At 40.3% G+C, this 144,179-nt stretch overlaps 7 protein-coding genes across 12 annotated transcripts; 1 reads left to right on the top strand and 6 right to left on the bottom strand.

The window, feature by feature from the left end:
• Nucleotides 1-3,625: 3,625 nt before the first annotated feature.
• Nucleotides 3,626-5,559, bottom strand: LOC124285969. Its single transcript, XM_046722271.1, has 2 exons — nt 4,055-5,559; nt 3,626-3,676 (listed from the first exon to the last, which is right to left on the bottom strand). The coding sequence occupies exon 1, from the start codon at nt 5,473-5,475 to the stop codon at nt 4,291-4,293; it is 1,185 nt and encodes a 394-aa protein (XP_046578227.1). The 5' UTR covers nt 5,476-5,559; the 3' UTR covers nt 3,626-3,676; nt 4,055-4,290.
• Nucleotides 5,560-52,180: 46,621 nt separating this feature from the next.
• LOC124285976 (lysoplasmalogenase-like protein TMEM86A) lies at nt 52,181-57,603 on the bottom strand. Its single transcript, XM_046722283.1, has 2 exons — nt 57,398-57,603; nt 52,181-53,006 (listed from the first exon to the last, which is right to left on the bottom strand). Exons 1-2 carry the CDS (start codon nt 57,409-57,411, stop codon nt 52,292-52,294), a joined length of 729 nt encoding a protein of 242 aa, XP_046578239.1. The 5' UTR covers nt 57,412-57,603; the 3' UTR covers nt 52,181-52,291.
• Nucleotides 57,604-63,331: 5,728 nt separating this feature from the next.
• Nucleotides 63,332-70,308, top strand: LOC124285965 (lysoplasmalogenase-like protein TMEM86A). The gene is given in 4 exon segments (XM_046722265.1): nt 63,332-63,668; nt 63,901-64,021; nt 66,240-66,711; nt 66,713-70,308. Coding segments are annotated over 2 exon segments (567 nt in total). The 5' UTR covers nt 63,332-63,668; nt 63,901-64,021; nt 66,240-66,349; the 3' UTR covers nt 66,918-70,308.
• A 1,060-nt stretch (nt 70,309-71,368) lies between these two features.
• LOC124285964 (mitochondrial amidoxime reducing component 2-like) lies at nt 71,369-77,870 on the bottom strand. Its single transcript, XM_046722264.1, has 7 exons — nt 77,573-77,870; nt 73,264-73,440; nt 72,813-72,993; nt 72,295-72,438; nt 71,933-71,993; nt 71,630-71,702; nt 71,369-71,381 (listed from the first exon to the last, which is right to left on the bottom strand). The coding sequence occupies exons 1-6, from the start codon at nt 77,806-77,808 to the stop codon at nt 71,695-71,697; spliced, it is 807 nt and encodes a 268-aa protein (XP_046578220.1). The 5' UTR covers nt 77,809-77,870; the 3' UTR covers nt 71,369-71,381; nt 71,630-71,694.
• Nucleotides 77,871-80,999: 3,129 nt separating this feature from the next.
• On the bottom strand, nt 81,000-90,077 carry LOC124285963 (mitochondrial amidoxime-reducing component 1-like). Its single transcript, XM_046722263.1, has 7 exons — nt 89,682-90,077; nt 86,797-86,973; nt 86,243-86,417; nt 85,304-85,447; nt 84,631-84,695; nt 84,357-84,431; nt 81,000-82,754 (listed from the first exon to the last, which is right to left on the bottom strand). The coding sequence occupies exons 1-7, from the start codon at nt 89,915-89,917 to the stop codon at nt 82,643-82,645; spliced, it is 984 nt and encodes a 327-aa protein (XP_046578219.1). The 5' UTR covers nt 89,918-90,077; the 3' UTR covers nt 81,000-82,642.
• A 3,852-nt stretch (nt 90,078-93,929) lies between these two features.
• On the bottom strand, nt 93,930-106,742 carry LOC124285973 (mitochondrial amidoxime-reducing component 1-like). Its single transcript, XM_046722279.1, is given in 8 exon segments — nt 93,930-95,290; nt 95,809-95,945; nt 103,510-103,581; nt 103,583-103,651; nt 104,227-104,401; nt 104,829-104,989; nt 104,991-105,006; nt 106,296-106,742. Coding segments are annotated over 8 exon segments (978 nt in total). The 5' UTR covers nt 106,538-106,742; the 3' UTR covers nt 93,930-95,184.
• Nucleotides 106,743-111,970: 5,228 nt separating this feature from the next.
• LOC124285958 (serine/threonine-protein phosphatase 4 regulatory subunit 3A-like) lies at nt 111,971-132,227 on the bottom strand. 6 transcript variants are annotated; one of them, XM_046722246.1, is made up of 16 exons: nt 131,745-132,227; nt 131,149-131,204; nt 130,654-130,752; nt 129,422-130,045; nt 120,352-120,501; nt 120,079-120,123; nt 119,261-119,377; nt 118,200-118,254; nt 117,773-117,861; nt 117,407-117,509; nt 117,033-117,191; nt 116,470-116,639; nt 115,456-115,601; nt 114,782-114,990; nt 114,229-114,485; nt 111,971-113,572 (listed from the first exon to the last, which is right to left on the bottom strand). In XM_046722246.1, the coding sequence occupies exons 1-16, from the start codon at nt 131,893-131,895 to the stop codon at nt 113,474-113,476; spliced, it is 2,529 nt and encodes an 842-aa protein (XP_046578202.1). In that variant the 5' UTR covers nt 131,896-132,227; the 3' UTR covers nt 111,971-113,473. The 6 variants fall into 6 exon arrangements, with proteins under 6 accessions (XP_046578202.1, XP_046578204.1, XP_046578207.1 ...); XM_046722248.1 differs by having other exon boundaries at nt 114,782-114,975; XM_046722251.1 differs by having other exon boundaries at nt 115,504-115,601.
• Between the last annotated feature and the right edge of the window lie 11,952 nt (nt 132,228-144,179).

The following is a 144,179-nucleotide window of genomic DNA, read 5'->3' as shown; positions in this document are numbered from 1 at the left end:
GTACATGATTCTCTAACATGAAGCGCACGTAATTTCATAGTGACCGGGAGATGTGCTGACCCTGTTCGAGATGGTATCGCAAAGTCAGTTACATAATCAAACATTCACGCAGAGGAGATAATGTAGTCTACCACACTTGCACCGTTAATACCAATGTAAGTAAAATCTCCAATCTTAGAGTCGGAACCACATTGCCCGTTCATTATGTGAATGTTAAGTACAGCGCAGAGGTCAAGGAAATATCTACCAAAGTTTATTTTCTTATTGGTAGAGTAACGTAGTAGATTAAAATTGTCACATATAGAATCTAATAGTGGAACATTTTGATTTTCAACTTGTTCAAGTAAATCATCTTCAACAAAATCTGCATCGGTTCCTGTTTGTGCATTGAAGTCTCCACCGCATAAGATAAAAATATCTTCATGGACAACATTTAGTATTTCTAGGAGGCTATCTTGAAACATACTGATACCATTTTACAATATAATGATGGCTTGTTGTACCAGGTAGATGATTCTGGGTGAACATAGGCACATGCATATAAAAAATCATGATCTAAACCAAACAGGTTTTTATCAAGCATAATAAATACAGCATTTGCAGTTACAAACTTTTCAAATTCTTTCCTTATCAAAATAGATATTCCACAAGAGAGTCTGCCATAGTTGGAAATTCGTTCTGCATGTTTGGAGATAGAAGAGTAGTCTGAGAATACATGTTCTAAGTCTAAGCCATCCGCCCACGTCTCAGTTAATCCTGTTATATCAAAATGTGCAGGTATCTAATAAAGTCATATTCACAGAGTTTATGTATGATACCTGATATATTCCAAAATATAAAGTGAATGTCTTGATCCGGTGTATTTGGATTTTCCTGAGGTATATCAATATTATGTTCATAATAATGTGCTGTGGAATGTTTATTGATGTTTCCGGCCTGGCCTAAACCCTATCTATGTTGTGTCCTGGAGGAACGACGAGGTGCAGACCTGTACTGGTGTTGTTGTTGCTGTTGTTGTCGTCCATTTTGCTGTTGTTGTGACTGTTGGTTGTTACCTTGGGCGGAACTGTTCTTTCCAGTGTCGTCTCCCTTGGTTCATCCACCAATCTACTCCCCTTAAAAAAGAACCTTCTATCGGATGTTCGCGTCTCTTCCTAGAGAGATCTTGTCTCTGTGCAGCCGTGAGGTCATTAGCGATGCCAATTCCATTTTCTCTTAGAATATCCCTCATTTTTACACTATGCCACTTGTCCTCCTAATGCAACATTCTCACAATAACAGGCCTATTAGAATCTGATTTCCAGGTAGATATCCTGTGTGCCCTCTCTATGTCTCTTGGTGTTAGTGGTGGTAACTTCTTAACCTCTCTAGCAGTGTTAAGTACCTCCAGAACCTTGGCCTTGCTCTCAGTATAAGTCTCTTTAGCTGAAGACTCTGGTATGCCATATAACACCATATTATTTCTTCTACTCCTCTGTTCCTGGTCCTCTATCCTTTTCTCTAACTCACATAGGTAGTTGTCTGTATCTATGACCCTGTCATTCAGAGCATCTATATCAACTCTAAGTATATCCTGTTCTTGTTTAGTGTTGTCAATGTCAGTCCTTAGGTGATGTCAGACTTAAGAGATTTTATGTCCTCTTTGACTGAGTTGATTTCTCCACAAACTCTATCCTCTGAATCCTGAATCCGTTTGAAAATATTGCTTTGTATTTCCTCCAATTCTCTACTCATAGGCCCTGGGTTCAGTTCTACATCGCCTGCTAGGTGTATAGTTGTTGGTAGGAGTGCACATCCCAACATGATAGGTCGTAGTTTAAACAAGGTGGTTGAGCTTGTGACGTCACAACTATCACGCAGGTGTAAACATTGATCAGTTGACAACATGGGTGAGAGCAAGGGTAAAGTATCAAGCTGTTCTCCGTACCTGATCAGCGAGAAGGAGAGAATCAGATGTATCGATATCACTAACGAGCATATGGTGAGTCGATAGGGCATGTCCGAGCTGTCAGTGTATGGCGTGTACCTGTAGTGAACCTGGTCTACCTCAGTACCTGCCGCGTACCCCTCGGGTGCTTGAAACGTCCAATCTTCGCTCTGTAGAGCGAAATATCAATCATCATGAATGCTAATCTATGCTAGGACGCTTACTGGATATCTCAGGCAGTTTATGTGTGTGTTGGTAGTGGAAATATTATATTACCAGGCTTCTTTTCTCCACAGCGAATTTTCTCAGCTTCTCGTCAGGGGCGCAGAACTCTAACCAAAAGTGTCAGAAGGGCTGTGCCCCTGGTGGAGAACCCGGACATACTCTTCATCTGGAGGTGCCAAACCAAGGCCACCTAGAACAATGGAGAGTCTGACGACAGCGTACGCAAGCGAGACATTTCAGAGGCGAAGTCCGCATATTTATCACGTTTTTTCCTGAATCTTGCCAATCATACTGCTGTCAAAAGGGACCAAATTGTTTTTAATTCGATGGCTTTATCAAAGAGGACAAGATCAGGTTTGTTGGCAAGATTGTTTTGGGCTGTATATTCCAAAGTTTATAAACACCATTTTCTGAGACATCCCAGACAGTATCCGGAAGTGTAACTTTGCAACAATTGTCATTCTTTCATTTGTTCGTTGAAAACCGTTAAAGACTCTGTTAAGCTGAACTCCATGAGGACAAACAACATGCTTTTATCAAATTTTATTCATTAAATAAACCAAAGAATTTGCCAAGATATATCACAAATATGTCGTAATGATTCCAAAATCGCAAATATTTCGAAATACATCCAAACCCATGTATGGTGCTCAGCTGTTTGTGTTGTGTGTAGAACGGGACTAACGGGATCGGGTGGTCAGACTCGTAGGCTTGGTTGACATATGTCATCGGTTCTCAATTGCGCAGATCGATGTTCCTGCTGTAGATCACTGGATTGTCTGGTCCAGACTCAATTATTTACAGACCGCCGCCATATAGCTGGAATATTGCTGAGTGCGGCGTAAAAGTAAACTCACTCACTCACTATTAATGAACCACAGACATTTCCTACTTAGAAAGCAAATAATCCTGCAGCCTATAAAGTGATAGTGCTGGATAAAAAGATCATGGCTGAAACAAAGGTTGTGACACACTCTGCCTGAGGTGAGGCAGATAGTAATCGTGTATACCATAGGTCCATACTAGATTATTCTAGCTATTAACAAACCATTTTTTATGTTAAGACATTTCGCCTGTAAGCAGCATGTCCATACATTTACAACGCTCGCTCAGATGGCGGGTTTGCCAAACACCTGACGATCATATGATAGGGCTTCGCTGTCATGTGAAATTGACGTCAGCAAGTTTCAATTTAAAAACATAAATCTATTTTTCAGGGGTCACCATTTTGCAGCAATAACTCCCACAATCTCACTCACCTACAGTTCACAAGATGAGTGCACGTCACAACTAAAAGCGCGTTCCTAAACATAATATGTGTTCCTTTTATCAATTACAGTGGTATACAATACCTAAACATCCCATAATTAACTGCATATATACACATGGAAAATGCATCGCAACGCCTATATACACCCATATGGCATATATATTAATATATATTCTTGTTTGTTTGTTTGTATGATATTTTTACGATCAAAGGGTAATGAATGTGTGATCTACGATATTTCCGCTCAGGCTATTCTAACGCAATACATGCAGACCGCCTCCGTGGTGTAGTGGTTAGAGCGTCCGCCCGGAGTGCGGAAGGTCGCGGGTTCGATCCCCGACCGCAACATACCAAAAGACGTTAAAATATGGTACTTGTTGGTCCCTGCCTGGCGCTCGGCATTAATGGGTACAACAAGGACTTGTCGGCTCGGAGTCAGTACAATGTGTCTGAGTGGGGTATTCATGCTTCACTGCGGCATGGTATCTCAGTGAGCTAGCACTATAAAACCAGCTTAAGTCTGGGCTAGTACAAGCAGCCGCACATACACATACACACGCATGCACGTCGTCATATGAGCTAAATATTCTCAAGCACGACGTTAAACCCAATTTCACCTCACCTCACCTCACCTAACTCAATACATGCAATACAGAAATGCCACGATCATAGCGATATGCTTGTTTCGGACCACGCACCCTTGTCACCAATAATCTAACATACAGTTTGCGGAACTCATACCGTAAGCCAATGATGTTACTACTTCATAGATCCAGACAAGTTAACTTAAAAAGTTGGGGATTCCGCCGACAGAATGATTCCCAATAACTTTCAGCAGTTAAAGTATCAGATTGCTACTGTGTACGGATCACAGGTCCTGGTCACAGACTGGCATGATGGCACTCTCCAAGGGAGGAGTATAAGCTGGATCTACTTTAAGGTTAACATTCCCTTCCAGATAACACAAAACACATCTTCCCTTACAAGTTCCCTCTATGATGCGACTGTCCTCAGATATCGTGACGTTGATGGACCCTTCCCCTGAGACAACCCAGTCTCCAACAACATCCACAATGAGTCCAGTTCCGGTGAGATTGAGTTTGAAGAAACTTGGGCCAACATCACAGAGTTGTTTCTCCATGCTGCAATCCCCAGTGACCAGAGGTGGATATTTGGTGTCGCCTTCATGAAATATGCGGCGGGCAAATTGGCGTATTTCCTTATCATTAGCAGCAATCTTTGATAAAGTCTGTTTTCCATACACAACTGTGTCGCTGTCATACTGGACATGACATGTTTCTGGTGGTCCTGCCATGACCGAGGTGTAGTTATCCAACAAACTCACATACTGTGTCCAATTCTTCGTTCCCTTGATGCAATACATCTTTACTTTGCTATACCCATCATCATCCTTAAATAGCCAGTATTCATCAACTGTGTAAGAGGAATTGCATGTTGATAGTTGAACACATCTTTGTATTTTACGACAAATGAAAGGTGACCAGGTTTCATCCTCACGACATTGACGTTTGCCAACAGGTAAATGTCCAGCATGACATCTGTACTCCACTACCTCGCCAACTGGGTAGGTCAAAGAGTTGTTTTCAACAAACAATGGATCAGAATCTGTTACTGAAGCTGGAGGTAGACATTCAGGTGTATAACAACTGTATTTATCTTCATGAGGCTGACATATTGTGTTCAGGGGGCAGTCGTGATGAGCGCATTCACCAGCCATCCTTTGAGGCCAGGAAGTGACGTCACTGTATAATTCACTCTCACCTTCACCTCCAGTTATCACAGTATCGGACTTGTGAAGAGCACAGGTAGCAGTCGTGATGTTGTAGGAGATATTCCTACAATGTGTCCTCAGTAGGCACTCCTTAACACACTGCAGAGGACCAATACCCTTGAATGTCCGAAACGGTTCACTTGTAGCTGTCACATTGTCGGTAAACTGTGGTAAGTCTCTTGGGTCTGTACACACCAAACAATTCGATGGGAGGACATGACATAAACTAAATATCAAAGCGTGAATGCTTCTAATAGTCATATTTCCTTGTCTCAGCTCAGAAAAGGTAACTCTATTCCTTTCGACTTTGACAGCCAACACAACTACCAAGGTTCGCACACTGAACTGTCCTCCGCCAATGCAGTCTATTGATTCACGAGATGGAAACTTGGTATTTATGTGGGGATCTTCAATTTGTTTATGGTCGTTGCTGTGGTTATTAAGGAGATCATGTGCAAAATCACTTTTTTAAAACACTCCTTTCTTTTTTAAACCATAACGTTTTGTAGAATCGAATGTATCTTCATTTGGCTTGTAATAGCATATATGTGTCTCATCATCCACTAATGTACACATCGTTAAGTGTGTCTGACGATAAAAACACAAAGGCCGTGTTTTGAATGTTTATTGACCAACTGCGGAATATTAACTGATGCCATTCATGTTCACTGGGTGTTTCGATATTGACTAGCAGTCATTGGTGTGTATCATATTCCTTTCTAATTTGTAAGACAGTTCATTTCAGCTGTCCTTCAATAGATAAGCACAAAAGGAATAATTGCCTGTTTGGCACTGGATATTTGGTCCGGTGTACAACAATGATCCATAGAAATTATTGGTCAGCGGAACCAGAAGCTTGTGGAGTGCAAGATGTGAAAGATCTAATTTATTCATTCCTGGCACAATAGATTTCTACTTTAGACTTTCACACTTTGTCAAGATAATGTCACAATTTAAGTGTTTTGAATCAAATTATTTTGATTACTGCTTTCACCATACTCGCGTCAACAGTTTTCGCCAAACGTTTAAAGTCAACATCATCTCTGACGTTTCGCCCACATGTAACTACCAGGGTATGATATCTGAAATACTGTCCGAAGTGCTGTCAGAACCAACTTTCTAAAATCGCCTTTTCGTGAACACCTCGTATCATCACTACTTGATTACAATGATTCGTAAAGTCATGATACAGGCGGAATCGCACAAGTCACTTTGTTTAAATCAGAGTCCTTTATTGTATTCATTGAAAGGGGTTTTGTTGCTTTTGTTTTTCATTTTACTTTCACTGATTAATCAAAAATTGTTTACAAAATTGAATCTATTGATTTTTAGCTTTACAATGTTCTTAAGCATCTTCAATCTGGTGCATAAAGTAGATTGCGTGGGGTGTGGCAGTAATACATTAATGGTTAATGCTATAACGTTTGTTATGCTACTATCTATTAGTGTTCCTCGAATGCTCCTTCCGACCGAAAACGCAATTTGTAGGTGGTCATAATGACCAATATGAGGTCAATGATATAAGCTCTGAAGCTGATCAAACCCAGTTAAGAAAGTACATGCCACAGGATCTCGTGTTAGAGTCTACATATGGTACACCTCTACCCAGTGTTTCCAGTGATATCAGCCGAAAGGGCAAGAGTAAAGAAAGGCACGGGTCTTTAATACATGTGTCAACACGGATATGATCAACACCGAATTAACCATATATTGTTAGCAATACTTAAAAAAAGTATACAAGATGGAATCTCTAGACGACTTGACGATTGTTTTAGTGATATTCGGGTCCCTTGATGTGGAGATACACAGAACACGTGTGCAATGAGTATCTCAATTTGTTTCATCTGACACAACGGACGTTTTCACCCGAACCAATCCTGATTCTTGCACCTGATATGTCTTCACCATCTGGGTTGTCACTCCGTGTCCAACAATGGTGGGGCGGTGGGGTAGTCTAATGGTTAAAGCATTCGCTCGTCACGCCGAAGACCTGGGTTCGATTCCCCACATGGGTACAATGTGCGAAGCTCATTTCTGGTGTCCCCCGCCGTGATGTTAATGGAATATTGCTAAAAGCGGCGTAAAACCATACTCACTCACTCCTAAAATGACAATACTGCATTGCGTGAGTTGAAACGACTCAGTGACATCGGGTCACATGACAACAGATGAAACAGAAGAAGGTGTGTATTATTCTGAGATGGCTGACTTGCCGGGAATGATAGTTAGACAAATTGTGGCGGACATGACTGCTTGTTCAGAATCGTGCAGTGGTGTCTGCCTTTGGCAGAGATTTCTTTGGGTCTTACGGTCAATGGGATTGGTTCATTTTATATTTGTAAAGTTCGATTGTATAGGCCCATCTTTTCATTCTGCACTATTTATACAGATTTTTACACTTATCTGTTCTTGAACATAATGTGAACTATGGCTGACTCAGATACAATCATGCACATTTTGACGATTTTACTATCCCTGGTAACAAACAACCCCAGCTGCCTACGAGCGTTTTTGGGCTTTTAAATTAGGAATTGACTTTCACTTTGTGTGAGGTAACTGGCGTTTCTTACCACCTCCATATTATCTTTGGTCCTCACTCCATAAAATCTCATACTTCATATTATGTACATAGTTGGAAGCCCCCAAAAGACATGTCAGACTCTCGATGATGTTCAACTATAGCAAACGTTCAACCTGACTCCATTAATGATAACTGGGAGACATTGATCATTGAAACAGTGTCCAAAATGTCAACGTTTGATGGCAGCTATAACCAAACAAAGAGGTAATTTGACTTAGACTTAGTTTGGACCTAAAGTGTGCAGTGTTTCAGCAAATTTCACAGCCTAGTTTTGTCACGTTTTTAATCCATGTTCAAATGTATACTTTCTTTTTACCTTCTTCAAATCTTCTCAGCACAGGTTTCACGGGTGATCAGGCCTACATTAAGCTGACGCAATATGATGTAAGGTAAATCATGTACAAAGCGGCGTTAAATCAGACTCACTGTTGCTGAATGCAGGAGAAGCTCAGGTTCAAGCATCTGTTTCACGTCATATACCTTGGTCTATTCTGATGCAACAAAAGAGAACTTAATTGGTGTTTACATTCTATATATTTTATTCATCTTCGAATTCAGTATGTATGCATAAATATTCATATGAAAACTATTCAGGTATTCAGAGCAACATCATTCTTTTTAAATAAAATGTGTCATTGTATGTCCAGCATATGCATCATTAACAAGTGTGTGTACATTCTCAATCAGAGTATCGTTAAGTTCGAATATCTGTTCGACTCCTCTGGAATCTATGTCAGCCAAGACTTAGCAATCAACACGTCCCGATGAACAGAAGTAATATCAAATATGCGTAAGATCTAAACATCCCATAATTGCCTGCATATTACCAAACACCTGGCTTCACGACAAATAGCGGTTCCAGGGCTTACTCACCTTACAGTTGACAAGATGGATGAGTGATTGTTCATGACAACAGTACTAGTATGTGCAATGTTAAAAGCTTCTCGTTGTTCAACAACAAACCAAGTTCATGGTACTCTTCATCAGCTGCTGAGGTACACATAACCTAGACATCCCATAATTGCCTGCATATAAATAATGCGACAAAATGTTTCAAATCACCCCAAAGACATATCTGATATTGTTTCACTGAAGCTTGAAATGAAATTATGTGAGTCGCATTCTTGTCTTGGACAACGCACACCCCTTGTCACCAATACTCCAACATACAGCTTGCAGTACAGTTTTCGTACACTAAAACAATAAAGGGGAAACAAGTTAACTCGTTGGGTGAGTGAGTGAGTGAGTTAATATTTATCGTCACATCGGCAATATTTCACCCATATCGTGACGAGAACCTTTTATAATTATATAAAAGATGAATAAAGTTAGAAATTAAAAACTCTGTTGACGAAGAACAGTAAAACTACTAGTGTATCACAGATATCCATTTAAAACTAGCAATTAAATCTAAAATATTGGAACTATAAATGACAATACAATATAAAAACAGGCTGTAAATTGCTAACGACTGAAGGTAGATCACCAGACTAGGGACCATGGGGACTTACAGTACATTTGCTTCCTGCATGGACCCTAGCTGGATTTACACCATCCCTTCAGCTGTCAGCAAGTTTAGACAAGTTAGCCATAAGTTAAAATAACACATATTCTACGCTTAAAAATAATGGTATGTTTAAATTTACTTTGAATGTTTTGGGACTTACGTACCCCCACAGGAGGACAATAATTATACAATGCTTCAACCCCCTGTGAGGATACAGCCACTAACAATCTCAGCTGCTCAACTGAACTACCAATTTTAAAATATGTATCTATTTACAATTCATTCAACAAATCTTATTCTTTTAAAAATGCAATAACTAAATGAGAACTGATATTATAAAAAAGATCCTTCATGGTTCGTGATTTGAAATAGTTATCCCTTGTGATGGAATATTGAATATAGTCAAGCAGGACATGCTTGACCGTGATTCTTTCATCACAAGGGATGCAAAACGGAGGATCCTCACCTTTTAACAGGTATTCATGAGTATATCTAGTATGGCCAATACGACATCGTCGTATGATGACCTCTTCAAATCTGAACTGACAACCCAAGTAGGTATAACCAACATAAGGTTTTATTGCATGTAATTTATTAAGTCCCATTTGAGTGTCCCACTTCTTCTGCATCAGATTGCGGATATAACATCTGATGACGGCTTTATAATCAGAGTATGGAATAAGAAGTGGTGTCACAGATTGGTTGAGTGCTGCCTTGGCAACAAGATGATCGGCCATTGTATTCCCAGAAATGCCAACATGGCTGGGTAACCAACAAAAGACGATGTCGTATTGGCCAGTAGCAAGCTCATTATATAATTCAATAATTTCTATCAAAAGTAGATGTTTACACGAAAGATGTTTATAGCCTGACGGCAAGAAAGAGAGTCAGAAAAGATTATATATTTTTTATGTTTAGGGTGTCTTTGAATATATTTAAGAGCTGTTAATATGGCGTTTGCTTCGGCTGTAAAAATAGAGCTGTTATCCGGTATTCTAGAAGATATTGTTCTGAATCCAATGACAGTGGCACAAGCCACCTTAACTCGTTGGGGTTTCCTGCAATAGAATCGTTCTCACTCAAGCATACTTTCTACAAGAACCAGGTAAGAGACGTATCAGGTCACAGGTTCTGGTCTCAGACTGGCATTATGGCACTCTCCAAGAGAGGTGTATAAGCTGGATCACCTCTTAGGTTTACCTTTCCTTCCAGATAACACATAACGCATCTTCCTTTACAAAAAACCTTCAATGATGCGTTTGTCCTCAGATATCGTGACGTTGATGGACCCTTCCCCTGAGACAACCCAGTCTCCAACAACGTCCACAATGAATCCAGTTCCGGAGATATTGAGTTTGAAGAAACTTGGACCAACATCACAGAGCGCTTTCTCCATGCTACAATCCCCAGTCATCAGAGGTGGATATCTGGTGTCGCCCTCATGAAACATCGAGTTGACAAGGTCAAGTACATGTACTTCCATTCCATTAACCCAAATCTTTGATATATTCTGTTGTCCATACATAACTGTGCTTCCATTTTGTACTCGACATATGTCTGGAGGTCCTGCCACAACTGAAGTGTAATTGACCATCAAACTCACAAACTCTGACCATTTCCCACCATCTTTTTTTTGGCAGTATACCTTGACTTTGTTGTACCCAGACGCCTTCTTGAATAACCAGTAGTCACCGTCTGTGTACGAGGAATTACAGTCCTGTAGTCTAGCAGAACTTTGTAGTTTACGACAATTGAAAGGTGACCAGGTTTCATCCTCACGACATTGACGTTTGCCAATAGGTAAATGTCCATCATGACATTTGTACTCCACTACCTCACCGACTGAGTAGGTCAAAGAATTGTTCTCCTCGAACAATGGATCAGAATGTTTTACTGAAGCTGGAGGTGGACATTCAGGCGTATAACAACTGTATCCATCTTCATGAACCTGGCAAATCGTGTCCAGAGAGCAGCCGTGATGTGCGCATTCACCAGCCATCCTTTGGGGCCAGTAAGTGACGTCACTGAATACTTCACCATTACCTTGTCCTCCAGTTATGACAGCATCGGACTTGTGAAGAGCACAGGCAGCAGCCGTGACGTTGTAGGAGATATTCCTACAATGTGTCCTCAGTAGGCACTCCTTAACACACTGCAGAGGACCAATACCCTTGAATGTCCGAAACGGTTCACTTGTAGCCATCACATTGTCAGTAAACTGTGGTAAGTCTCTTGGGTCTGTACACATCAAAGACGCCGAAGAGAAAATCTGGCACAAACCAAATATCAAAACATGAAGGCTTCTCATTGTGATGTCTCCTTATCTTACCTTAGAAAATGCATTCGTTTCGACTTCGATAGACAACACAACTTCCAAGGTTCTTTGCCAATGCAGTCTATTGATTCACGAGATGGAAACTTGGTATTTATGTGGAGATCTTCCACTTGTTTGTTATGTTCGTCAACCTGGTTATCATGTAGACAATGCCCAAAATCATTTTTTGAAAACAAAAACATTTTGTAGAATCGAATATATCTTCATTTGGTTGTAATGGTATATACCATGTTAACATGTCTCATGAACCAATAATGAAAAATCGTTTAATGTGTTTGATGATGAAAAGACCAAAGACTGTATATCGATTATCTTTAATTGAGCAGTTGCCTAATATTTACTGATTCCATTTCAACATATCCGGAAGGATTTATATATTTGTATCGCAAATACGTGGGTTGTAAACAAACAGTTATTCTTTACATTTTGTCAGTCAGGAGTGTAGGTCATGGCAAACAAATCTCTTTTGACAAACTGATGGGTGACATTCTCTGTAAGTGTATGAATATTCCTCATGACTTGTAAGACAGCTCATTTCAGCTGTCCTTCAATATTCCACAAAAGGAATAATTACTTGTTTGGAAAATGAAACGTATATATTCCTGGATATGTGTTCCGGTGTACAATATTGATCAATATGAACTATTGATCATCGGAACCATGACCTTGTGGAGTACACGATGTTAAAGTTCTACTTTCATTCACTCGAGGCACAATGAATTTCTATTTTAGACATCCACTCTTTTTCAATATCTTCTCACAATTTAAACGTTTTCAGTTTTCGCCAAACGTTTTAGACATACATCACCTCTGGCGTTTCTCCCACATGTTACTTGCCATTGGTATCTGAAATACTGTCAGAACCAACTCACTAAAATCGCCTTTTCGTGAACACCTCGTATCATCGCTACTTGATTACAATGATGCATAAAGTCATGATGCAGACGATATTGTTCAGTCGACTTTGTTTTAATCAGTTTCTTTTATCGTAACTGTTGCAAGGGGTTTTGTTGCTTTTACTTTTCATTTTACTTTCACTGACTAAATCCATATCTGTTTACAAAATTGAAACTATTGATCTTAGCTTTACAATCTTCTTTAGCATCTTCAAGCTATTGCATGAAATAGATTGCGTGGTTCGTGACAGTAATACATTCATGGTTAATGCAATAACGTTTGTTATACTATTATCTAGTGGGGTTCCTCGAATGCTGTTTCCGACCGAATACGTAATTCGTAGGCTGTCATAACGAGCAATATCTGGTCAATGATATAAGCCCTAAAGCTTCAAAACCTAAGACAGTGGGTTCGATTCATGGTTAGACCACACTCTTTCTCGCGGGTTTCAGCGAAATATATTACCTCGGGCTCTCCTCACACATTTAGCTGACAAACCTTCGTTTGACTGTTAAATACTGTTATACTGTAAGAAGTGGCATTTAACACAACTCTATTAGGACTATTTAAAAAATGTTTGTTTTTTTATTTACGTTATCAAATTTCGCCTGGAAAGTGGGTTTTCAATAATTTCAAAATCGTGTCCAGAGAGCAGTTGTGATGAGCGCATTCACCAGCCATCCTTTTGGGCCAGGAAGTGACGTCACTGAATACTTCACTCTCACCTTGACCTCCAGTTATGACAGCATCGGACTTGTGGAGAGCACAGGCAGCAGCTGTGATATTGTAGGATATATTCCTACAGTGTGTCCTCAGTAGGCACTCCTTAACACACTGCAGAGGACCAATACCCTTGAATGTCCGAAACGGTTCACTTGTAGCCGTCACATTTTCAGTAAACTGTGGTAAGTCTCTTGGGTCTGTACACACTAAACAAGTCGATTGAAAGACATGAAGTATACTTAATATCAAAGCATGAATGCTTCTGATTTTCATGTTTCCTTGCCTTAGCTTACACGCTTAGCCAACGCACCTACCAAGGTTCTACGCCAATGCAAACGATCAGTTGTCGAGATGGAAACTTGGTGTATATGTGGAGATCTTCCACTTGTTTGTTATGTTTGACGCTCAGGTTACCATGGAGACGATGCGCAAAATCATTGTATTTAAAACAGTTCTTTCTTTTTATACAAAAACATATTTTACAATCGAAAGTATTCTCCATTGGCATGTACCGTGTAATACATATCTCATCAACCAATAATGAATAAATCGTTTAATGTATTCAATGATGAAAAGACAAACCGTATTTCGATCATCTTTATTTGAGCAGTTGCTTAACGTTGACTGATTCCATCTCAACCTATCCTGGCAGATTAATTATTTATATCGTAAATATACTCAGCAGCGAAAAGAACCGTCAAAAATTAAAACTTAGATAGGCACTGTAATAAAATCATTACAGAAATGCACATAATAAGCGGATCAAAAACATTTTTTGTGTACAATATCAATGAATAACAATTTCAAGACATTGCAGTCCATTCAGACTCTTGATTTCAGTATCTAGTGTGACCACCACGAGCGGCAAGAATTGCAGCACAGCGTCTATGCATGGAGTGCACCAATCGATTGATGAAGGCCATTGGCACCTGGGACCACACTCTGAGAAAGGCCTGTCGCAATAAATCGGCTGCATTAGGCCTTGGTATGACATTATTCAGTCTCCTCTGAATTTCATCCCAAAGATGTTCAATTGGGTTTAAATCAGGACTAAGGGCTGGCCACTGCATAATGTTGGCACCGTTTTTCTGTAGGAAGTCCCATGTAGCTCTGACAGTATGGGCCCGGGCGTTATCATGCTGGAAATTGTTGTTCCGTTGGTATGACGTGGGGTCTGAGAGCTTGGTCGTTGTAGCGCACCGCTGTGATATCGCCTCCTCTCCCTGGACCAAGGTTCTCAAACACCACAGGACCCACTCTCTGGTTCAGGCCTATTCCACCCCATACCATGATGCTTGCACCTCCCCATGAGTCTCTTTCCATAACACATTGGTCTGAGTAACGCTGGCCTTGTCGTCGTCATATTCTTGTTCTGCCATCTGTGAACAGAACAGTTCTCCATTTCCTGTATCGCCTGTTTTGGTGTTGTAGGGCAAACTGTAGACGTTTACGCCGATGACGAGGGGAGAGGATAGGTCCACGGTAAGGTCTACGGCAATGGAGGTTCCCGCTGTTAAGACGTCGGCGTACTGTATCAGTACTGATTGGTCTTCCGTTTGTTCCAACTGTCTGGCGTGATGTTTCAGATGCCTGCATGAAGGGATTCTGTACATGCTGTCGCACAACATGGCGGTCTTGTCGTCTTGTGGTCACCCTTGGTCTGCCAGTACGGGGACGATCTTTTGTGGTGTTGGTGGCCCGGAAACGTTGCTGCAGCCTGTAGACGGTCCGAACGTTGACCTGGAAGTGATTGGCATCGGCTTGTGCAGTGTGGCCAGCTTCAAGTCTTCCTAGCGCCTGAGCTGTCGTGATTCGCGGCACCCTGCTGACGCTGTAATGTGAATGTTTCAACCAGGTTTGGGTGCATTTTATAGGGCTGGTCCTTGTGAACAGCACGTGCAGCATGAGTTGCATGAAAAACATGGAGAACACCGTAACATCTCCGAGATCAGGTTGCGTTTTTGATACCATTTCCTGGGTTCCATTCTGAGTATGGGAAGTAATGCCTTTGATCAGGTAAAGTTGGAGATGTTGTCAAAACTACACAATCAAAATATTAAATGAGTTTACAGTTATCCGTTTCTGCGAAGGAAAATTCCAACCAGACGTTTCTTTAGCTGCTTTGTATACATAGGTTGCAAACAAACAATTATTCTTTACATTTTGTCAGTCAGTTGTTTAGGTCATGGGAAACAAATCCCTTATGGCTGACTGACGGGTGACATTCTCTGTATTTGTTCACTTAGTAGTGAATGAACTGTGTTTAAATATTCCTCATGACTTGTAAGACATCTCATTTCTCCTGTCCTTCAATAAATAAGCACAAAAGGAATAGTGACCTGTTTAAAAATTAAACGTTTATATTACTGAATATGTGTTCCGGTGTATAATATTGATCAGCATGAAATTATTGGTCATAGGAACCAGAAGGTTGTGAAGTACAAGATGTATAAGATCTACTTTCATTCACTGGAGGCACAGAGACTTTCTACTTTAGACATTCACACTTTGTCAATATCCTGTCATAAGTTGATTACATTTGTTATTAAACGGTGTCTAGAAATGTCAACGTTTGATGGTTGAAATCAAACAACCAAAAATGGTTAGTAAATGGTTGTGTCTTTAGGACCTTAAGTATGCAGTATTTCAGCGAATGTTTTCAGCAGCACTATGGGAGATCAAGATCGCAGGTGCATTGTGTCCTGAATCTGCCAAGTCCTGATCTCTTAGACGTATATCTAAAACGTTGCCCAAGAGATGAAAACATTACAGAGCAATATAATTCTTTTGCAAATTAAAATGTGTTGTTCCAAATACTATTTTATATGTAATCACCATGTACAGTTGAGGTGCAGCACTTTTAATTTGCTCTTTAATTGTTACCTTTATTCTGTCATGCACAAAGTGAAGCTAAAATCTTAACAGGGTCGTTCTTGACATTATTGTTAATGGTGTTAATGTTAATGTTGCAATATTACCTACGTACAATGCAGGGTAAATCACTACTTTCTCATATGTCCATATGCATCATAAACAAATACACATACCCTTTCCATCACAGTATTGGTTTCACGGAATGACATTACTTCTGGCTCTTCTTCAAACATTAAGCTGCCACGCCATGGTTTCACTGTTGAATACCATTAAAAGCAGCGTTAAACACAACTCCATGAGGACTATTCAAATACCCATGTTTGTCAGTTTTATGTAGGTTAACAAATTTTGTATGTAAACAAGGGCAAACAAGGGATCGATGCTTGAAATTTAATTCAATTCCCCAAAATGTGCCAAAATATTTCAGATTTTAGGAAAAACCAACAATATCCTTTTCCTATACGAACACAATTTCATTTATGTTGTTAAGTTATAGGAACGGTTTGCAGAAGGTGAGCTCGGCAGATCACGATGTAAATACCACCTTATGTGGCTGTCAACACTCAATGTTTTGCTACAAACCTCATTTGTCTAGACCAGACAATCAAGTGATTGTCACAATGCGATACGATGGTAGAGCATGTGTTTGTGAATCACTATGAAATAGGAATGATACCAGGTGTTCGCGAAAAGGTGATGGCAAAGCCAATTGTTTACCTGAAATAATTCGGTGAATTTCGGTAATTTCGGTAATTCCTGAAATAAACATATGGTATAAGTCAAAATAGAGAATTGCTTTGGACACCATTTTTGTCACTGATGCATCCCATTTCGAAAGGTCCTCCACATGTCTACCATAATGTTTTTGAAAGCATTACTGAGGCCTTGAATGTTGTAACCTTAATCGAACACCTGAGCAAGAGTCGTATGACGCTCTTTGAAATCTTGGTAAAAGGAGCATGCACAATTGTATCTCAAAAGTTGTAAAATGTAAACAGTTTCCAGAGCTGTAATACTGCTGACTGACTGACTGACTGAGTTTAGTTTTACGCCACTTTTAGCAAGATTCCAGCAATATCACGGCGGGGACACCAGAAATGGGCTTAACACATTGTGCCTATGTGGGGAATCGAACCCGGCTCTTCGGCGTGACGAGCCAACGCTTTAACCACTAGGCTACCCCATCGCCCCTGTAATACTGCTGAAATATATACATAATCATGGTATATTCAAAATTGTACAATCGATTCTGCTTTTAACAGAGATTTCCTATGGATGTGGAAAGGGTTTTGTCGCATCTATTCAGTCAATTTCAACATAACTCGAATGGCGAAATTGCCAAACCTCTGACGTTAAGATAAATATAGGTTTGAGAGCGTACTCACCTACAGTTGACAGGATGGCTGGATTATTGTTTATATTGTTCACGACAACAGTACTTATAGTCTAGTGTGATTGTTGGTAAAAAGCTTCTCATGGCTCAGAAACAAATCATTATAATGGCACTATTCATCAGCTACTGGGGAATACATGACCTAAACATACCATAATTACTTACATATACATAAAGCGACGAACCTTTCAAATAACCACACAGAGATATCTGATAAAGCTTCAATGAGATTTTGGATGCAGTTATCCTGACTAGTGAGACACGACGCTCTTTAACATGTTTGTATTAAGAGCATGTCCGATTGTACTTCCGAACCTTTGACGGGTGCAGTTGCAGGAATACTGTTCCACATTAAGCGAAAGTTGAGAGTTGATGTCATCTTTCTTCCCATAGTTTCGAAATCCCTCACCCATTCATTCATATCGAAACAACAGTAATCTCTCATTTGTCCTGGTTGACTGATCACTACTCCAACCTTTCTCAAGCATCAGCACCGATGCGAATTAAAGAACTAGCGTGTATGTGGTGCATGTTTACCGTTATAGTTAATTCGGTGATAACAGGAATGGTCCTGACAAACTAAGGCTCACAATCAGCTGGTATCTCGGATTCGAACATAGATTCAAAATATCCTGGCACAACATGGGGGCGCGAAACGTACCTTGCTCAGTTATTTGCGGCACTTTAGACTACTGGTGACCTGGGACAAACGATATAGGCGATCGTAACCCCACAGCGCTATCAGAAATGTACGTATCTGTCCTTGATTGCATATGATGTAAGCGACAAATTCGTCCGCGTGATCTACTTCCGGCGCGTATAAGAAATACAAGATGGCAGGGAAACAATGCTGTTGCGAAACAAATTGTCATAATTTCAGGGTAAAGTTCCAGATAGTGAAGAAAATGAAATAACTCTGCACAGATTTCCATCTGGTGCTGCTGCCGCAAAGAAAAAGCTTAGAAGAATATGGTAATTCCGGGTCAGTCGAAAATAATTTCACGTCAAACTCTAAACATTTCGTGGGCGGCCGAGGACCAACGAAGGAGCACCAGATACCATCGATTTTCCTTCATAAAACGTAAAAACGTCATCGGTGAGTAGATTGTCATCGGTGACAATTTTTACATTAAAAAATAGAGGAGAATGGCCCTAGATCGAAAGTCCGTCAATTTTCGTACACAAGCTTGACAAATACAATATCTAGTCAACTGGTATAACTTTCATCAAAGTTACATGTAAAAACATTATTAGATCTGTGTAAATATTTTTCATTTTATTGGATCAATAATAACGGATAATATATTGACACTGAAGCTTAAACATTATGAGATCTATGCACATTTGCAGATGTCGTAATTGTAACGCGATGAAAAACCCGCGTGATCATTATTTTTCGTGCACCTAACACGTTACGGTCGCGATATGCCGAACTGAAGGCTTTGGTGTGAGTTTTGCAAGCGCGAGCTTTTATATGAAAAAATCAACAATTATACAAACCTTCATCAAATATAAAATATGTTTGTCATAAAACATCTGTGTGTCTGCCTGCCTGTCTGCTAATGACATAAGTTTCAGCCTTTTGAACATTCAGCTATCGTAGCCCGAGGACGATGCAGACGAACCATGACATGTTATGATGTCTGTCGTTTGCAAAATGATCGGTCCTGTCATGAATGAAAACTATTTTTAGGGCTCATTTTTGGGAAGTCTCGATGTTTTTATAATTTTGTTTATATGTTTTTCATAACCAGAAATACTAAGTGATAATTGTTTTTAAAATTTTTGGTCTCTCTTCTATTCGAAACACGCTTATGCCGAACTGATTTCCAAATCGTGACAGCAAGCGGGACGATGCAGAAAAACAAATACGACCTCTGACATCACGGCTTTATGTGTATCGACCGCGTGATGATAGGTGCGCGAAAATAGATGTCCGCGAATTTACATTACGCCCGGATATCGGGTTGTAGTCAAATGGGCCGAAGGACACAAGGGCCGAAAAAAAGTCAAATGGGCCGAGGCCAAAAGTCAAATGGGCCGATATCAAAAGTTAAAAAGGGCCGAAAATATAACTTCCTACTGATTGATTCCTAATTAGTAGTTAATTGGACCATAACTGTTAACGAACTGTTAATTGAACTTCCTTATTAATTGTTAATTGTAGATGTTAATGAATCGAACTGATTCTTAATTAGATCAATTAACCTTGTTGTTAGAGATGAAGGAGGCTGCAACACAAGACCTGTTCAAGTCTGCTAGGTCCATAGCTGAGGATGTTATTCGTATTGTTATGATATTATGTTTTAATGCTATATATGTCATTAAAAAATGAAAAACATTTGTAAACCTTTTTTGTTGTTCGGTCCCATTTGACTAAGAATAAGGCCCTTTTGACATTTTTTCACGGCCCATTTGACTTTCACCACGGCCCATTTGACTTTTGGCCTCGACTCATTTGACTTTTTTTCGGCCCTTTTGTCCTTCGGCCCATTTGATTGGATCCAGGATATCAATATTAACAGCTCATTAAAAAAAGTCTACTAATAGGTTATGTTATTAGTAGGCTTATGTTATCAATGACCTGTTATTATTGATATAATACAATTAAATCTATTTTCATAGATCTCGTAGTTTCTTTTAATCTGGGAGAAAAAATAATAAACAAAACAAAGCTCCCTTTTCTATAAAGACGGATTTTAAATTTTTAATAGAAATATACTTTCTTTTGCTGAGTTTGATAGGTAGACCTATGTCAGTTCAATTTTGTAAATTTTATTTACTGGTGTGTTTTATAAAATTAGATGTTAGGAAGAACTTAAATGCACTTTAAAAAAACCACACCTTTTTTAATGTTGTAATGTGTGTTGCAAATGCCACATGTATTGCATTAGCCAGATCAACATCTACTGTCTATATAATTCTTGCTAAACTAAACTATTTTTCTAATGACCACTATTAGGTTAGCTAACTTAACTAGTAAATCTAACACTATTAGATTTAGAATAATTTGGCTTCATTTTAAAAGTTGTCAAATTACAGCTTTCAGATGTTGGAGCTGTCGATGCAGAGGACATTACAACGCTCTTCTCCGATGTTGATCCCAGTGACCAGGCAGATGAAAATGAAGGGTGCCACGTCTCTTTTAATCAGAGCGCTTCAGCATCAAATCTAGATGTGTCTGTAGCACTTCATGATTATGTTGGTCAAGTTGATATTGACAGCCTACCTACATTCAGAAACAAACATGTTCAACATCAGGTAGATGTCTGTAATAGTGCCTGTCAAACTGATATATGTAAAGTTACTACTGCTTCTAAACAAATTCAAACTGATTTAAAGCCAAAAGCAAGAAGTGTTCATGTTCAAACTGATGTGGTTCCAGAGTTAACAATTCAAGACATTAGAGAGAAGCTGTTCTATACAGGTCTCCCAAATAAAGATACCTTCAGTGTGTTATTTGAAGAACTTACCAGTGAGCCAGATGATTCAGATAATTCCGCAGGTGGCAGACCCAGACAATTACTTCCATTGATGAATTTTTATGGTGTTAATGAGGCTTAGGTTGGGATTACTTGAGCTCGATCTAGCAAAGCGATTCAGAGTGAGTCAAGCTACAATTAGCAATGTGTTTAACACCTGGATTGAAAGATTGTACTTTAAACTCAGTTTTCTCATTTGGTGGACACCAAGGGATGCTGTGCAGGCTAACATGCCAAACTCCTTTAAAGAACGTTATCCATCTACCCATGTCATCATAGATTGTACAGAAATATATACTAAAAGTCCAACATCATTTATCAACAAATCACTTGTGTACTCTGACTACAAAAGTCATAATGCATGGAAAGTTTTAGTCGGTATCAGTCCGAATGGGACAATCACTTATGTTAGTGATATATGGGGGAGGGAATACCAGTGATACACAAATTGTTGCAAGATCAAACCTGCTATCTACTACCTACTACCTACTACATGTGATGCAATCAGGGCAGATAAAGGATTCCAAATTCAGCTAATCTGAGAATATATCATGTAGAGCATGCCAAAAAAAATTAATTCTAGAGAAGTTGAGGCCACAAGGAGGATAGCTAATCTAGGATACATGTACAAGGGCGCATCAAGAACTTTAGGATATGAGTGTAAACATTGGGTACAGTGTAAACATTGACAAAATATTCTTGTTACTTGTCCAATTTACAACCACCACTTATCACAAAATAACTTGCAGAATAACTGCAAAAACATCATGCAGAAAATAAACATGAGAAAAAAATCAAATATGACAAATCAAAGACGTTTTCACATAAACGTTTAATAACAAGAAGCAGATGGGGACATTATTTTGTGGAATTTAACCAAGACCCTAATAGATTTTTCAGAATCTTGTGAGTACAAGACTTGGGTATAAATTGTTGAAATATGGACAACAGATGATTAAGGTTGAAAATGATTATGTGAAATCTGTATTTCCTTTGTACATCCTTTATTCCAAGTACCATATCTCTCTTAAACAAATGTGAAGATACCTAAATCAATGAATTTATGTAAACATGTTTTGTATCTCTGTGATGTGTCAGTAGCTCTGCTGATGTAAAACAAATTCCTGAAAAGGCATTAAAGTATTATTCTATTCTATTCTATTCTATTTTATTCTATTCTAAGTTTGAGAGATTTTTCAAATAACATCTCAGAAAATTTCATTCTTTACTCAGTGAGTGGATGTCTAAATTACATTATTTGGATGCTGATACATCTGGTGCATGTTGTGCATAGATCAGTGTATGAAATAAGCCAAAAACCCAGCCAGACAGGGCTGGTAACTTCAAAATGTTACCAGACCAGACTCAGATGTATGGAACATCTAAAAATGTTATCAGACCATCGGGCTGGCTAGCTGTAAATTTAGACCTTCCATCAGAAATCTAGCCCGTCTCGGGCCTTCGGACGGACCGTATTTCATACACTGCATAGATGTATAGTCATAGTCAAACTGATCAAGATATCTGTATCTTGGACATTTGTAATTTTCCACTCTGTTTTTGACTAGGGAATGGAATACCATTATGCACTTCAGGAAAAATCATTATCCATGAACAGAAAAATCACAATAATTTGAAAAGACAGAAAATCTTCGTTGATAGGTATTGACAATAATAATTGCTATATTCTAAAATGTATATCAGTACTTTACAAATTGAACATTGATACCAGAAATAATAAATACATAGATGTCTAAATGTCAAGATGATTGTAACATGTTTTTGTGTGCCATTGTGATTGTACAATACCTGAATGACACTGTATGACTAAAGTGTTACATTCTTGACTGTTACTCTGACACCTCATATATTTAAATCCATGTTCATTCCTACACAAGAAAATATATGGTATATCATCCCTACAATATGGGAATTGTGCTTTGCATAATTATGTCAATAACACACTTTTCCATTGAACATTTTGTCATATTTACATGTTACTGAAAAAGTGGGATTCCCCTCTTGACAAGCTTAGAAAATAATTCTGATAAAACACATTTCATTAAAAAAATCATTCAATTTTGTCTACATCTCTTGCCACAGTCCTGATTTAAAGATTCACCTCCACTTCCTTCCAGTTATTCCCATTTGTCCTTGGATCTGATAATAGTAGACATGAGCTCTTTTTAAGCACAAAGATCCATTCTTTGTCAGGGTAGAACAGAAGTCTGAGCTCTTGGCTGCATCCAGAGGACTGTCATTTCTATATTTGAAAGGACACTTGAATTCCAAAAGGCCATCCGAATTGTCACAATGCTCACATGTACAAAATCCACCAGGACTAGCTCCAAGTTGTGGGTAACATAGCTTGATACACAGTCCGCAGTCTTTGACTTTCAAAGGTGGATGACCGTCTTTAATGACCAGCAGGTAAGTATCTCTTGCCTGTTGCTCATACTGCAATCCATGAGAAACTTGTTTTCCCTGATAAGGTACTATTTATCCAAGTAGGAGCTTGAGTAAGTTATCAGGACGGGTGGTTGGTTTCCTTCGAAAAATAGTGCCAAACCGTGATGCAGTTAGTCTGCCAACCGAGCCTCAAACCCCAAGTTATTACTTGACTGGCCTAGGGTAACATCATGGATTCTGACACATTCATCAGGAGTTACTTGAAGATGTATAAAGTAGGTTTGAAAGAACCCACTACATTCAGACCTTGTATATCAATACTTTACATTGAGGATCGACACCATCTCTAAAACGTCTGTCCACATTATGTAGTGCAGGAACATTATCATCATCATGAATGATTTAGTAGACTCACTGGGGCCGTGGGGTAGCCTAATGGTTAAAGCGTTGGCTCGTCACGCCGAAGACCCGGGTTCGAATCCCCACATGGGTACAATGTGTGAAGCTCATTTCTGGTGTCCCCCCGCCGTGATGTTGCTGGAATATTGCTAAAAGCGGCGTAAAACCAAACTCAGTCAGTCAGTCAGTAGACTCACTTTTAGCAGTAATTAAATTTTGAAGCCAAGCTGCATTAGGATTTACTGCCATTAATTTCGATTTAAAATCTGAATGTCCATCAAGAGAGATGTTCTGAGATTTAGCAGTAAGTGAACGAACATGTTTGATGGGCACATCTTTGTTAGATCGTCCAGCAAAACTTATCTGACTTGACTTTTTTGGAGACATAGCTCTCTGTCTTGGTTTAACCCATGAGCATGACAAGGAGGTTGGAGCCAACATTCCCTCTCTTTGTTTCCTGGTGATGTCTGTTGGTGCTATCATCAAGGCAGCAATATGGTTACATGTCTCCCCTTCACTGGAATAAAACCAGATAACAATGTAGATTTTTTTCTCCTTTAGTATTGTAGCGCCATGAGCGGGTATTAGTACCTGGATGTAGCGCTATATAAATACCCATATTATTATTATTATTATTATTATTATTATTATTATTATTATTATTATTATTATGTTTTAGAGATTAAAGACAGTATGCAGCAGAGAGGGTTCGGGTGATCCTGGCACAGTCAGGCTGGTAAGGCTCATCATCAGCTCAGGGCCCTTGCCCCTCTACACACAGCCCAGACAGCGAATGGGACTTCTCCCAGGAAACGCTGCCTAGTTGAACCCACCAAGAACTTTCCGGAGAATATGAAGGCTCCCCAACACTGCAGCCTTCTGCATTACCCAGAGTGTCAGAAGGGCTGTACTCCCGGTGGAGAACCCGGGCACTCTCCTGATCTGCGCCAAGAGATCAGGAGGTACCAAACCAAGGGCACCGAGAACAATGGGGAGCCTGACGACAGTGTACTTGGGATGCAAGCGAGACATTTCCCCACATTATTATTATTATTATTATTATTATTATTATTATTATTATTAGATAATGATATAACCAAACTTTAATAATTTCAAGTGTGGTATGGCAAGCTGTAAAATATTTTTTTGCTTCTCACGTTTTCACAAAGCAATATGGATATGTATGAATGGCTCATTTTATTTATACTTTTCAAACAACACTTACATTGCACTGTTATTATAATCAATACTAACAATAACAATACTAATTGACACTACTGAAAAGTAATCATTATTATTATTACAATGTACGGATTACAGGTCCGGGTCACAGACTGGCATGATGGCACTCTCCAAGGGAGGTGTATAAGCCGGATCTTCTTTCAGGTTAACCTTCCCTTCCAGATAACACAAAACACATCTTCCTTTACAAGTTCCTTCAATGATGCGTTTGTCCTCTGATATCGTGACGTTGATGGACCCTTCCCCTGAGACAACCCAGTCTCCAACAACGTCCACAATATATCCAGTTCCGGAGATATTGAGTTTGAAGAAACTTGGACCAACATCACAAAGTGGTTCCTCCATACTGCAATCCCCAGTCATCAGAAGTGGATATCTCACGTCGCCCTCATGAAACCTCGAAACATATTTGACTTCCAATTGATCAACCCAAATCTTTGATATGTTCTGTTGTCCATACACAACTGTGGTTCCATTCTGTACTCGACATATGTCTGGAGGTCCTGCTACAACCGATGTGTAATTGTCCAACAAACTCACATACCGTGTCCATTTCCCACCTCCTCTTTGTGACAGTATACCTTGACTTTGTTGTACCCATACGCCTTAATGAATAACCAGTAGTCACCGCCTGTGTACGAGAAATTGCAGTCCTGTAGTCTAGTACAACTTTGCAGTTTACGACAATTGAAATGTGACCAGGTTTCATCCTCCCGACATTGACGTTTGCCAACAGGTAAATGTCCATCATGACATCTGTACTCCACTACCTCGCCAACTGAGTAGGTCAATGAGCTGTTCTCCTCGAACAAGGGATCAGAATCTTTCACTGAAGCTGGAAGTGGACATTCAGGTGTATAACAACTGTATCCATCTTCATGAGGCTGACAAATCGTGTTCAGAGGGCAGTCGTGATGAGCGCATTCACCAGCCATCCTTTGGGGCCAGGAAGTGACGTCACTGAATACTTCACTCTCACCTTGACCTCCAGTTATGACAGCATCGGACTTGTGAAGAGCACAGGTGGCAGCCGTGATGTTGTAGGAGATATTCCTACAATGCGTCCTCAGTAGGCACTCCTTAACACACTGCAGAGGACCAATACCACTGAATGTACGAAACGGTTCACTTGTAGCTATCACATTGTCAGTAAACTGTGGTAAGTCTCTTGGATCTGTACACACTAAACAAGTCGATGGGAAGACGTGAAACAAACTAAATACCAAAGCATGAAGGCTTCTCATTTTCATGTTTGTCTTAGCTTAGAAAATGCATTCGTTTCAACTTCGACAGCCATCACAACTTCCAAGGTTCTGTGCCAATACAAACCATTAATTCACGAGGTGGAACTTGGTATTTATGTGGAGATCTTCCACTTGTTTATGTTTGTCGCTCTGGTTACGATGGAGACGATGCGCAAAATCATATTTTTTAGCAGTTCCCAGGTTTCTAGATGTCTCATCAACCAATAATGAAAAGATCGTTTAATGTGTTTGATAATGAAATGAACAAATTCCGTATATCGATTATCTTTAATTGAGCAGTTGCCTAATATTTACTTATTCCATTTCAACATATATTGACAGTAATTATTTATATCGTAAATACATAGGTTGAAAACAACCAGTTATTCTTTACATTTTGTCAGTCAGTTGTTTACGTCATGAGAGACAAATCCCTTAAGGCTGACTGATGGGTGACAATCTCTGTATTTGTTCACTTGGTATTGAAAGAACCGTGTAAAACATTCCTCATGACTTGTAAGACAGCTCATTTCAGCTGCCCTTCATAGATAAGCACAAAAAGAATAATCGCCTGTTTGGAAAATGAAACGTATATAAACTCTGTCAAAAAAGAAACGCAACCCCTGTCCTCAGATATGAAAAATTCGTTTGAATGAAGTTATTGCTTCCAAACTAAATGTTATTCGAATGTATTGAAATTATACACGTAATTAATGAAGATTACCATCCAAACAACTGCATTTGTACGCATAAGTGTATTTTATTGCTTATTCCGTCACAACGCATGAAATGACCCTCATGGTGACTTCGCACAAAAAAAACACATGCAAATCATGAAAATGGCAGTTAATGTAGGGGTGTATAAAAGCCCATGTGCTTTCGTATTATATTCATTCATTTGTCGCATGAAAAGCTGTGTGAAAAATGCCACGATTGAGTGCTGCCGACCGAAATATCGCCATTGGTCGTGTTCAAGCCGGAGAAAGTTTTGGAACTGTTGCACGGCACCTAAATGTTCACAAAACAACGATATCCCGACTTTGGAGCCGCTACAACAACTTCAATTTGACCAACGATCGCCCGAGAAGTGGAAGGCCAAGAATCACGACCCCCCTTCAAGATCGGTACATCCGGGTCCATCACCTGCGTAATCGGCATGCCCTACCAACCGTGACTGCCACACAAATACCAGGTTTGAGGAGAGTGTCAGCTCAAACGATTAGGAACCGTCTGAAAGAAGCGGGTTTACGTGCCTGTAGACCAGTTGTTGGACCTGTACTACGCCCCCTACATCTCCGCCGACGACTCAGGTGGTGCAACAACGTAAGGATATGGACTTTACAAAACTGGAGGCGCATCTGGTTTTCTGATGAATCCCGTTTCTTTTTGCAACATCACGACGGAAGAAAACGTGTATAGGAGACGTCATGAACGTTTTGCGCCCATCTGCGTCCGACAGGGGACAGATTTGGCGGAGAAAGCGTTATGGTTTGGGGATCCATCTCATACAACCAGAAATCAGACTTGGTGATCGTTGAAGGAACCTGACAGCCCAACGTTACATCAACCACGTATTACAGCCTCACCTTCTCCCGATTATTGACCAACAGACACAGATTTTTCAACCAGACAACGCCCGGCCTCATACTGCACGTGCAACAATGAACTTTCTGCAGAATTCCAACGTCAATGTCTTGCCATAGCCCTCTAAATCACCAGACCTCAACCCTATTGAACACCTGTGGGATACTCTGGGTCGACGCGTACGTCAACGTCAGCCGCCGCCACAGACGCTGCAACAGCTCGGCGTTGCACTGCAGGAGGAGTGGAGAGCCATTCCCCAGGAAAGATTCCGGCGTCTTATCCGTTCTTGTCCAAGGAGATGCCGTGCAGTGATTGCAGCTCGTGGTGCTCATACGAGATACTGAGAAAGACGCCCCCCTGGTGACAAACTGGTGTCTGTGAGATGCCTTTTGAAATGACAATTTTAAACATGCCCATCTTGGTTATTATTCTGCCAAATTTCAGACTTCTGTCTTAAATAATAAAAATGCTGTGTCGTCTTAAAACTTCAGATCAAAATCTCTAAAATACAGGGGTTGCGTTTCTTTTTTGACAGAGTTTATTACTGGATATGTGTTCCGGTTATTATGATATGGGCCTGGGGTCCCAATGAGGGTTCCGATGAAACCCCTCATCTAACTGGCGTGCTGGTCTGATAATGGAGTAATTAACTCAGCAAAGAGCTCGAAGTCACAAGAAGCTAATCACAATTTTATTTACAAGAATGGAATAAGAGTTTTGAATTAATCTATTTCGATTACTGCTTTATCATACTCGTGTCAACAGTTTTCCCCAGACGTGTAAGGTCTACATCACCTCTAACGTTTCGACCACACGTTACTTGCCCATGTATGATATCTGAAATACTGTTTGAAGTGCTCTCAGAACTAACTCAATAAAACCTCTCGTATTATCATTACTTAATTACAATGATTCATGAAACCATGACACAAACCATATCACTCAAGGGGCTTTATGATTTATATTTTTCATTTTCCTTTCACTGACTAAATTTGTATTATGTTTTTTTAAATTTCTTTCTTTTTTCAAGAAACCAAAGTCTTCCGTCATAAACGGCCGTCATTACATAATGACATATACAAATACATGAACATAATCAGATATCCACCGTACCCTGATGTAACGTAGTTAGACCAGTGAAATATCAGCCTGTATAGGGTGTTGTATGTGTTGCCACACCCAACATATCATGTTTTATATAGCGCAACATGCAGCATACAGTGCTGCGTATAGCGTATAACTAAATTTGTATTTGATCAAAATTATAGCTATTGATTTTTGGCTGACAATCTTCCTTAGCATCTTCAATCTAATGCATAACATTAACAAGGTCAGCTGGAAATCACAATTACTATATGACGAATACCGCCAGTAAAAGATTAATCTAATCACCATTTACTCAATGACATTTTGCTACCGACCAATGTTTCAGAATTGCAAAATTCGCACAACAGATAGTTATATGGACCATTGTTTTCAATACACAAGTAAAGCAAATTCGTGGAACGTGAAAACAGTACATTTATGGTTAATGCTGTAACTTTTGTTCTTTGTTCTACGATTATGCAAACGGTCAGGTATGGCTGGAAATTGTGGCATACAAAAAAGATGGCTAAATCATGTTTGTTATGGGAAAGAAAACGGATTTAATTGTAAAAATATCGAAACCTGGAATCCCCAACCCAAAGAGTCATCATTAGATAAATATCTTCCACTTGGTTTAAATTTTATGAGATTGACTAATAACATTTCTGCGGAATTTAGCTTTTTTCATGTACAACATATGCTCCCTTTTATGTTCAGGTGAACGCTTGACGGGCCTTGGCATGTGTCGCCTATGGAGCTAATTACGCTCACTCGAAATTGGTCATAAATACATTTCTAGAACATGTATCGTGTTGTTCGGAATCGTGCAGTGACCTCTGCTCTCAGAAAAGGTTTCTGACGTTTGTCCTTTATGTTTGTAAAATCCAATTGGACAAACCTGAATGCTTTCTTTCTGCATTATTTGCCATGTTCGCGAATCTTCATACTTTTCTGTTCATGTACATTGTGAACAATAGCTGTCTATAATACCGTCACTAATTCGCAGTCATTATCATATTATAAATTTATTTACTGCACTAATATCTGCTTAAATGGGGTTTATTTGTTCCCGGACCAGAGGATCCGTATACATTCCAGCTATCATTCTTAGCTTCCAGGCTATCATCTAATCCAAACTCTATCTACGGAAGCTTATGCTTTTACATGCATCAGTTCCTGTTTGTTTCATTTTCAGCCACCGATAGTACATAGGTGTATGCATTTTGTATGCCAATTAGTTTGGAAGGATTGTGTTTCAGTTGTCAATATCCCCGTAATAAATTAATAATCAACTTTCACTTTGTGTGAGTTTACTGGAGTATGGTGACAGTCAAACTAATACATACATACTAGCGGAAAAATTACCTGTGCATAACATAAAATTGCATAAAATATTGAAAAGTTATTTGTTAAAGTTATGAAGTTTTACCTTATAAAAGTAGCCCTAAATATGTAGCAAAGCTCTTTGGCTGGAATTCGATGTCACGTATAGCACGTGGCACTTTGAACTTACTCAAAAAGTATAACCTGTAGTTCACACAGCTGATATTGAAATTGAAGAACGGTTGATTAATATTCTCTAGCCTCTGAATGTTGCGGAAAACACGTTAATTTCAACCTAAACTGCACCTATGTCAAGCCATGGCTTACAGAAAATCAGCGTCTCTGCGCCGTGGGTATGCAGGAGACTGGAATGTCCCAAAATGAAGTTGCCTGACATTTTGGTGTCCATCGAAACACGATTCTTACCTAGAGCAACTAGAGCAAACAGCATCTACGGTACAGGAGACAAGATTAGGATGGTGTTTTTTAACTGACGAGTCGAGATTTCATCTGGATAGGGCGAGGTGAACGGTATGCTGACGCGTGCCATGTTCAACGTCGACTGTTTGGTGGCGACAGCGTTATGGTATGGGGGCACTTCACATCTCATGGTCGGACACAACTAGTCAATGGCAATCTGACAAGTTTCCGGTACAGTGATGAGATCATTGAGTCTCATGTGCAGCCATTTATTTCAAGGACAGAGACGTAACCTCATACTTCAGCAAGAATATGCCCGTCCACATGTCGCTAGTGTTGTACAGATTTCCTGAGACAGCAGAACATTCTGACACTTCCCTGGCCAGCTGTTTAATCGGAATTGTCCCCTATCGAGCACGCTTGGGATGAAATGGAGCGACGTTTACGTTAAGCTTGGAACATGCCAATGACGTTAGCGTTGGTTCAGACATGGAACAACATTCCCCAAGCTTTCTTCAATCGCTTAATGTCGTCTAAGCCTGCATCAACGCCAACGGTGGACACACACGATACTGAATTTGTGAACTGTCATTTGACACCACACCTCTAGTGTCAAATCGAACAGATTTCGATATTGTTCTGTAAAAAGTTAAATAGGAAAAAACACAAATCATGTTATTATCGTTTTGCATTGACAATTGGCATAACATCAAATAATGCACAGTTACTTTAGTATACATTTTCCATCACAGTATCGACCGATACCTCAAGAATTCCCATCAGTTAGTAATCCTCACGTTCATATTGATAGTAATCCTACTTTTGTACTACATACTACAAAGAGAGAGATATTGCTGGGTCCAGCAAATGTACCACCAAATCCCTGTCTCAAACATTAACCATAATCCTAATTACTACCAAGGAAGGACTTTCTCGATATTCACTTAAAGTATTTGAGACAAGCGGAATTAATATAATCCGATTCTCAAAAACTCAAATGATTTTCTTACATTTTCACAATCTCCGTTCCTTTCTTTCAAATTATTTGCTTTTTCAACGTTATATAGCACTAGCCCACAAGTCAAACTTAAGGAAAACATCATTCCTTGACCATTTGTAAAACAATTTGTGGACACACATATACCCACATAACTACCTTCAAAGGTTCCGGACAACTTGTCAAAAATGAAAGCAAATGTCAAGTTTACCGAGGAAACAATATTTGAGTGAGTGAGTGAGTTTAGCTTTTCACCGCACTCTGCAATATTCCAGCTATATGGTGGCGGTCTGTAAATAATCGAGTCTGGACCAGACAATCCAGTGATCAACACCATGAGCATCGATCTGCGTAATTTGGAACCGATGACATGTGTCAACCAAGTCAGCGAGCCTGACCACCCGATCCTGTTAGTCGCCTCTTACGACAAGCATAGTCGCTTTTTGTGGCAAGCATGGGTTGCTGAAGACCTATTCTACCCCGGATCTTCACGGGTCAAACAATATTTGAAATGATGTACATTGATAGCATCTTTGTAACAGAATATGAATGCATATATGCATATGAATCAGAATTTCTGGTTTGGTTGGCAAATATAAAAGTTGATTTGGCCAAGAAGTTTAACTTAAGATTCAGGTATATCGATGATCTAATATCGTTCAATAACGAGCAACTAGCCAGTTCCCTTCCACTTATTAAGTCACCTGAACCTGAATTAAGGAGACAAGTGAGACCGCCTCAACTGTTTCATATACTAAGCAGCAAAAGAAACGTCACTTTGGAATTTTCCTTCGCAGAAACCTTTCCCAAACTCAGAAAGGAACCCAGGAAATGGTCTCAAAACGCAACCTGATATCGGAGATGGTACGGGGTTCATGGAGCTCATGCTCCACCAGCCCTATTAAATGCACCCCCAGACCTGGTTGGAACATTCACATTACAACTTCAGCAGGATGCCGCGACTCACGACAGCTCAGAGGAACCAGGCGCTAGGAAGACTTGAAGCTGACCACACTGCACAAACCGTTGCCAATCACTTCCAGGTCAACGTTCGGACCGTCTACAGGCTGCAGCAACGTTTCCGGGCCACCAACACCACAAATGATCGCCCCAGTACTGACAGACCAAGGGTGACCACAAGACGACAAGACCGCCATGTTGTGCGACAGCATGTACAGAATCCCTTCATGCAGGCATCCGAAACATCACGCCAGACAGTGGGAACACACGGAAGACCAATCAGTACTGATACAGTACGCCGACGTCTTAACAGCGGGAACCTCCATTGCCGTAGACCTTACCGTGGACCTATCCTCTCCCCTCGTCATCGGCGTAAACGTCTACAGTTTGCCCTACAACACCAAAACTGGCGATACAGGCAATGGAGAACTGTTCTGTTCACAGATGAGAATCGGTACTGCGTATCAACTGCAGATGGCAGAACAAGAATATGGCGACGACGAGGCCAGCGTTATTCAGACCAATGTGTTATGGAAAGAGACTCATGGGGAGGTGCAAGCATCATGGTATGGGATGGAATAGGCCTGAACAAGAGAGTGGGTCCTGTGGTGTTCCAGAACCTTGGTCCAGGGAGAGGAGGCGGCATCACAGCGGTGCGCTACATCGACCAAGCTCTCAGACCCCACGTCATACCACATTTCGCACGTCACCGGAACAACATTTTCCAGCATGAAAACTCCCGGACCCATACTGCCAGAGCTACACGGGACTTCCTACAGCAGAACGGTGTCAACAGTATGCAGTGGCCATCCCTTAGTCCTGATTTAAACCCAACTGAACATCTTTGGGGTGAAATTCAGAGGAGACTGAATAATGTCATACCAAGGCCGATTTATTGCGCCAGGCCTTTCTCAGAGTGTGGTTCCAAGTACCAATGGCCTTCATCAATCGACTGGAGCACTCCATGCATAGACGCAGTGCTGCAGTTATTGCCGCTCGTGAAGTCAAGGGTCTGAATGGACTGCAAACGTTCACGTAATGTCTTGAAATTGTGCTGGGTTATTCATTGATGTGTCAAGATAGTGTACACAAAAAATGTTTTTGATCCGCTTATTATGTCCATTTCTGTAATGATTTGATTACAGTGCCTATCTAATTTTTATTTCGTACTGACAGGTTTTTAGAGGTATGCATAACGGTTCAGAGTGACAGAAACCTCCCCCCACAAGGGTGTATGATAGAAGGGTGGTTTCAACTCTCCTTTCATATCGAGCAATATTCCAACAGCTCACAACTTCGGTACAATCGAGAATGCTATTCTCACCAAGATTTCAAAGAGCTTCATACCACCTTTGCTCAGAAGCTGTTCGATCAATGTTACAATATTCAAGATCTCAAGGAGACATTTAATGCATTTGTGATAAAAATGATGTGCGATGCCATCCCCTACTTTGACGTGTACCATACGTTCACGAATTAATTTAGGAGTACAGCTAGGTAGCGTTTGACTATGTTTACGGCGTGTGCCACCGGTGGAGCAGGTTACGTTCACCTTTTGCGAACACCTGGTATCATCACTGTTTGATAGTGATTCATAAAACAGAAGCGAGAAACCCCTTTCCACATCCATAAGAAATCTCTGCTGAAAGCAGAGTCAATTTACAATTGTGACTATATCATGAGTATATAGAGATTACTAAACGAGTGTCTGTCAGATACCATTTATCTTACAACGAGTTGTTTCAAAACGTATTTAACGAGCGAAAGCGATCAATACGTTTTGAAACAACGAGTTGTAAGATAAATGGTATCTGACAGACACGAGTACAGTAATCTGTTTCTTACACACCATAAAATCGTATCATTTTATGGTCGAATAGATTCAAATTTCATGTTTTCTAATCGTAGGTGCGCAATAATACACAACACAACGTTTATGAATGAGTGACGTCACTTGGCTTCCTAATCACTACTCATCCCCATGGTGACCCTCCACAAAAAGGTTTCTGCCACCTCTTCGCATCATCAAGGCAATGGTGATAATGATAACTAGGTAAGATCACTGAAAATTAATTAAACCCTCTAAAACGATGATGTTACCATGCAAATGTGGATGATTTTAATTCTTGCAAGCGTAAAATATTTGAGCGTGTGACGTCATCGTTATCGCTTGGTGGTTGTCGTCATCATCGGAAGATTGTTTTGGATATCTCTGCACATTGGGGATCTGTACTTGTGTAACAGTTTACGTTCAACGTTCTCCCATCGACCGGAGCCAAAAGTTTTGAGTGTGTGTAATTAGGTGCACCCAGTGTGCTTGAATGTGACATTGCTGAGGCTACGTTCACTGTCAATGGGGGACTACTCTTCTTCGCCACATCCTTCTCGTTTTCCCGAGCCAGAAACTGCCACTTGGAATGTAATGGAATTTACGGAGTTTTCAGTATGAAATGTGAGTTGATTACATCCTGTAAGTTATCAAGACATAAACTTTTCATTATCATGCGTCGGAGGAATATCTTGAGCAATGACTTATGTGTAGATCAACCGTTCCTGTATATGTTCGATTGAACAGAAAGGACGTGTGCCGCCATTTGCACTCATGAAGCCTTGCAAAACGTACCATGTTGTACATTGTTTCAACGAGTGTGTTTTGGTTCTGATTGTCATGAGTGAATTTGATAACATTGGAATCACATAGTATCTCGGAGCTGGAAGTGGGTCTCCATCATGTGTATCAGTGAAAAATGTCATCTTCATCAATGCATCAAAGAAACAACAAGGCAAATTGATCTCTTGACAGGCACTGACGTTATCGTGTCAGGTATTTTTGCAAGACGACACATGACACTTGTCGCATCTCTCCAGTAAAAGTACCAGTGTTGTACATTTTGAATATTCGAAGGGAATCAAGGGCTTTATCTCTAACGGTGATTTTCACATAATTGTTTACACAGGTATCACAGATTGTTGGAGCCATTTTGAATTCATGACTAGAAATCAAAAGTTTTAAAAAAAGGAATTAGAAAATAAATAGATTTGTGTTATATTTATTCTACTTGTGACTCATTGTATAAATACCTGTTTATGTTGCAATCGCGAAAATAACAGGTAGGTGTAAAGGGGTATTTTTTGCACGAGTAACAGGTTTCTGTTCGATTGAAGCACGAGTAACTTATCAATGAATTTTAATCAGGAAAGTAGTCCGTCATACCCTGACCCTGGGTCATCACCATGGAGTAGCCAATCACGGGATTAGAAATCGATCTCACACATATGTGTGATACCAGTTTTCTCACATGGGTTTCTCACCCACGGGTGTGTAAGAAGTATTTGTTTCAGCAGTATTACAGCTGTACACATGCTCTGTCATCGTACCGCATGGTGACAGTCACTGGATTGTCTTGTCAAGGCTTGATTGTTTACAAACAACATCTTACAGCTGTCATACTGCTGACACAAATTCATACTTATGAGACATATGCTCGCTTCTATTCCATAAATTTCAATATTGCTCGAATGGCGATATTACCAAACACCTGACGTTAAGACAAATAGGGGTTTGACTTGCTTCTCACCTACAGTTGACAATATGTGGATGATTGTTCATCACAACAGTGCTGGTATGCGCGTTGATAAACAGCTTCTCATGGTTATAAAAACATAGGCATAATCATGGTACTCTTCTACTGGGGTACACAGAACGAAAGATCCCATTACTGCCTGGATATATATACAGCCACAAAACCTTTCCCATAACCACAAAGGGATATGTGTTATAGATTCACTGATGATTTTAATGCACTAAAGGTGATGAAATGAGTCTCATGACGCTCTTTGACATATTTGTAGAAAGGGGATGCTCGATTGTACTAGAAAGCTTCTGACGGGCGCGGTTGCAGGAATTCTGCACCACATTCAGCGAAAGTTGATTTTTGAAGAGTTGGTGTCATCTTTTTTCTCATACAGTCTCGCACTCCTTCACTCATTCATTCAGAGCATGTTATTACCAATTACATAATGAAGAAGTATGCTTTTAAAACCAAGGATAATGTAAAATTACGACGTGTCCAATAAGAACTGAACTTTCATATACAAAGAGAGTTTGGTTTTAAGCCGCTTTAAGCAATATTCCAGCAATATCAATAGAAATGGGCTTCACACATTGTACCCATGTGAGGACTCGAACCCGGGTCTTAGGCGTGACGTGCGAAAGCTTTGACCACAAGGCTACCCCACCGCCCTCAAATACAAAGGAGTAAGGATGCCCTTAAAAGTTGACCTGCCGTGGCAAGCAGAAACTAGACTTTCTCGACCTGATTCGCATAAAGGGCAAAATCGATGCGTAGAAGATACTGAAGTGACATTGATGAATACTATAAGTAAATATCTAGATTTCTCCAAGATGTATGTAGATATTCGATTCGTATACTTCAGTTCAGCTTTTAACACAATCCAACCTCATCTGATGCTCCGAAACTTCGTAATCTACACGTACACCGTAACATCACTTTGTGGATTAAAGATTTCCTTATAGGCTTCAGAACGTGCGAGCTAACACTGCACATTCACACACGCTGTTCCACAGCGCTCCTTCCTAACTCCAGGACTGTTCACTTTGAATACTAGACCCGTGAAGATCCAGGTTAGAATTGATCTTCAGTAACCCATGCTTATCGTAAGAGGCGGCTAACGGGATTGGGTGGCCAGGCTAGCAGACTTAGTTAACACATGTCATCGTATCCCAATTGCGTAGATCAATGTTCATGCTGTTGATCACCGGATTGTCTGGTCCAGACTCGATTATTTACAGACCGCCACCATATAGTTGGAATATTGTTGAGTGCGGCGTAAAACTAAATTCACTCACTGATCTTGTATACTAACGACTGTCAGAGTAATGACGATGGAACATTAACTATTTAATTCACCGATGATACAAAATTGTTGGATTTATATATTCATATGTGAAAACAATTTACCTGTACCATAGAGCCATTGAGAGGTTTTAACGACTTTTTGATCCTCAGTATGAAGAAATCCAAAGAGATAGTTATAGATTTTAGAGTAAAAAAGCCCATAATTCAATGTGTCTATAGAGATGATTACAGCGTAGAAGTCGTCACTGAATACAAGTACCTCGGAACTGCTACCGATGATAAACTAAATTTAACAGCAAATACCAATAGAATGTACAAGAAATGGCAACAAAGACTTTTTACGCAAATTAAGGTCTTTTAATGTCAGCAATTTTAATTTTCTTTTGCTTTACAAATGTTGTATTCAAAGCATCCAGTAAATCCGTATGCTTTCTTGGTTTGGATCACTTTCAGGAATCACTTTAGAAAACCTTAGAAAAGACGACGGCAAACTGAAAATTTTAGCTGTCAAAATTGCTACGGACTCCGAAAACTTCATTCATAATGAATACAAACTTTTACCACCCGGACGCCGTTTTCAAGCCTCTCGTTGTAGAAACAACAGAGCAGCAAACACATTCTTTCCATCCAGCATTGAGTTTTTACATACATAACACTTATAGTTATCCATCTTAAAACCCATTTCTATTATCCTATTACTTAGCAGGTACAGCATACATGTTTTATGCCATATACGTCTTTAAATCTTCATGCTGCTCATTGTTATTGATTAGTCGTATGTCAAATACATCTTAAATCTTCATGTTAAATGCTAAATGTGTAAGACCAATGTACAGAAATTACCCTGTTTTATTTATCACAGCATCTGATGTAACATGAATTCATTTTAGGGCAATAAAGTATTATCATTACTATTATTATTATTATTATCATCATTATTACAATGTACAGGTCCTAGTCACAGACAGGCATGATGGCACTCTCCAAGGGAGGGGTATGAGCTGGATCTAGTTTCAGGTTTACCTTCCCATCCAGATAACACAAAACACATCTTCCCTTACAAGTTCCTTCAATGATGCGTTTGTCCTCAGATATCGTGACGTTGATGGACCCTTCCCCTGAGACAACCCAGTCTCCAACAACGTCCACAATTAATCCAGTTCCGGAGAGATTGAGTTTGAAGAAACTTGGACCAACATCACAGAGTTGTTTCTCCATGCTACAATCCCCAGTCATCAGAGGTGGATATCTGGTGTCGCCCTCATGAAACATCTCGTTGACAAAATCCTGTACCTCCATACTACTAGCTACAATCTTTGATATGTTCTGTTGTCCATACATAACTGTCGTTCCATTCTGTACTCGACATATGTCTGGAGGTCCTGACACAACCGACGTGTAGTCGTCCAACAAACTCACATACTGTTTCCACTGCTCCTCCCTCTTGAAGCAATACATCTTCACTTTGCTGTGCCCAAAGTCCCTCTTGAAGAACCAGTATTCACCGTCTGTGTACGAGGAATTGCAGTCCTGTAGTTTAGTACAACTTTGTAGTTTACGACAATTGAAATGTGACCAGGTTTCATCCTCACGACATTGACGTTTGCCAACAGGTAAATGTCCATCATGACATCTGTACTCCACTACCTCGCCAACTGAGTAGGTCAAAGAGTTGTTCTTCTCGAACAAGGGATCAGAATCTTTTACTGATGGTGGAGGTGGACATTCAGGTATATAACAACTGTATCCATCTTCATGAGGCTGACAAATCGTGTTCAGAGGGCAGTCGTGATGAGCGCATTTTCCAGCCATCCTTTGGTGCCAGGAAGTGACGTCACTGTATAATTCACTCTCACCTTGTCCTCCAGTTATCACAGCATCGGACTTGTGGAGAGCACAGGCAGCAGTCGTGATATTGTAGGATATATTCCTACAGTGTGTTCTCAGTAGGCACTCCTTAACACACTGCAGAGGACCAATACCCTTGAATGTCCGAAACGGTTCACTTGTAGCCATCACATTTTCGGTAAACTGTGGTAAGTCTCTTGGGTCTGTACACACTAAACAAGTCGATGGAAAGACATGACAGATGCTAAATAGCAAAGCACGAAGGCTTCTAATATTCATCTTTCCTTGTCTTAGATGAGGAAATTTAACAGCATTCGTTTCAACTTCGATAGCCAACATAACTACTGTACCAAGATTCCCAGACTAAACTGTTCTAAGCCAAGGCAATCTATAGATTCAGTATGATGGAAACTTGGTATATATGCGGCGATATTCAATTTGTTTATTATGGTCGTATGAAGACGATGTATAAAATCATGTTTTCAATTGAACGCTTTCTATTTTAAGCAAAAACGTTTTGTAGAATCGGAAGAAGCTTCCTGTGGTTGGTAACAGCATATACAAAGTTAATGCATGTCTCGTCGTCCAACATGTAAAAATCGTTAAATGTGTCTGAAGATGAAAATGCAAAGGCCGTATTTCGATCATTTATTGAGCTATTGCCTTATATTTACTGATGCCATTACAAATTACCCTGTCACATGTAAATATTTATATCGTCAGTACAGGTAGTAACGGCATGGGTTGTGAGGGGTGATTAATCTTTACATTTTGTCGGTAAGTTGTTTAGGGAAACAACTGAAAAACTGACGGATGGCATCTTCTATATATGTTAACTAAATGTTGACTGAAATGCCAATGTCAACTAGTTGCCCCCGGTGTGTGTCATATTCCTGTATAACTGTAATACAGTTCATTTGAGCTGTCTTTCAAAATATAAGCACAATAGGAATAATTACCTGTTTGCCAACATAACGTTTATATTACTGGATATTACTGATCAGTATGATTTCTTTTACTTTCACAGTTTGTCATTATCATGTCACAATTTAAGTGTTTTGAATTAATATGTTTCCATTGCTGCTTTCACCATTGAAGTGCCGACTGCCTTCGCCAAACGTTTAACATGCATGACCATTGCCGTGTCCCCCACGGGTAACTACCGTGGTATGATATCTGAAATACTGCCCGAAGTTCTGACAGAACCGACTCACTGAAGTCACCTTTCGTGAACACCTCGAATCATCACTACTTGACTACAACTATTCATAAAGACATGATACAGGCGGAATCGCACAAGTCACTTCGTTTAAATCAGAGTTTTTTTATTGTATTTATTGAAAGGGGGTTTGTTGCTTTTGTTTTTCATTTTACTTTCACAGACTAAATTATTATTTGCTCACAAAATTGAAGCCATTGATTTTCGCTTTACAATCGTCCTCAGCATCTTCAAGCTAATGCGTAACATTAAAAATGGCAGCTGGAAATCACAATTACTAATCACCATTTACTCAATAACTGACTTATTGTTGTTACCGATCCATGTTTGAGAATACCTAAATTAGCATAACAGCTGGTTTTGTAGACCATGGTTTCCATTGTTTTCACTTCACACTAAAGCCATTTTTATGGGACGTGTCAATAGTACATTCATGGTTAATGCTAAAACGTTTGTGATACTGTTATGAATTTGGGTTACCAAAAAGCGATTTCCGTCTGAAAGCGCAATTTGTATGCTGTCATAATGAGCAATATATAGTCAATACTACAAGCTATGAAGCTTATTAAGTGCACCCGACAGGATCTTGTAGAAGAGTCTACATGTGGTACACCTCTATCCAGTGATTCCAGGGATATCCGCCAAAGGACCAGAGTAAAGAAAAACACGAGACCAACAATCGGCTCTAAATTAAATGCATGTGTCTAAAATCATAGGATAAACGCCAAACTAACAATATATTGGGGCCAATACTTAATATAATACACAAGATGGGGTCTCTGAATGGCTTGGTGATTGTTTTCGTGATATTTGGATACCGTGGATTTGGAGATACACAGAACATGTGTGCAAAGTGTCCAGATTATCTCCATTTGTTTCATATGACGCAACGGATGTCTTCGCCTGAACCAATCCTGATTCTTGAAGCTGAAGGACCTTTGTCGTGCGTTCTGATATGTCTTCACCATCTGGTTTGTAATTCTGTGTCCTACAATGGTAAGACCTCATTGTGTGAGCTGAACGATTCAGTGACATCTGGAAACATCACAATATTGGAACTTGCAGAAGGTGTGTGGTATTCTGAGATGACTGACTGGCCCGATAGGATGGCTGGTACCTGTGGCAGACATAACTGCTCGCTGGATCAGGTTTGTCGTGAGAAGGAAAATGGTTTTAATTGTGAAACTGTCGCCACCTGGAATCGCCAACCGAAATAGTCATCATTAGATTACATTATTCATATCTTTGACTATTTTTTAAACTTAAATGCGATTGGTTAATAATATTTCTGCAAAATGTTCCTTTTTTCACGTACAGTATATGTTCCCTCGCATGAGCTTGACGGCTCTGATTCTGACTCTGATCATATTTAGTGCACCAATATCTGCTCAAATGCGGTCTATTTGTTCCCAGACCAGTGTATCCGTATGCATTTCAGTTATCATTCGTAACTCCCTGGTTAACATTCAACCAAAGCTGCCTTAATGGTTTAAAATAAGAATCCACTTTTACTTTGTGTGAAACCTTCATAGAACCTTCATAGACTGAGAGCCAAATTGTATGACCGTCGAAGTATAATACCACGTTAATACAAACTTTGGCTCTGATCATATTAAATCCCATACTTCATGGTATGAACATACCCGTGAAGATCCGGGTTAGAATTGATCTTAAGTAACCCATGCTTGCCGTAACAGGCGTGTAACGGGACTGGGTGGTCAGGCTCGCTGACTTGGTTTACACATGTCATCGTATCCCATGTCATTGCGTAAATCGATGCTCATGCTGTCGATCACTGGATTGAAGATAATTGGAAGCCCCAAGAAAAACATTTTAGGCTTGCGACTATGTTCAACCTCAGAAAATGGTCACAATTACTCCATTGGTGATAACTGGAAGCCATTATTTATTGAAACTTTGTCCAGAACTGTCAATTGTTGATGACGGCTAAAATCAGAAAACCAAGAAATGGTACCAGTGGCGATGTGTCATGACCTAAAGACTGCAGTGCTTCAATGAATGTTTTCAGTAACTTTTAGCAGTTTTGAAATTGTGTGCTCACAATCCCGGGTTTAAATGTGTTCTTTCCTTTTCCATACGGTTTACTACTGCTATTATATATCACAGACATGGGTTTAGTCATGATATAGTCACAATTGTACTGTCGACTCAGTCAGAGATTTCTTATGAAAGTGGAAAGGGTTTTTCGCTTCTATTAATATTAAAACTTTACTGGTAGTCGTGCAAGAAGCCTCAATCGAATATAAGATTAACACCGTTCTAACCTTCTCAGTACCATGCCCGTTGGGTCACCCGGAGGTAAGGTGAATAATGTACAAAGCGGGGGCGGTGGAGTAGCCTAATGTTTAAAGCGTCCGGTCATCACGTTGAAATGTATACTTTTCTTTTCCATGCAGACCCAGGTACGATTCCCCACATGGGTACAATGTGTGAAACCCATTTCTGGTGTCCCCCGCCGTGATATTGCTGGAATACTGCTAAAATCGGCGTTAAACCATGTTCACTCACTCACTCATGTGCAAAGCGCTGTTAAATTAGACTCACGGCTGCTGAATGCAGAAGCTCAGATTCCAGCATCTGTTTCAAGTCATATTCATTGGGACTTTAAAATAGGGGCGGGGTGGTCTATTATGATGCAATAAAAGAGTACCCAATTTCCATATCTTATACATCTTCGTACTCAGTATGTATGCATAAATATTCATATGAAACATAAGGGTTTAGTTATTCAGTATCCAAAAAAAATGCATTCTAATATACATTATAACAGTTATCGTGCATTAATTGTAGATATGCTGTTGATGAGCTGAACGTTTGACGAGTATATTCATAACTAATTGAGAATTGTGACAGGGCTATGGTTGATCAAGATTGCAAATGTATTGTGCCCTGAATCTGCCAAGTCCTGATCTATCCTGATCTTCGACCCTTTGGCTTACGTGTATGAGGAAAGAGTTTTAACGTTTGCAAATACAATTTGACATGACTCCTCACACATTTTAAACACAGAAAGTAAAATTTTACCTTCTGGCAGAAGTTTCCAAATTCCCTTATTATAAGCAAATAGAGTCCTGAAACCGTTCAACCCGTCCAGCATCGGCTTTTAAAACAAGAAATGATATTTCTATACACAAATCTTCTCTTTACCTAAGTATGTACATTGTTGTTATATTAATCATAACTGTTGTACCTGTACATTCTTAATCTATGTTCAATAATGTATTTTACAGTACATTTACCTGTGAGAAATGTTCTTTTATTTATCTGAGTTATATATATAAAGAAAGTGATGAGAATACCGAGCGTACAGTAGTACATATATAAGTGACGTCATAACATAATCCGTTTAACTGTAATCACTTCTCCCTGAAGATAAAAGTGAAACATGTTGGATAAGATCCGTGTCGTGTGATTATTTCAGAAACGTCTTCTTATATATATAATATGTGTGTGTGTGTGTGTGTGTGTGTGTGTGTGCGCGGCGCGCGTGCGTGCGTGTGTGTGTGTGTGTGTGTGCTCTCTGTGATGGTGTAAAGCAAATTCCCATTGAGGGTAATGAAGTTTTTCTTCTTCTTCTTTCTTCTTCTTCTATATGAAAATATCACAAAAGTTGCCTAACAGTTGAAAACCATACAGAGCAATATCATTCCTCTGCTCATAATATGAGTAATTCCAAATAGCCTTTTATCTCATTCTATAATCATCATCCACAGTACAAGGACAGCAGGTTTCTTTTACTCATATATTGTTCCCAAGAAATCGCAACTTGTTCACGGGCAGGATGTCATGCTAATTTATGCACTAAGGATACACTTAGAGAAATGAACATGTTATAATCATGTCTTTTCTATTAACACCATGCAATAGGTAAGAGCACAAGGTAGCCCCTGTTCATTCAATTCAATTCAAGTTACGACTGACTGACTGACTGACTGAGTATGGTTTTACGCCGTTTTTAGCAATATTCCAGCAATATCACGGCGGGGACACCAGAAATGGGCTTCACAAATTACACCCATGTGGGGAATCGAACCCGGGCCTTCGGCGTGACGAGCGAACGCTTTAACCACTAGGCTACCCCACCGCCCCAATTCACAAAATATTCTCACAGTTTTAGACTCACATTACATGCGATTGAAATGTGTTCTTAGCGGTTGTTATTGACAACGCTTCATGAGTGTTCTTCCTATACCGTTCTGAACAATAACATGTACCCGAACACACTGGAATACCCCGACTTACCTCAGCTTTTGTAGTCAAGTGTATTTTATATCATGTTACGTAAGGGTGGTAATTGGTGTTTTGTCCAACATACATTGATTCTTTTAGGTATGTTTGTTTAACAGACCTTGGGAAGCTTACTTAAGCAAATGTAGAGCGGTTAGGTCTCAACGAACACTTTTAAGATATCAATAGTTTGTAATTTTGAATTTCGCAAATATTGACGAGTTTAATGGAACAAATATTTGTTATGAGTTCGTGGTACAGCTTTTTCTATTAACTACCCTAACCATTTACATTACAACAGCGGAGTGCAAAAAGGATGAATATATTATCTAGAAACTCAGTTTTCCTTCTTCCTGAACGTTAACGGAATGTGAATATATATATGTGTGTGTGTGTGTGTGTGTGCGTGCGTGCGCGCGCACACACACATACATATACTTTTAAGACCTCAGGGCATGTCTTATTTCCATTGCATAGGGGTTTTCTCATTACGCTGGTTTCAGCGTGACATGAACTAATGTTTTCATATTTTAATATTTTTTTCACATCTATGTCCATACTGAAAATTAATATCTATGATATTTCTTAATCTATGCAATAAACAAGAGGTTGTTGAAGTCTCGTTATTCACATATATTGCCTATGATTGGACTCGAAGCAATGTATTAGGAATATTGCTAAACGCGATGTAATACTCACTCATTTTTTCTGAAAAGGAGATCATTAAGGGAATGTGACTTCTTAGCTTGAGGATCCTATATGCCAACTTTTAACATCGCTGGGACGGGATAAGCTTACCTTCCCGGGAACACCTTGTATTATGATCGCCATATGATATAGTGAGTGAGTGAGTTTAGTTTTACGCCGCACTCAGCAATATTCCAGCTATATGGCGGCGGTCTGTAAATAATCGAGTCTGGACCAGACAAAAATCCAGTGATCAACAGCATGAGCATCGATCTGCGCAATTGGGAACCGATGACATGTGTCAACCAAGTCAGCGAAACTGACCACCCGATCCCGTTAGTCGCCTCTTACGACAAGACAGTCGCCTTTTTATGGCAAGCACATGGGTTGCTGAAGACCTATTCTACCCCGGATCTTCACGGGTCGCCATATGATATAGGTCATTCATGTTGCTAAATTTCCTCTGACTTTGGTCACTGTTGGGTTTTTTTATCTTTTAAGTAGATTGGTTTTGTTCTCAAAAATCTCAAAGTAAAGGTTGAGCCTATTTATATTTTCGCTTTATAATCTTCTTGTTTTCTAAACCATCAAACAAATATCCAGCTGGTCCCACAGATGTTCGATAGGATTGATGTCTCTCTGGAGGGCCACGGCATCACGTTGAAAAATGCCACGCACCTGTATGAGGGCGGGCATATATATCCTGCCGCCGTTGTGCCGTCATCCTCCAATCTAAAGCATAAAAAACGTTAACAGCACGTTGTCGTCACGTCGTTGAAGAAGAAAACGAGACTAAACATCATCCATCTCCTTACGTTAGTACACCACCTGTTTCATTTAATCCTCAACAACTCAATAACTGATTGTTTGTTATTGATTCTACCGCTTGGGACGAGAATTGGAACTGTGTGTACATTACAAAGTCGTAGATTGTTGTTTTGTGTACGTTTAGATGACGGGCAACTGTATAGCTTTCCCCGGACTCAATGCGACCAATGGCAATATTTCGATTTGCTGTACTCAAACGGGGCATTTTCGTTTCCAAATTATGAGAAAAATTACAAACACCGACGTCATTTTGTACGTTTGCACTTTCTCAAATAACACGGATACAAAGGTCATCATGTGTGAAAAATGGTTCCGTTTGGGACAATTGTACGTATTTATTTTGAAGAAAATTCAGAAATGATGTCAGATATTTAGATAGGGTTGCGTTTCTTTTTGAGAGAGTAACGTTCAATCTAAAGCATATGATATAATTACAGTTTCCAACAACTCGATTTTTGTTATTGATTCATTCAGAATTACAAAAAGGCGTTGTCCACACCGACGTCATTTCGTTTGCCGTGACAATTGTACCCACTATAACGTTTAATATGATAATTTTTCTCAAATGTCCATACAATGTAATTTGTCATAATGAGTAAATGGTCAATGATATAACCGTCGGGTCAAAATCAATCGTTATGTACATGCAAAAGATCTGGTGGTAGAAGTTTACTGAGAAAATATGGAATAGTCCTACCCAATACTTTCAAGGATTTAACGATAGAATCCAAGTAGAGAAAGACATAGTGAGTGAGTGAGTGAATTAAGTTTAACGTCACACTCAGCAATACTCCAACTATATGGCGGCGGTCTGTAAATAATCGAGTCTGGAGCAGACAAACCAGTGATCAACAGCATGAGCATCGATCTACGCAAGAGCCCGAGAGAAAGACACAACAATCACCACAATTAACTAAAAATTGAATACATGTGCCACGCTTACGATAGATGCTGAATTTATAATATATTGGTAACATTACCGAGTGAAATATCTTTTATCTGAGCAGATACAACACTTGGCGTCCACATTTTACATTTTCAAGTACGATCGATGTACATATTTCTCAAGGATTTCAACATTAAAGGCGTTTCTAGATTTGACGCATGATTGACCCAAACGGTGTACAAGGCAATTCTCTATTCCCGTCGGTAGCATATGTTCCTGTGTACGGTAGTGTGAATGCTTTACTGGCCTTTGTGTGTGTTTGTGACGGGCGATAACCTGATATTATCAGTGTTGGTATCAATAGTTACATGTTAATAAAAGTTCACACTTAATAATTTAGTGGTCTCTGGTTTTAGTTAAGGTGTCTTATGTTCATTGAAAATCGTTGTTTTGTCTGATGACACCTGACAAAATTAAAGACATGTGAGTAACTTTCTGGGCACTTTTTGAAATGCATGTCTTCCATTTATTACAGATTGAGTTCATCCAGCTGGGGTCCATGCAGGTAGCAAAAGTAGTGTAAGTCCCCATGGTCCCTAATTTAGTGATCTACCTTCAGTTGTTGGCGATCTATAGCCAGTTTTTATATTGTATTGTCCAAATAGTGCTAATAGTTTTAACTTTCCACACTAGTTTTAGATGTAATTGTGATATTCTAGTTCTTTTACTGTCCTTCGTAGACAGGTTTTTATCATATACATATATTCTTTTTCAATGTCAAATATGTTCTCGTTCGGATATGGCTGAGATATTGCCGATGTGACGTTAAATATTATCTCACTCACTCACTCACAGATTGAGTTCCTTTAACTGAGAACACTAAGGACACCAAGAAAGAGATGTTGAACTCCGGATGATGTTTTTCACCGGGAACAGTCTAAATGACTCCATTAATGATAACTGGGAGACACTATTAACTTAAACAGTTTGTCAAATGTCAAAGTTAGATGGTTGCCAAACATGAAACAAACCAGAACGGTCACTGGACGATGATGTGTCATGGTTGTGGAGTATCTCGGCCACTGTTTTCAGCCAAGGTAAATTTTGGTCAAATCCATATGTATATTTTCTATTTCAATACAAAGTATGGCGTTTTGATATATCAGAACCATGGGTTAAATAGTAGAACTATGCAGGTTGTGCGCGCCAGAAGGGATGGTGAATTAGAATCAGTGATTGGCATCGATTCTGTTGTAGTCTCGTATGGTCTCGTGTAGTCTCGTCAGCACCATGTGAAGAGCTGACATGTCGTGCTGTCCGTGTAATTACATAGAAAGCAGCGATAAACCAAACCCACTGTCGCCGAATGCAAGAGGGGAGGTTGGGTAGCCTAGTGGTTAAAGTGTTCGTTAGTCACGCCACATGGGTACAATGTGTGAAACCATTTTCTGGTGTCCCCCGGCGTGATATTGCTGGAATATTGTTAAACTCACTCACTCAAATACAAGAGCATCTGCCTCTAGTCATATTCCTTGGTGACTTCGGGTAAGATGGTCTATACAAATGTTGAGTCTGAACCAATGTAATTATATCACAGGATCTTTGTAGTTAAGGTGACCAAGTCTGCTTTTGAATTTGGGAAAAAGGGTTATGTTTTACAAGCGTTCCCATGACGTGAGGTGTATATTTCACTGCCCTTAGATGTTACACTGCCTTTTCTTGTCAATATTTAGTCGATGCTAATGATGTTGATCACTGGATTGTCTGGTTTACAGACTGTCGCCATATAGCTGGAATATTGCTGAGAGCGGCATTAAACAACAAACAAGCAAGATGAATATCTAGACAGAAGTGAGTGAGTGAGTGCGTATGGTTTCACGCCGCTTTTAGCAATATTTCAGCAATATCACGGCGGGGAACACCAGAAATGGGCTTCACACATTGTACCCATGTGGGGAATCGAACCCGGGTCTTCGGCATGACGAGAGAACGCTTTAACCACTAGGCTATCCCACCGCCCCATCTAGACTGAACAATAGATCGCTGTAACAACCCTTACCTTGTCTAATGACGAAAATACTACTATATATTCATTTTAACCATGTACTAAACATCATAACAACAAATATAAACAAGAATGCCTTCTATACATAAAATTGTAATAGTAAACAAACCTGCTGTTAGGAATTACGTCCCCTTGCACTCCTAAGTCAGTTGTTCGAATCTTATGCCGAGCTAATGGGAATAGGAGTTTCATTACAGTTCGTAAATGTACTCCACTTCTCAAAACAAAATAAAAGCTGTTTGTTTTATATGCGATCACTTTATATGCGAACACATTAACAGCTATATATTGTAAATTTTACATATTCAAAATTATATAACAGTGTTCATATATAAGTCAAGGTCGTATTTGTAATGTTCACCACGTGATCTAAAACAAACAAGAGATAGGATTGCACAAATACATTGAGAAAGAACCCTGATAGCAATGTTCGTTGGGCCAACATTGGCCAACGTAGGTTTTAATGATGGCCAATGTTGGTCTAACATTGGCCCAACGGACATTGCTATCTGGGGTATCGTGGATCGCTGCTCACAATATAAAACCACTCGCTGATAAACAGGCTATGGCCATATAGTTGGAATATAAGTGAGTGGGGTGAAACACAACATACATGTACATTATCACATCTTGAAGGATATTTAGGAGAGAAGACCCGTGAATATTGAGTTTTAGTAACCCATGCTTGTCGTAAGAGGCGTGTAACGTGATTGTCAACACGTTCCCCGCTGCGTAGGTCGATGTTCATGCTGTTGATCACTGGATTGTCTGGTCCAGACTCGATTATTTACAGACCGCCGCCATATAGCTGGAATATTGCTGAGTGCGGCGTAAACCTAAACTCACTCACTCTCTCACTCAGGAAGTGAAAATTCGCAGAAATGTTTTGTAGAATAACAACATACGTGTGATCCAGCTATTTTTTGAAGAATTAGACATGTACCACTCAACGAAGCTATGATCTCACGTCAAAATAGACGGCTCAGTGGCGCTTGGAGCAGTCGTAGTTGACGCCAAGGCACTGACGAGGACGTCTCCATCAATAATGGCAACATTGCAATCTCAGCATGTGGACACGAATAGGGTGATTCACGTCCGCAGGGTCCAATTTATAACGTCTAGACAAGAAATAGCGGACATAGCGTACACAACGTGCAGGTTTGACCTCTTCTCGATGGAAATATAAATCTCGTGTCTGGGAGTTCTTTCAGTGTAAAGGTAGCATTCCTCCATCAGAACTCCATAGGGATTCCAGATACACAGGTTCATAGACGCCTATGCTGGCTGTATGAGGCGATCTAATTTATCCGGTGGTCATCGGCGGTGTCTTGGTTGATTACGTATAATTGTAACTTGGCCGCGTGGATACTTGTTCTCAAGAAGCCTGAAGATTCGGGTCTTCAGTAACCCATGCTTGTCGTACGAGGCGACTAACGGGATCGGGTGGTCGGGCTCGCTGACTTGGTTGACACATGTCATCGTATCCCAGTTGCAGAGATCTATGCTCATGCTGTTGGTCACTGGATTGCCTGGCCCAGACTCGATTAGTTAAAGCTGTAACATTGCTGAGCGTGGCGTTAAACAACAACACAACAACAATGTTGGATTGTCTGGTCGGATGAACACGTCACCATCATAAAGCTGGAATTATATTGAGTCTGACGTTTAACAACATACGAACAATCAGTTAAACATATCTTGGTGTTATAACATAACGGTAAGCAAGGGTGTTTTTAATAACTGTTAGTTTTATGAGGTTTCAAATTGAATATCCCTCATGTCAAATCAAGATATCGTTATGCAATAACTAACCACTGTTTGAAACCTTTTCTTGTGACAACCAACTGAACTGTCACAGTGGTGATTTTCACCCCAGGGCCCCGTTTCACAAAGCTATCGTAGAGCTACGACTGTCGTATCTCCTGTACTGTAACATAGACTTACGACAGTCGTAACGATACGATAGCATTCTTAAACGGGCCCAGGGCCCAATTCACAAAACACACCTAGCACTAAGCTTATCGATATCGAACAATTTACCGTAGGCACAACAACCCTAACTGAAGTTAACCTTTTTAAGTTACGATCGGTACGAAACGATGACCTGTTGGATCGTAAATAGGAAAATTTATTAATTCTCTCTGCGTTATAGTAGTGTTATATTTTTTATCTTCGGATTTTAATGACATATATTCTCCTTGCCATACATAAAGTGCTTATCAACTCTGATCTCGTAAAAAAATATTGTCATTATTGCACCTCGGATGCATGGTACAAATCAATTCAACACATATTTAAAGTGACAAGCCAAAATGGCCACATTTCCAGAAAAGTGAACATCAACTTGTTTTAACAAATAAACAACATTTTTCGTAGCAAGGTTACACCCATTTCATGTTTTCGACTACGTTCTCGTAATTTTTTCATCGGGCAATTCAATAATATTTCACCGGGAAAATATTAATTCATTCTGACTCGAGGAAGCATGGTACTTCGGAACACGAACAATCCTTCAATGGACTGTTCGGGTATTATTTTTTGGCTGTCGAGAGATTTAATAATTTATAGGTCTTCGTGATTTAAAACAAATGTAAACTGTTTGTAAAGAACTTTTGAAGCCTTAAAGAATATCCCCCCTTACATGTGTTATACATAAAATGGGGTCCAAGATGCTTCCGCCTACACAGCCGCCATATAGCTGGAATATTGCCGACTGCGGCGTTAAATAACAAACCAATCCGCCTACTCAATCAAAATTAAAATTAGAATATATATAATCAAACACATCAAAAGACTTGAATTGACTTTGGGCTGACTTTTTCCCCATCATATGAGTACAACGACAATGGTTCAGAATCGAGATGTATTTTATTCCTTAATCTTGAATGTTTCAAATGAACAAATGAGAAATTTCACAGATCTAGCGAGTTCTATCAGTAAACAAACATCATCATGACTAATTATTTCTCTTTCGCTTCCTTGTCTTCGGGTGAGATTTCGGTGACAGTGCTGATGGCCAAGCTAAACTGAGCGCCATAGTAGAGAATCATAACCAAACACTCAAGGGATCCTCCGCCAAGAGAATATGTATCGATAACAATGAGAGTATCTGAAAAGACGAACATAGCCGCGCCTAGTACTCCCCATAAAGCAGAAACAGATCTTTCCTTCTCGTAGCGACATGACGCCATTGCTCCAACAGCCATAAGCAGAGCAAAATAAGCAACAAGAGATAATTTCGTGAAATTTGAGTCAATTGATTCGTGGTAGCCTAGGAACATTACAACGAGGAGGTTCACAAAGAGGTACACGGACTTCCGGTTGTCCGGGTCTTGTTTCCCGCTCAGTCCAACGATGTACATGAAATGCGCTATGGAGAAGACGAAAACTCCGAGAGGAAGAAGTGACGAGCGGAACAGCATGAACACGTCGCCCAAACTCGACACTAAGAGACCAATGAGCACTGAAGGTATGTAGTGATCGTCTGTTCCGTTTGGGTGTAGGTGTTTCTTGTACACGAAGCCAGCCAGACACAAAACCGGAAGTGCTTTGAAGAAGGCGGTCACGATGGATTCCTCAGGTACATTAAACAGCGGTTGAAAAACGACGAAGAAAATGGACGCTGAGATATAGAAGGGGACAAGCAGTAGGTCCGAGGTCCGCGCGAACATTTCCCTGCAAATACAAAAATATATAGAGATAAATATTGGTATAAAGTGAGTGGTTCTGTAATGTTAAGGCCTTTTTACACATATAGTCAACTGAAAAGGTAACTATTTTATCCGTCCATGTTTTGCACTTGGTGTTGTGCAGTGAGGCTGTGCGTTAACACTATTCCAGCATGCTTTAAGCATTATTCCAGCAATATCACGGCGGCGGACACCAGAAATGGGCTTCACACATTGTACCCATGTGGTGAATCGAACCCGGTCTTCGGCGTAACGAGCGAACGCTTTAACCAATGCTACCTCATCGCCCGTAGGATCGAAGAAGTAGTCAGTCTGATATGAAGTGGACGTACTCTTGTAAAAAGTCGTCGATGTACACGTCAGTTACGTAATTGTGCTACACGATGAAGCAAGAATATTTCTGGCCAATGACACCATAAAGAAACTTCAGTATCAACTACATCACCACCACATGATCGTTCTTTGTTTGTGTCATAGTAGCAGCCATCAAACATGGGTGTACGTATACTTTTTTGCATCAACAGCCATCATCTGATGTCAGATGATTTTAGAGCATGTGGCTATTAAAGAAATTATTGTAGTTAAGATGGAATATGTGGATTTAGAATTAATTTACCTAGTCTAGTATCAGTTAAAAGTGTTTCTTCATATATATATATATATATATATATATATATATATATATACTGAGAGAAAAGGAAGTGATCACAGGAAAATCAAACGTTCTTTATTTTTTTCCAGTTTTCATTACCACAGCGCTATTCAAAGCTGGTGATGAAAACTCGAAAATATTAAAGGAACACTTGAAATTTCCTGTGATCCCTCTATTTGTTTCTCTCTATATATATATATATATATATATATATATATATATATATATATATATATATATATATATATATAAGAAACACTTTAACTGATACTAGACTAGGTAAATACCATCCGAATACACATTTCCGTCTTGCTTGCAGTAATTTCTTGTAGCCACATGCTCTAAAATCTCATCTGACATCCAGATGAACTGTTGTGCAAAAGAAAGTATACATCAAGCATGTGACTATATATATATGAAATATAGTTGTGACTATTGTTTCTACGTAACTAATCGGAATATACGTCAAAGTTCGCTATTGATAGTGTATGAGCACACGTATCCCTGCCGTCTCAGACACAAACATTTACCTTTCCAGGTTTCCAGATGTGGGAGCATTAGTGCCCCCGGCATCTCCTACTTTGCTGTGCAGATCAGGGTGTGAGCCTTGCATCTGTTCGGCTCAGTTATGTTTTATGTCCCACATCAAGCTGGGAAGCCGTGATGTAGCAGAAATATTTAGAGTTAAACCAACTCCCTCACTTACTCACACGCTCAAAAACAAAAACATCAGTATCGTTATACACATGCCAGAAACGGCGGTGGGGTGGCCTAGTGGTTAGAGTGTTCGATGCCCCACCTCGGTACAATGTGTGAAGCCCATTTCTGGTGTCCCCCGCCGTGATATAGCTGGAATATTGTTAAAAGCGGCGTAAAACTGAACTCACTCACTCACTCATGCCAGAAACCTATGGTCGCGGGTTTGAATCCTGTTATGGTCTTATTTCCTCCCCAGACAAACTGACAATCCGTGCATGATATTAATGTAATACTGTCAAAGCATTAAGGACAACTAACTGTCTCAAACATATGTATCATCACCGTAATATACATGTAAAAGGTTGCCTGCAAAGTTTGCATTTTTACGTTGAAGACACGTTGCAAGTTCACCCGATGAGATAAAAAAATATGTGACAGGAAAAGACAAATTATTATCCTGCATGCAGACAATGCCAGTAAACCTAAATATGCTGTCAAAGATATACGTTAAGTAATTGAAGTCATATAAAGAGTTCACGAACTTATTACACATATGTCATGACCGTGTCATCCCTCTGGGCGACTATGTACCACGCTGATGACCTGTTCAGACACTATGGAGAAACATCAATCAGGGTCCTGTCTTATGTTTCCGTTTAAGGATGTGACCCAACGCTTTGTCTTAATGGCGGGGTGAAATGTGGTCTAATGTCGTGTCCAAGACTCCTCGCAAACCAGTCCTTGTTCCATCCCCTTTATGCTCAGCACCAGCCAGGATAACAACAAGTATCATCATTAAATGTCGCTCGCTATGGCGCAGGCGGGGTTCGAACCATCAACAGGCAGACCAGGAGAGGGTCTGTCGTCAATGTTTATATAAAGTAAAAAACACATTAATGGTCTGTTCTACTTTCTAAACTATAATTGCTGAGTTGCGTCTGTCGATTACGATGTTAAGCGGTAGCGTTTGTCGTGTACTAAGTGGTTATTATGCAATAGATGAGCAGAGCCAGCCTGTTTGGTGGTATGCCTAGTCTGTCTCACAGTCCCTGAACCACATTATTTTCCCTACTGCCAAGCCTCTCTGCAGTACTAAAGCTCTAAATAAAGCAAGTCTAGATTTCCTCAGGTTCACTCCCTCGGGCTCCTTTTCAATATAAATGGGCTTGTTTGTTACTATCAAAATTATATATATTCAGAGACTAAGCCTTAGTCTATGGTATGCCCTGCAGCTGGATGTATACAGCTTTACAGCTGTAGGGGGTAGTCTGTCGTACAGACCCTGAAGTAAATATATCCAAGAAAGCCCACGCAAGTCTAGAAAATGTGGCAAGTCTTAATTTCCTCAGCTTCTGAAAATGAAGAGAGTCTCAGGGCTCCTTTTCATTATATTTTGTTTTTTTACTATGAACTTTTTTCCGTAAAATATGTTCATTTCAGAGACTAGTTGTTAGTCTACTGTAGGGGCGTTGAAGTGGCTTAATGCATGTACTCTGTGTGCGCTGATTTACATTTAACTACAGGCAACAAAGAAGCATAACACGCCCCGCGGCCGAGATTACCCGTTCGACCTACAGTTTGTTCCGTTGTTAGATAATTCCATGAACAATGTATTGAATCCCAAATGCATTTTAACTTTACTCAACGGGACTTCGTTAATACATATGCACCAACTAACGCATACGACCCAGCAGCGTTAATTGTGTCGTGTGGACCTACGTAAATACTTTTAGTTGAAAGTTGTCGATCATTTGGTTCGATATTGTTGTGTTTGTTTACTGGTTGTTGATGATATCGGGGTTTGATCGCAGTGATTATACCACCTATACACTTAAAGTGTATAATCTCATGCATGCGGCATGGGTATCTTTGTGATATCTTTGCTTTAGACACTTGTTGCAATGGCCTGCTTGTGGACTCTTTTTGACAAGCGTCATTTAAAAAACGTACTGCAATGTTTGCATACTTTTTAGTGTTACCTAGCCACGCCCCTGCATATGGTTGCCAAAACAGCCAACTAAGATGAAGATCGGTTGGTCTGATCTCCGACCTGAGGTCATCGTGACCCGCTGACGTGGATCGTTGCTCGTGCTTTCGATCACAGGTTTTCTTGAGCATTTAATGGCCGCCGTTATTTAAGTGAAGTATCGGTAAGTGCGGCGTAAAACAGCATTCACTGCCTTTGATGAAGCACATTTCTGGTGTCCCCCCGCCTTGATATTGCTGGAATATTGCTAGAAGCGGCGTAAAACCAAACTCACTCACTTACTTTAACGGACGTGTCATTCACGGATTAGTTTCTTTATAATGAACAGCAGGTGGCAATTCGTCCAGGGATTGTGATCAATGTAGGTCACACGTGCGACTATTTGTTACAATGGCGATATAAAACTCAAACTGTTGAAAATCTACATGAGTGAAGATCCGGGAGGCCATATACTCAAGACCGCCTCCGTGGTGTAGTGGTTAGAGCGTCCGCCCGGAGTGCGGAAGGTCGCGGGTTCGATCCCCGACCGTGTCATACCAAAAGACGTTAAAATATGGTACTTGTTGGTCCCTGCCTGGCGCTCGGCATTAATGGGTACAACAAGGACTGGTCGGCTCGGAGTCAGTATAATGTGTCTGAGTGGGGTATTCATGCTTCACTGCGGCATGGTATCTCAGTGGGCTAGCACTATAAAACCAACCTCAGTCTGAGCTAGTACAAGCAGCCGCACATACACATACACACGCATGCAAGCGAAATATTCTCAAGCACGACGTTAAACCCAATTCCACCACCACCACCATATACTCAAAAATATGCACTACAAGCTGACAATAAAACAGCCACGTGGTAATACTATACACACGCTATTACGTGGGCAGTGGGAACGAACAGCTGTAACATCCCACAGCACATCTGTCAGCCCTGATTTTCTAACCAATTTCATAGTAAACCCTCCTGTTATGAACAATGAGCACTACGAATGTCCACCAAGCACAATATTAAGTTAAACACACGGGACAAGAAAAACAACACTTACTTTTGGGAGAACATGTTTCCAGCGTTGTGGCGACCGACTCTTTCCCCAGCTCGTTTGGATCTATTTTTAGCGTCGTACGCACGTCACGGCGACCCGTCAATGACCCGGTGTTTGGAGATAAATATCTACCTTATGACGATAAGTGCCCTCTGGTCGTCTTGGGTAACGGTAGATGACTAGCTTTGATTTGCTGACCCCGACTTTGGCTGTGAATGCCTGGGTCATTTATATACGAATGTAAAGGTCATGTTTAGAGGCACAAATTATTTCCTTATTCGGTTTCAGAACATCCTATTTTCTGTAGAAACTTAAATTACAGACAGGTTTTCATGGTAAACATGAGTTAGCAATTATCGACAACATATCCTTGATTCAATCTGCTTTAAAATAAAACACTGCTGAAAACGGGGGGAAAGCAAACCCCACACATTCTTCAGATGAAGCACGGAGTGCCGTAATGCTGTACAGATTTGCGTCCCTTACTAGTGTTCATATCCGCTGAGCTTGGGTTCGCATCCCAAATTCATCCTGGTTCTAGGGGCGGTGAGGTAGCCTAGTGGTTAAAGTGTTCGCTTGTCACGCCGAAGACCCGGATTCGATTCCCCACATGGGTACAGTGTGTGAAGCCCATTTCTGGTGTCCCCCGCCGGGTTATTGCTGGAATATTGCTAAAAGCGGCGTAAAACTCACTCACTCAATCATCCTGGTTCTAATCCTTGGTGTGTGAGCATCATACCAGTGGTTAGGATCTAAGACCTGCATCACTTTTGGCTTCCCGTCCATCTCAATCCGAGGAACTGTAATATTAACGGAATACACAAAGCGGCGTTAAAGTAAACTAATGTAATTGTCATGTACGTGCAAAAAAAACCACAAAGTGACATCAAGTATATTATATCTTTAATCGGTTTGATGAGCAAGAACTCGAAAGGAATCAATATATACCTTGCATTTCCTGTATATATGATATTGTCGGGCAATCGTACAAATAAGTTATTCTGTAATCCCCGTTAAGGAATGTCAAGAAGAATTGAGCCGAACCAGTTTCCCTGCATACTTGCATGTAATGGTATAATGAGGCAGTATGACATTTTCTCCGTGGATTGTTTTGAAGGTACAACCATTAATTATACATAATTGGTTGTAATTAATAGCATAATTACATTGTTGAATGTCAAACAGGCAGTTGGAGATCCGTGTATCATGGATAAACGAAATGTTGAAGTTGTAAGCATCTCCGATAATAACCTACATATCTATATTCAACTTGTTTGACAAACGGCTGGTAGAACAGCACCAGCACACATTCAGGGTGCAACTAGTCAGGCGCTGTTACATCAGCCATTTGTCACACACACACACACACACGCACACGCACACGCACACACACACACACACACACACACCACACCACCACCCCCGGTGTGAAGCGTGAACATAGCTCCATATTGCATGATAGTTTCTTAAACAACTTTTTCCGTGATCGACCCAAAAACGTAAGATTTCAGATCCTGTTGGATACAGAGGTTTCAGGACCACGTGTCTTATTTATGTTTCGTGCATGTATCCCAATTTCGAGTTATTTAATCATTTGTCGTTCAACAATCTGAAATTATGTAATACCACCGCAGTCGAGGGCGTGTATTACGTTCTCAGATCGTTCGATGCGAGTTTCCAACAGCAATTTTACATCCTCCCCTTAAGTGTAAAACAAAACCCATGTCTTCACTTCGAAACGTACATAAATATACCCGGAATCAATACAGCATTGTAGTGTGCCGACAACCAACAGTCAAGTCGTGAACGCTACTGGGTCGTTTAAACAATAGTGACGTCACAGACGTGTTGTTAGCCGTTCCTAGGTCTAGTTTCTCTGCTTATGGCCCGAGATTACGAAGCGGCAACATTATCAGGGCCGAAGAAGAACGGAATGTTCATATACCACGTGCGGTAATCAAACTGAAATATCTAGGTGTTTTCTGAATTTGTACCTGTAATCATTCTCAACGGGTATTATACGTTCCTTCCGTTACTGGAATTCATGGGTGCAGGAGTGAGTGAGTGAGTTTGATTTCACGCCGCTTTTAGCAGTATTCCAGCAATATCACGGCGGGGGACACCAGAAATGGGCTTCACACATTTTTACCCATGTGGGGAATCGAACCCGGGCCTTCGGCGTGACGAGCGAACGCTTTACCCACTAGGCTACCCCACCGCCCCCATGGGTGCAGGATATTATGTTTACTAACAAATGAGTAGACCATTGATCAAATTCCATTACAAGGGATCAATATTTCTCAATTTCATCATTAAGGATCTTTTCAGTTTAAGTCCTCATTTAGTTCTTGATTTTTAAAAAAAGAAATTGACCTAATTCACAAATTTTGATTATGGACTGTAGGTAAACTTAATTGTATAATTGGTCCAATGAAGAAATATGATTGTTAGTGGCTGTTCCCTCAAAGGGGATTGAAGTAGCGTAAAACAATTGTCCTCCGGAGAGGGTACATAAGACCACAGCATTCAATATAGATTTATCATTGCCAGAGTTTTAATCGTAGAATTTGTCTTATTTTAATTTATGGCTAGATTGTCTGAACTTGCTGTATAAATCCAGACAGGGTGCATGCATGAAGCAAATGTACCGTAAGTCCCCATGGTCCCTAGTATGGTGATCTACCTTCAGCTGTTGGCAATCTATAGCCTGTTTTTTTTATATTGTAATGTAATATGTAGTTAAAATATTTTTAATTTACATACTAGTTTTATATTCATAACTGTAATAACGTAGCTTTTTAATTTACATGTACCTATGGCGAATTTAAACTTGTTTTAGCCACGATATGGCTGAAATATTGGCGATGCGATTGTAAATCTTAATTCACTCACTCACAATTGATCAAAATACATCTACTTGCGGGGTAGTTTCAGGTGACTAATCATTTGTATATCTTTCCATGACATGACATGACATGACACTAGTTTGACTCACAATCCATGAACCATATCATTTCTCTTTCTTGCAGCCTTACTGCAGTGGTAAAGTAGTAAATGAAACAAGTCTAGACTTCCCATAGTTTCCCCATTTAACTGGATCTCCTATTTTTAATTTGAACGAAGCTACTTCTTTCTATGAAAATTATATACTTTTAAAGATTAAGCGTACGTCTATGATATAACTAGTTTGTCACATAAGCTTACAACAGGGAAACAAGCTTACAATAATTATGTACATGATATGGCGCTCTTGTACATTAATGTCTGCAGTAGGGCTCATGTGTGTGATGCGACTGTTCGATCAACCAACACGGAGTGAGTGAGTATGGTTTTACGCCGCTTTTAGCAATATTCCACCAAAATCACGGCGGGGACACCAGAATTGGGCTTCACACATTTTACCCATGTGGGGAATCGAACAAGAGGACGCTTTTAGCACGAGGCTACCCCACCGCCCTCAACCAACCCGGATGTGTAAGGTATGGTTTATGCCCGGACTGTCGACAACAAGAAATAATCCGTCCAAATTACTTGTCGACAGTCCGGGAAAAGGGAGGTGATGTTCTACATGAGTGACTTCACTCCCAGTGTTCTCGAAATTAACAAACCAATTAAAACAGAGTGTGATATATATAGTAGACAATATATTTATTCAGTCAATATAACAACATGCATGTATCATGCATGTATCATATGTCACACAATATAACATATTTGTATATATATTTCATAAAGCTCACACAATATATTTGTGTATGTGTTTTATATAAATAAGTGATTTCTGCAGGTGTATAAGTAATAAGGTAATTACATATGATCAAATGCAGTTGGTAAATGTACTACAAACAAGGTTGTCTCTCTCCAGATATATTTAACAATAAGATCAGGACGAGAACATAGACTATGGATACTCGCTTTAGAGCGACCTCAGAACTTCACTGACATTGCGAGAATTATAAGGCTTGGTGCAACTCCAATAGAATCAAAGGAATGTCTATGCGGAACAGTTGCTCACGACATTATGAAACATGTTTTTATGTCATGCCAGTATAACTTAGTAGAAAGGAATTCTCTATTTGAAAGAATCTGTGATACTCTTGACATAGACATTTTTGTTAAAATGTGGATGGAAGACGATGATGTATTCCTGTCATTCCTCCTCGGAGGTATACCTGACCACTGTAAGGATGTACTGGATTATAATGTTTGGTCAGAACTGATGGTAATGATTAGTCTCTCTGTTCGCAGTTGGGAGAGCATACTCCGGCAATGCTCATAAATACCTTCAGTTCTTTCACAATTGAATATTACTGTATAATATAAGTACTAATAATTAGAAAGTTTTCTGTACTGTTGTTTACCATACAAATGTAATCTTCATTTTATGGAGGAAATAAAGAATATCTATCTATCTATCCATGGTCTGTATAATTCAAGTCAGTAAGTCTGTCGGCAAGAAGGTCGGCCTTCAAGGATCGAATCCTAGCGTCGATGATTCGGTAGCGACGTCTACGGACGGGATCTCTCTGCTGTCCTTGGATCTGCTGAATTTTTACTTCAGTAGATGACTGTTCTTTTTGTAGCATTCGCACAACCTCAAATACATTTGGATGTGTCTTCATGGCATACTTGTTGATTTTGTTGTGCCAACCTTCCAAATTATTGTTAGTTCTGTGTCCATCATTTTCAAAATGATTCCAAGTTGGCAGTGTCCATGGGCCTTCTACCCAGGTGGTAGTAACGTAATCCATCAGCTGTGTCGCCTTTTCACCTAGTGGGGCGTCTGCAGATATGACGGACAGGTTGCATCTGTACATCTCCAGTATGTTTTCTGAGCTCTGCGTCTGTTGACTCTGTACTTGAATCCATTGTGGTAAAGATTCTGACCTCTATGAATGTTGTCAATCAATGTAACCCGCACCATAGCATTTGCCATTTTGACAGTGGTAACAAAATATTCATGATCTATTATATATACCCAAATGCTAAATGTTTACGACAGCATTTTGATAATCCTTCTACGCCAATATCACAAAATAATTTGTAAGCTCTGTGTTTCTTTCCGGATGTTGTTGCATGTTAAACTCCAAAATGGTAATCACTGCTAGTGCGGTAAAACATGCATGGTCATTGGTTGAACAAAAGACTGCACTGGGGAAAATAGAAAAAGCAGTAGCTGATATATCAGATGCACAGTAGCTGACATATCAGATATACACTACCTGACATATCAGAATTACAGATGATTTCGAAACATTCACATTGTACACGGTAACCTGCCATTATAGGCTATAACAGTACACTGTCATCATCACAGTGACGTGTGGAAGCGTATACTTTGTGTCGGCAGACAGTGTCTATGGATTCAGTACTGGCTCATGTGAAAAGGACGTGTTAAACAAAGCAAGTGCATGTTTTCAGAGATCAGGTGAGATTGATGACGAAGGACAGGTTCTATAGCACTGTGTTTTATTAGATGACGTAAGTGATGCTATTATGATTAAATGGCCCGATGTTATCATTCTATAAGAAAAACATAGTTTAGACTATTTTAAGACAAAAACACATGGTTCATATTTGTCAAAACCTGTTTTAATGATTAATCGGAGCAAGCATCTTTTACATACGTAATAGTTTGAATGTGGATCTTAACCTTGTCTTTCCCAGTCTCACATAAATTATTTTTGACTGGTTCTGTAAATGTGTCATGCATCTACGCATTATTACTTATGATCATATGTAAATAACTGCCTGTGTCTCTGTCAAATTACACGAATCGATTTTCACACAGCCAAGTCTTAAACTGGACGTCCTTTACTATTTAGACATGTTTGGGGCAAGTGAGTGAGTGAGTGAGGTTTTATTACGTTTTCATCAATATTCCAGCAATATCAGAAATGGGCTCTACGTCATGCACTCATACTGGGAATCAAACCCGGGTGTTCGCCGTGATGAGCGAACGCTTTAACCACTAGGCTACCTGTTGACATTGTCGTCACGATAATCTTAATATCAGCATCACTCAGACGTCGTGTTATCAATTGAAGTGAGTGTCAGTGTATGTGAAATCAGTACCCACACCCCTACTATCGACTCGGTCTATGACAGCAACTACACACACCGCCTACTATGATATGTGTACGCGACATCATTATGTTGATCAGCAAGGGACATGCGCAACCACGAGCTGGTAAAACAACCTCGTCTTTGGTTTTCTGTTCACATCCGGGATCGATCAAAGGAATGGGGATGTCACTTACAGGCGGGGTATCGGGTATGTACTGCACTACAAGTCTTTATTCCAATCGTTAAATTTACAATGCGTTCTGTTGGTAGTGGTAATGGTTGCAGTGGTCGATCAATACCACGTGTGGTTGAGGTATTGTTCCCTGTAAGCACTGGCGTGTAGAGAATCGCTTTGATATGACATTACGCAACACTAACTGCTGTTTGTCCTTACCGCAGACATGTTATGATTGATATATTGTTCTTAATTCCGAGGTCAGCAGACATTTGACCTTCGCCTCAAGTGAGCGGACAGAAACCGGAGGGGGGAAAAAAATCTCAGAAGGGAGACAACTCTTACAAGCTTATTGCCATGGAAGCTGGTTCACAGGTCTTTTCAAGGTTTGTTGCAGTTGTAGTTATCAAGGGTTAGAAACAGGTTATAAGTGTCATAGAAAACGGTAGCTGAATACTGAATAACATACATGTCGAAAGTGCTATGAATTAATATTCCAAAGCAAACATCGACATCAAATCAAATTGGACACTCTAAGAATGGAAACACACGGATGAAATATGTGAAGTTTTTTTCGCATTTCTTCTATTGGACGAGCATGTCAAATAATTCTCGGGAGAAGTTTAATAATGATTTATTCACATAAAAAGGACTGGACACAGGTAATCTTCCTCTTAACCTTGCTCCACGGTTATACTGAATGCTAAGTCCATGGATGTACAGTAATCCTATTCTTAAAGAGGCAAGTCTAGATAAACTGACAGTACAAGGAGACCAGTCTGTTAGAAGGACAATGTGTCAATTTAAACCGTCAAATATTATCTAAGAGACAAGTCTATCTTCCTCTCTGTCCTATCTTATATTTTCCCCTCATAGCCTAAAGAATAATGTGGATGAAACATACAGCCATATAGCACCATTATGTAATCCTGTCAATAGTAACACAAGTGTTTGTGGGACCACGCTTTAAGCTGAAAGACATTTACCGATTTATGAATTCCTGACGAATTATTTCCCTCTAAGGTTCCAATACGTGATGCTTTTTATGATTTCCTCATCTAAGTTAAACTTGTTTTGCGATGTAATAGCGTAGCATATACGCTGTTTTGTTTTAAGTGTGGAAACTGTATAAGATATACATAATGAGTTTATAATAAAACGTATACACCAATGTTTGGTTATGGCGAAACTGAAATGGGAAATTCTTTTTCTGTTGTGATGTGATATGTGTATCATTGTTGCCTATTGCGATCACTTCAGGGACGTTTTCATATCGTTTTCATAGAAATTGTAATTGTTTGGTCAAAACCAGTGTTCACGTATACATTTCTTTTAGCCCGGTAGTGTACAGTGTGTAGATAGCTAGCCTTAGCGGTAACACTATTGTTAGTGTATGTTAAAGTGTAGTACGTACAATATTCTTGACACTGTAGCCATTGTACATGTCAACCTACGGTACAATGTAATAAGGTAAAAGGAAGCTGTTAATGTCGATCTCCACCTAGAACATGTAATGTAGATTCGCAGTTAACACTTCCCCCATTAGATGAAGACCTACTCGGAATTTGTAACGTAGATTCGTAAACTCTACCGTTGTTAGGGATTCCGTGGAGGGGGACTGGTAAAAGCTCATCTTCGAAATCAAGTGTATTAGAACTCTTTTCGATTATGATGATTTAAAAAAATGTATAACGTTTTCGTTTTGGACCTGTAAAGATCCGGGTTAGAATTGATCTTCAGTAACCCATGCTTGTCGTAAGAGGCGACTAACGGGATCGGGTGGTCAGGCTCGCTGACTTGGTTGACACATGTCATCGGTTCCCAATTGCGTAGGTCGATGCTCATGCTGTTGATCACTGGATTGTCTGGTCCTGACTCGATTATTTACAGACAGCCACCATATAGCTGGAATATTGCTGAGTGCGGCGTTAAACAACAAACCATCCAATCGTTTTCATTTTGGCATTCGAGGTAGGAGGACAATGTGAGGATCAATCAAATTATGACATTACTCGTGACACATTCGAAATCTTTCACACACAAACACACACACGTGCACGCACATCACACACAATAACATAATCAAGGCTGCTTAGACATCCAATCGAATTGACCGCCTCCGTGGTGTAGTGGTTAGAGCGTCCGCCCGGAGAGCGGAAGGTCGCGGGTTCGATCCCCGACCGTGTCATACCACAAGACGTTAAAATATGGTACTTGTTGGACTGGTTGGCTCGGAGTCAGTATTATGTGTCTGAGTGGGGTATTCATGCTTCACTGCGGCACGGCATCTCAGTGGGCTAGCACTATAAAACCAGCTTAAGTCTGGGTTAGTACAAGCAGCTGCACATACACATACACATACACACGCATGCACGTCGTCATATGAGCGAAATATTCTCAAACACGACGTTAAACCCAATTTCATCTCACCTCCAATCGAATTATCATGTTCTCTGGTGACTGAAAGAAGCAACGACACCACCATGTAAGATAATAATATCACGTTTTAGTTTTCTGCTGTATTCGATGTTTACCCTTTAATTTCTCTGAAAGCGATCAATAACAATTCCAGAGTTGCTTTAAATGAACAATTATCTTCCCCAGGGCAAGAATGGCGACTTCTCTGATGGACATCCGGCTCATTCCATTTTATCTAAGCGTGGGGGGCGTATTTCATCCTATACCGCCCCTACCTACAGTACCCACCAGAGACGATGGACGCGGCAATTGTCAAAGCCATCCCAATATGGTCGTTAGCGTTTTTCGTGCATACAACCAAAGACTCAGAACAGACGGTATATGCCAGAGAATTCTTTGTAGGTTTATTCTTCTCCAGTCTTGGAGACATGTGCCTAATATGGCGCGAAACGCTGTTCATTCCCGGCATGCTTTTCTTCGCCGTGGCGCATGTGTGTTACATGCTAGGTCTAGCTACTGGGTTCAACTTCAAGAGAACAAGATGTGGCGTGTTTTTCACGTTGCTAAGTATGTGTCTGTACCTGTTCATCTCAAGCGGCATCAGCTCCATCGTCATGAAAGTGTTAGTGCTGGTTTACCAGGGTTTAATTTTTGGAGTTGGATGGCTCGCTGTGGAACACTTTTTTGTATGATCGGACAAACTCGGCTTGTTTCGGAGCATGCGGTGCTGCGCTGTTTATGTTCTCCGACTGTTTGATAGGGTTGGACAAATGGAAGTTTCACGTTCCTTTGGCTGAAGTGTTAATAATGGCCACCTATTACGCTGGTCAAATGTGCCTTGCTTTGTCCACTGTGAGAAATTGACGTTGCGAGTTCTGACGAGCTGCGACATCGTTGCTGTACTGTCCATCTTTCACTATACGACATCTACTGGTCGCTGACACAGTCGAGACTCGATTGACGACCTCTGGCTTCACATAGGAATTCCGTAATATTGACATCATGTTACAAAAATCAGTCAACAGTTTCATTGTGATGAGTAAAATACGCAGGGATCAGCGATCTTTTGAAAAATGGATAAAATCAGATTCCTGTTCAGTAAAGGATTTACACCAAAAGACACCCATAAAATGTGTGGATAGATCTTGAGAACATCACGCTTGATACCAACTTAGCGACGTCGGGGAGCAGAGTATAAGCTTGGCATGAAAAGTGGCCAAAGAAGGGGTCTGGATGGCCTGTGATTTCAGCGATAAGAGTGAGTGAGTGTCATATTATGAATTCAGAAGGACATTCCGGGCAGAGGGTACATTCCATTATCATGGAAACTGTCTGAAGAAAGTTACAAAGTTTCAAACATCTGATCAAAACACACCACGCACATTATTTCGTTATCTCGTCATAATCTAGCTCTGTTTGAAGCTGATCCAGAAAGGTTTTTGCAACGATTTGTAATTTGGGATGAAACTTGGATTATCTACTTCCAGTATGAGTCCTAGCAGAAATGAAAACAGTGTAAGCATTTGACATCACCAACACTTCTGATGGCTAATGCTCTCTTCAACTGGAAATGTTATGTTATCCATGATCGGAGGTGCCAAGGGTGTCATCTTGGTGGAATATGTGCGAAACAGCTGGAAAAAAACATGGAGCAAATTACAGATCGACGTTCACATTTTATGCCCTCTAGTTTTCAGTCTTGAAGGACACCAAATATTTCGCCTAGAAACGATTTGATTGTGGAATGTTGTGAAGGCGTCACAGCGACCAGAGGACACGTCAGATAGTTACAGCGGGACAGTACATAGCCACGGCTTGCCGCTGAAGCTAAGGCAGTGCACACACATGCTTGAAGTCTTTCAACCTTGCCTTTATTGTCATTATGCACAAATGTGTGCTTATTTGTGGGTGTCTGTGTACAAGAGGAGGCCATGATCAACAACAGCCTGCTCTTACGTATATCTGTCTTAATGTAAGGAGCGACAATATGATATTCCGGGGATCGTGTGGGGTGTAGGAGTTGGGGTTTGGTGAGTGAACCTTTGTTGTAAATATATTTACCCGATAATTCTGAAAAATTCTAATTGTGGGCACGATATACTAAGGTAAATATCGTTATTGCACATGCTCTAAACGATTATATACATGTGTGTTGTTGGTGTGGGTAAAACGTATATTGTTAAGCTCCCCATCCTTAGTCCTTTAAATATGTCTGGAAGCGCTGACGTAACCAAATAAATGTCACTTACAAGTGAAATGAAAACAAAAACAACAATTCTAACAAGTCTCCAACAGTGTTCCCATGGCAACATCAAAACCGCCTCCACGAAAAGTTATTTTGTCAAAGAAAGCGATAGGGCTCGAATAACCATGAATTATCGATTAGTATGTATTCCTTTCGTTCTACAAGACAAAGAGATGTTGCTTTGCGTAACGAGGCTGTGAGTGTATCCTGTTATTAGTGATCCAGCAAATGTTCATTTCCCCCAATCCATGTTGTGCCAGGTGTATGACTGCTAGAGACGCCGAACAAAAATCATTGTCAATATTCCTCACCCGTGATTACATATGGCTGTGATGTGAAACAGAGACACACTAAGGGAGGCTCTACTCTGTGCATGATGTTCATACGATCAGAATCGTTACCAGTGAGTGAGTATGGTCTTTTGCCGTTTCAGCAATTTTCAAGCAACATCACGGCGGGGGGACACCAGAAATGGGCTTCACGCATTGTACCCATGTGGGAATCGAACCCGGGTCTTCGGCGTGACGAGCGAACGCTTTAAACACTAGGCTACCCCACCGATCCCTAACCGTTAGATACTGTGGTAGATGCCCGAAAGGCTCTGGCACGTTACACATAAATGATATGCTCTGTGTTGGTGATAAGATGGCTCACCCTGAGAGAGTGGGTTCAAATCCCGGATGGGACTCAACTCAGGAAAGTACTACAATCTATACTTTAATGAGAAAGTGTAATCCTAAATAAAACACGTTAAGTTGCATATTGACGGTAGCAAATAGGTATTAAAACAGATAAGGCTATGGTTTGGGGAGAGAGCAGTACAGCCCTTCTCCAACTTGTATACACCAGGGCTATCTATACTGGCGTAAGCTGATTGGTTATTTTGTTTAAACCAGGATTTCGATATTTATAGTTAACACAAGATCTCTGCTATGTGAAGATAAGTATTCATCTTTTTTTAGCAAGGGTTATTTGATAACCACAAACAGTCATGATGTCGTTGTATACTCTTAAAAAAAGTAGGTAAATGCATTTTAATTTGTCAAAATTATGATCTACAGTGACCTTTTTGTCAATCTTTGAAACGTTTGTTAACGCTTATACTTCATATCCAAATTGAACGTTCGGGTTCCCCTACTTTATGTTAAGAGTATGTCAGCAGTATATCTGATACCATTTATTATAAGCATTCCAAATCTATGTTAAACGTAGAAAGGTATCTTACACTCCCCATTCCAGTGCATGTGGGAATAATTATTTCAGATCCAGTAGGTTTAAACTTGCAGTTGATCTCGGGAGATACTCAAATCCCCCTGCACGGCATGTCCATGTAAATATTGTATAGAAAACAGAAGATCTATTATTGAATATACATTCCATGTATTGATTATCGGTGAGCGTTAGACAGGTCGAAGAAGTAAGTATCTCAAACAGTAAAGAAGTCTCCAAATATAACATCTTTGACTGAAATGACTTCATCTGAAAACTTTGATGTTGTATATAACACGTGTCTTTTATTAATATAAAGTCAAATGAACATCAGTGTGTCACGTGATTAGGTTGTCAATCAAGCAGTTACTGAATTTCATTTGGGTTATTCCTCGATCAGTTTCTAAAACTAACGGCAAACAGGTGCGTTATAACACTGTCTTCATACGTCAGTTCCTTATACTGACAGTTTGGGCTGACCACGTCAAGAAGAACACACCACGCTAACTGCAGTCTGCATTTAGCGTGATTGTAATGAACGTCAACAAATACCACTACAATCCTTAAATGGCAAATGTGTCTGTGGTATCTGGGCGTTCCCGGACAGAACCAGGCCTTGGCAGGGAATGACAGTTAGATAGAGCACCTGCACAAACCGGCTTGTGTATTAACTGCACAAATCAGCCACACATATCCACGGGTGATGCAGGAACGTTTAGTGTAGACCAGGAAGTATTGACAAACCTTCATGTGTAACGAGAGATCATGTTACTGTACACGGAATAAAGATTTAATGTTGTTGAAAATATTTTGTAATATTTCCACATACAACCAGTGACGGTTGGGTATATGGTTAACGTGTTCGCTAGTCACGACGAAGGTCCGGTTCGTACCCCTCATGGATACCATGTGTACACAACATTACTATTGTCCCCACTGTGATATTGCTGGGATAATGCTAAAAACAACGTAAGATCTTACTCATTCACACACAATAATCACTTAAGTGTCCCTAAAGGTTATAAAATACCAGTTGATACAAACCCTTTTGGACCATGACCTTTGAAATTGAATAAAGTATGGCGGTTGATGAAGGTACCCCTGACGTATCGTGCGGTGCTGAATATATAACTTATATATGTTATTTTCTGTGATAGACTTCAAACGTTTAAGCACCAAGTGGGACCACCAGATCCATACACGTCCTCATTGGAGAGGAAGTAAAGGTCAGTGCAGGCCAGACAGCTTGGCTCTATACCCTCAGGAAGCTGAAGGCGAAGTTAGATGCCCAATGATTCGTTGACGGGTTTGATAACGTAAGGCTGGATCCAGCACTGGGCCAACTTTGGCACAATGATCCACGTTAATGTTAGGTCAACGGTTTGCGAAGACGTTGGGCCAAAGTAGGCCATGCAGGTGGATTAATCAATGGTCCATAATGGATCTTTCAATGTGTTCCTTATCCGGAAATATGCCGGATATATCTTTAAGAGAACATGGTGTTTTCTTATATCCCGGATATAACTATTAAAGAACACATGTGATGTTTTTCGGGCGTTGGGGTAAGCCTAGTGATTAAGGCGTTCGCTCATCACGCCGAAGACCCGGGATCAATTTCCCACAATGTGTGAAGCTCATTTCTGGGATCCCCGCTGTGATATTACAGGAATATTGCTGAAAGCGGCGTAAAACTAAACTCACTCACTCGGAAAGAAAGACCCGATCCCGTATTATCAAGTTGTAGTGTTTCCTCATAAATGTTTCACTTTCTTAAAGCATATACTGGGTCGCCTACGTTGATCGTTCCTTCCACGTCAACCGCACAGTTGACGCCGAAAAGGGGAGATGCTGCATACCCCGGGAAACATCGTAAACTGAAATATTGGCGGTGATGTTTGTAATTCATGGAAACTGTTGATCGTTCCTGTCCTAGATATATATGCTTGTCGCAAACAATTAAGATGATAATTAGTCTTGGGTGCTTGCAAAATCCGACTTAAAGCACCTTACTCAGTCATCGTCGGACTTTGCCCATAATATCAACCACTGGTTGACTCCATGATTAATAGACAGACGTTCTGGGTTCAGATCAAGGCGGTATAAAACATGTATCCATTCTTACCGCTTTAGAGTTGCCAGTGGTTCGCCGTCTTTAGATTTCTCCCAAATCTCCATTGATTGTTGTCATTATACACCTAGGGAACAAAGATTAAAATTTAAAACAAAACGTTCAGGATATAAACAAAATTAGAAAAGAACTGAACGGGCAGTTATTATTTGCAATATGGCTGTCGCTGTCACTTCCTCTCGGATCGGATCGGACCGGATCGGCACAGACAGGAATATTTATGACTATCATTAACATTCAGATTATTATCATCATTATCAGATCAGCTGAGACAACAGTGGATCCATATGGACCTACCTTTGCACGGGTCCAGCATCCTCATAAGCGTTGCCCCAATCTTGATTTCTTGCCAATTGTCCTGAACAGAGAGGTGCACCAGTGTTTACATTGCGTAAAACTAAAATCACTAACTCAAAATTAGAACTGAGTGGAGCGTGGTATTTTACGTGTGCGTCCAACAATTTTATCATGGCGACACAGTGTCATGATGTTGTAATGGTATGGAGTGAGTGACTTTAGTTTTGCCCGTCTTTAGCAATATCGAGACGGGGAATCGAACCCGGGTCATCGAAGTGACAGTCGAACGCTTTAACCACTAGGCTACCCGATCTCCTTGATCCTTGACGGATTCGATCATTTTCTGGTGCCTATGTTCATACCTCATCGAACGCTGCTGCGTTGGTGCTGACGACGATGTTGGGTCTGAAATTCCGCATAGTGACTTTCTTGTTGAGGTTGCTGTTGAGGAAGTTCAGAGATTCCTCCGACAGAAGCATATATGCTGCAATGTCGCTGAAGGCTAACTGTAATAAAAATTAGTTGTTACGCAAATATTCCGGGAATAATACCAAGGTCTAGACACAGAGAACTCGCTTCATCAAACAAAATTTCTGTGATGTTTTGAGAGCATTAACCATTGGGCCACCCCCCATCGCGGTGTATGATCGCAGGTAAATACCGTGTATACATTGTGTGCGTGAGTGAGTTGGATTTAACCCCGTTCTGAAGAGCATTTCACACATGTGTCCGCTGAAAGCGGGAAGAAAGTATCAAAAGCCTTAGACGTGTTTCAACTTGCTTGTAAAGGCGCAGGTTGGGTGTTGACATGACACGACACGAACCTGGGATTCGAACTCTAAACAGGAATCGAGGATACCTCGGTCAGCCCTAATATTACCTGGTCGCCGAGAAGAGCAGGGTTTCCATATCCCCATGGTTTTAGCTCCTCGCTGGACTCCCTCTTGTGCAGTCCCGGTGCCGAGAACAGTACCCGAAGTCCTTCCTGTCCCAAGAAAGAGCTCATCCAGTCTGCAGCCTCCTGCCCACAGTCCAGCCCCTCCGTCCCCCACACCCACACACTACAAGCACAAAGGACGAGTGTCAGGTATATGTGAGCATCGATCTACGTAACTGGGATACGTGTAAACCAAGTCAGCGAGTCTGACTACCCGATCCCATTAGTCGCCTTTTACGACAAACATGGGTTGATGAAGACCAGTTCTAACGCGGGCTTCACGGGTGTAAAGTTAGGATCCCCAATGTGAACACGAACCATCAGCTGAAGTCAACAATCTTACTCCATCCTAACCGAGTACATTCAGCTGTTACAAATATTCATTTCTCCATACCGACATTTCTTCACCAGGGACGGGACAACCGTGGGGTTGATGGGTAGTTTCAGTGTTGGCATCCCTGGTCCGTCAACAAACACTTGGTCTCCATGGTAACTGACTTTCAGCAACGACATCTTCGGGGCGTGTCTTTGAGACAGAAACTTGCCATTCGGCCTGGTTACCATCCAGTGCCTGCAAGCAGATGATACTGAATTATATCTATCGTATATTGTCATATACACAATGAAAGAATGAAATGAGGCACGAGTGAGGCTCTTATCGGTCTACAAAGCTAGTAATTACAGAAAATGTTTAGGAATCGTCGTGTATATCCCTTTATTACTCACACGTTGAAGATATCACTGTTTGATAAATTTCGCTCGTTAGATACCAAACGATTCACTCGTTTCATAACTATGGTATTACACGGGACATCGTTTAGTATTCTCTATTTATTACTTACCCGTTAAAGATATCACTGTGTAATAACTCTACAATGTTATTACACATTGTGTAATAACATCGCGTGATGTTGGATGTATGACGTCATAATGGTTCACAGTTATGACGTCACAATGCTTTTACCTCTGTCACAATGGTATTAGAACTTGCTTTCCTCGCGGAAGCTGAGAGTCATCACACTGTAGGCAGGCAGTTTCTATAAATCTATGTTGGTGAGTAATATAAAACAGAATACTAAACTCACTTTAGCTCGTTTGGTATTACACGGAAGGTCGTTTAGTATCCTCTATATACCGAAGGTTTTTTGCTGGCGCACACTTTCATCAGGTTTGAAAAGTGAACGTTGTGCGAGAATTGTGGTCCTTTATCTACCTATGGCTATAAAATCACACAGAAATGTAGAATATTATATTTCCTATCCGATGGTATACATTCCAGTGCAAATACGTAGGCGGTTTAAAACATACTCACTGCTAAATGTTGTCAGAAATTGTGTTATACGTTAAAAAACAGTAAATATCTCCGCATTTTATTACGCATCAATAAAAGCACTCTGCGAGGACTTCTTCAATTTGGCATCTTTACGAAAGTGTGAGCGAACAAAATACTTTCTGATATCTGAACGAAATACGTATATATGAAATGTGTTTGTGTTCTTATGTATAACGTTAAGCACTTAATCTTAAGTTAAGCTCGCAATAAATGTCGAAAATGGATTTCCCTCTATGACGTCAAACGACGACGTCATACACGTATAAAGATAAGGCGTCATAACTCCGCTATGCTTAACACTAGGTCATTGTAACTCAGATCTCTTGGAGAGATTTTGATGTGGATACGGACACTATATCTTCGTGATGTTATGTTTACCGTGAACCAAACTATACCAATACAAAGATCCCCACTCTAACAGCATACGTTTGGTAGTATCACAATTTATAAGAAAAGATGACATCTTATTACACGATTACATTGCACCATGTTAACAAAGTACTAGCCATATCTTCAAATGCAATGAAATTACTGAAAAAAATACAACATTTTAGTTCACGTGATCGTTTGTTTTATGTATTTTGCGACGTCGGAAAAAGACGACATAAGTATGTTGATTGGTATATTTCTGACATAATTTCCATTTATTGTATAAACAGTCTCGGTTTTTGTGTCAGAATTCGACAGAACATAATTTGACTAATTGTACCATTTAAATAATGTCCTGAATAGAAAAACAATTAGACGGTTTGACTGTGTACCTTAATGTGAACAACACGCACACCTGTTTGACAGCAATGTATCATAAATGAAAAAGACTATTTCACAACACCCGAATATTTCTTTAAGGATAAGGATGATTTTCGTGGAAATATAGTTACAGTTTGAAATTCTGTGACAAGCGCGCACCTGGCCACTCAATATATATCATTGTTCTGTCAATAAAACGACACAAACAAAATTTAATGAACAAGACAATTCCTTCCAATATGTGTGCATATACATTTCATAAAATATATAGGTCAAATTAAATCGCTGTTCATTAACTTCTTCAAATGAAACTGCAATATTGGTACCAATATTGAATATTGCACATCATAGGAACTTTTAAGAGGACGTCATCAGTACACCAAGCTCTTTGAAATATCCTGAACAAAACGAGATATTGGTCATGAATATTTACGTGATACGTTTTGGGGAAAACTGCGTAAACAAATGCACCTATAGAAAGGCGTGTCATATACATCATTATTACCACAAACAGTTAATCGTATTGCTAGTGAGTACAGGTAACCGTGAGATTCTGATTGGGGAATAAACCATAGTTTCTATTTATAAAATGCTCTTATCTTTAAAGTTACGAGACCTCCTACGAGTTACGTACCTCCTAAAACGGGCACATAAATCGCTTGGCGCCGTTTCTAAATCAGAACCTCCGTGGCGTTGTCTTACGTAGTCCCGTTTTGCCTAATACGTTCACCAAAGGACATTATTTCAACAAAGACATGTTTGTGTTTTAGTCAACAGAAGGGAGGTACTGCTATAGAAGAAGCAATGTTTTACCCACAAGAAGTTTTGTCATCTAGCATAGGTTACGTTTTACACGAGAGAAGATATAAGATGTGTTATCAAGCATAGGTTACGTTTTACCCACAAGAAGTTGTGTTATCTAGCATAGGTTACGTTTTACACGAAAGAAGATATAAGATGTGTTATCTAGCATAGGTTACGTTCTACCGAAAACAAGTTTTGTTATCTAGGATAGGTTACGTTTCACTCAAGAGAAGTCGTGTTATCTCGCATATGTTACGTTTTACCCAAGTGAAGATATAAGATGTGTTATCAAGTATAGGTTACGTTTTACCGAAAATAGGTTTTGTTATCTCGCATATGTTACGTTTTACCCAAGAGAAGATATAAGATGTGTTATCAAGCATAGGTTACGTTTTACCCAAGTGAAGATATAAGATGTGTTATCTAGCACAGGTTACGTTTTACTCAAGAGAAGTTGTGTTTTCTAGCATAGGTCACGTTTTACCAACGGAAGATTGTGCTGTCATGTACGTCATGTACGACCAAAGAAAGGTCGTGTTATCTGTCATAGGTCACGTTTCTTTTTAAGTCACTTCGTGCGCGTGTTACAATGACCATTCCTGCTTATATATGTCACGTACGATTCACAGGAATCCTCCGAAAAAACGTGTAATGTGGTGGTGCGGATAGATATAACTGTGAATGATTTAAAGTTGAACCTCGTAACTCTCAACTCGTGAGGTCCAATCCACATCATATCGCCCTATTACTGTCGTGATTTGGAAGGAAAGCACCATACTATCCACCTCTTGTTGAACTGGTCAAAGATCGATTACAACAAGAGTGAGTGACTGGGTTTAGTTTTACGCCGCTTTTAGCAATATTGCAGCAACATCACGGCGGGGGACACCAGAAAAGGGCTTTACACATTGTACCCATGTGGGTATCGAACCCGAGTCTTCGGCGTGACGAGCTAACGCTTTAACCACCAGGCTACCCCACCGCCCCTTACTGCAACAAGATGATGTTAAGGGAGACAATCATATCAAACGTAGTGATGGAATATTCGGTCTCCAAGTTTTGAAAGGATATCTATAAATCTGATCTATAGATACGGCTGAAAATACAACATATCATAAAAACCTGCCTTTCTTAACATGATCTTGATATGATTCAGTAATAATCCTTGTAAAAGTGAACGTGGAACAGAACATTTTAAAGAACGTTCCTTTGCTCAAATTTGAACAACTGTTATAGGCTACTGGTAGCTGAGGGGCAAGTGCGTGCGTGCGTGTATATATATACTACCCATCAATGGTTTAGACTCACTTAAAACATTCCCTATATGTTATGTATGTATATACGGTTACAACGAAGCTGAATTTCTCCACTAACTTGGGGGAAACAACTGCAAACCTTATGCAGATTAATTGCACGAGGATCATACATCAAATTGCTGAAAAGTATCGTGCAAATATCGTACATGTGAACAGCTGCGTTTTGGTGTAAAGTTTTGATAAGAATTCGCCATTTGTAACCGAGTTTCATCATTTATTGAACTCATGACAATACTCTTTTCAACGTAATGAATTTGTTTTACAATACATCAGTTCATGTATAAACAGCACCTTTACTCAGTATGGAATATTTTGCAAAATTTAGGTTAGAACAGTTGCCTGAAATAAGTGGCTACATGTACACTAGTGATTCTAAACTTTTGAAGGGGAGTATATTATATAAATTACCATGACTTACTAATAAACAGCTATCATACTCTCCAAATGGGTATGTTACGGCAGAATCATGCAATTCATTCTCAAAGTGAAAAGGCCTTCACCTGTCAGTGACCCCTTGAACTCTCAACCCGAGACGGCTGCTCAGCGCCCTCTGTACCGAGATTCCTCCGCACGACTTGACCGGAAACACATTCAATGCCGAAACACGTCCCACCAATTCAAATCGCTGTAGTTTCTGCCATCTTGTGTAAGCACCAAATGCATATTTAGCTGCGGAGGCGACGGCCAGAGTTCCGAAAATATACGCCGACCCGTTGATCTCATCTCCCGAAACCATCTTCCCGTTACAGTGTCGTTATAAATGCTTCTCAACAACTCCACGTGTGAGACGGATCGATAGGTACAGTCTGTGAACTCACTATACATCATTGTTTTGTCTAGAAAACGGCACAAACAATTTCAATGAACAAGTATTCCTTTCAATATATGTCCATATACATTTCATAAAATGCATAGGTTAAATTAACTTGCTGTTCATTAACCTGTCCATATGAAACTGCAATATTGGTCGGTCCCAATATTGAATATTGCACATCACAGGAACTAAGGTACGTGTTGTCACAAGTACATGATGCCTATGTTTCATCTTCTAACACTTGTCTAAAGCTTTAAATATATGGTGTACTACACTAAATGTGTAAATTTCTATAAATATTATTCAAACAAACCAAAAACCAAAGAATGAAAAGTAAAGTCCGTTGACTCAGTTTTCATCATTGTTTTGTCTATAAAACGACACAGGTTAAGTGAGGGGTGATGTCATCATCATGGCCATGCTTCGCGAACGAAGATCTGTGAAGGGGGTGGTCCACGTCGACCACAGGCACGCCCGTGTTTGACAAGGCCAATGCGGGACAGGCAGGTCCGGCCATAGTCTGTCTCACAGTCCCTGAACCACATTATTTGCCTAGCCCTCCCTGCAATGTTAAAGCCCTAAATAAAGCAAGTCTAGATTTCCCCAGGTTCTTTTGTATCTCTCAACTCACCGGGGCTCCTTTTCAATTTAAATGGGTTTATTTGTTACTACCAAAGTTATATATATTCAGGGATTAAGCGTAGTCTAGTCCGGCCACAGCTGCCGCAGGTGAAGATCTGGCCTGGGATTGGTGCTGAGCTTTCGCGGTTCTTCCTTCTCTGCCTCTTGTTCTTTAAACTGGCCCTAGCTGAGTCTTCAAAGGACGAGGCAGCTGGTGGGTGGTGTGACGCCAGACCTCGCGGTTTGCAGCAAGGGTCGATGGGAATCAGGGAATCCTTGTACCTCTTCTTTGGTGCCGATCTGTCGCTGTGACCAGTGGAGATTTCGACATACGGTGCGATCTTAGGCTGACGATGGTCCTCCGTTCTGAAGACGAGCCCTGCCCTGCGTAGGTGAGACTTCAGCAGCTTTGCCTGAATGCTGGTAATCTCTACCTGTTCCAGGACTTCGACATTGGTGATGAGGATGGTGCGGAGATAGCGTTGATGGAAGCGCTCGAGAAGTCGCAGTTGGTGGCGATAAATGACCCACGACTCAGAGCCATAGAGGACAAGGGCTCTGTACACTCTGATCATTGTGCTCTTCTTCAGGTGTCTGTTGTTATAGACCCTTTTGTACAGTCCGCCAAATGCGCTGTTTGCTTTGTCAAGTCTGTTGTCGATCTCTGGCGGACCAGGGATGCCAACACTGAAACTACCCATCAACCCCACGGTTGTCCCGTCCCTGGTGAAGAAATGTCGGTATGGAGAAATTAATATTTGTAACAACTGAATGTACTCGGTTTAGGATGGAGTAAGATTATTGACTTCAGCTGAGGGTACGTGTTCACATTGGAGTTCCTAACTTTACACCCGTGAAGATCCGGGTTAGAATTGGTCTTCATCAACCCATGCTTGTCGTAAAAGGCGACTAACGGGACATAGCGTATTTAGTGTGCAGATTTGACCTCTTCTCGATAGAAATAGACTGACTGACTGAGTTTGGTTTTACGCCGCGTTAAGCAATATTCCAGCAACATCACGGCGGGGGACACCAGAAATGGGCTTCACACATCGTACCCATGTGGGAATTCGAACCCGGGTCTTCGGCGTGACGAGCCAACGCTTTAACCATAAGGCTACCCCACCGCCCCGATAGAAATAGAAATCTCGTGTCTAGAAGTCCTACCTGTGTAGCATTCCTCCATCAGAACCCCATAGGGATTCAAGATAAGTTCACAGGTTCATAGACGCCTATGCTGGCTGTTATAGTCAATTTGATTTATGGGTCGGTCCGCCTCGTCGTCTTGGCTGATTATATATAATTGTTGCTAGTCCTTTGTGCTTGTAGTGTGTGGGTGTGGGGGACGGAGGGGCTGGACTGTGGACAGGAGGCTGCAAACTGGATGTGCTCTTTCTTGGGAAAGGAAGGACTGTATTGCACTGTTCTCGGTTCCGGGACTACAAAAGAGGGAGTCCAGCTATGAGACCTTGCGAATAACCTGCCCTTCTCGGTAATAGAGCTGGCCAATGTAGCCCTATCGATCCCATGTCAACACCCAACCTGCGCCTTTATCATTTCAGCAAGGTAAAAAGCGTCTAAGGCTTTTGATACTTTCAGCCCACTTTCAGCAGACACATGTGTGAAATGCTCTTCAGAGCAGGATTAAATCCAACTCACTCACTCACACACTGTATACACGGTATTTACCTGCGATCATACACCACTGCAATGGAGTGGCCCAATGGTTAATGCACTCAAAACATCACAGATATGTGTTTGATGAAGCGAGTTCTCTGTGTCTAGACCTTGGTGTCATTCCCGGAATATTTGCGTAAGAACTATTGGTTTTTTTACAGTCAGCCTACAGCGACTTTGGAGCATATATGCTTCTGTCGGAGGAATCTCTGAACTTCCTCAACAGCAACCTCAACAAGAAAGTCACTATGCGGAATTTCAGGCCCAACATCGTCGTCAGCACCAACGCAGCAGCGTTCGATGAGGTATGAACATAGGCATCAGAAAATGATCGAATCCGTCAAGGAGATCGGGTAGCCTAGTTGTTAAAGTGTTCGATTGTCACTTCGATGACCCGGGTTCGATTCCGTCTCGATATTGCTAAAGACGGCGTTAAACTAAAATCACTCACTCCATATACCATTACAACATCATGACACTGTGTCGCCATGATCAAATTGTTGGACGCACACGTAAAATACCACGCTCCACTCACTTCTAATTTTGAAAGTTACTCGGTAAACCTTATGCATTCATGGAAGCAGTCCTACAAGTTCACCCGCCGACAAAGAATTACATTTCATAACTTGAACGAAATATATATCTAGTTGACAATATTATGTTGGCTCTGACACGTCCATTTTGCCAATTATCAATTATATCCAAACTAGTTGATAAGTTACACTAGATCCATACACGCACTCATTAGAATGGAATGGACAGATCAGCGCAGGCCAGACAGCTTGGTTCCCAACCCCAGGAAGGTGAGGACGAAATTATAAGCACAATGACGGCTTTAATAACGTTCTGCTAAGAGCATGAATAGGCAATATTGCGATATCAGTATAAATCAAGAAAACATCATACATGAAAATATATGCATTTCAAGTATAAGCACCGTATCACATTTGCCATTAAAACAGTACATATTCCGCATTCTCGCAAGGCATGTTAACAACAACTAGGGGTGGTTAAAGCACCATCTTAAAGCTGAATCAGTTCTGGGAGGTATGGATGAGCGAGGCTGGTGGCTACACAACAGGATAGTACATGCGCTAGTCATGAAATTCACACAATATGTGTTTGCACCTGAAATACATTGTCCACAATTAGAATCACGAAATATCGTACATCAATAATCATGTAAGACCAATGCATGTGTTCTGATACGTGTAAGAGAAAATGTGTCATTCCTTCGACAAGGGCTATTACTTAAAGTAATGACAAAAACATAGAAACTTCAGGAAATATCAAGTCTTGAGTTTTGATCACGTGACAGTAATCCGGGTAATGATTTAGAGTCAGGTGGCTGCGAGCTGTTGTATTTAGTAGGGCTTTCATTTTTATAAGTATAAGAATACATGGTGCTGTCACAAGTAACAATTAAAGGCACTATATCACACCACACTTCTCTAAAAAGTAAAAAATGCATTTCTCTCAATAATACTAACTATCAGCCCTCAGGGAAACTACCATATAATTTTTACCCCCAAAATTACGTATTTAGATGACAATATTAAATTAAAAGGTTAATGCAACGCAGCATAAAATCAACTCCCGCGCCCTCTATCGGCCGAACATTATTTCAAACGAACCCCATAGAGTTATGTCCCTTGGAGCGCTCTTTACGAATATCTTACGCACAACTTTTGATTCAAACCAGTTCGGTAAACACCGACAACACCGCGTGAGTTTTCGATGTACGGAGCAATTATTTATAGTCCATTTATGGCAACAATTAACAATAAACACTTTTCACAATCAACATTTTTTGGGAGGAAAAAATAATCCCCAAACACCAGATTTGTAGTTTCTTTTGTACATCAGTTCATTTACTGCTAAGTTGAATCCAGCATTGGGCCAACTTTGGCACAATGATCCACTTTAATGTTAGGTTCACGATAACGTATGGCCAAAGTAAGCCATGCAGGTACATGTGAAAACATCAGTTATCCATAAGGGATCTGTCAATGTGTTCCTTATCCGGAAATATGCCGGATATAGCTAAAAAGAACATGTCGTTTTTCTTATATGTCGGATATAGCTATAAGAGAACATGGCGTTTTTCTTATATGTCGGATATAGCTATAAGAGAACATGGCGTTTTTCTTATATGTCGGATATAGCTGTAAGAGAACATGGCGTTTTTCTTATATGTCGGATATAGCTATAAGAGAACATGGCGTTTTTCTTATATGTCGGATATAGCTATAAGAGAACATGGCGTTTTTCTTATATGTCGGATATAGCTATAAGAGAACATGGCGTTTTTCTTATATATATATATATATGCCGGATATTGCTTTGAGACAACATAGTGTTTTTCTTATATGCCGGATATAGCTTAAAGAGAACATAGTGTTTTTCGGAAAGAAAGACCCAATCCCGTATTATCAAGATGTGTCTCCTCATAAATGTTTCACTTTCTTAAAGCATATACTGGGTCGCCTACGTTGATTGTTCCTTCCACGTCAACCGCACAGTTCACTCCGAAAATGGGAGCCGCTCCATACGCCGGGAAACATCGTAAACTGAAACAATACAGGATGTTATTAACACATGGAGACTGTTGGTCTTTCCTGTTTGAAGCAACAACCCACCAGTGGAATACAGTTACTGAACATGACATTCATTCTTGCTTAATTCATTATGTGATTCGTATTCCAACAATCGAATATGGACCAGACAATCAAGTGATTCCTATCGTGAATAACGATGAACCTTATCAATTCAATTCAATTTATTACTCAAAACACCACCAACGGTGGTACATGAGAATACAATATTACTATAGTCATATAAATATATTCATGACAAGATGGCAGATAAAAGCGAAAAAGAACCAAAGGTTAATGTATCTTTGTAGACTTAAATATTACATTAATGTACATAGCAAGATGTGTAAGATTGCGCGTTTGTTTAGACGAGAACAGTTTGACGACTTTCCACAAGGTTATTGGGTTCAGGTAAGAAGGTAAATATGTTTGTCAATACAGTAATGAAGCATCGCATTTGAACAGATAATGGAGTTCATCTCCCACAGCATGAGAGTTGCATAAATTACACTGACGATATTCTCTAGGAACATTTGCCCAACGGCCAACTTCTATATCAACAAAGCACGCACACCCGTATTTGTGTTGCTTGGGGCATGTTGGAATAAGAACATGGCAATGCGCAGTTACCTGACTGCCAATCATTTAAGCCAATCACCGGTTAAGATCTATGCACAGTGACCTTGACTTAACTTGTAAATTGATAACGAGTGTAATTATATTCGTTTTACTGTTACGTTTTAAAACAATACAGTAAAGGCACAATATCACACCACACTTCTCTAAAAATACATAATGCATTTCTCCTAATAATACTATCAACCTTCACGGAAGCTACCATATACTTTATTCCAAACAAAATTACGTATTTACATTACAATATTAAATTAAAAAGTTCGAATGAATTAATGCAACGTTACATTAAATCGACTCTCGCGCCCTCAACTGGCCGAACGTTATTTCAAACGAACTCCATGGAGTTATGTGCCTTGGAGCGCTCTTTTCGAATATCCTACGCACAATTTGTGATTGAAACCAGTTTGGTAAACACCGACAACACCGCGTGCGACAGTTTTCGATGTACGGAGCAATTGTTTATATTCCATATATGGCAAGTGTTCTCTGATTTGGAAGCTATTCGCCTCGAAGTTTCAGTTATCGATTTCAGGCAAGTCGTAAGGGATAATAAGTCTTTTATTGTATCAATAGGAAGTTGAAGTGAGTGCATAGCCCCAATATGTATAATATATGCCAAAATATTGTCGAAAATGTGTGACATTGTGCCCTTAAGCTACTGTTCTGCGCATGCCCAACGACATCTCGAATATAGGTCGTAAAAGAAACAAACACATATTTATTACACTATCACAACATGTCCTATATACCAATGCTAGTCGCAAAAGTTATTTAAGATAATAATTAGTCTTAGGTGCTTGCAAAATCCGACTAAGCTGAAAGCACCTTACTCAGTCATCGTCGGACTTTGCTCATAATTCAACCGCTGGTTGACTCCATGATTAATAGACAGACGTTCTGGGGTTCAGATCAAGGCTGTATAAAACATGCATCCATTCTTACCGTTTTAGAGTTTCCAATGGTTCGCCGTCTTTAGATTTCTCTCCCAAATCTCCATTAACTGTAGTCATTGTACACCTACGGAACATAGATCAAAATTTAAACCCAAAAGTTCAGGATATGAACAAAATTAGAAAAGAACTAAACGGGCAGTTATTATATGCAATATGGCTGTCGCTGTCACTTCCTCTCGGACCGGATCGGACCGGATCGGCACAGACAGGAATATTTTTCACTCTCATTAACATTCAGATCAGCTGACACAACAGCTACATACCTCGTGCAGGGATCCAGCATCCTCATGTAGGCTTTGTCTCCAATCTTGATTTCATGCCAGTTGTCCTGAACAGAGAAATGCATCAGTGTTTACATTGTTAGAACATCCCAAACATGGACGTGTCAAGTTGGTTGGTTGTTGTTTCACGCCGCACTCGGCCATATTCCAGCTATATAGCGGCGGTCTGTAAATAAGTCTGGACCAGACAATCCAGTGATCAATAGCATGGGCATCGATATACGCAATTGGGATACGATGATATGTGTCATCCAAGTCAGTGAGCCTGACCACCCGATCCCGTTAGTCGCCTCTTTTGACAAAAGTGGACGCGTCAGTGCCAACACAATATTGTCAACTGGACATATATTCCGTGCAAGTTATGAAATGTAATTCTTTGTCGGCGGATGAACATGTAGGACTGCTTCCATGAATGCATAAGGTTTACCGAGTAACTTTCAAAATTAGAACTGAGTGGAGCGTGGTATTTTACGTATGCGTCCAACAATTTGATCATGGCGACACAGTGTCATGATGTTGTAATGGTATATGGAGTGAGTGACTTTAGTTTTACGCTGTCTTTAGCAATATTGAGAAGGGGAATCGAACGCTTTAACCACTAGGCTACCCGATCTCCTTGACGGATTCGATCATTTTCTGATGCCTATGTTCATACCTCATCGAACGCTGCTGCGTTGGTGCTGACGACGATGTTGGGCCTGAAATTCCGCATAGTGACTTTCTTGTTGAGGTTGCTGTTGAGGAAGTTCAGAGATTCCTCCGACAGAAGCATATATGCTCCAAAGTCGCTGTAGGCTGACTGTAAAAAAAACAATAGTTCTTACGCAAATATTCCGGGAATGACACCAAGGTCTAGACACAGAGAACTCGCTTCATCAAACACATATCTGTGATGTTTTGAGTGCATTAACCATTGGGCCACTCCATTGCAGTGGTGTATGATCGCAGGTAAATACCGTGTATACAGTGTGTGAGTGAGTGAGTTGGATTTAACCCTGCTCTGAAGAGCATTTCACATTTGTGAGAGTGAGTGAGTGAGTGAGTTTATTTTTACACCGCACTCAGCAATATTCCAGCTATAGGCGGCGGTCTGTAAAGAATCGAGTCTGGACCAGACAATCCAGTGATCAACACCATGAGCATCGATCTGCGCAATTGGGAACCGATGACATGTGTCAACCATGCCAGCGAGCCTGACCACCCGATCCCATTAGTCGCCTCTTACGGCAAGCATGGGTTACTGAAGATCAATATTCTAATCCGGATCTTCACGGGTCATTTCACATATGTGTCTGCTGAAAGTGGGATGAAAGTATCAAAGGCTTACACGTATCTTTATCTTGCTGAAATTTTAAAGGCGCAGGTTGGGTGTTGACATGAGTGAGTGAGTTCAGTTTCACGCCGCTTTTAGCAATATTCCAGCAATATTAGGGCGGGGACACCACAAATGGGCTTCACATATTGTATCCATGTGGGGAATCGAACACGGGCCTTCGGCGTGACGAGCTAACGCTTTAACCAGTAGGCTACCCCACCGCCCCTGGGTTTTGACATGACATGGGATGGATAAGGCTACATGGGTCAGCCCAATTACCTGGTCACCGAGAAGGGCAGGGTTTCCCCATGGTTTTATCTCCTCGCTGGACTCCCTCTTTCGCAGTCCTGGAGCCGAGAACAGTACCCGGAGTCCTTCCTGTCCCATGAAAGAGCACATCCAGTCTGCAGCCTCCTGTCCACAGTCCAGCCCCTCCGTCCTCCACTCCCACACACTGTAAGCGCAAAAGACGAGTGTCAGGTATATGTGTGAAGCTAGGTTGGTTTGTTGCTTAACGCCGCACTCGGCAATATTCCAGCTATATGGTGGCGGTATGTAAATAATCGAGTCTGGACCAGACAATCCAGTGATCAACACCATGAGCATCGATCTACGCAATTGGGACACGATTACATGTGTGAACCATGTCAGCGAGCCTGACCAACCGATCCTGTTAGACGCTTTTCACGACAAGCATGTGTTGCTGAAGACCAATTCTAACCTGGATTTTCATAGGATCCCCAATGTGAACACGAACCATCAGCTGAAGTCAACAATCTTACTCCATCCTAACCGAGTACATTCAGTTGTTACAAATATTCATTTCTCCATACCGACATTTCTTCACCAGGGACGGGACAACCGTGGGGTTGATGGGTAGTTTCAGTGTTGGCATCCCTGGTCCGTCAACAAACACCTGGTCTCCATGGAAACTGACTTTCAGCAACGACATCTTCGGGGCCTGCCTTTGAGAGAGGAAGTCGCCATTCGGTCTGGTTACCATCCAATGCCTGCAAACACGACAGATGATACCACTTGATATCTATAGCATATTGTTATAGTGCTGTATCTTTTTAAGAACAATGAAAGAACGAAGTTAGGCATGGGTGAGCCTCTTATCGGTCCAGAAAGTTAGCTGAGATTTCAGGAAGATGAATAAAGCTGCTTGGGGTGGGAAGGGGATGAGTAAACCTGCTTAGGGCGGGAAGGGGATGAATAAAGGCTGCTTGGGGTGGGAAGGGGATGAATAAAGGCTGCTTAGGGCGGGAAGGGATGAATGAATAAAGGGATGATGAATAAAGCTGCTTGGGGTGGGAAGGGGATGAATAAAGGGGGTGGGAAGGGGATGAATAAAGGCTTGGGGTGGGAAGGGGATGAAAGGCAGGAAGGGGATGAATAAAGGCTGCTTGGGAAAGGGGATGAATAAAGGCTGCTTGGGGTGGGAAGGGGATGAATAAAGGCTGCTTGGGGTGGGAAGGGGATGAATAAAGGCTGCTTGGGGTGAAGGGGATGAATAAAGGCTGCTTGGGATGGTGGGAAAGGGATGGGGAAGGGGATGAATAAAGGCTGCTTGGGGCGGGAAGGGATGAATGAATAAAGGCTGCTTGGGATGGGAAGGGGATGAATAAAGGCTGCTTGGGGTGGGAAGGGGATGAATAAAGGCTGCTTGGGATGGGAAGGGGATGAATAAAAGGCTGCTTGGGGCGGGAAGGGGATGAATAAAGGCTGCTTGGGGTCGGAAGAGGGGATGAATAAAGGCTGCTTGGGGCGGGAAGGGGGATGGGATGAATAAAGGCTGCTTGGGGTCGGAAGGGGATGAATAAAGGCTGCTTGGGGCGGGAGGGAAGGGGATGAATAAAGGCTGCTTGGGATGGGGAAGGGGCATGAATAAAGGCTGCTTGGGGCGGGGATGAATAAAGGCTGCTTGGGGTGGGAAGGGGATGAATAAAGGCTGCTTGGGGTGGGAAGGGGATGAATAAAGGCTGCTTGGGGCGGGAAGGGGATGAATAAAGCTGCTTGGGGCGGGAAGGGATGAATAAAGGCTGCTTGGGGCGGAAGGAAGGGGATGAATAAAAGGCTGCTTGGGGTGGGAAGGGGATGAATAAAGGCTGCTTGGGGGAAGGGAAGGGGGATGAATAAAGGCTGCTTGGGGTGGGAAGGGGATGAATAAAGGCTGCTTGGGGTGGGAAGGGGGATGAATAAAGGCTGCTTGGGATGGGAAGCGGGATGAATAAAGGCTGCTTGGGGCATGGGAATAAAAAGGCTGCTTGGGGTGGGAAGGGATGAATAAAGGCTGCTTGGGGCGGGAAGGGATGAATAAAGGCTGCTTGGGGCGGGAAGGGGATGAATAAAGGCTGCTTGGGGTGGGAAGGGGATGAATAAAGGCTGCTTGGGGCGGGAAGGGGATGAATAAAGGCTGCTTGGGATGGGAAGGGGATGAATAAAGCTGCTTGGGGCGGGAAGGAGATGAATAAAGGCTGCTTGGGATGGGAAGGGATGAATAAAGCTGCTTGGGGTGGGAAGGGATGAATAAAGCTGCTTGGGGCTGGAAGGGATGAATAAAGGCTGCTTGGGGCGGGAAGGGGATGAATAAAGGCTGCTTGGGGTGGGAAGGGGATGAATAAAGCTGCTTGGGGTGGGAAGGGGATGAATAAAGGCTGCTTGGGGCGGGAAGGGGATGAATAAAGAGAAGTTGTTTTCTATACCATAGGTCACGTTTTACCCACGAGAAATTGTTTTCTATACCATAGGTCACGTGTTACCCAAGAGAAATTGTCTTATCTACCATAGGTCACGTTTTACCCACGAGAAGTTATATTTGCTACTATAGGTCACGTTTTACCCACGAGAAGTAGTAATAGCTACCACAGGTCACGTTTTACCCACGATAAGTTGTATTTTCTACCATAGGTCACGTTTTACCCACGAGAAATTGTATTATCTACCATAGGCCACGTGTTACCAACGAAAGGTTCTGCTATCTGACCAAGGTCATGTTTGACCAAAGAAAGGTTGTGTTATCTGCCATAGGTCACGTTTCTTTTTAGGTCACTTCGTGCACGCCTTACCTTGACTATTTCTGCTTATATACTCATGCCAATAATGGTTGTTGCACCCCACCCCCCTCTCCAATTAAAAAAATTGAAGGGGGTGACAACCATTATTGGCATGAGTATATATGTCTCGGACGATTGATAGGAATACTCCGACAAATTTGCAATTGGTTGCTGCAGATAGATGTAACTGTGAATGATTTAAAGTTATACCTCCTTACTCTCAACTTGTGGGGACCTATTCACTTCATAACACCCCATCACTGTCGTAAAGTCGTATTTTACATTTGGAACGAAAGCTTCATATTATCGACCTCTCGTTGGACTCTTGTGATTACAACAAGATTATGTCAGGGGAGATAATCATACCAAACGTTCTGATGGTATCTTCTGTTTAAAAGTTGTGACAGGATATCTATAAATATGATCTATCAAGATAAACATGGAAATACAACACACCATATAAAATCCTTAATTATCTCGAAATGGGTCAAGGCATATTTTAGTCTATTAAATAACGACCGTAAAAGTGATAGAACTGATATATCATCTACATAACACGAAAATAAATTTCCAGGACTTGCTAAAAACAGCTATCATACTCTCCAAATGGGTATATTACGGCAGAATCATGCAATTCATTCTCAAAGTGAAAAGGCCTTCACCTGTCAGTGACCCCTTGAACTCTCAACCCGAGACGGCTGCTCAGCGCCCTCTGTACCGAGATTCCTCCGCACGACTTGACCGGGAACACATTCAATGCCGAAACACGTCCCACCAATTCAAATCGCTGTAGTTTCTGCCATCTTGTGTAAGCACCAAATGCATATTTAGCTGCGGAGGCGACGGCCAGAGTTCCGAAAATATACGCCGACCCGTTGATATCATCTCCCGAAACCATCTTCCCGTTACTGTCTCGTTATAAATGCTTCTCAACAACTCCACGTGTGAGACGGATCGATAAGTAGAGTCTGTGCTCAAAGCGGGGCTCGGTAAATTTTTCAGGTTACGAGGGAAACTGGGTCTGGCCTGAATGTGCATCGACTGTGCGGGCTAGTCACGTGGTGTTACTGAGGGTGACTGGCAATCTAGGTTTTTGTGTGTGTGTGTGTTTGGGGTCACGCTGAGTGACGGCTGTTGTAATGTTGTGAAATAGGTGTTTATACATCCACGCGATGATTCTAGCCTTGAGTTGGATAAATTTAATGTATTCTGTTTAGAGTTAGATTAACGTACGTTTAGTCTCTGAAAATACATATTAGTGATAGAAAAAAAGAAACTATATTCGATCAAACTGAAAAGGAAACGAAGTGGAATAGTATATTCTGAACTTGCTTCATTCAGGACGTTTCCATTATTACACATGTTGCAGACGGGAAAATATCTGGATCAGGGACTGTGGGGCAGACAATCTCTAGGGAATGTGAGACAGACTAGAGGACTGTGAGACAGACAATATCTAGGGAATGTGAGGGAGACTAGAGGACTGTGAGACAGACAATCTCTAGGGAATGTGAGACAGACTAGAGGTCTGCAAAACAGTCAATCTCTAGGGAATGTGAGGCAGACTAGAGGTCTGCAAAACAGACAATCTCTAGGGAATGTGAGACATACTAGAGGTCTGCAAAACAGTCAATCTCTAGGGAATGTGAGGCAGACTAGAGGACTGCAAAACAGACAATCTCTAGGGAATGTGAGGCAGACTAGAGGTCTGCAAAACAGTCAATCTCTAGGGAATGTGAGGCAGACTAGAGGACTGTGAGACAGACAATCTCTAGGGAATGTGAGGCAGACTAGAGGACTGTGAGACAGACAATCTCTAGGGAATGTGAAGCTAGAGGACTGAAAACAGACAGAGGACTGTGAGACAGACAATCTCTAGGGAATGTGAGGCAGACTAGAGGACTGTGAGACAGACAATCTCTAGGGAATGTGAGGCAGACTAGAGGACTGTGAGACAGACAATCTCTAGGGAATGTGAGGCAGACTAGAGGTCTGTGAGACAGACAATCTCTAGGGAATGTGAGGCAGACTAGAGGTCTGCGAGACAGACAATCTCTAGGGAATGTGTGCAGACTAGAGGTCTGTGAGACAGACAATCTCTAGGGAATGTGCGGCAGACTAACCATGTAGAGTTGCAGGCAAGGTGATATTGTAGATTACGTGTCATTGTACAGAGATAGCGTGGTGACATGGCTCCACCATCGATCACAGGTTTGTCTGGGTAATCCCAGTTATTACAGACGGCCTTCATACAGACTGTGGCTTCAAACAAAAAGAAACATATAGAGTCACGAAAACGTTCGATTGTTATTTTTAAACATATTTGTATATCATGGACAATAATTTTTATTTTACCAATAAGATATTTACCATCAGAAGGGTTAAATAGATAGCCTAAATTAGATCTAGATACATCCTGTACAGCGTGATACACAGGAGATAAGCAGGAATCCAACAAATACAGTTGTCTTACATAAAGTATATCCCTACAAAATTAAGTTATATTTACTTTCATAGCACTGATGTGTGTTATTCTAGACTTGAGTCACTTTATTTTCCACAGGGATACTGGTCATACACCATTGTGCACGTTAGCGGTGGCTAGCCCAGTGGTTTAAGCGTTCGCTTGTCACGCCGATGGCCCGGGTTCGATTCCCCACATGGGTACAATGTCATGAAGCCCATTTCTGATGTTCCCCGCCGTGATATTGCTGGAATATTGTTAAAAGTGGCGTAAATCTAAACTCACCCACTCATTCATTGTGCACGTAATCTGTCCTCGGTGTTCATCATTCAAAGGAAGACAGTGGTGCCTAATGCCGGTCTATACGGAATTTCAATCCCAGCCGCAAAATATATCCAGGTTTCCCTCGCCGTGATATGAAAGGAAAGCGGCGTAAAACTAAACTCACTCACTCAGTCAAGACGGCACCGCACCTTTGGCGCCATTAGTTCTACATATCGCCCTTCGTGCTACATCATGTATCCATGTACATAACAACCTTGTGCGTACCTTACGGCCATTAGTGCTATACCATGAATACATGTATATGATATCCCACGGCGTACCTTTATTGCCATTAGTGCCGTGTTGTCGTCCTTTACTTCCGGTTTGGAGTCCATTAATGTCATAAGTGCCATATCAGCGGCATCAGTTCTCGTCTAAACACGTATGTAACACGAGGGGTGTGCAAGTTTAGCCCCGTGAATACATGTATATGATACTCAAGGGTGTACCTTTATTACCATACCGTGTTTCCGTCCATTGCTTCCGGGTTGCAGTCCTTCAGCGTCATATTAGTGCCATATCAGCGTCATCAGTGCTCGTGTATACCCCTATATAACACGAAGGGTGCGCAAGTTTAGCGCCACGAGTGCTATACCGACAATACGTGTATATAACACCTTGAGGCAGTACTTTTAGCGCAATTAGTGCCATATCAGCGTCATCAGTGCTCGTGTACACGTATACAACACTAGGGGTGCACAAGTTTAGCGCCACAAGTGCTATACCGTGTATATAAGTGTATATAACACCTTGAGGGAGTGCCTGCAGCCCAGTCAGTCTCATATCGTGAATACATGCATATGACATCCGGGGTATGCACCTTTCTTTCCACGGTCAGTACAATGTCACCAAATTCCGGCCACGTCACCTTTCAAAACAAAAAATGAAGCAAGTCCACTTTGAGCGATTGACCTCAGTGATCCTTTAATAAAATCAAGACATAGGAATGTGAACACATTCTCGATTCAACTCAAAATGTACATTCCGTGTAGAGTTTGGGAAAAAAAGTTCATATTGTGACTACCAAATATCAATAAACATCGTTGGTCTCCTTAATATGTATCTGTATATATAACGGAAAGAAGACTTTCAGCGGAAATATTGGGATTCATCGATTAAGAGGTATTGTAGGTGGTGAAGCTGGAGTAAATCATCAGCTGGTCCATAGCAACAACAAAAATCACATCAAAGATTCGAAATATATATAAAAACATGTAAAAATGAAATCACACAAGATAAGTAATATAACAGAAATGATATATTATTTGAAAGAAGTTATATGAATAACAAATATCAAATATCATTTGCTTAGAACCAAGCATTGAACAGCATATCAAAGAATCAAAATATTGATTAATTATTAAATATTTGATTAATTATTAAATAAATTATTGATAAATGAGACTTCATCAAAATGGAATAAACATGGTCACATCTGCTTAAATGTAATTTAGTACATAATAAGAATTCATATATTGGTCCGTATCTCTGTCCATGATGTCAATATGCCGCCAGAATTTCAGACCAGGCATTTCAGACGAGGCACTTGGACTGTGGGTCGGCCGATGGGGTACAGACAGTAGTTCCACTTCCAGCTGTTCTCACCCCAAGCGGTTCTGTGTGTACCTCCTTGTGAGCATCCTCGGTCGTCCACGGCGCTATATCACCATTCTGATACGATATAACACCCTGGACTCATTCGCTTCTGCTTTCATACAATGTTGTCAGTCTCTCTCACGAGATCGTAGTCTCTAATTTTTCGCATATCACATTTTTCATTCATGAGTGTTTATGATTGGACGGAGAAAAACGTCGCAAAGCGTAGCTATAGTAGCGAATGTGTCCAGGGAATACACAGTCGAGAATGTCTCATGAAGGACAGCAGGTTTGATACACCGAGTACGAGACTTCCATTGTTGTCACCTGTCGTTATTAGTTGAGTGATTGTACCATCGTTGGAACTGAACTCGGTAACTAAAATCTGTGGTTGTAAATAAAGGTGGCTTGTGGAGAAGGGTAAATCAGGCTGCAGATCTCAGTGACGCCAAGCAGACTCAAGAACAGTCAAGACGTAGCCGCACACACCCTAAACACACACACACACACAAACACACACACACACCCCATCATCATTTGTCCATTGTAAATCTGATCTACTTGTCACTACTTGGCTGAGGTGGTCATCACCTGAGACGTACATTTCATAGAAAGCTGACGTTAACAAGGATTCTTAAACGAAACCTCATTCCGGTTTTGTAAAACAAAATGGCGTCCACAAGAATCATTATACACTAAGCGAAGGACAGGTAAAATTGTTTAATACGGCAATATATCACAGATTTAGAAGAGGGCTATAAATCTGACAGTATGTGTTTCTAACGAAATGAGGAGCAGGACAGTAGAGACCTATAACAGCTAACAATACACAATAGGCAGTTGCAGCTATATACTACCAACAAAAACTAAGGCAACAAATCATTGAAATGTAGTTGTTGTTAATGTACATTTACAATACCGGGACAGCTGAACGCACCATCTAATCACAATGAAATATCATCATTCCTGAACAGCGTGTGATGTATGTGCAGACAGAATTCAAAGTATGGACACCCGTTGGGGAACAATGAAAGGCTTAAAATGCCTCCGAGACAGTATATCTTTGTTGTTTAACGCCGCACATAACAATCTTCCAGGTACATGAGTACAGTCTATAAATAGTCTGGATCAGACAGTCCAGTGACTGACAGCATGAGCATCGATCTATACAAGTCCGATACGATGACATGTATCAACCAAGTCAGCGAGCTTGACCACTCGATCCCGTTAGTCGCCTCTTACGACAAGCATGGGTTGCTGAAGACCTATTCTAACCCGGATCTTCACGGGTCGTTCGGGAAAAAAGAAAGTGTAGATTCTCGAAAGTGAGAACAGTTCTGTTAAAGGGAAGGGATGTTTTTACCTATTCACAGATGGCAGAAAACGTTGTTGGCGACGTAGCAACGAGCAACATCAAGGACAACAGTATTTGGCCAAGATCGGAATGCCGGCGATAGTGCAATGGTGTGGGGCGATATCACACATGACAGGCGAACTGACACGATTAGTGTGGATGTACATTTCACTATCAAGCGGTATGTTGACGAAATTATGTCTCCTGCTAGAATTATTAGCAGGAATGGATCTACACGTCTACATGTTGCATACATTGATGGTCATTACACTTTCACTATCATCAGTCTCCATATCTTTGTTGGTAGTATATTCGGCCCAAACTATAAGCGTGAAAGGACATGTATCGGTTGTTCTATTGGTATGGTTTGCATAGTCCTGTTTTGTCCGGATGTTAGATAAACATCCTTTGACATGGAAACATAAATCTAAAGAGCGTATATCGGATCCCCAACCCGGACCACGCCTGACGCGATGTACGTTGCGTTCACACCAAAGGCCGGTTTCACCCCATAGGGCTCCTTCTTACGGAATCTGAAACACAAAAAGACTGGACCTTAGACTAACCCTATTAATGCTTAGTCTCTGAATACATTACACTTTGATAGAAACAAACAATTCCTTTTGAATTGAAAAGGGGCCCCAGGAAGAAGGGAGAATTAAAACCTGAGGAAATCTAGACTTGCTTCATTTGGGGCGTTAGCATTGCAGGGAGGGCTGAGCAGATCTCGAAGGGGAAATCATGTGGTTCAGGGACTGTGAGACAGACTAACTGGACCTCAATTTTCTGACCAAAAACATGATGCATCGCTCCGCTTTCAGTTCCATGTTAACAACTCTACTTCCCTCTAGGTTCTCTAAAAGAGCCACAATAATATGTGCAAGGCAAATGCGACTTGAATACAGCGTTTATGTATAATACTGCTATTCATCATTGTTTTCATGTTATCGCTACTTTTAAACATGTACATAATGAAGTATCAGCTCAATATCGAGGACCCTATGTTTCAAATAGGGAACGTTACGTTGACCACAGAGAGCTCGTGACTCACGTTCTCAGCGTTTTAAGAGGTTCTTCGTCTTTGTCTTTGACACCTTTCAGTTGGTCAACAGTTGTCAGAATACAGCGCGTGCAGGCGTCCAGCGTCCGAAGTGCAGCTTGACCAATGCGTACCTCCTTCCAGTCATCCTGTTGCAGATATTTCATTGTCATTACAATAGCAGTGGGAAGTTCGGGAACAGGGTTAACCCTTGAGTCATCACTATACAATGTTTGACTATACAGTGCATTATAGGGAGTGAGTTAGCTCGGTTGGCCGTAACTTGAACAGTATTCCAGATACACAACTGATGTCAACATATATTATCATAATGAAGGTATGTTACTTTGAGCAATCTGGGGTCCATGGTGTCTATCACCATAATGAAGATATGTTACTCTGGGCAATCTGGGGTCCAGGGTGTCTATCACCATAATGAAGATATGTTACTCTGGGCAATCTGGGGTCCAGGGTGTCTATCACCATAATGAAGATATGTTACTCTGAGCAATCTGGGGTCCAGGGTGTCTATCACCATAATGAAGATATGTTACTCTGGGCAATCTGGGGTCCAGGGTGTCTATCACCATAATGAAGATATGTTACTCTGGGCAATCTGGGGTCCAGGGTGTCTATCATCATAATGAAGATATGTTACTCTGGGCAATCTGGAGTCCAGGGTGTCTATCACCATAATGAAGATATGTTACTCTGAGCAATCAGGGGTCCAGGGTGTCTATCACCATAATGAAGATATGTTACTCTGAGCAATCAGGGGTCCAGGGTGTCTATTATCATAATAAGGATATGTTACTCTGAGCAATAAGGGGTCCAGGGTGTCTATCACCATAATGAAGATATGTTATTCTGAGCAATCAGAGGTCCAGGGTGTCTATTATCATAATGAAGATATGTTACTCTGAGCAATCAGGGGTCCAGGGTGTCTATTATCATAATAAAGATATGTTACTCTGAGCAATCAGGGGTCCAGGGTGTCTATCACCATAATGAAGATATGTTACTCTGAGCAATCAGGGGTCCAGGGTGTCTATTAATCAGATAATGAATCAGGGGTCCATGTGTCTACTCTGAAGATAATCTGAGCAATCAGAAGTCCAGGGTGTCTATCACCATAATGAAGGCGTGTTACTCTGAGCAATCAGGAGTCCAGGGTGTCTATCCCCATAATGAAGGCATGTTACTCTGAGCAATCAGGGTGTCTATCACCATTATGAAGATATGTTACTCTGAGCAATCAGGGGTCCAGGGTGTCTATCACCATAATGAAGATATGTTACTCTGAGCAATCAGAAGTCCAGGGTGTCTATCACCATAATGAAGGCGTGTTACTCTGAGCAATCAGAAGTCCAGGGTGTCTATCACCATAATGAAGGCGTGTTACTCTGAGCAATCAGGGGTCCAGGGTGTCTATTATCATATTGAAGGCGTGTTACTCTGAGCAATCAGGGGTCCAGGGTGTCTATTATCATAATGAAGATATGTTACTCTGAGCAATCAGAAGTCCAGGGTGTCTATCACCATAATGAAGGCGTGTTACTCTTAGCAATCAGGGGTCCAGGGTGTCTATTATCATAATGAAGGCGTGTTACTCTGAGCAATCAGGGGTCCAGGGTGTCTATTATCATAATGAAGATATGTTACTCTGAGCAATCAGGGGTCCAGGCTGTCTATAATCATAATGAAGATATGTTACTCTGAGCAATCAGAAGTCAAGGGTGTCTATCACCATAATGAAGGTGTGTTACTCTGAGCAATCAGAAGTCCAGGGTGTCTATCACCATAATGAAGGCATGTTACTCTGAGCAATCTGGGGTCCAGGGTGTCTATCACCATTATGCAGGTATGTTACTCTGAGCAATCAGGGGTCCAGGGTGTCTATAATCATAATGAAGATATGTTACTCTGAGCAATCAGAAGTCCAGGGTGTCTATTACCATTATGCAGGTATGTTACTCTTAGCAGTCAGGGGTCCAGGGTGTCTATAATCATAATGAAGATATGTTACTCTGAGCAATCAGGGGTCCAGGGTGTCTATCACCATAATGAAGATATGTTACTCTGAGCAATCAGGGGTCCAGGGTGTCTATTATCATAATGAAGGTATGTTACTCTGAGCAATCAGGGGTCCAGGGTGTCTATCACCAGAATGAAGGCATGTTACTCTGAGCAATCAGGGGTCCAGGGTGTCTATCACCATTATGAAGATATGTTACTCTGAGCAATCAGGGGTCAAGGGTGTCTATTATCATAATGAAGATATGTTACTCTGAGCAATCAGAAGTCCAGGGTGTCTATCACCATAGTGAAGATATGTTACTCTCAGCAATCAGGGGTCCAGGGTGTCTATCACCATAATGAAGATATGTTACTCTGGGCAATCTGGGGTCCAAGGTGTCTATCACCATAATGAAGGTATGTTACTCTGAGCAATCAGGGGTCCAGGGTGTCTATCACCAAAATGAAGACATGTTACTCTGAGCAATCTGGGGTCCAGGGTGTCTATCACCATAATGAAGATATGTTACTCTGAGCAATCAGGGGTCCAGGGTGTCTATCACCATAATGAAGATATGTTACTCTGAGCAATCTGGGGTCCAAGGTGTCTATCACCATAATGAAGGCATGTTACTCTTAGTAATCAGGGGTCCAGGGCGTCTATCACCATAATCAAGATATGTTACTCTGAGCAATCAGGGGTCCAAGGTGTCTATCACCATAATGAAGGCGTGTTACTCTGAGCAATCAGAAGTCCAGGGTGTCTATCACCATAATGAAGATATGTTACTCTGAGCAATCAGGGGTCCAGGATGTCTATCACCATAATGAAGGCGTGTTACTCTGAGCAATCAGAAGTCCAGGGTGTCTATCACCATAATGAAGGCATGTTACTCTGAGCAATCAGGGGTCCAGGGTGTCTATCACCAGTATGAAGATATGTTACTCTGAGCAATCAGGGGTCAAGGGTGTCTATTATCATAATGAAGATATGTTACTCTGAGCAATCAGAAGTCCAGGGTGTCTATCACCATAGTGAAGATATGTTACTCTCAGCAATCAGGGGTCCAGGGTGTCTATCACCATAATGAAGATATGTTACTCTGAGCAATCTGGGGTCCAGGGTGTCTATCACCATAATGAAGGTATGTTACTCTGAGCAATCAGGGGTCCAGGGTGTCTATCACCATAATGAAGACATGTTACTCTGAGCAATCAGGGGTCCAGGGTGTCTATCACCATAATGAAGATATGTTACTCTGAGCAATCTGGGGTCCAGGGTGTCTATCACCATAATGAAGATATGTTACTCTGAGCAATCAGGGGTCCAGGGTGTCTATCATCATAATGAAGATATGTTACTCTGAGCAATCTGGGGTCCAAGGTGTCTATCACCATAATGAAGGTATGTTACTCTGAGCAATCAGGGGTCCAGGGTGTCTATCATCATAATGAAGATATGTTACTCTGAGCAATCAGGGGTCCAGGGTGTCTATCACCATAATGAAGGTATGTTACTCTGAGCAATCAGGGGTCCAGGGTGTCTATCACCATAATGAAGGTATGTTACTCTGAGCAATCAGGGGTCCAGGGTGTCTATTATCATAATGAAGATATGTTACTCTGAGCAATCAGGGGTCCAGGGTCCAGGGTGTCTATTATCATAATGAAGATATGTTACTCTGAGCAATCAGGGGTCCAGGGTGTCTATTATCATAATGAAAGATATGTTACTCTGAGCAATCAGGGGTCCAGGGTGTCTATTATCATAATGAAGGTATGTTACTCTGAGCAATCAGGGGTCCAGGGTGTCTATCACCATAATGAAGATATGTTACTCTGAGCAATCTGGGGTCCAGGGTGTCTATCACCATTATGAAGGTATGTTACTCTGAGCAATCAGGGGTCCAGGGTGTCTATTATCATAATGAAGATATGTTACTCTGAGCAATCAGGGGTCCAGGGTGTCTATCACCATAATGAAGATATGTTACTCTGAGCAATCAGGGGTCCAGGGTGTCTATCACCATAATGAAGATATGTTACTCTGAGCAATCAGGGGTCCAGGGTGTCTATTATCATAATGAAGATATGTTACTCTGAGCAATCAGGGGTCCAGGGTGTCTATCACCATAATGAAGATATGTTACTCTGAGCAATCAGGGGTCCAGGGTGTCTATCACCATAATGAAGATATGTTACTCTGAGCAATCAGGGGTCCAGGGTGTCTATCATCATAATGAAGGTATGTTACTCTGAGCAATCAGGGGTCCAGGGTGTCTATCACCATAATGAAGATATGTTACTCTGAGCAATCAGGGGTCCAGGGTGTCTATCACCATAATGAAGATATGTTACTCTGAGCAATCAGGGGTCCAGGGTGTCTATTATCATAATGAAGATATGTTACTCTGAGCAATCAGGGGTCCAGGGTGTCTATCACCATAATGAAGGTATGTTACTCTGAGCAATCAGGGGTCCAGGGTGTCTATCACCATAATGAAGATATGTTACTCTGAGCAATCAGGGGTCCAGGGTGTCTATCACCATAATGAAGGTATGTTACTCTGAGCAATCAGGGGTCCAGGGTGTCTATTATCATAATGAAGATATGTTACTCTGAGCAATCAGGGGTCCAGGGTGTCTATCACCATAATGAAGGTATGTTACTCTGAGCAATCAGGGGTCCAGGGTGTCTATCACCATAATGAAGGTATGTTACTCTGAGCAATCAGGGGTCCAGGGTGTCTATCATCATAATGAAGATATGTTACTCTGAGCAATCAGGGGTCCAGGGTGTCTATTATCATAATGAAGATATGTTACTCTGAGCAATCAGGGTCCAGGGTGTCTATCACCATAATGAAGATATGTTACTCTGAGCAATCAGGGGTCCAGGGTGTCTATCATCATAATGAAGATATGTTACTCTGAGCAATCAGGGGTCCAGGGTGTCTATCATCATAATGAAGGTATGTTACTCTGAGCAATCAGGGGTCCAGGGTGTCTATCACCATAATGAAGATATGTTACTCTGAGCAATCAGGGGTCCAGGGTGTCTATCATCATAATGAAGATATGTTACTCTGAGCAATCAGGGGTCCAGGGTGTCTATCACCATAATGAAGATATGTTACTCTGAGCAATCAGGGTCCAGGGTGTCTATCACCATAATGAAGATATGTTACTCTGAGCAATCAGGGGTCCAGGGTGTCTATCATCATAATGAAGGCATGTTACTCTGAGCAATCAGGGGTCCAGGGTGTCTATCATCATAATGAAGGTATGTTACTCTGAGCAATCAGGGGTCCAGGGTGTCTATTATCATAATGAAGATATGTTACTCTGAGCAATCAGGGGTCCAGGGTGTCTATCACCATAATGAAGGTATGTTACTCTGAGCAATCAGGGGTCCAGGGTGTCTATTATCATAATGAAGATATGTTACTCTGAGCAATCAGGGGTCCAGGGTGTCTATTATCATAATGAAGATATGTTACTCTGAGCAATCAGGGGTCCAGGGTGTCTATTATCATAATGAAGATATGTTACTCTGAGCAATCAGGGGTCCAGGGTGTCTATTATCATAATGAAGATATGTTACTCTGAGCAATCAGGGGTCCAGGGTGTCTATCATCATAATGAAGATATGTTACTCTGAGCAATCAGGGGTCCAGGGTGTCTATCACCATAATGAAGGTATGTTACTCTGAGCAATCAGGGGTCCAGGGTGTCTATTATCATAATGAAGGTATGTTACTCTGAGCAATCAGGGGTCCAGGGTGTCTATCACCATAATGAAGATATGTTACTCTGAGCAATCAGGGGTCCAGGGTGTCTATTATCATAATGAAGGTATGTTACTCTGAGCAATCAGGGGTCCAGGGTGTCTATTATCATAATGAAGATATGTTACTCTGAGCAATCAGGGGTCCAGGGTGTCTATTATCATAATGAAGATATGTTACTCTGAGCAATCAGGGGTCCAGGGTGTCTATTATCATAATGAAGATATGTTACTCTGAGCAATCAGGGGAAGATCCAGGGTGTCTATTATCATAATGAAGATATGTTACTCTGAGCAATCAGGGGTCCAGGGTGTCTATTATCATAATGAAGATATGTTACTCTGAGCAATCAGGGGTCCAGGGTGTCTATCATCATAATGAAGGTATGTTACTCTGAGCAATCAGGGGTCCAGGGTGTCTATTATCATAATGAAGATATGTTACTCTGAGCAATCAGGGGTCCAGGGTGTCTATCACCATAATGAAGATATGTTACTCTGAGCAATCAGGGGTCCAGGGTGTCTATTATCATAATGAAGATATGTTACTCTGAGCAATCAGGGGTCCAGGGTGTCTATTATCATAATGAAGATATGTTACTCTGAGCAATCAGGGGTCCAGGGTGTCTATCACCATAATGAAGATATGTTACTCTGAGCAATCAGGGGTCCAGGGTGTCTATTATCATAATGAAGATATGTTACTCTGAGCAATCAGGGGTCCAGGGTGTCTATTATCATAATGAAGATATGTTACTCTGAGCAATCAGGGGTCCAGGGTGTCTATTATCATAATGAAGATATGTTACTCTGAGCAATCAGGGGTCCAGGGTGTCTATCACCATTATGAAGGTATGTTACTCTGAGCAATCAGGGGTCCAGGGTGTCTATTATCATAATGAAGATATGTTACTCTGAGCAATCAGGGGTCCAGGGTGTCTATCACCATAATGAAGATATGTTACTCTCTGAGCAATCAGGGGTCCAGGGTGTCTATTATCATAATGAAGATATGTTACTCTGAGCAATCAGGGGTCCAGGGTGTCTATCATCATAATGAAGGTATGTTACTCTGAGCAATCAGGGGTCCAGGGTGTCTATTATCATAATGAAGATATGTTACTCTGAGCAATCAAGATATGTTACTCTGGGGGGTCCAGGGTGTCTATCATCATAATGAAGGTATGTTACTCTGAGCAATCAGGGGTCCAGGGTGTCTATTATCATAATGAAGATATGTTACTCTGAGCAATCAGGGGTCCAGGTGTCTATCACCATAATGAAGATATGTTACTCTGAGCAATCAGGGGTCCAGGGTGTCTATTATCATAATGAAGATATGTTACTCTGAGCAATCAGGGGTCCAGGGTGTCTATTATCATAATGAAGATATGTTACTCTGAGCAATCAGGGGTCCAGGGTGTCTATCACCATAATGAAGATATGTTACTCTGAGCAATCAGGGGTCCAGGGTGTCTATTATCATAATGAAGATATGTTACTCTGAGCAATCAGGGGTCCAGGGTGTCTATTATCATAATGAAGATATGTTACTCTGAGCAATCAGGGGTCCAGGGTGTCTATTATCATAATGAAGATATGTTACTCTGAGCAATCAGGGGTCCAGGGTGTCTATCACCATAATGAAGATATGTTACTCTGAGCAATCAGGGGTCCAGGGTGTCTATCATCATAATGAAGATATGTTACTCTGAGCAATCAGGGGTCCAGGGTGTCTATCACCATAATGAAGATATGTTACTCTGAGCAATCAGGGGTCCAGGGTGTCTATTATCATATAATGAAGGAAACTTATTATCTGAAGGAAACTTGGGAAACAAGAAAGTCCCGTGGGACATCTTTCAATGTCAGTATGTCAAGAGTAAATAGTATATTAAGGTCCAAAGTACCTCTGCAAAGGATTCACAGTCGTCCACGATTATGTTGGCTCTGAAGTTGAGGATTGGCACTGGTTTAGCCAGTCCTGGTGTTGAGTTCTCTCAAGGAAGCGTTCGAGAGAATCATATAGGAACAGTAGTCTGACAACGCTGTCTGGAATACATCGAGAAAGACCGTCCTTAAAGTCACATCGAAAATAAAACACGTGAAATCATGAATTCCGATAAAAATTAATTTGATCTCTACGAATAGATATTTTTTAAAATAGATATAGAAAAATTATATTTCAATGACTATGTTTGTCATGTACAACCTACAATAGATGGGTTGTGATCTGGAGATCCTTAGCACTCGATAACCAAATCTCCAGAACTCCAACTGACAGATCTCCAAACTAAGCACACTGTGGCTCGACAGATCTCCAACTGACCTCTACTAACCAGGGGCTCCTTTCACGAAGCAACCTTTACTAAGGTTAGCCTTAACTCCCATTCTTTAACATTGCACTAAGGTTACCTTAGTGACTTAAGATCACCTTAGTGCTTTGTGAAAGGAGGCCCAGATCTCCAAACTAATCACAGCTCGACCGATTTGAAATTAACACCCACTATCCAAAATATCCAAACTAAGCACAAATCGACATATCTCAAACTGACCGAAACTCTTAAACAAAATCCAACAGGCCAGGTTTTCAGTAGACTCTGTACTGCAGACGGAAGCCAACTCACCAGATCTCCCACTAACGCCGGATGGTTCCATAACTTCTGGGCATTGTAGGAGTCTCTCTTCTCAAGGGTGGGCGCAGAAAACCGGAGTGTAAGGCCGTCCCTGTTGAAGTACTTACACAACCACTGGGCAGCCTCGGGACCACAGTCTAAGGAATCTATGGTATCCGTCTTTACGCTGAACAAACGTATAGTGAGTGAGTGAGTTTAGTTTTACGCCGCACTCAGCAATATTCCAGCGATATGACGGCGGTCTGTAAATAATCGAGTCTGGACCAGACAATCCAGTGATCAACAGCATGAGCATCGATCTGCGCAATTGGGAACCGATGACATGTGTCAACCAAGTCAGCGAGCCTGACCACCCGATCCCGTTAGTCGCCTCTTACGATAAGCATAGTCGCCTTTTAAGTCTAACATACTATACATATCTCTCCGTGAATAGCTGGAAAATTGCTGATGCGGCATAAAGCCATATTCAGTCATTCATTCCCCTCGTATCCACCCATCCCCCATCTCCACCCTCACAGCCACCCCGCATCCCCACCCTCAAAGTCACCTCCCCAACTACCACAAACAACAACACCCATATCAGCTTACTTCACGTGATTTTCTTGACCATATCAGGCGTAACCCGTGGGTTCAGGGGTACTTTAAGCGTTGACATCCCCGGTGCGTCCAGGTGCATTATGTCGCCATGAATGCTTGGCTCAATCAGAGCCATGGAGGGCAGCTGGCGCTGTGTTAAGTACACATTTTTTGTCATCGGACACTGCCCAGTGCCTGGAATAAAAGCAAACTGACCAGAGGCTGCGAGAATAGAGGCGAGTCGTCATCCTCAATACGATATTTCAGTGCATGAGTGTACGACGTTTTACCCCGAAGACAGAAACATTAAAGCTGTTCACGGCGACATGTCACACTTGAGTTTGGGTCAAACACCCAGTGATTCATGTCACACTTGAGTTTTGGTCAAACACCCAGTGATTGATAGAATGAGCTCCCAGACTTTCAGGTAAAATCTGTAGGAACAACTGGCAAGCCACGCTGGGGTTGTCCTAGCCTTGCTTCAAGGTTGTACTCAATGCTGAGCCCATGGATGCATAGGCACCCCCACCCCCAACCTCTTTCGTCATGATGGTTTATTAAATGACCATTGAAACTCTCGTGAAAACGGGTGAAAATGAACTGTGTTGCCACCTTTCTCAAAAAGGTGTATCCGAGCCTGGGATGTATAGTAATTCAGTCCTCCATCGAGGCAAATCTAGATAAGCGGACAGTAAGGATGCCAGTCCGTTAGACCAATCTGTTACAGGAATATTCATATTGTTTAGAAATTATCATTTAAACTATAAATTATTACCTTAGAGACTTGTGCAAGTCTAGGGTTGTCCGGACACAACGAATTCTGCTTATTTGACATCTAATGACGCTAAACTTTCACACATCTGATAAACTCTTTCATCAGTAATGTGTTTCCTTTTATTTGAAAACAAATGTTTCAATGCACCATTTACCCCCAGGCAAGCGATGAAATATGGATTTCCAGCAGCCTAACCTCGATTAACCAGAGTATCATATTTACACTGTGTCATTTATCATTATCATGAAGATGTCTGACGTAATACACTGAATGTATAATCCCCATCAACCATGAGTCACTATTTTCTAAAACAAATAATCATTGAACAAAACATTAGTGCCCCGGAACGTGTATGAATAGGTAGATAATATTATCTACCATAACAAATGTGAATTAGAGCGTTGTGAATGTTTGATCAATGTTCGTTTCATGACTGTACAACTGTTTCAATAAAGTGTGCGTTCCCATGGGCCTTTATGACTTGGCATTCGCCGTTCCCCTTGACAACCATACTATACTAAACCTTATAAAAAGGTCATGCCTGTTCGTGAAATGAACAGAGAGCCCTTGACGTGACAGGGAATAAATAACAGCACCACAGGCCATGACCTATTTACCCGAACCCGACTCAGAGTAAAATAATTTGCGATTAAATATTTACACAGCGTAAACAATATCAGTTACATGAAAGACATGTGTAGAAATATACCTGTCGGTTAGACCCTTGTACATGAGCCCTAAGCGTGTGCAGTCAGCCTGTGTAACACTCAGTCCCCGGAAGGATTTCACAGGGTAGACATATAGAGCTGCCACCGTTCCGACCCGTCTCAGTTGATTCCGACGGTTGTATTGAACCCAATAACCGATGGCGTATTTTAACGCTGCCCCAGCTGCTAGAGTGAGGAATATCCCTGATGCGGAGTTAGAAGATATGGTGTCCAGGAACGTCATTGTCCAGTTGTTACAGGGAAAACAATCGGACAAACAGAGGAGCGCGCGAGCCGACAGCTTCTTGAGTCACCGGTGAAGAAGGAAAATGTTACCTCTTACTTATGCTTTGTCAGCACAGCCTTGTCACGAGTGAACGATGCGTGACCCATAGTCTGTGTCACAGTCTTTATTTTATTTGCTTACGCCCACATACCTTTCTTCAATGTAAAACCACTAAATGAAGCAAGTCTAGATTTCCTCTGAATATCCTAGCTCACTGGGGCTCCTTTTCCATCTATTTAGAGTTATTTGTTTCCATTGAAATTATATACAGTTATTATATCTAGGTGCCCTGAGTGAGTGACCATGCGTCAGATAGTATATTATTCGAGTAAGTTTTACGATATATTGTGAGCAGGTCCTACAAAGGGATATCATAGTGTGTGTACGGGACACTTATCCTGGGTTTTAATGTGGAAATTGAAACTTGTTTCTTCTCATCGGTTTGGGTTGTAAAATAAACAAATTTCAATGAAAATTCTTCTAATCAAGGATACTTTATGCTGAAGTTATTTTTGACGATGAAACAAAATGTGATGCCACATCTTACAGTCATCACTGAGCTTACGTTTATCACGGGTGTGTCTGCACCACACACTATTGTTTACAGACAGCCGCCATACTTTTATTTTATTTTTTTTTTACTTTTATTTTTTTTTATTGGTTCCCAAGATTACAAGATTGCAGATATACCAAGCCGTGATACGTACGGCTTAAAGTAATATGGCTACATGACAGCCGCCATACTTAGTCTTATGCTGACGATGGAGTTGAAATACCTGAGACCAAACAACACACTGAGGATTCGGGGTTGAAATTGATGGCCAGAAACCTATGGTTGCACGTTGTACTAGGAGATTTGTTGGGTCTTGTGGTCAACTCGCCGACTTACTTGACCACGACGACTTGGTGGACCCCCCCCCCCCCCTCATATCATGTACAATATCAATGACCCCCTCCCCTTCCCATAATTTTGAAGCATATTTTTAAATATAAATTTATGTACGAAATTGATGACACCCCACCCCCTAGTACATGTGCACGGAATTAATGACAACCCCCTTCCCCAGAACATAATGGGTCACACACACACACATTTAAAATCATCACCACCCCTAGCCATAAATTATGAACGGTCCCTTATAATCTTGGGTGTGACGTGTTACTAGAAACAAACAAAACTAATAAATGGCTGATTTGTCTGGAACAGTCGTGTTGATTTACAGGCCGCCGTCAAAACGCCTCATTCGACAATATGTAAGCTATATATGACAGCAACCCAAGCGTATTTTACATCGAGTTTTGTAACAGCTGCTTCAGTAATGTCAAACTATGGTGGTCATTTAATAGGGTGCACGGTTATTTCCTTTGGACGAAGGAGCGGTGGGGTAGCCCAGTGGTAAAGGCGTTCGCTCATCATGCCGAAGACCAGGGTTCGATTCCTCACATGGGCACAATGTGTGAAGCCCATTTCTGGTGTCCCCCGCCGTGATATTGCTAGAATATTGCTAAAAGCGGCGTAAAACTAAACTCACCACTCCTTTGGACGAAAGGCAAGTCTCATGACTACCAAACGTGCAGTTATAACTGTACGAACTAGGGGAGGAGGAAACAACTAAGGCTATAGCGATAGTCTATTGCGACCAACTACTTGCAATTTTTTTTTTCTCCTTGAATTGTCTCATTTGAAGTCATTTCCCAAATGAATGTACAGTTTATACGAAATATAAACAAGCTAAAGTAGTTTCAGTCTCTTTTAATAATTGACAAGAAACTTGAAACCTAGATCAACTAAACAGTCAAGTTTATTTGAGAGGTAACGGGCGGATAATAAATCAAAGTGAACGAATCTGGTACTTTCTGTATTTTACGCCGCACATTTATCAACGGAAGTCAATTACTAAACTATCGATAGTCACACATACTATCAATGCATCGATAGTTTTTCGTTTCGACCATCGATTAATTGCTATCGGAGACTCAACAACTGCAATCCATCGATAGGTCGATGCATCGTTACAGCCCTAGTACGAACGATACAAAGTCAAGACAGCGTTCTAGACTTAGCACGAATAAACACAGAACCGTTGTTTCACATAATACGAATAATATTTTCGAAGTCAACGTTATAATAGCATAAGTGGATCAGTCGATAAGGACGTTTGACAGCATGCCCGTGCACGAACATCCTAACTGCGACCCGTCTTCGGGAACAACACAAAGAGCTGCACACCCTAACTGATGCATGCATGAATGTACGTATGTATGTGCAAGAATCGGTATGATGTTGCATGTGTGATGTATGTGCAATATACAGTTTTATCAATCCTAAATGTTGTACTGTGTTTTATATGTGTCTCATAGGCCTAATGTCCGGATGCCATGTAAACGTTTTAATCGTGTCATCATGTACTGCTTATTAGCATGTGACACAATAATAAACTATTTTTCTTCTTCTTCCTAACAACTGACTTGATCAGGGCTTGGACCGATACACCCAGTTGAGAAATCTTTCAAATCAAAAATCCCTACTATGACGTCATGTCACGTGATGCCAAACTCTGCTCATTAATTTAACTCTTGGTAGTGTCCGGTACACGAGTGGTTTTATCATGTTTTTGGCTACAAATGTTGACATAAGAAAAAATATTCTTCAACATATTTCTTTTTACGTTTAACAAAAGATGTGATTTTAGATTTTTAAAGTATATCTCCTGTAAGTGATCGGCCACTGACCAAACACAGATCATCACTTGTAAATGCCACAAGTTCATTGCGTTGATTTCTTGTGTTGCGTTGATTTCGCTCTAAAGTTCGGAACTCGAAAAAAGCCTCTGCAGCGGCGTCCGCCATTTTGGTTTGTTTATCGTCACAACGAGTGCCGTTACCAATCTACTCTTTTCTTATATGGTTTAAAAGCCAGGGAAATGCCATTATGTGACCAATAATCATTCAAAACTATTAATGTATAATAATATCAAGGAAATACAAATGTTTTAGTAGTTTTGACTATACAACACGAAAATTAACGATCGTATCAGGTGAACCGGTTCGCGAAAAGTGTAGCTACCGCGATATATCGTCTTGTGAAGTTCGGTTAACCGGTATTATCGCTACCCCTCCAGTTCTGCTTCAAGAAATGAGTTTGCACTGTTGGTTACATTATAATCTTCAGTGTTATATTGGTCTCGGCGTTTATTGCAGTTCTTCATCAATCCTCACCGTTCATAATTTATGGCGGTGTGGGGGGAGTCGCCCATTTTGTTCTAGGGAGTTAGCGAGGCTCATCAATTTTGTACACAAGCAGTCAGCAATTTTGTTCATAGAACATTATGCTTAAAAAAAAAAAAATTGGGGTGGGGTGGGGGTGGGGCGGTATTGATATTGTACATGACACACTAGGGGTCGCTTACTTTGTACATAACCTATAGGGTTGTGGGTGGGTGTCATCCACATTGAACATGTCTATTCCTTCTCAACGTGTCTGTAATCACCCACTCATCCGGGTCATCTTCAAAAATGCTGAAGATCGGAATTTCAGGAGCAAGTCAAGATAACATCCATAGCAGCTCAGGGACATCATCATCTCTGTATCTCTCTCTCTCTCTCACACACACACACACACACATGGGAGCACGCACCAAGCCTTAAATTATGAACGGACCCTTAGGTCAATGCTATGTGAGTCAAAGTTGAAACTAATGAAATATTACGAAAACACACACTCTCGCATGCACACGCACGCATAGATCCTCAAGAACTAAGCGAGTTGTCCATTGTACAATAAACGACATCAGGTGGAAAATATTGTGAGCGGCGCAGCGATTCTCACTTCAGCGTTTTACTGTACGGCACACAACAATGAGTCGTAGTTTTCTTGATATATTAACATTATTGACAACCTTCCCAAGGATGTAAAAAACATTTCGCGGTACTGTCCGACGAGTCCATTCTATGAACAGGGGTGTGATTGTTACTGAACGTTTTAACAGTTCACTTGACGATTGTCTGTGCCATTTCTACTACAGATTGTGATATTTTGCCCATATTTGGATGTGACTGCTCGACCATTGCATTCCGCGTTTCGTTTTCGGTGATGTGGTACACGAAACAAACTAGCCACTGGTGTGAAGGGACACAACTCCGCTTCGCTCAACGTGTTAGCATCAGTTTCTCACCAAGTGAGAGTTTTGCTCTTAATGACAAAACGTTTTCTTTCTTCTTTGTTCAAATGTTTTACAGAAATAATTATAACAAATTAGTTGCTTTTTTTCGTTTGTGCTCGAGAAATTTATAAGATGCAGCGATTGTAGATTGAAATCAAACAGAAACGATGTTGTGGATTATTTTCTGGTGATTTTATGCATGCTTTCTCTAGTGTCTTAAATATGTGAAATTCGTTTCTTTTCACTCTATTGCACCGTCTGTATTTTTCAACCTTTGCTATGGATAAATTGTCGTCTTCAGTTGAATTATGACTGAACATGACGCATTCTTGTTAAACCCGCGGGACATTTGTCAGCTTGAAAGGAACCAAGCACCTCCTGATTGTCTAAAGATCAACTTCTGACTATTATTCTTCAGGAGTTGGGTTTTATGCCGCTTTTAACAATATCCCATCAATATTACGTCGGGGGACACCAGAAAAGGGCTTCACACATTGTACGCATGTGGGAAATCGAAAACGGGCCTTCAGCGTGACCTACGAACGCTTAAACCATGAAGCTACCCCACACCACTATAATTCATAAGTAAACCCTCATGGTTATTGTGCACTGTAAGATTGATCAAACGTCGTGTATCTCTAACCCCATACTTCCATGACGCTGTGGTGAATTAGGGATATGCTGTCCGTCAATCGCTTCCATTCACTGATGAACAGACATTATGGGTGTAGAGGGTTACAATACTTAAAGGTCACATGCAACGTAAAAACACAACTTTGCAGAGTTTCTAGCAGTCTTACAGTAACATGGAGACACCAACAATAATTTCCTATATGCAAAGGCAGCTATGTTGCGATTCAAACTACGGTTGTTTATGTTGCCAGAAGATTCAATAGCTGAGCAGTTGGTTAGACCTACTACTACTTTCAGCAGCATCTCCAAATGCAACAAATCAGCAAGGTCTTCATCCATTGTTTGATCTGATGGCAAACTATATGGGTCTTTTCAGTCGGCACAAAACAGTCATGACACTTTTTTTTGTAAATAGCCTATTAACCATTCCAGAAAATGTGCAACTTCGACCTTCCTCGAAATATCTTGTTTTCTATTTTAAGTCATGTCCACATTGCACATAAATGAAAGATATGACTGTAGATCAATCACTGCACAGTGGTATACATTACACCACCAATCAACAGATTATATGTCAGAAGACAGCAAAGCAAGATGTATATGAAAATCTGTTTATTCAGCCTTCAGCTTTTGATTGTTTCATTGTGGGTCAGTGTCCAAGTCATGAGCGTTCATTAAGAAGACCATGCACTTAAAATAACTAAACCACGCCTTCGGCATGGCATTTATTTAATTAAACATGAATATGTTACATGATAAAAATTTCAGTCGGCTAAAATGGATTTTCTACTTCACATGTATGGGGATACTGATCACTTTGTATTCTACTGTAATAAATTCTTCCACAAGTCTGTATCCACACTCAAAATTACCCATTTGACTTCATTCCCCTGTCACAAAAATATATGTACAAAGACTTCATTCTCTCTTCAAGATTAAGGGATGCCATCATCCCCAGGATCCCCATCCCTAAAATATGTAGTTGTCTTTTTACAGCTGCCTGGTCAAGGATCTTGAATTTAAGTAGCTACATCTGAGAGACATCCTTGCATGATTAGCCTCGATATTTCCAATATTTACCTTGCAACCCAGAAAAGAACAAATCCATATATATATATTTCAAGAATATACACACAACCCTTCAGGTAATTTTTACATGATCTGAATGGCATTTCTACATAAAAATAAATCCTTTGTTGTACTGAGGGTGCAAGTATTATCTTTGAAACAAGTGAAATTGAAGGAATCTGTGATGTCTGCTTTTCTAGGGCAACGTTTTGAGAAAATGTCGGGCTGAAGAAATGTACTTTTTGCTACTACTAAAATTTGAGAAGTCGAGGATTATGTCGTCATACTTTGCATCTCTTGAAAAATGAGAACACTTATGCTGTATGAATGGTATGGATTCATATAAATAAATTCACACATTCCATTTACAACACATTTCAATGATGATGGCTCTGTTTTAGTGAATAAATGACAAATGCTGTAATCAATCACAATATAATAAAGTCTCTCCTTTAAAAACAAAAACAATGTCTTTGTGAATGGTCCAATCTTACAAGCACAGGTTTCAAACCCCAGAGTCTGCATTTCCTTTGATTTCTAAGACAAACCATTTTTGTACAATCTATTGACATGTCTTTGGTTCACAATCACATTAAACACATGCACTATTTTGACCAAGATAAACAAGTCGGATTCAGCACAGGTATTCAAACAGCTGGTCATGGAATTCCTGAGGCATGATCCTGATGCACTGGCAGCTTTCAGCAATATGATAGATAGAAAACTTGTTCTGCAATGTTTCATCATGATTGGTTATGAACAGCTCTCTGCTTGTCACGGGCACCAGGATTGGTCAAGTACTACGCATACTCCCATTTGTCTGGTTTGGGAGGCCATCCAGTGAGGGATTGTGGATCTATCACGGACTTGTCGTTTCATCTGTGGAATGGTTGGTTGAGTGAGGTCAAGCAAAGGTCAGACAGGGCCCTCCCTCCATTGCGAGTAGGGCTGCGAGGTCGTGCATCATGCACGCAGTGACAAGCCCAGAACACAGTGTAAATCAAGTCCTCATACTAATCTACTACAGAAGTTACGTCCCTAACCGTGCTCTCTTTGGAGAGGGTAATATTGTCTCATCTTCCTCCTCGTCTGAATCTTCATCTGGGTAGTCAACAAGACCAACCAATGGCTGAAACACAGAAGTTCAACATCAGTCTTCTCATGTATTAATGTGAATGTCTTATCAGCTTCAGCTAAATGAGTGAATGGGTATGGTTTTACTCCACATTTAGCAATATTCCAGCAATATCACGTCGAGGGACACCAGAAATGGGCTTCACACATTGTGCCCATGTGGGGAATCGAACCCAGGTCTTGAGCACAAGGCTACCCCACCCCCAGCTACAGCTACAGCTAAAGGTGATCATATCATGTTCTGACTAATGTCACAGCCATATCAGGTACATACTAAGTAGTAGTAGGCGGTAACATTTCAATTACAGTTTCAGCCAACCAATCTCAAGTCAAGACATCTTTCTCAATAAAGATTGAGTATTCACAATCCTGGAAGACTCTCATGAAACATAATAAAGCCATTTCAACTGAAGACACTAATACATAGGGTACTACTAAATATCTCAACCTTTAGTTAATACATAACTAGTTCAGTGATCAAGTAAAACAGTGGCCTTCAACACCAACAAATTGGCAAATAATATGATGGTCATGCTGGATTCAAATGAGAGCCATATGCTTGAAAAACTGTTTCCTAAATCGTGAAGAGAAAATGTATATAAAGGCAGCAATACAAAGAAACCCAATAAAGTAACAGAATAAGCCAAGTACCTTTTTGGCGATAGCATTTGGTTTAAGTTGTGGTGATGAGTTAGGTGAACAGTCTGGTGTGGGTGGCGGTACTATCTTGGGTGTACTAGGACTGCCAGGGCTTCCAGGTGGGGAGTAGGCATTCTCGGGCGAGCCCGGGCTACCTGGGGAGCTGTTGGGACTGGAGAGGGGACTACCACTCCGCAGATTGATGTTGATAGTGGAAGTCTTGTTGAGTAGTCTGGGTGGAGACTCTCGGAGCTCTGCCTGTTCTTTGGCTAAAAGGTGAAAGATGTTTCCAAATAAAAATCTGTAATTTCAAGACACAATCAAATACTATGCTTATGAAATCATGGGTTATTATGACATACACATTGTTTAACTTATATTTTTCCTGACTGACCGTTTGACTGAAACTTCAAAGGTTCACTACAAAATCCAGCTGTTTTCAGCGTAATTAACTGGAATGCAATACACAGTATACACAAAGGGGATCAAACATATATCATGAACAATATTATTTTCAAACATGTCTATTCACACGCATTTCAACCTCTCCCAATTTCACTCTAACCTTTTTTATTTTCTAAAATTCTATTTATTTGGTCAAAGTCTGCATCCAGTTTTGTCCTGAGGATGTCTGACATGGGAGCATGGGCCTCAGAGTCATCCATTTCCTCATCTTCATTGAACCACATTTCCTCTTCTTCATCCATGATCCGAACATCTCGGCGGAAGCGGTTCATTCGCCCCAGTGATCCTGGGTGACTGAATACAGCAAATCTGTACATGAATACAACTTACATAACTTTCGTATTCGCGAAAACCCTTGTATGCACTGTAAAAACCAATTCCTCTTACTCAAATTTGTCTCAAATACATTTAACACACATTTGCATAGCATCTGTCCAATTAATCAGAGTTTACTTGTTAAAGAAGTTCATTTGGACATTAGAATTCTTTGACAGAGTTTACAAGAAATGAGTATGATAGAGATCAGAATTCGTTACTGGATATTTACATAACATCAAAGTGTTTTAACAGCATGACCTAACAACTGCTTTCTGCAAACCCAGTCATGATGTCTAAAAAGTCAGTTTAATTTCTTCAGAAAAAATATTGGAATTATTTTCTACTATTTCAGATCAATGTGTAAAACATTATTTCCAAAAATAGGACTTAATGCCAAGGTAATGCTGTCTGATACACTTTGAAAGCAACAAAGCTGTAGATATCTGAGCAAATTACCTCTCAGTATTTGCCCTGTCTTTCAACCTGTCTTGCTGTTGTTCGTACCTCAGTTTTAATGATTCAAAGGTCTTCACATACTTCACACCATCTAGATCTTTGATGAAGTTCTCTACTATATGTGAACACAGAGACTTCACATCCTCCTGTATAAATACATACAATGTATCAGTAACATCGCATTAGTAGCATGTTTTTGGCTCAGGCCACCATGTCCTCAAACCATGGCATTAATAAATTGATATGGAATTAGAAATACATGCATTTCAAGATGTTTGGGGCTGTATCCCATTTTCACTAACAATCTCATGTCTTTCGAAATAAAGAAACTAATAAAACAAGTGTTTGCCACTGATATGGCAATGTCCCCTGCCGCTAAAGAATGAAATATCTATATTTACTACTTCACATACAAGATGCCTGAAATGACTGGTGTCTGCATTATCACCCAATGTAGGCTGTCAACATAACTGAAAACATTGGGTGCAATGTTTTATGAGATATCGCGTCTAAATAAGTTTAAAAAGCAGTCAAAGTGTTGTGGTGACCTTGACGATAAGGTCAAGGTCACCCAAATAAACTAGTGTCTGCGTAATCCCCCAATGTAGGCTGTCACCAAATTTGAAGACATTGGGTACAACAGTCCATGAGATATAGCGTTAACAAGAGTTTGAAAAGTGTTCAAAGTCTCGTGGTGACCTTGAAGATAAGGTCATGGTCACCCAAATAAAAGGCATTGGGTACAACAGTTCATGAGATATCTCATTAACAAGAATCAGGACAGACGTACACCGCTGAATACATAGTCCCCCGTTCCGGCAGGGGACAATAATGCCCCTTATGATTTTAATGGAAGGTAAACATGCAACTGAGAAATTGCACATGTGACACTAAACAAATTCTCAATCAACTTGGCGAAATTAGTGAGCTGCATAAAAAAATTATCTACGCGTTCGTTCATTACTATTAAGAAACTTGTAGTTTAATGTAAAATAAAAATGTGCAAACACTTACAGCTTTGACAAATTCAAACAATTCAATCATTGCAGAGTTAAGCAGATTATATCGGTCTCCATTTGCAACAAATGCCTCAACGATAGGTTTGAACAGGTTGCCTTTGACTATATATCGGTTGTAGAACTCTTCTTTCAAGCCAACAATCTTCCTCATAAACCTTAAGGCACCTGCAAACAATAAAGAAATAAACCTCAGTATGTATCATCCACTCAAGATTTTGAGACGTGACCTGGCCTTTTATCTTAATGACTACGTGTCAATGAAGAATATCGGTCACAGGTGATGGAAGCAGTATTCACACAAAATTCTGCATTGTTCAGAATTTCAACTTGAAAGTTTATGGGCCCTTGTCAAACCTCTCAGGTTAAAAATTGAAGCTTACAAGGCTCTCTTGTTCAACATATTACAGCAAGACGCTTAATGGATCTACATACTATGAAATTTTGATCTGAATACAGTTGAAGGGTGAACTAGTTTCATCCATTAGTCAGGAACATTTCAGACAAATTACTCAAGAAATCAGCAGTGGGTAATCAAATAAACATAAATAAATCACTTACAAAGAGCAAGAAAAGAGTGTCTTGACTTGAGCAGTACCAGCACTCTACCAAGGAGGTCCTTGCTAATAACATAGTTCTTGATGTGGTATGTGTGATGCTCCACGCAGAAAGATAGCAGCTCCAAGATCAGACCTAGCAGCTGAGCAGTCTGGTAATCATCTAGAAAACAAATTATTAAATAAACGTGCGTGTGTGTGTGTGTGTGTTGATTTAGGTCTATTTGTTTAACAACCCACTCAGCAATATTCCATATGACAGATTCCTGAAATCAATTAATAAGTAACCATTTCTAACCTTGTTACAATGTTGCAAAAGTATTTGAGTTGGACAAGAATATCAGGTCACATTCAGACGAATAATTCAATTTTGCTTACCTTTACTCGGCCTCTCATCCACAGTGTTGGCAAATAGGGGAGCTGTCAGGACATGCATGCTGTGTTTGTAGAAGAAGCTCAGAAACTCTGTCTTCTCAGTCTTCTGTAATGTCAGAAGCAAACATTGAAATTAAAACCAAACTTACTTAAGTCATTGCAAAATAGACATGCCTAAACCTGGCACTAACAGATCAAACGGCATTCTTAGTAAGGTTCTGGAAGGGTAATTGAAGGTGCTTTAGAGAATAATATAGTTACGGGACCTTTCATTTCACTTCCACTTCAAAATAGTGAATAAAGCAGAGATGATCATGTATGTCATTTATGATAACAACTCATTTCAAACATTAAGGATAAAAGACTTACATTGGCTGTTGGCATCATATTCTCAGGGTCAAGCAGTAGCCTGATGACTGTCATGAGCTGCATGGCACCCCCCAGTTCTAGATAGCAGTCCACAATGATGAGAAACAGTATCAGGTATAGTAGACAGAAAAATCACAAACACAATACAAGACTCTTACTTTCGCAGCCTTCGAGACTTCACTCCTAACTATCATACTTCCGAAATGTAGAATTCAATTCTTTATCTGCCATATAATAATATGCATTATTCAAATACTTGTCCATATACAATATTTCTCAAACAAATACAACCTGGTATGGGAGAGCATATTTACACAAAACATACATATCAGTACCAAACGTTTTTAAGCCATAACTATAAAATAGCTGGCAGTAAGGCAAAATTGCTAAAGATCAATATAGGTTCAGTCTCTATAATTCTACTCACCAGGATCAGCGTCATTGACCATCTGTTCAATGACTAGGTTTATCAAGAGTTCATCCTGCAACAAAAAAACAAACATTTCACATGGTATAACATGCTCAGTCTTCAAAACAGCAGGTTCAAGTTAACATAGTAACCCTTCTTTCACTACTTTGTAGAAACACAGGATTCTAACCAGTCCTTGAGAGTGAGTGAGTATGGTTTTATGCCGCTTTCAGCAATATTCCAGCAATATCCCAGAGGGGAACACCAGAAACAGGCTTCAAACATTGTACCCATATGGACAATCGAACCCGGGTCTTCAGCGCGACGAGCGGAAAAAAAGAAGTTAAAACATGGGGATCCATAGCATTCTGGGGATACCATGGCAGGTACATCATAAAGTAGCTCATCCAGATTGGCTAGATCGTAGCATAAAGTTTAAAATCCTCACAAAGCCATAGTTTATCGACAAAAGTTGCTTTCAGGACAGACATTCAAACATTTTCTGCATATATACTGATAACTAAAAACTGCCAGAAAAACATTATCTTAACAAACTATGTGATTCTCATAATGAGAAACAACCAAATTTGCCTTTTGAGACAAATTAAGAGCATAGTCTCAACTTGGTAAATATAGGAAATGTTCCAAAAAGTGTGTGAAACTGACCAAAAACCAAACTTCATGACATTCTGAACAAAACATGTTGACTTATGGCCTCTATAGACCTTTCAATATGGCTGCTGGAGCAGATAGGATTGTAACTCTTGAACAAATTGTGATGAGAACAAGTTGTTTCTGCAGAGATGAGTTTACAGTGTGATGGACACTTGACAGGGACCAATCCGACCTTACACCCTCCATGCATGTATTCTACACACAAACATACAGGTAAAAATACAAATACAAGTAAACATTTATAATAACATTGGAAAAGCAGAACGCATGAGTTGACCCTCACTATCAGCACACATACCAATTGTAACTGCATTTTAAAATATACTTGGGCTATAAATGAGCTTTTTCATGCTCACATTATGAGGTTAAAGACAATTCTACAAATTCTTTTAGGGAGCACTTACGTCATCTTGATTCTGGCTTTCGTGAAGAACAAACTCCCGCACCATGGACGGACTGAATTCCACTATGTAGGAAAATATGTCTATGGCAGCTGTCTTCATTCTAGCATCATCTAACCCCTGAAACAACAAAAACTGGTTAGAATCTTCTGATACAAGCTACAGTTAATAGAAGACAAAATCAATCAGTCACCTGTCTTTGATATAGTTCATGAAAGCAGTTTCAGCAGGCTTTTAACTTTGTCTCAAGCTGCAGATTGTTGGACTAGTTTTTTTTCCTGTGAACACATTCATATATGCCATCTATTTGAAAGTGCAATGAATGGTATAATAAACACATATCGATACTCATAATATTAATAGTCATATGTTCCTTACTTCAAATATCTTCAGGAGACAAAAGAACACAGTGTAATTGAAAGTGAATGAGATAAAATGTCTCTAATCTTGATATATATATATATATATAAACAGGGGCATAAATAACCCATTGCCCGACGTCCGAGTCCAGTGTGTTTTTTCTGTCGGGCAAGCAAATTTGTATATCACACTGTACCGGTGTCCAGTTGACTTTCCAATGTAAATTATGTTGTTTATTAAAAAATATCAACAAGAAAACGGCCGGTATAGTGGAAAACTTATCAGGGCAAGTGATTTTACATGTGCCACTGTACCGGAGTACACTAGCAATTTTAAAGTTATTTCCACCCCTGCAAACACTGAAAGTGTCAATTTACTTTCATGCCAAGCATACGATACCAAACAATAAGTTGAATTTTTACTAAAACATATGTCATAAAACCTGAAAAATTCTGACTTACCAAAATGACTTCTATTGCTGATAATACCCCAAGGTTTGATAGTGTCTGCAACAGCAAAATTTATATTAGAAACATGATGAAAAACAGCTTAAATATACCACAGCTGCCATAGTTTGAAAATGTCTGAGTTTATTTCCTTAGAAATCTTTCCGTTTCTGTAAATGTAACATTGAATTACCTTAAATCAAGTCACGTGTTATTAGCTTAATAACCATGACAACAGTTCAAAGCAATGTTTTGTCAACTCAATAACAGTTAAAGCATTTTACCAACCTTAAAGAATGTTTCTTTACTGATAGGTTGTAATGATTGTGAGAAAGTGCAGAACTCTTTCAGAAATAATATGAGATCTCGCCGATGGTCATCATCTGTTTCGTCGTCAGTTAGTTGAGCAAATAGAGTTGTCAAGTACTTTTCATCATCCTGGAAAGGGAAAAATTTTCATGAACATAGAGAAATCTCAAACATGGACAATAAGACATAACACGCTGTGAGCAGGCATGAAAAGGGATTTCTTTTCATTGGTATCAAAGAACAATCAAAAAGATGTTTAAGTGTGCGCGCTTGGGAAGTTGGGAAGTGTGCCAAATGTCATGTTGAGAGCATGGTGAGAATCAAAACTTGCCCCACCCATATCTTCCAGAAAGTAATACACAAGCACTGCTAAGTATTTGATGTTCCTGTTGGCTGCATATAAATGATCGGCTACACACCTACAGGGTAATTCGATCAGAAAACTTAGATTTTGAAGTGTCAGCTCAAAGTACCAGAAAACTATATTAATCATGCCATCTTCACAATGTCTAGGCTCCCAAACACATGTGACATAAAAAAATATAATTGTCTGTGAAAGGTCATCGAAAACAGACATAATATGATAGGATTGGTCATTGCTCTTTCAGATTAACATGTATCCTGTAATAATTGAATATTAGGGCAAGAGTTCTCCCCCATATCATATGCTTCACAACTGGGTTTCTTCATTTAAATTTATTGATTCGTTATTGAGTCAGCTCGGACAACAGAAGCAGCTGGCCTGGTGATTCTGCTGGTCGGAGAAATACAAATCAAAACCTTATTATCAATATCCTTTTGTTCTTCTGGATAAAATGGCCAGTGAAGCAAAACCAATGTGCACTTATTAGTAGGGAGACAAGCCAGACACAAACATGATTACTCTAATGTGTTCCCATTACAATAACATAAATCCTGAGTAAACCAACCCATCGCAAAATGTGTTGGTGACCCCTTTAGCATCCTTTTAGCCACTGCAGTAAACCTATCTAGAGTGATTGACATAACATGGTTTATGATGCATACTTGGCCATTTCAAAGCATTTTAATAAACAGAATACGATATACCAGATGTTTGAGCTCCTATTTACATAAGCAAGATGAATGCCTAATGTAAGAAGAAGGCATTACTTTAATTCAAATTATGACACTGAGTATGTGTTAGTTGACGTAAGTGTGTTCACTTATTTAGACATCAATAAGATTTATTTCAGCAGTGTTCATGTGGTCCAGATGGTTTACAAATTTAGAATACATGATTACTGTAAAATATGGCTTTCCGAAAGAAATCTGGAATCTTTGTTAATTCTCCAAATCATTTAAGTGGTACAACATACATAGTATTTAGTATTTTTTCGGAAAAAATTATAAATAGCCTTGTCACATACACAATATACTATGAACAGATTTCAAAATACATTTCACTCTTTGATACCAGAAACTAAACCTGAAGACTGGTTAATTGACCATCTCACAGTGAGGCAGTGTACCCTGTTGGGCTTACAACATTTTCAACAAACATCGCCTTCAACATATGGGTTCTTAACACCACTCTCTTCAGCCCAGACTACTAGACCAAACAGAGACTGACAAGAGTATTTGTTGCACCGTATGTGTATATCATCTTCCTAGACTGACTGGTCTTCATGTTCTGCTGCCTACCTTCAGCCCATATATGTACAACTTATTGATTATTTAAGACCTGGGCCACAACTTGTTTACCAGATTGAGTGGTTTATGAAACAGAAAAAATGACCAAAGGTAGCACTGGGAGAACTTTCATGCTATGTATTGGTAGAAATCTTCTTCAGCAACTGAAGAAATACTAGAATAGGACATATATTGTCCTGTCTGGCAGTAAACAAACAATATAAACTATAGTATAACATTTACAGCACACTAACATTAGCAGACTATCTCAACAGGAGTAATCATCAGATTGTACACAATGTTGGATAACAAACTCGCCATGAATACAAATGTGCAAAGCCTAACATCTTAAAATGCATGAATATCCTGTGTTTCAGCATATAAACAAAAATTTGTAAAATTACTAAATATCATAGGCTATTTATCCTTAAAAGTTAATAGGAGAATTTGATTCATTGGAATAGAGTGTCATCTGTCAATTCTTCTTAGGATTCCTTGGTTCTTCTATTTTGATGTAGGAAAGAAAAGGAATTTTCCTTTGCTCTGGATGATAATCTTGAAACTGCAGAGCATTTTGTTTTGTTTTGTGGAAGTAACCATGGAAGTAACCATGGAAACAGTCCAAACAGTATTATTTACACGTCATGACTGCAGCATGTACATTCTGTGCCCAAACTTCGTCTACTTGCCCAAACATTGCTTTTGGCATTACTTTCAGACAATTTTGTGCTGGAATATAGACAATAAGCTATATTTACTAAACTAAAATGAATTTTCAACTCAGTCCTTAACATAAGGGTGTAAGTTAAATATCAGAAACTCATTTAAGCCACTAATCCTATTGATAGCTGTTGGAAAGCAAACAATTATTCCTTTGATCTGGGTGATAATCTATCAACTGAAGAGCATTTCCTTTTTGTACAAGTAATCATACTAACAGTGCTAATACAATCGTATTTACAACTGATTACTATATTAGTAATATTGTCACCAGCATGATAAGTCATACTGATGATGTAACATTAAAAAATACAGTCATCCCTCGCCATAATGTGGGTCTTGGGGTCCATGGATGATCCCCACCGCTGCGCGTTATTAGACACCAGCGTTATAGTAACTATTACATAACGCGGAACAAAGGCCAAGTAAAATCGTATTTTCCATGGACGTAACAAACCTGCTATTTCGTGTATTGTGCCCAGTCAAAACTATATCGTATTGTTGGAAAAATACATATTTTGTAAATGAATGTAAAGGAACCTTGCAAGCAAACATCACTAGACATGGTAATTCAATTGTTGTTTCTGTTATGCTACCTGTTATTCAACTAAGCCGAAGAAGCAATCAGCTGTGCACAGACGTTTTGGTCCAATGTACCGGTGATTCATTTAAAAACAATCCGATAACATAACATCAAAGAATTTCTATTCCATTATCAGAATAATTTATATCTTAAGCAGTTATTTTAACAGAGATATTATATAATGCTATCTCATAAGTTATTAAGTATAATGCATTTCTTCTACTAACATATTTAACATAATAATGAACATAGGCTGAGCACTTTGGTTTACCTGGCTGCAGTGTTCACGAATGGTGTTTCAAAATAACCGGACATTGGGTCCTGTAAGTGTCAGATGTCTGTCTGACCCATTGAAAATTCACAGGACCCATAGAATAAATTTAAACACACATTTCAGATCTAACATTTCGTATAATTGGCATTGAAATTATTAACGAATATAAGATTTATAAACAGCAACCAAGTGTGACATGTCACATATAACAACTTCAGTCAAAGTCTTTGTGAAATATGCAGTCAGACACTGGGGCCGGCGGGTTGTACACTTCTATCAGACTGTTGGCAAATCTGCCGGATTTGTCAGAGGGTCAGACGTTATTTGTGAACACTGCCTGGCTGGATACATTTTACGTAGGAGACAGTTTGACAAGTCACCGCTGACTTCCCGCGGTACGTGCCACTTTGATTGTAAAAACAAAATAATGGCAATTAATTGTCAAATATGACTTCAATGAGTCAATAACGCGGGTCTTGGGGTCAATGGATGACGAGGCTGTAATCTGTTCGTGATTGCTGAGAAAACTGTGAAATTGGTGCTATTGCGGTAGGCGCAAAAAAACAGACTGTCACGAATGTGGTAAGCGGAAGTTGTATGAAATGAGGTAATGCCATTTCACTCACTGTTTATCTGTTGTTACTGTAAACAGTTTAATGAATGAAACTGGGATGAATTTAATCAAATAAAATGTGTTTTCCGACATCATACGTTCTCGGAGGGCGATGTGTTGCATCACAACAAACATTGTAAGTATTCGGCTGATGGCATGTCTTTATGATAAAGTTGTCTTATAAGTTATTACAATGTTGCGCTGTTCGTCTGATTATTATTGAGAAAACCCTGCATGTTTTAAGCATCTGAAAAACCATGGATATGTACGATAAACACTGTTAATTGCAATCCGCACTGAATTTCACTAGTTTACATCGTGGTTAACGAGAGCTCAACAGCGGATTTGTTTATGTGCTATTTTCGATGACGTGAAGATGTGTGATCGCTGGGCAACTTTTTTTATGGGAGCCACGGATTACCCTGAGATTTAACCAAATCCACAGTATCGCGTAGAGCGTTATTGCGAGGGATGACTGTATAAAACTCTCCTAGTCCCTTGGATGCTTTAGCATTGAAAACATGGGTAAATGCACTACAGTAATAATGCTGGTTTCTGACGCTGAATACATGGGAGTCTCCATGAACTTCTGAGGTGCATAAAGTAAGCAAAATACTACCAAATTTATTTTTAGTTACTTGCATACAAATATGCATGACAATTTCAAAGGGCCCAGTAATTTGATTAAAACTCCTGGTAATTACGCATTGTAACCTTTCAGCTAGAGTACAATAATAGCTTGTCAGCAAACACTCAATGGCTGAAATAATCTGATTCTCTGCATGGTTGTCTGGTGTATCAGTTTCAGTAGCCATCACAGTACAAAACAACAAATGTGACCCCTGCTCACTCCTTCACTATAGGAATGCCCTTATCAGTCATGAGTCACTGCCCTACTGACACAGAAAAAACAACTGTGCTCTACAACTTTTCTAGAGAACACAAATTTCCGGACAACTGCACTGTCATTGTCCTACACTGGAACAAATCCTGGGAAACATAAAATAGGCTTGGCTCAGTTTGGAAACAAGCTAAGGAGGTCACTGTAACACCATGATCATGGGCTATCATATTTCCAAGCTTGCTTCAGAACATGTTTGCACTAGCCCAAGACACCATATGGCAAGACAGAAGGAAATGTTGTATCGAAGTGGAACAGTTAGCATCTACCTACATATACTTGAAGCGTTTGTCAGGGATCCCTCTAGGATTCCAAACTTAGTGAACTTAGCAGAAATAAGATTTTGTTCATAAGTGCTTATATTAATCAATTTTGAAGTAGTTTATCATTGTAATGCAACAACGAAACTTGGCAATAGGTCTTCCTCTTACATTAGTCCAACTATTTGTCAACTAATCTACAGAACCAAAACAAAATACATGAATTGGGGCACATTTTCCCTAGGTTGGCAATAACTTCTGCATTTGAGCAGAAAATTCAGATTTGTACACATCAGATTATTGCTCCCAAATACAACATTTGAAGACATACAAAAATAATTGAACAAGATTGTCAAAAACCATGGAAGGACTGATGACTCTTCTCTTGAGACTACCATTTCTAATATCATCCTCTATTTCCAGGACCTGATTTCTGCAAACCTGCACTAAACCCCTGGATCTATTTCCAAGGTACTCGTTTTAAATTACCCATGCTTGATTTTCATTCCGTTTATGAAAGAATATAGTCCAATGAGTAATGCGAGTCTAGTTTTACACATGACTCATCAATATTCCTGCTATATGGCAGCGGTCTATGAATAATCAAATCTGGACCAGACAATCCAGTGATCAACACCATGAGCATCGATCTACACAACTGGGATACGATGACATGTGTCAACCAAGTCAGCAAACCTGACTATCCAATCATGTTAGTTGCCTCTTACACCAAGCAAGGGTTACTGAAGATCAATTCTAACATGGATCTTCACGGATTGAATATAGTCCAAAGGGAATATGGATGTGCATACTATATATTGTGTAACATTTTGCATAAACAACTGAAATGAATAACATTAAATCTTTCACAGCTTCATCAATCTTTCATGTTAAAAGGGCACACAGAAATAGAAAATGTTCCATGAAAATGAGGTTATCCAAGATGTAAAAAAAAACCAGCTACATTAGAACATGGAGAATTGGTATAATCATCATAGTGAGAGAATATGTTTTTGGTTTAACGCCTCCCTATCAATTCATGTTATTCAATTACTGTAATGGCTTTGTAGAGTAGACTTGTATTTCACTAATGATAGGTCAAATATAAACATGAAGAATTAAGGTTTTTATCAAGTTGTTTTTGCTTAATACCTTCCAATCCAATATTTTGACAAAAGGTTTTCCTGATGTGTCAACAAAGGGCACTTGATTTCCTAGATTAATCCTTAGTCTGAGGATCAATAGAGACAGTGACACTACAAAATGTGGTCCAAGTGTTTTGCAGTCATACAGTTGTCAGCCACGCCCTTCATTTAAACATGATCATGACAAATGTGATTGGAGCCATGCATGTTTGTTCAGAGGCTATTACGATTGGTCATATCCTTCTAGTTCGAAACCCACTTTGAACAAAGTAATTTCTGCAAAATAATCAGTCCCTCTGGATTTTCCTTAGACTCAAAATATCAGACTAGTGGCTTTGTCTATCCCATCTGGGTGAGTCATCACTGTTCTGCACTCTTGCCTTTAGTGGGAACACTGTTTACATGATGTGAACGACACTGACATAGTGTGCTGTGTTTTTGTACCGCCTCCAGAGTCAGGCATCTCAAACAAATGGCTACAATTGAATAGACAGCAGCTTCACATGCATATCAACATTACGTCATATCAATTATACTTGACTGTAGGACTGCAATGAATTACTGGTATACTACATCACACTTTTTAAACAATATGTATTGCAAATTATTTTTCTGGGAACCAGTATAAAGGATACAAAAATTATAACAAGTTTTGTCATTATCTCTATTGTTTTAGACAAAATCTACAAACCTTTCATTCACAACTGATGCTTCCCTTCGTAAATAACTGATAAACCAGCATGCTTTACATACTATCATTTGTAATAAAAACACAAAAATCCTAACCATTCAACCAAATTTACAGACTGTTATTAGAACCAGAACATTACTTAATATGCAGAAATTTGGATCTGCATGTACAATCGAAGTCAGGTACTGAAAAACACTATAGTTCCCATTATATACACTGAATGCAATACATCTGCATTTTTTCCATGTGAATCTAATGTCTGCAAAGTGTCTGAAATAGCCTGTGCATTCCCAAACTAGACCATGCAGACAATCCAAACAGCAAGCATGCTAAGACCAACTTGCCCCATATCTCAAGACTTTCTGCTACAGTATGTAAATGTAAGGACCCTGTACATCTTCATTACGTTTTAGCTTTCATCACCAGTGTACTAACATACAGAATTTACGTATATGTGAAGTCATACACTATGGGTGGGGTTATCCTTATCTAAAATCAACCTTAGTAATCGAGAAAAAGAACGTCGGTTCCAAACAGTTTCATGGTGATCACTACACTAGGTTTTACTGATTTAAACAGTCATATATTTTTCATCCCTTCACACAATAATTTGGTTGCACCAATTCTCAATATTTAATCTTGGATGCAAACGTTCATAAAACCCTGCATAATTAAGGTATACAAATAATAAAACTTGAACTAAATGACAAAAATATTTTCAACCTCTGACATCACTGTGGGTCCCCACTGTCCAATCACATGTTACTTAGCATGACATGAGCTTGTGTAATTCCATGGGTGATTTCGGGGTAAATCCCATAGTTGTTATAAGATACAAACCTATTCAGTCTTTGAAATTCATTATTCTTTAGTGCCATTAACAAAGTAAAATGATACTACAAATAAAAGACTAACTGATGCCTGCCTAACAAACTTAAAACCCTTATTTGTTACAATGCCAGTGACAAATGTTTCCTGGAAAAGTAACATCTGCAAATAGTTTAAATAGAAATACAAACATGTTTGCTGAACAGCATGATTCATTAAATCAACCTGGGTTTCAGAAAGTGAATAGGATGTCATCAATCTGAATGAAAAAAGAAAAGACCCCAACTCAAAGATTACATCTTTGTATTATCTAGGGCATGCTGAAATGACATTCACCAGGCATACAGTGAGTGAATTAAAATTTCAAGTCACATAGCTAATATTTCAGCTACATTGTAACTATTAGTGGTGTTCTGATTAATTGAAATAATCGAAGATTGGTCGATGTGGCCAACGACCGAGCAATCGATCACATTTTCTCATAATCGAACACAAACGATTTTGGAACTGCTGTTTTAGTCTTTGAAACACTTGACGATGGAACATATCTTCGAAGTTGTCAGGGCCTGAAAACGTGTTTAATTCTTAGAAAACTCACTTCACTAACTGAAAAGTCATGACTGAATATTTCTTGAAGACCCCAGAAGGTTTATGTTCATGATATATCAACATCACTTTAAAGTAGCAAGGTGCATCATGTTATACATATATGCAATAACAACCTGAATAGGAAAATCTGAAAATTGATGCTAACCAATTTTTATCGATGATTGTTCGTTGGTAATAAAGCAATCATCAATTATGAGATTTCAACCAATTCCCAACACTAGTGACTATCACTATTTGATTTGAAACTAGCCCTTGAAAATTATTATATGTGACTATTAGATCACGATATAAAAGCAAAAATGTCGCTATAGTTCACCTGTATGAAACAAGGATGAGAATGGGTATGAGTGAAAAGAAGAGGAAAATGAACCATGGGCCGTAGGTTTAGACGATTCACAAGAATTACCCCTGCGCGATCAAATAGGGCCACCATGCTGGGACCATGGACAACTTATTAAGATGCATCAAAACTATTCTTGGATGCACACTTCAATTTTTGTACACTTGGAAAAGAACACATTTCTATCCTTTCAATTCCCTGTTCTTGTTAATTGTCAAGGCACGTTTAAAAACTTTCACTGTCAGACAAGTTTTGGTACCAGCATGCAATCTATGTACATCAACCATGAATACAATGTTTATTATGTAACATACAATAAAAGCATAAGGTGGATTTATATTAATTATCAGCTACCATATCTATGACTCCTAATAAGCAAAAGGCGTTATGATCTGAAGATGTCATCTTGTACCATGTGTAGTTATGTGTACCCACCTGAATCATACTGACAATTTCCACTTTGTTGAAATAGACAAATGATGCTAGTGATGACAGCATGTTGTCATCAACCACTGAAGGAGTAGGTAATATCACATCTTGAATGTACTGTACACGGTAAGTCTGGTGGATTTTGTTTTCCAACTCCTGATTGGTAATTGGAACAACTTCTTTAAATTTGGCAGTACTTTTGAGATATTCCCTGTGTTTCACCGGTGATGGGGAGGAAGGATCATACTCCAACACACCAACAATGTCAAAAATCAATTCATCTGAGAACATGATCTCAAACAAGGCGTTCTTGTTCAGTAAAAATATACTTTTGAATATGTCAAATAAATGATGTAGACCCTCCATGTTTTCCAAGTCTTCACATATGTGAAAAAGTTCCACCAGTTTTTTAATGTATCCTTCATTCTCTATGGCCACAGATAGTTTTTCCCGTCGTATAGGTGATGGAAGAACACTACTGAAGATTTCCGAGATATACTCCAACTTGCTGAGTTCACAAGGGGGCAGTTCAATTGGTGGTGCAGCATCAGGCATGTCATCAAACCTTTCATCTTCTGACTCCTCAACTACATCTTGTGTTATATCTACTGAGGGGTCTTTACCTTGAACCTGCACATACATAAACAAAAATAAGTCAGAAATCTAAAACCAGTTTTTCATTTTTTAAATTTTAACCATAACAAGATTAATACACCTGATATTAAACTAAAGAAACCACATGTTCACTAATAATGGTAAACCAACACAATTAAAAAGGCATTAATGACTGGTCTATAGGCCTTAACAAATGTTGTGGTTCAAATAAGCAATAATCCAGCTATATGACGGCGGTCTGTAAATAATCGAGTCTGTACCAGACAATCCAGGGATCAACAGCATGAACATCGATCTACTGGAATACAATGACATGTGTCAACCAATCAGCAAGTCTGACCACCCGATCCCGTTAGTCGCCTCTTACGACAAGCATGGGTTACTGAAGATCAATTCTAACCCGGACCTTCATGGGTTGGTTCAAATAAGATTAACCATGTTCTGAAGGCATAGCTTGCATTCTTTTGCATTTCCAAAAACAATCATAGAGAGGATAGATAAATATCACTAAACTGGCATATTATTCCTTGACTGTTCCAAATAGGTATCTGGAACCACAACAAAATATCTTATGCATTGCACATTTTTGTTTAATCTGTATAAAAGTATCTTGTTAACTTCACCTGGCAGATTTTCTCCCATATCTCATCACAACCAGCTTTTTCTTGGAAACTAAGTGCAAGATCATAGTTGTCTGCTTCTGACCACACAATCAAGGTTTCCTGCAAATATTGAAAATTTAGCGTCATAGAAAACATCAAAGCTTTTCCTTTTCAAATTGGCTCAACTTGACAATCTTTGCTGGTAATACCTTAGTAAGTAGCATCCATCAGATTGAAAATTACACAAAACAGGTAATTTCTCCCAAACGGTTTTTTAATCAATGCCAAATGAGAGAATGTTGTTCTGTGTTATAAGGTCCATGATTAAATTTATGCCTTCCTCATTCTAAAATACTCCTGAGCTTCATGTCATGACCATGTTGAAGTAAACCTTTGTTTAACACAGGTAACTTTCATGGATCTTTTAGCAGAAATGGTATTATCATCTTGATACAGGGTTGATAGATTGTTTATTTCCATCATACACATGCAAGAAACACTGAAAACATTTCATACCTGTTGTTTTTGATATGCTGTATCAGGTTGTATTTTAGATTCAAGCAATATTGACCCTGAAAAATAATATTAACATGATCATATGAAGAAAACATTTCAATTAAAATTCCAGCTGTTGTATTAAAGAAAATATCATCAACAGATGATACACGGTCTGCATCTGTGAACATAAGAATTCATTTCACAAGTGCCCAAACTGCACTGGACAAGCTTGTTCTTGCAAATTTTATTCAATGTTACGCCATTTTGATTGACATCAGCACGTTTTCCATAAATAGATAAGCCATGTCTATATGGGAACAATTATTTACGTATCCAGGTACAAAAAAACACTAATATTCAATGTTTTACGTATGCAGTGGCATAAAACAAAGACCAAAAAGATATTAATGGTCCTGACACGACGAAATCACGGTGTCTGCACAAACAGGGAGTGAATGGAATCGAGCCAAGCACTTCAAAGAATGACCTGAGAGCATGACCCCATTTCGAGTGCACTATAAGGACAATGTGGGTTGCAAATAAAGTATACAACGTGTGAAACATATTTCGATATGTTAATTGCACATGAAAAAATATATATTATTAATACAAACCATCAGTTTCCGATCGCACTAGCAATGCCATTCCCTTGAGTCGTTCAACGTACGCCGATGACACATGCCCTGTCCCTCGATCATCCCACTGGCGATCCTCATTTAGCATGTATAATTTTACACGTCGTCGGGTACTTGTATTATCCGCCATTTTAATTTCCTGTTGTTAGGTTTGTCACCAGAGATCCAAGAATATTTGTCGCGCTAATTTCAACTGGCGATCATCAAGGGTGGTTTGGTATCACCCAGACGCCATGAAGTTCACACATTCAAAACACCGCCACACATCGGCCCGTAAAAATTCCGGAAAACGTCTAAAACCCTCCGTTGGAAATTAATTTTATGAGCCACACATTTTGGAATGGGATAAAATCTGTTGTGCGCTAATAGATGCGCTCATAATTAAATATTAATCCTAATATTTCCAAATGAAACTTCAATCTCGATACAGGTTGAAGTCTACAATCGCCGCCATCTTGAATGGTTGATAACATGGTACGGGGGTTACACATCACATAGCACGGTTTCCCGCCAAACTCAAATTTGCAACCCACATGTGAAACGAAGTCGGCACGGAGCCGTCAAAAATGTGTATTTGGCTCTGGTTACCGTTAATGACAATACCCAATTTAGATTTGAGTAAATGACATTTTTTACTGCTGACATACTAGTATTGTGGGCGTGTGTCGGGCTCGAGCTTTGAATGAATTAGTCCAACGAAGGAAGGTCGTGTAAATAACAGACAACACAAATGAACAGTGAAGTGAAAACGGATCTAATAATGGACAGCACTTTTCCTTGTACACCGAACTGTAAGTTATAAATACGAAATGAGGATCAAGAATTTCCAACAAAAAAGGTTCACGAATTTAAATAAAAAGGGAAACATGTGATTTACTTGTTTCCCATCGGTGTGTGTAGTTTACATAATCATATATACGAACAACTCGCTATTGTCATAACGTAATACAAAGGTTATTGCGTTTAATCTACGTAAATACTTCTGCACAAAAAGCACAAGATGGCTGTCTGTGGATGTGCCTATACATCATGGTTTTAATCATACATGTTACCGGCTTTATAAAATATTCATATATGGCATAAATTTCAGAGTTTATTTGTTTATCTCGTTTATGCTAAGGGTGACTCAAGACAAGAATTTTTTGCTGCATTCATTTGACCTTTTAATGTGAATGAAGTATGTTAAAAATTCAAACCAGCAAAAAAATTGGTTCTGGGTTATCAGTCAAAGCAAGATGGTTTACACATTTGTTCATTGTTCATTGTGTGGCAGGAAGGAAGGGTTTATGTGGATTGTGTCTCAGCAGACAGGAAGGTTAATGTGTGTTGTGTCACAATAGACATTGATGTTCATTGTGGATTGTGTCTCAGTCGACAGGAAGAGTTAATATGGGTTGTGTATCAATAGACAATTCTCAAGGTTGACTGTGGATTGTGTCTCGAGAGGACGAAGGGTTATGACGTTTTGTGTCTCAACAGACAGGAAGGGTTAATGTGGATTGTGTATCAATAGAAATTGATGTTCATTGTGGATTGTGTCTCAACAGACAGGAAGGGTTAATGTGGATTGTGTTTCAACAGACAGGAAGGTTAATGTGTGTTGTGTCACAATAGACATTGATGTTCATTGTGGATTGTGTCTCAGTCGACAGGAAGAGTTAATATGGGTTGTGTATCAATAGACAATTCTCAAGGTTGACTGTGGATTGTGTCTCGAGAGGACGAAGGGTTATGACGTTTTGTGTCTCAACAGACAGGAAGGGTTAATGTGGATTGTGTATCAATAGAAATTGATGTTCATTGTGGATTGTGACGCAACAGACAGGAAGGGTTAATGTGGATTGTGTTTCAACAGACAGGAAGGATAATGTGGATTGTGTCTCAACAGACAGGAAGGGTTGATGTGGATTGTGTCTAAGCAGACAGGAAGGTTAATATGGATTGTGTCTCAACAGACAGGAAGGTTAATGTGGATTAAATTGTGTCTCAACAGACAGGAAGGTTAATGTGGATTTTGTCTCAGTAGGCCTGAAAGGGTAATGTCATTGTGGATTGTGTTTCAACAGACAGGAAGGATTAATGTGGATTGTGTATCAACAGACAGGAAGGGCGAATGTGGATTGTGTCTCAACAGACAGGAAGGATTAATGTGGATTGTGTATCAATTTAAAAGACAGGATGGGTTAATGTGGGTTTGCTTATTAATAGACAATTCTCAAGGTCGAATGTGGATTGTGTCTCAAGAGGAAGGAAGGGTAAATGTGGATTGTGTCTCAGCAGACAGGAAGGTTAATGTGTGTTGTGTCACAATAGACATTGATGTGCATTGTGGATTGTGTCTCAGTCGACAGGAAGAGTTAATATGGGTTGTGTATTAATAGACAATTCTCAAGGTTGACTGTGGATTGTGTCTCGAGAGGACGAAGGGTTATGACGTTTTGTGTCTCAACAGACAGGAAGGGTTAATTTTTGATTGTGTCTCAGCAGACAGGAAGGTTAATGTGTGTTGTGTCTCAATAGATATTGATGTTCATTGTGGATTGTGTCTCAGTCGACAGGAAGAGTTAATATGGGTTGTGTATCAATAGACAATTCTCAAGGTTGACTGTGGATTGTGTCTCGAGAGACAAGAAGGGTTATGACGTTTTGTGTCTCAACAGACAGGAAGGGTTAATGTGGATTGTGTCCCAACAGACAGGAAGGTTAATGTGGATTGTGTATCAACAGACAGGAAGGTTAATGTGGATTGTGTCCCAACAGACAGGAAGGTTAATGTGGATTGTGTTTCAACAGACAGGAAGGTTAATGTGGATTGTGTCCCAACAGACAGGAAGGTTAATGTGGATTGTGTCTCAAAAGACAGGAAGGTTAATGTAGATTGTGTTTCAACAGACAGGAAGGGTTAATGTGGATTGTGTCTCAACAGACAGGAAGGGTTAATGTGGATTGTGTATCAACAGACAGGAAGGGTTAATGTGAATTGTGTCTCAGACAGGAAGGTTAATGTGGATTGTGTTTCAGGAAGGAAGGTTAATGTGGATTGTGTCCCAACAGACAGGAAGGTTAATGTGGATTGTTGTGTTTCAACAGACAGGAAGGGGTTAATGTGGATTGTGTCTCAACAGACAGGAAGGTTAATGTGGATTGTGTTTCAACAGACAGGAAGGTTAATGTGGATTGTGTCTCAACAGGAAGGTTAATGTGGATTGTGTCTCAACAGACAGGAAGGTTAATGTGGATTGTGTATCAACAGACAGGAAGGTTAATGTGGATATTGTCTCAGTAGGCCTGAAAGGGTAATGTGGATTGTGTCTCAACAGACAGGAAGGTTTAATGTGGATTGTGTATCAACAGACAGGAAGGTTTAATGTGGGTTGTGTCTCAGACAGGAAGGTTTTGGATGTGGGTTGTCATTATGGGTTGTGTCTCAGTCGACAGGAAGGGTTAATGTGGGTTGTGTATTAATAGACAATTCTCAAGGTCGAATGTGGATTGTGTCTCAAGAGGAAGGAAGGGTTAATGTGGATTGAGTCACGGTAGGCCTGAAAGGTTAATGTGGATTGTGTATCAACAGACAGGAAGGGTTAATGTGGATCGTGTCTCAACAGACAGGAAGGGTTAATGTGGATTGTGTATCAACAGACAGGAAGGTTAATGTGGATTGTGTATCAACAGACAGGAAGGGTTAATGTGGATTGTGTCTCAACAGACAGGAAGGATTAATGTGGATTGTGTATCTACAGACAGGAAGGGCTAATGTGGAAAAGTGTACTGCAAGTGTGCGTGGGGGGTGTTACACTGCGAGGTTGGGATTGGTTAAAGTTATTGCTATTTAAAGTATAATAATTGAAACATGGACTGTTTCCCATGAAAGCACAAGCTGCATGCAGTTTCTTACAAACATATTAAACATGACAAAACATCTCATAACTAATCCAATGTTTCTTGTAAGATCATGTTACACGAAGAAACACAAATCGTTTTATACATAATTCGCCATCTGTCCAACAATCAATCTGATCTTCTGGATATACTGATTGAGTGAGTGAGTATGGATTAATCCGCTTTTAGCAATATTCCTGTAATGCCGCAGTGGGGTACCTCACAGTACATTGTATATAGAACACCCCAAAATCTCAAAATTGCTACAGCTACTTTAAGATTGAATAAAATACTAACGCACAGAGCGTATTAATATTTTATGTGTTTATATAATAATAATATTTGATATTTCAACGGCACGTCGTATTTTGGGGACCATACAGCTCTTGCAGCCATTTAGGCGCACCAAGTTAATGTGGCTTTCCCATCCAGCGTGGATGAACAGGTGCGCTACAGTGCAGCGGTGTTAATTCATTGAGAAAACTGACTGACTGACTGAGTTTGGTTTTACGCCGCTTTTAGCAATATTCCAGCAACATCACGGCGGGGGACACCAGAAATGGGCTTCACACATTGTACCCATGTGGGGATTCGAACAAGGGTCTTCGGCGTGACGAACCAACGCTTTAACCACTAGGCTACCCCACCGCCCCCATTGAGAAAACACAACGTGAACAAATACTTTACTGTTTTCAAAGCGGATCATGAAAGAACAGACTAGTTTCTTCATTGTGTGTAAATGATTCAGTTTCATCTAATATGCAACCATGGATACAATTAGCGAAGTGTACCTACCAGATAATAACCCGTCGAATCAGCCACGGCTGTTGTTTAGAATGAGCTCGCTTTCGTTACATCAACTATCAGGTGATAAGTGCAGAAAGTGTGAAACTTCCCTTCATAATATCCATACATCTTTGTGTTTTACAGGTATACAATATAAGTCCTTGTACGTATATAGAGAGAGATAATGTTTATTTGAGTCTCACTTTCTGTACATTGTCATAAAATGCATGCGTTTTGTACAAAGGGTAATAGTACAGAAACCACCAGTTAGGTTATGGGAGACTATATTAAATCAATAAAACCATTGTGAACCAACAAATATCAGCACACGTATAATCGTACAAATTTGAAGTTAACACGTACAGGTATGCATACATACATAACATATATACAACAAACATACATACAAACAAACATATAATCACATATACGAAAGCAGCATACAACCGCACATAATATACGCATACACGCATACACGCATACATGCATACATACATACATACATACATACATACATACATACATACATACATACATACATACATACATACATACATACATACAGACCTAATATACGTATACACACATATATACTTGCTCAGTACCGATCCACCAACTTTACTTAGGAAAAATTAGGTCAGAAACTTTTTGAGTAAAATCCTCCGATTTATGAAAACAAATTCAACAAAGAAAGCAGTGTTTAATACTGTCGACCGGTTGTCAAAATCTTGAAGAAAACGTCAGTTTTGTCACTGTCAAAACGAATAAAATATTCAAAATTCAAAAGTACATTTAGAATTATTCTTAAAAACCCACTCCATGAAATCTCCTACTAACGTAACATTTGTGAGGGGAAAAGAAAACTAAATAATTTGAAAGCAGACTTTTTCTTTGTTATATTTCTAATTGTTTGATCGGCATTCTAGAAGTTGGTGACTCAAATAAGAAACATACCACTTTATGGATGACAACTTCTTACTCATTGCTTAGAGCGACGATCTTCGTCGAAACATCGCTCTATGCAGTAAATAAGAAATTGTCAAGCATAAAAGTTATATCTTTCATTTTTGTTGTATTTCGTCACCCTACCAAGGTGTATTTTCTGAGCAAAAGCCGCGCTCCCACCCAGTACTCTCTCATTATATTGGGTTTTATGGGCAAAATAACATCAGTTTTACAAATTTGTATTTACACCGTCGATATTAAAAATCCCCCAGATGATGAAAATGAATCTCAAAGTATAATTGTCATCGACAATAACAATCCAATGAAACACTGCCTTAAATAAATTCTTGAACACTTGAAAACAAGCTCTAATTCTATTATTTAGAAGGCCAGAACAAGAGAAGCCAGACCTTTTTATTTCCACGAAACGATCCTGTTGCATATGCAATTTACGATAAAATATAAATCCCGTTGAAAGCATGAATAGATGTGTTTTTTTGTTTTTCGACCTTCCGACCAATTATCTCAATAAGTGAATCTAAAAACCATCAAGTAAGTAATGATAAAGTCACATCATTAGCGCGTACTGGAGGGAGTTTGGTAATCACTTGCAAGTACTATTGTTAATTAGATATCTATTGTTCTTTTACCCAGACCACCCTACCTATATGGCCGACAAATCGATTGTATTGCCATAGTAACGCAATTGTAGTTACACACAAAACCAGCGGATTCGAAGCAGATTGTCATCGTGGCAGACAGGAATATGGCTGTGTGACTGAGTGAGCATCTCCGATTTTTGACATAGTGTGTGTGCATGCTTAGGTCGAGATTTGGGAACAGTTATTACACACGAACATTACTGGAGACTATTAGCGATGAGTAATAACACCGGGTGATAACCATCCGTTAAAAGGCGTGACGATGTTGTTCACCGACGTTTCACTGATGAAGAGTTGTTAGGGACATTTGGCCGTGCATCCAGGTTCAGGTGAAGGCAAACGGAGATCGGTGTTGGAAATCAGGTGTGTATATATTTACGATTTGGTAACCAGAATGTGAGTGAGAGCTTACTCTGTGTGAAGAAATTGAAGCGTCCACGAGCCAGGTAGCTCCTGATGAGAACGGGTTTCCTGTCAGTATCGCTGAAGGGGTCGTTGTCGGCACGGGTACTACAGATATGTACCCCAGGTACGTTTCTGTATACAGATATGTACCCTGGCCATAATGAGAATACAGAAGCGTACCCTAGGACGATTCCATTCCCATTGTGTCGTATTCTTGATCGGAACTGTCATGCTGTTGCATTAGATACATTTGATTGTGTTATGTAAGTAATGAGAATACACAGTAACGGATATTTCGCGATGCATATGAATACCATATGAATATCAGTTGAACGGGAACAAGTACATGCGGTTTCGGTTTTGGATTGCGGAATATAGACACGCCAGCCTTTTAGGGTACCGGGTACGTTTCTGTATTTTGATTTTGTTTAGGGTACTTATCTTTCACAGAAACGTACCTGGGGTACGTATCGGTAGTACCTGTGCCGACAACGACCCCTTCAGCGTCAGTATCAGTCGAGTGGTCAGCGATCAAACATGTTGGGTTGTATGAACAAAACGATATGGATTAATCTCACAGTCCAGACGATCTACCAAAATAACTACTTTTTGTGGTTTATATCACTTCTTTAAAACATTTCAAATATAAGGTGATTTGTAAAAAAAACGAACAAACAACAGAGAACGCGTCAACCCTGTATGGAGCTGTTTGTAATATAGATGCAGGGTTGATTGTTCCTGCTACTAAACTAATTATGCTGTAGAGCTTGGACTACTGTGTACCGATGCATTTTTGCTGTGCTGGAGTGTTCGTGCATCCCCAAAGCCGTCATCGAAACTAGCCATGTAGAACGAGGAAGGACTATGTGAGCCAGCCGATATTGTTTTAGGTGTTTCATAAACCGATTGAACCATCGACTGCATCTCATAAGCACCCCAGCAGCCATGACGGAGGATTCTGAATGGGTGATTGTAATTTGGCTTCTGTACGGAGTTGTTTGCATTAACGGGATTATTGTTCCTCTTTGTTAGGCTTTAAAAGCAGGCTGGTATCGATCGATAGGCGCCAACCGACAATGGTTGGTGGCAGCATGAAAGGGGTGTGGGTGTGTGATCATGAATATTTTCCTTGTGTGATTGTGATGGGGAGGGTGTTTGATCATGAATATGTACCTTGGTGATGGGGAGGGTATGTGATCATGAATATGTACCTTGTGTGATTGTGATGGAGAGGGTGTTTGATCATGAATATGTACCTTGGTGATGTGGAGTGTGTGTGATCATGAATATGTACCTTGGTGATGGGGAGGGTGTTTGATCATGAATATGTACCTTGTATGATAGGAAGTGTGTTTGATCGTGAATATGTACCTTGGTGACGTGGAGGGTGTGTGATCATGAATATGTACCTTGGTGATGGAGAGGGTGTGTGATCATGAATATGTACCTTGGTGATGTGGAGGGTGCGTGATCATGAATATGTACCTTGTATGATGGGAAGGGTATGTGATCATGAATGTGTACCTTGGTGATGTGGAGGGTGTTTGATCATGAATAGGCACCTTGGTGATGGGGAGGGTGTTTGATCATGAATATGTACCTTGTATGATGGGGAGGGTGTTTGATCGTGAATATGTACCTTGTGTGATGTGGAGGGTGTTTGATCATGAATATGTTCTTTGTGTGATTGTGATGGGGAGATAGTTTGATCATGAATATGTACTTTGTGTGATTGAGAGGGTGTGTGATCATGAATATGTACCTTGTGTGATGGGAGGGTGTTTGATCATGAAAATGTACTTTGTGTGTTTGGGAAGGCGTTTGATCATGAATATGTACCTTGTGTGATGTGGATGGTGTGTGATCATGAATATGTACCTTGTGTGATTAGGAGGTCGGTTGATCATGAATATATACCTTGTGTGATGGGGAGGGCGTTTGATCATGAATATGTGCTTTGTGTGATGGGGAGGGTCTTTGATCATGAAAATATACCTTGTGTGATGATGATGGTGTTTGATCATGAATATGTTCCTTGTGTGATGGGGAGAGTGTTTGATCATGAATATGTACCTTGTGTGATGGGAGGGTGTTTGATCATGAATATGTACCTTTTGTGAAGGGAAGGGTGTTTGATCATGAATATGAAGAATATGAACCTTGTGTGATGTGGAGGGTGTGTGATCATGAATATGTACCTTGTGTGATTGTGATGGGTTGGGTGTTTGATCATGAATATGTACCTTGTGTGATGGGGAGGGTGTGTGATCATGAATCTGAACTGTTTGACTAATGGGAAGGGGTGTGTGATCATTAATGATCATGACACTTTCGCCAGCCGTCCCAGAAACCTAAGCCCGTTGGTTCGAAGGTTTGTTCTCTCCGCATGCACAGGACCCGTGGTAGACGTCTAGATATGCACCATGTCAGACTTACCTCCCACGGCAACCTGGGATATGTTCATCCTAATTCGTTCACTCACTCCATACATGTTATCGTCTGTTTCAGGACTCTCAAGATCCAATAAGGGCGAACTTCCATCTAAAGAATTATCCGTCCTGTGTGGCTACCGGGAATATTGCTAAAAGGATATTATTTGAACGTGAAGTGGCTACCAACATATTTGAATGACGTCTGAATTTATGCAAAGTTTAGAAAACAGAATGAACTTTTACAAACACATGCAAGACCGGCGTCGGCGAAGGTTGCCTTATGTTCAGCGGCATAAGCCCCAGCACCTACACACCTTCTGGCCCACCTTTCGGGGAGCTCTTGCATGGATGCGAAAGAACCAGGAGACCCTCAACACGGCGATCAGCCTCCTTGACATCTATCCAAGTCTTATACAGGACAGTTGCATGGACGTGTTCTGGGAGTTCCTTAAACCCTACGTTGTATCAGACGACACAAAAAAATCTCAAGAAAGTGTCTCTCGACAAAATGGACGACCGGAAGTCCAGTAGGGGCCGGACTACAGCCAAAGCCAAACCTCCACCTATTCCGATCATTTCTGTTACAAACGACCTAGATGATTATACTGATGACCTGATAAAAAATTCTGATTTGAACCAGAGAAACGAAACTGTATATCAGTGGCCAACCACAGTCTGACTTCCTGAAGTCCCCGTTTTATCAACTGACATCTCAGCTGAAGGAGAAGTACAGTATTCAAGCAGAAGTGCCCAGCAACTATTCCGCACACAAGATTTGCGAATCGTTGTCTGACTGTGAAATATTCGTGTTTTTAATGAGCCAAGAGAGTGTTTCTAATCCGTCTAGCTACCGCGATCTTTCTGCAGCCTGGACAATGGACGTTCCGACAGTGTTCGTGAAACCACCAGGGTTCACACTACCAAACCCTCTGCCTGATTCAGTGATCTTGTATCCACTTGAAAGCCAAGTCAAATCAAACAGACGTAGATATGGTGATAAACTATCGCATAGTGTCACACCATCGTTAGGGAGAATTGTAAGGGTGGACCAAAGACAAGGAAGCGCGTTACCAAACCTTCGGCCATCGACTGCCCACGTGGTCAGTTCCCACGGGAAACACCCGCTCGTCCACCGCGATTCCTGTGATATCGTCCTCTTGCTTATCAATGGCTACCGTGATGCTACCGTTTGGGATCCCATTAATCAGACTCAATCCTTTAACGAAATAAAAAGGAAAATTGAAAGAAACCTTTGTAAAATGGACACACCCGTACCATCTCCTACTCCAGATATTACTACAGGAGGTATGTTTGTGGTCGGGGTAGAGACACGGAAAAACGACGTCAAACACAGCGCTGGAAACCTTTTAGCGGTACCTAGCTATGACATACATTCTCCCCTTAACGTCAGCCTCGATGACCTGACAATCGAATCTGACATACACATACCGTTCAGTCCGTCTCCATTGTACCAGAGTCTGTCCGACCCTGAAGAGGTCACAAGTCCAGTGGAGAAGGAAACGTGTTATGTCGTTTTCAAGGACCCCCATTCTCCCGGAAGTGTTGTGAAATGGCCACCCTCCGAAGATCAACTATTGGCATATGATGTCTTTGCCGATTCCCCTCTCAGTTTCAAAGATGTTGATCTATCTCTGGATATGAGGAATGAACTTGAAACATCAGACTGCGACTCGTCAGCAGGGACCTTTTAGGCAAAGGAGCGCCTGTCACTTGAAACGTCGTTCACCCGAACGGTCGTTCCCAATGTAATAGCCCGGGTTAACGAAACTTTCTTAACGGAAATGTCCTTTGTGTATTATTTAATGTTCCTAACAGAAGCTGCTCGGAGAGCAGGGTTTTCGGATTAACGAGATCTCCATGTTTTTAGTGCCTTGTGTGAAAGTGAGAAGTTACTAGTGAGAAGAAAATACTAGAGCTGTCAGCTTAGGTCTCTATTAAATGTCCCACCGACACGTAGGTGTCATCTTGTATAATAATAACGTGTGCCTGTGGAGAGTCCTGTGATACGGTTTTGTACTCAACAGGAGTTTGATTTAAATCGTATTCTCATTGTCTTGCTGTACATATCGGAACATTTCAGCTTCCAGCTTACTGATATACCTTGTTAACTAGAACTCTTTCAGCTCGACATACCATGTTACACGATTAAGCATCCTATTTTAATCAATACCCTGGAACCATTTTCTTAGGTTCAAGAGAGGGAGAGGAAAGTCCTGCTTTCACAAGTGCTCGGTTGTACTGGAGACTCAAGAAGCAAATCGACAACGGCGTTGTCGTCACTTGTGACCATAATGAAATTTACAGGGAAATAAGAGAGTCATTTTAATCGTTGTGTTATTCGAATCGGTATTAGATGCGTACCTATTTAACATAACGCAATGGATATGGAAAATCGAGGATGCGTTCAGTGCTGATGATTTGGAAACGTATCAAGACACCGATAGTGAGGAACGGCAGGTTCTGACCTGTTAAAGGTGAATTGCTTAATGTCAGACCAGAATGCCAAGAGTTACTGAGTGAGTTGAGTTTTACGCCACGTTTAGCAATATTCCAGCAATATCACTTCGGGGGACACCTGAAATGGGTTTCACACATTGTACCCAAGTGGGGTCGTCGGCGTGACGAGTGAACGCTTTAACCACTAGGCTACCCCACCGCCCTAGAATGCCGAGAACAAACGATAACATCGGTAGTACTGCCCTGTCTGTGCCTGGTTACTTTACACCCCATGTGAGTGAGTGAGTTTGGTTTTACGCCACTTTTAGCAATATCACGGCAGTGGGACACCAGAAATGGGCCCATGTGGGGAATCGAACCCGGGTCTTTAGCGTGACGAGCGGACTCTTTAACCATTAGGCTACCTCACCGCCCCTACTCCCCATGTAGTGCTGGCTATACTTAAATACCTCTCAGGGGCGTAGGAACACTTTTTTCAAGACGAACCCATACCTACCTTACCAAAACTACAATTTCATTTTGATTTTCAATACTTTTCATAAATTAGCCATTTCCTCTCTCTCTCTCTCTCTCTCTCTCCCTCTCTACGCCCCTGCTTCTTATAGCAGAACGCTGCTACACTAGTAATCTATGCTGTGTGACGGTTAGCGTGTATTAGGAACATCTGTATCAAGTCGTTTTCAGACCGGTGTGTATGATACTATTATTAACTAATTATTTCTTATTCAGAGACTTTGTGTTACCTGGATCGGGTGGTCAGCCTTGCCATCGTATCCCATCAATGCGCAGATCGATGCTCATGATGTCAGTCACAGGATGTTCTG

The sequence above is a fragment of the Haliotis rubra genome, unplaced genomic scaffold, assembly GCF_003918875.1.
Source record: "Haliotis rubra isolate DU_JTF1 unplaced genomic scaffold, ASM391887v1 Scf371, whole genome shotgun sequence".
Classification (NCBI taxonomy): Eukaryota; Metazoa; Mollusca; class Gastropoda; order Lepetellida; family Haliotidae; genus Haliotis; species Haliotis rubra.
The sequence above is the reverse complement of the archived record's forward strand: the minus strand, read 5'-3'. Positions and strand labels throughout refer to the sequence as shown.

Coding starts and splice junctions, on each gene's coding strand:
- LOC124285969 (XM_046722271.1), bottom strand. CDS start 5,475: ATGACTATTAGAAGCATTCACGCTTTGATATTTAGTTTATGTCATGTC.
- LOC124285964 (XM_046722264.1), bottom strand. CDS start 77,808: ATGGTTTCGGGAGATGAGATCAACGGGTCGGCGTATATTTTCGGAACT. Junction 72,994..73,263: donor TCCCTGGTGAAGAAATGTCG/GTATGGAGAAAT, acceptor TTGTGCTTGTAG/TGTGTGGGTGTGGGGGACGG. Junction 71,994..72,294: donor ACGCAGCAGCGTTCGATGAG/GTATGAACATAG, acceptor CTCTCTGTTCAG/GACAATTGGCAAGAAATCAA.
- LOC124285963 (XM_046722263.1), bottom strand. CDS start 89,917: ATGGTTTCGGGAGATGATATCAACGGGTCGGCGTATATTTTCGGAACT. Junction 86,974..89,681: donor GTTCAAGGGGTCACTGACAG/GTGAAGGCCTTT, acceptor TCGTGTTTGCAG/GCATTGGATGGTAACCAGAC. Junction 84,696..85,303: donor ACGCAGCAGCGTTCGATGAG/GTATGAACATAG, acceptor TTCTCTGTTCAG/GACAACTGGCATGAAATCAA.
- LOC124285958 (XM_046722246.1), bottom strand. CDS start 131,895: ATGGCGGATAATACAAGTACCCGACGACGTGTAAAATTATACATGCTA. Junction 120,502..129,421: donor AAATTGTCAGTATGATTCAG/GTGGGTACACAT, acceptor TTCCCTTTCCAG/GATGATGAAAAGTACTTGAC. Junction 120,124..120,351: donor GTAAAGAAACATTCTTTAAG/GTTGGTAAAATG, acceptor TTGCTGTTGCAG/ACACTATCAAACCTTGGGGT.